This window comes from Lepidochelys olivacea (assembly GCF_965140295.1).
Source record: "Lepidochelys olivacea isolate rLepOli2 genome assembly, chromosome: 3".
NCBI lineage: Eukaryota > Metazoa > Chordata > Testudines > Cheloniidae > Lepidochelys > Lepidochelys olivacea.
Window position 1 is genome coordinate 97,800,161 of NC_140413.1, and position 135,037 is coordinate 97,935,197.

At 43.6% G+C, this 135,037-nt stretch overlaps 1 protein-coding gene across 2 annotated transcripts; it reads left to right on the forward strand.

Moving 5' to 3' along the window:
- The first annotated feature begins 34,161 nt into the window (after window positions 1–34,161).
- Window positions 34,162–121,676, forward strand: RSPO3 (R-spondin 3). 2 transcript variants are annotated; one of them, XM_084622986.1, is made up of 6 exons: window positions 35,140–35,154; window positions 47,469–47,591; window positions 76,787–76,978; window positions 82,402–82,548; window positions 84,933–85,130; window positions 120,439–121,676. In XM_084622986.1, exons 2-6 carry the CDS (start codon window positions 47,570–47,572, stop codon window positions 120,630–120,632), a joined length of 753 nt encoding a protein of 250 aa, XP_084479112.1. In that variant the 5' UTR covers window positions 35,140–35,154; window positions 47,469–47,569; the 3' UTR covers window positions 120,633–121,676. The 2 variants fall into 2 exon arrangements, with proteins under 2 accessions (XP_084479111.1, XP_084479112.1); XM_084622985.1 differs by lacking the exon at window positions 47,469–47,591 and having other exon boundaries at window positions 34,162–35,154.
- Window positions 121,677–135,037: the final 13,361 nt, after the last annotated feature.

A 135,037-nucleotide genomic window follows, 5' to 3' on the forward strand; every position in this document is an offset into this window, starting at 1 on the left:
ACGATTGTTGTTATCTGCAAGCTGTTTATTGTACTTAACAGGTGTGAACAGCTTTTTGTTCTCTGAAGCCCTTTGTTCACTTCACATTAGTCCTTGCCCTCTTAAGACAGATAAAGGAGTTTAGAAGCAGGGTACTAATCAGAGGGCAGAATTTGGTCCTAAATATTTTAATTTGTACAACTCTTATTTTTGAAGCAATCATGACATTCCAATGCCTACGGTATCTCCCAGCATAATAAACCCCTGTGAGCCTCTGGCAATTAGGATGATCATTTAGCTGGCATGTTTCTTTTCAGCTAGAGTATGCCAATTAAGAGGACTGTGCTGTATCACCTTATCCAATTGTGAAGGTATCTGTTATCCTGGGGGCTAACTGTAGTCATCCAAGTTTTGCTGCAGATGTTAACACTAATTGGCTGTAAAAGAGAAAAAACATACCTGCCCTCCTGAAATGTAACTTACAGTAAGATGGGGAAATCATCAGGAGTTCAGGGTCTGTAGAATTACAAAGAGCGCTCTGGAAACAAGGTCAATGTGTGATTTGCATACATATCTCCCCAAAGAACACATGGCAACATTACCCATACTGATGAGAATGGATGGTTTTTATTTCTGGTATGTCTGGGCTGCAGCTTAACTAGTCCATTGGAATGAGAATTAATTATGTGTAGTTCAATAATTATAGCAAGCTAACCTAGAAAAGATGGCTCTCACTCACTTTTACAGAGCCTGAAATGAGCTGGTAAAAACAAGCTCATGAGCTCCAGGCATACTCATACAGTGAAATATCCACAGCATGCTTAGATTGTAAACTTGAGGATTGTCTTTTTGTTCTGGGCTCCTAGTTCTAGGCACTCCAGTAATAGAAATCATAAATAATGATAATTCTCAATATGCAAGACAAAGAGTTATTGTTTCAAACACAGGGCATCGAACACCAAATACAACATGAATCTGTACTGGGCTGATTGTACCTACTGCTAACAGGAAACCAAAAGACCTGCTTCTGTTACACTTTGGCAACCCTTGTCTAGCTTGACATGCTGGTAAAGTCTTATTGGACAAAATTGTATAGATAGGACAGGCTACAGCACTCCTGAAAATGGTTATTCAGTCCTGAGTAAAGTACCACTCATCTTGTTGGGACATATCTCACTCATGCTTTTCTAAGCCTATTCCTCTTTGTCTAATAATTTTTCAGTTGTCTATCTCCAGGGTCTATACAATTTGACCTGGAATTTCCTGTTCTGCATGGGAGAGATGTTTCAATGGTAGGCGACAGCAGGAATAGAAGATAATGCAGGACTCATGAGATACGCAGTCAAAACAGTGAAATCATCATCATGATGTCAAAGTAGGAGGTAAAACACATGTGCAATAAATTATAAGTTAGCAATAAAGAAGTCCACTGCTGTCATCACCATGACTCTCTCAGTCAACTGCGTGGAAATGCAATATCCATCTGTTTGATGCCTGTCCCAAGCACCTGCAAACATGTATGCACATACTTAATCCTGCCTCAGCACAGGAGACTGGAATAAATGACCTCCTGGGATCCTTTCCAGTCCTGCATTTCTATGATTTTACCCACCTTGTAGGGTATCATAAAGCAGAACTTTGCAATCCTGCATATTATTATAACCACTGAGAAAGTACAACCATCCTGGTCCTCGATTTGTAATAAATGTGGAGACAAAAATAAATCAGAGACCTTTGAAGTACTAGGACTAGATTCAACCCTGAGCGTGCAGTTACGCTCAGGAAGCATTCACCCATGGGGAAGAGAAGGTGTTGTTCTTTGGTCAAAGTAGCTTTAAGTTCATAGGAGCATGCTGCTGAAGACCCGCTGGGAATTTCAGCACATCTTGTGGCCAGTCTGGCTCCACCTCCTAGGTAACCATTTCTCTGCTATTGAAGGGCATTACAATTAACCTGAGCTGGGTTACAACTGATGATTATAAAGGCATGATAGTGTCTCTACATTAAGGCAGGGTTTGGTTTTACAGCAAACTCTTTGTACAATATGTTCCCCCCGACACATGCATTTTACAGCATAATTTGAGTAAAGAGTGGATTTTCCTCAAATGTATATTTGAAGAAATTAGGCTGTAATTAAGCAAAGTTATTAATGATAGAAAAAAACAATTTCCCCCATTATATTCACAATTTTCCCTAACTCAAAATGACTGCCATTTTTCTTCATTTGCAATGGGGTTGCAGCTACTCAGACCCTCAATAAAGATATTAGACATGACCTCAGTAGCATTTGGGAAGGTGCCACTAGTAAAGATAGCAGCTGTTTCCTATTGTTTCCAGTGGGACTGAAGCCACAGGCTGTGCTCAGAGAAGATGACTGCTTTTTCACTAAAGCCTTTGGCACCATAACTCTCAACTTTCAAACCTGCCAGTGCGTGACAAGCCATTGAAATGTCTGACAAATGAGGGAAATGCAGAATGCTCACTTTTTGTTACACAATAATTTCATAGCTTATGGTGTTGGGGTTTTTTTAACTATAAAATCTGTTTTAAAAGATGTTTTCTCACTACCTGGGAGCGGGAAGTAAAACATCCGAAAATGAAAACTTGAAAAATAGGAATTCTGTCATGGGCAACTATAAGGACCTGAACATGTTGTCGTTCAATGAGATTTGAACTCTAGACATTCAGACTTCCTGCACAGTTCTTGACTTTACCACCTACTTGACGCTACCAAGGAGTAACTTGTGTGTCATCTATGGATTAGCTCAGGGATCGGCAACCTTTGTCACGTGGCCCACCAGGGTAAGCCCCCTAGCGGGCTGGGCTGGTTTGTTTACCTGCTGCGTCCACAGGTTCAACCAATTGCAACTCCCACTGGCCGCAGTTCACTGCTCCAGGCCAATGGGGGCTGTGAGACATGGCGGCCAGCATATCCCTCGGCCCACGCCACTTCCCGCAGCCCCCATTGGAGCAGTAAACTGCGGCCAGTGGGAGCTGCGATCAGCCGAACCTGCAGATGCGACGGGTAAACAAACTGGCCCGGCCCGCCAGGGGGCCAAAGGTTGCCGATCCCTGGATTAGCTATAGAGGCAAACATGACACACTTTTTTGGCAATGGGTTACACACTTATTTCCTAGACAGCTGTAGAATGCTGGGAATCAGGGTTTCTGTTCTTAGTTCTGGGTGGGGCATATGGTTTAGGGATTACAGCAGTGCTTACAAAAAACATAGTTAAGCACATAGCTTTGGCAGGTTCCGAGTGAGAGGCAGTGTGACTCAGTATATAAAATTGAGATTACCATATTAGAAACGTGTGATGTATTTCCATCTCTCCTAGAAGTGCCTTTGTAACTTCAGTTCATTTACATGTAAAATTGTGTGGTTCATCACTGACTACCTCCTGATGTTTAACATTTTGAGTGGCTGCTCACTAATAAGTGCAAAAAACATAAACAACAAAGAGGGCAAAAGATGAGATTTGAACTCGTGGTCTGCTTTCAGCTCCAGGCTAGGTTAAAAAGTATTTGATATGGATTGGCTATTCCACCCTTCTTAAAGTAAGAGCCAGTGTCATTCAGCTGAACTGCAGAATGCTTACCAAGTGAGGGGCCATCTTAGGGAAGGCTGCCCCCTATGCTATATGGTTAGAAAACTATATGGTTAAAAAACTACGAGGAAGACAGTTTGTGCCATTAACCGTGGCTAGGTCAGGGAACAGAGACTGGGGTTCCTGGGTTAGAAAAATGACCAGCTCCAGTCCGGCGGGCTCTCAAACCTTTGTTGAAGCTACTTGGACAGAGGCGTGTCCTCTGTGAGGAGCTGTGGCCCTGTAGAGCAGATGGAGCACTCGAAAATCTCCCACCCACCTCAGGATTGGAATGTCAGCACTGTTGTGCTGGAGTTAGGGAGAGCAGAGAGATGGATCCACCAGTTCCCACCATATTCACAATTAGGCCTTGTCTGCGCTAGAAAGAGTTGGCCAATATAGCTATACTGGCAAATCCTCCTAGTTGAGATGCAGCTTATACCAGCAGGAGAATTATTTTGCTGATGTAGTTTACCAGTTCCCTGAATTCAGTAAGCTATATTAGCAAAAGGACTTTTTGTTTTTGGCATAACTGCATCTACAGTGGGGTTTTAGCCTGCGCAGCTGTGTCGGTTGGGCGCGAAGGGGGATGGTGGGGGGGAGTTGATTTTTTCACACTCCTGACTGACATAGCTATGTTGACAACACTTTTAAGTGTAGACCAGGCCATAGGTCAGGTAGACAGTTTCCTTTGAAGAAGAGCTTTGAAGGCCCCCCACACACACACACACACAAGCTGCCAGTGAGTAATAACAGAGCCTGGGGAGCCTGCCCTACCTCCCATGCTTTTTAGTTTTTACTTAATCTCGTTTCATTACATCATGTGAGTCCTATTCCTGAGGAAAATGAAGCAGCTGTGTTACCAGTTTCCTCATATCTCCAGAATGCTTGCTGAGAGAAGAAGGAATGTTATTAAAGGTGACTATTGTTTGTGTTAAGTTCCTAGAACTTGTGTGAATAAGGTTCTAGGTGGGGGCTCAAGCCAAAGGCTTGTTTTGAAAGAGACTGCCAGTTGTAACCTAAGCATCGTCAAGTTCTAGTGAACCCAGCCCCTTTGTTTTGTTTTTTGGTTTTTTTGCTGTTGTTCATACCTGAGTTACTCTAGAGTAGACAGGCCTCTGGTGTTTCAAATACCTAAATACGCTGTGCTCACCATCACTAGCCAGTCTACACTGGTGCTCCCAGCATTGCTACCACTGCTGGAGTGGAACCAGTGGGGAATTTTTTGAAGAAGAATCCTTGGGTAGATAAGGCCAGTCAGGCCAGCGTGCAGACCTTACGCTGGCGTTTATGGGGGATTGAGTCCCTGTAAAATAAAGTCACAGGCTAGCCTTCCCTTGAGGGTCGTTAGTGTCTGGCTAACTGCCAGTGGTTGCAGGGACATTCTCTGGGGTAGCTGCAAAAGCATCTATAGTGCAGATGGGGATCAATTTCGTGTCTCAGAAATGGGTGTTTGAGGAACAGGAGCACGTTAGTCAGACCACCACAGTAAGCAGTTCACTTCCCCATAGAACTCAAGCCAGTCCTTAATCTTTGAGCAAGGAGTCCTTGCCTCTCACTGCCAGACCGAACTTCTGTGGATCGGAGTGGTGGATCTCACTAAGGGGCAGCAAGCAGTTAGTGCTGTGTGACCCTATGGAATCTTTTCCATCTCATCTCGCCCCTCCTAGGAGAAAAAATACCCATTGGTTGGAGGGACTTCAGAGCCCATGGTCTTTGTTTTAGCAGAGACCTGGGTTCTGATTCTAGTTCTGCCTGGAGTGACCTGGTGTAAGTTCTCTGTGAAACTGACAAATGATATCATCCCTCATTCCCCCCAGTTATGAGACTTTGGTTTATAAAAAGGGTGGTGAAGGGCACAGAAACAGAACAAGCGTCAATGTAAGAACTGGACTAAAACTCATGATGGCTGTGTTTCTAGTTTACTTCATGTGGTCTGCTAAGCTACAGGGCTTTGGTCTGGGAGTCTCTTTCTTGCCTTTTCTTCCATGAAAGTGTGTGATGGCCAGAGCTTTTCACATCCTTGCAAGACTGCCTGCAACAGGCGCCAGAACTGTGTTATTCATGAGAGTTGGCTACACTGATTGTTTAACGGGCCTCTGGAACCACTAGAGGATTTGCTGAAAACCCTTGCCAGGTCTGGTCTCTCTGGTAAGAGACAGCCCCTGTCCAGATCTCTGTGGTTTTAACAGAAAACATTGACTTAAATAGCTCTAGGTCATGCTTCCCAGGGCACCCATTAGAAGCATATAGATGGTCCCATGGGCCCAGTGGAATGTTCAGCACCATTATGTCAGGAAACTGGTCTTTTTAGGTGGTTTTGGCAGCTCTACAGGCTTGCAAGTAGAGGAAATGTACTTGTGACATTCCCTGAGAGCCTCTCCTGCTTGCTGCTTCTCTCTGGGAAACCCAGTGATCAAAGCACAAGCACAGAAGAAAAAATAGTAACATTAAAGTTGACTGTGTTCCTGGAGATTTCCTTCTCCAGTAGGTGGTGACATGATTCATGTATACTTGAACCTGGGGGCATGTGGGTATTTCTGTTGTGAAAAATCTAAGAAATTGAAACTGGGTAATAAAAGCAGCATTTAGTGGCATCAAATGGCCACTCATCAAACTTGTCTCTTGAAAACTTTCCAGTATTGCAACGTTTCAGCTGCAAAATACTAGAAAGGAAGTTAACATTGTCCAGCATCTGTGCAGGCTGCCCTTTGTTAAAAAGGCAAAACTAGATTGCTGCACTTGATTTTAGGAGGATGCTATAGTTAGATGGGTGCAAAACTCACCCTCTTCTTAAAATCCTAAATGCTGGCAGAATGAACTTTGCTGCTATCATAGGCTGTATACCTGTGTCTGCATGGAGGTCCATGCTAGTAGCAGTGACAGCAACTAACATAGACAAATTACCCAGTATACAGTTAGTTTCTTATATAAAACTCTCATAAAATCATATTTGGAATATCATTCCAAGAGGGCTGCAAGGCTTCTCCGGTGCTTAGAAAGTCTGTTTTACAAGAATAAGCTGATTATGTTCAGCTTTGGAAAAGAGGGTTGGGGGAGGGACACTTGATTGCAGGGTGTGTTTAAAAGTTGTTATTCCAGGACCTTGGGAAAGACCTGTTCAAATTACAAAGGGTCAAGCTCAAAACAAGAGGTCAAGCTCTGAAGTTGGTAAAGGACAAGTTTAAAACTAATATCAGATGAGTTTCTTCTCCAACAGTTTTCAGTGACTGGAGCAAGCAGCATAGTTGTATTCAAGAACAGACGGACTTGTACTTAGTGCAATTGTGCTACATATATTATGGAAGTGACTAAAGGCCCCAGCCAAGATCAGGATCCCATTGTGCTAGACCCTGTACAAATACATACTACAAGACGTCTTTGCCCCCTCCCCCCACCAAAGTAATTGCCATCTAAAAAGCCAAGGCAGACAAAGAATGGGAGGCGATTTGCCCAAGGTCGCACAGCGAGTCAGTGACAGAGCTCAGATTAGAATCTAGGTATCCTGAGCCCTAATATAGGACCTAGATACTGGGCCATGCTGCTATTCTACTAGGGCTTTCCTGATGCGAGAACACAGCAGCTGAACCAGTTGTTCTCCCTGTCCTTAGATTTCCGTGTATGTATACGCTCTGGAGACAATCCTCAGGCCCAGATGAGGCCAGTCCCAATGGGCTAGTCCCTCAGATGGACTTGCTCCCCTAGCAGCAGAGTTGTTTCCAAGCAGGCATAAGAACCCATGGTGTCCTGCTTGATCTATGAAGTCAGAATGAACTGAGTATTAATACTTCTCTTCGTTTACTCAGCTCACTCTGCTAGACTCCAGAGGTGTAAGCCCACAGACTGAGTGCCCCGCTCCTCTCCATGAGAAAGGGAAAGGAGAGATGTTCCTGATTCTCCTCTAAGGAGAGGAAGAGCAGATCCTTGCTGCCCAGCTCCTTTTCCCTTTGTGGAGAAGGGAGGAAGAAGAATTGTACAGTAGCACTCTTCCCTGGCAAGCGAGGAGTTCCCCACCTGCAGTTCCCTTCCTCTTGCCTTTGGAGAGAGGGGAGAAACACTGATGCTGTACTGACTGCATTGACCAAGGCACTTAGGATAAGGTCTGCCTCAATACACGTGCCAGCTACCTTCCACCAACAGTTTTCCATAAGAATCCCAATTGCATGTTACAGCTGCCTTGCCTTGACAGACCCCCATGGGGGAAAGGGAACAGGGCAAATGCGGTCTGCCTCCCTTGGGGGTGAATCTTCTGTTGAAATCAGCCCCTCACTGATTAAGGGGCTGCAATCTGCAGCACCCGCAGTGGGGAATTCAAGCCCTCTGCATTCTCAACAAAACATGTCATAAGCATTATTCTAATGAGACTAAACATATATACAATGCTTTAATGTAATGGTGCCTGCCACTGTCTGAGTAATATAGCTGCCATTACCAAAAATAAAAAAGGAAAAAGAAATTAATAAGAAAGCTGGAACAAGGCAATGTTAGCAACTTTTATATATAAAATAGTCTAGAAATATCAAATATCAGGTTTTCAGTGTAGAAAAAGAAGAGTGCTGTACCTGCCATATTAAATTACTCTCGGTCATGTTTTTATCCCTCCTCTCCCCCTGGGATTTTAAAAATCTTGAAGAAATATGTGTGCACTCTTCAAATATTTCCTGAAGTCAGTGGATTCCATATGTTCTTAGGAAACAAATTGTTCTTTCTGACAGTCATTCTTGATGACATTTAGTTTTTTTAACCAGTACACTTAGGCACTGTGCCGTTTGCTTTTTCTTGGACTCAATGATAGAGACGTTTCCTCCTCTAAAATATATTGGACAGCAGCACATTGTACATTTTAAGGGCAGGACAAAAGAAATACAGTATTTTTCTTAAACTAAGCCGAACACCTTGAAATTACTTGCACTAGTGATTGCATACATGATTTCTAAATTTAAGAGTCAATCATTCTCAAGGTAAAAATGATACTTCTAAAAATCATTGCCTGACCTATGGTGGTATTTCTGCATTAGAATACTAAAACAGAAAACAAATTCAAATCTAGTTTATGCTGTTAGTGGCTGTCCCCTTCCCCCACCCTCAAAAAAGCCCTCCTGCAGCCAGCTAAAAGAGCACTTCTTTAGCTGTCAGTAGCAGAGGACTGTGTTTGTGGCACTGAAGGACAAAAGTTGTAGTCCTAGCTCCCCAACACTGTGTGATTTATGCAGTGATTATGTCTGTTATAAATATATACATATGCTCAATCCTGTACTGAGAACCGTGAAAGCACACCCTTTTCTCCATATAACACCCCATTTAAGTTAAGTCTCATGTAGGACCATTGCAGGGTTGCCAACTTTCTAATTGCACAAAACCGAACACCTTTGCCCTGCCCCGCCCCTTCCTTGAGGCCCCGCTACAGCCCCACCCTTCTCTGAGGCCCCGCCCCCACTCACTTCATTTCCCCTCCCTCCATTGCTTGCTCTCCCTCATCCTCACTCACTTTCACTGGGCTGGGGATGAGGGGTTTGGGGTGCAGGAGGGGGCTCCGGGCTGGGGCCAAGGGGTCTGGAGTGTGGTAGGGGGCTCAGGGCTGGGGCAAGGGGTTGGGATGCAGGAGTGGGGTGCGGGCTCCGGCTGGGAGTGCGGGCTCTGGGGTGGGGCCAGGGATGAGGGGTTTGGGTGCAGGAGGGGGGTGCGCACTCCAGGGAGTGCGGGCTCTGGGGTAGGGCCAGGGATGAGGGGTTTGGGTGCAGGAGGGGGGTGCGCACTCCAGGGAGTGCGGGCTCTGGGGTAGGGCCAGGGATGAGGGGTTTGGGTGCAGGAGGGGGCTCAGGGCTGGGGTAAGGGGTTGGGGTGCGGGCTCTGGGAGTGGGCTCAGGACTGGGGCAGGGGGTTGGGGTGTGGGCTCTGGAAGGGAGTTGGGGTGCGGGAGGGGGCTCAGGGCTGGGTGTGCGTGGTACAGGCTCTGGGAGGCAGTTAGGGTGTGGGAGGGGATTCTAACGGGCTGGGGGTTGAGGTACACGAGGGGGTTCAGGTGCAGGCTCCAGCCAGGTGGTGCTTACCTCAAGTGGCTCCCAGTTGGTGTTGCAGCGGGCCTATGGCAAGCTCCGTCCCTGCCCTCGGCCCCACCCCCGCCCGGAGCCCCCTCCTGCACCACAAACCCCTTATCCCAGGCCCCACCTAGAGCCCGCACCCCCAGCTGGAGCCCTCACCCCTCTCCCACACCCCAACCCCCTGCCCCAGCCCGGTGAGTTGAGGGAGTGTGGGTGAGGGAGAGCAAGTGACGGAGAGAGGGGGGATGGTGTGAGCAGGGGCAGGGCGTGGGGAAGGGGCGAGGCCCCGGGGAAGGAGCAGAGCAGGGGGCAGGGCAAGGGTGTTCAGTTTTCTGCACACAGAAAGTTTGCAACTCTAGCATTCTGGGATATCCTTTTCCAAACCAGGAAGTGTGAGAAGAGTTTTAGAAGGAAATTTGAATTTTTTTAAAAAGCAGCCTAAACTTATTTCAGTTCCAAGTTTCTCCCACAGCGTAGTTCGCAGGGTTTTCAAGATATATTTTGGTGCTTAATGTCATTTTCAACTTAACTTTGTAGTTCATCTTTACAGCTGTTGCCTTTGAAACAGCATAGAAAAGCCACCTGATTTTAAGCTTGATCTACTAAATAGCTCATTATCATCACTGCCTGCGTCTACAGAAGATGGATTAATTTTTTTAAATGAGTAGCACCTGTTCATATTGGTGAGCTGGATGAAAATCTTCAAAACAATGGAGTTTGCTGAACAAATACTCCATATAACATTTGTAAGGAAAGCAGCTATTCAAAGGAACCTGTTAGGAATGAGACCAGAGCTGTAAAAACGAAAACCTGTTTTGCAACCTTGTGCATTTTGTTCAATATTCTAAAAGTCCCCCTGGTGAAAAGCATGCCTTGCCATGTATGAAACACAAGGGGGCTCGATTCACAAGGGCAACTGTATATAAATACTTAAATATTCATTGGGCTGGCAAGTGAACGGTAATGACTATGTAACTTACTGGTTAGAGCACCCATCAGGAAGAGCTGGGTTCAAAGCCCTACTCCCCATCATGCGGAGGAGGGATTGGGCCCTGGTCTCCCACATCCTAGGTAAATACTATCCCAGCTGTGCTATTGGGTAAAAGGGGGATGGGATAGCCACCCTGTTTTATGTGAAGGGTTAGGCGTTCTCTGAGTACGTCACCTGGCTCATGCCTTGCAGGTGAGATCGTGGTGGGGGAATGCCCAATTTGTGAACCCCACTGGGATTAGGCATGAATGAGGGGCACAGCTGCTCAGTAGTGTCATGACTCTGAGATAGCTGAGCATGTGCCCAGCCGCTGAAATGGGATGGAAACTTTGGTGGAAACTTTGGTGCCTATGGACTTTGGGCACCTCCAGGGCTAGGCAGCAGTTGAGTAGGGGTTTTGTAAATACCAGTGGTGCCTAATTGTTGGACTTTGTCCCTTAAGTAGCAGTCAGGCACCTACGTCACCTTTGTGAATCTAGCCAAATTGAAAATGTAGATTTGTTTTACTTATATCGTCATTTCTGAAGCTCTTGTTATTGTTACTTATCTGTATTTCAGTAGCCCATAGAGGTCCCTTCCCCACTGCCCTGGGCCCAGCTAGCCACTGCCCTGGGAACTGTGCAAACACATAGCTAGAGCCAGTCCCTGCCACAAAGTGACCACAATCTAAATAGGCAAATCCAATGCAGGGTAGGAGGGGAAATGGAGGCACAGAGTGGGGAGGTGACTTACCCAAGTCACAGCAGGTCTGTGGCTGACCCAGATGTGGAACTGAGGTCTCCTGACTGCCAGTCCAGAGTTCTAACCTCTAGTCTAGATCACACTGCTCTTCATAAAAGCCCTGTTTGATAACTACCATCTTGTTGAAGAGCAATAATGTTGGCAGGAGGGGGGGACAAATGCTAGTGAATGAAAACCAGTCTGCTATGTTTACACTGAATTTTCAATGTATAACAGGAATAAAGATAGGCCCAAATCACAAAGTTCACAGCTAGATTCATAGCTCTGGGTTCAAGCTCTCTCCCAGTTCTGAGGTATTTTCATTTGAGAATTTGTGCTGGCTGCTATCTAAACAAAGATTGGTATTAAGGAAAGTGACATAGAACAAGTTTTATTGCAATAAGTAAATGTATAAAAACTAGACTGATACTGAGGGCCTGTTTGCAGCATATGATTACAACCGAGTGATTGGGGCAGAGCAGAAGTGCCTGACCCCTGTAGAAACACAAGGAAGCACTATGCCTAAAGTAGGCACAATATCTCCTAGCTCTTTGGACAACAAAGAGAGAGCTTTAGTGGGAGACTTATACGCACAACCAAGGACAATATTTAGCTCCAAGTGTCTAAATAAAGTGTGTTTTGTCAAGAGATTATATTCAGAAAAAATGTGCACAGAGAGTTTCTGCAAGTTGCTTAAAGCAATTGTCACATTGTCTACACAAATCATCGCCAGTTACTCCAGCTAATCTTTGCAAACTATTTAAGCTTTCGATTCAAACACATCACACATGTTTATGTTCAGATCAGCAGCATTATTCAGAATTTTCAACAGGATATGAAAAATGTCAATAAATCTGGAAGTTTGTGGTCTGACAATTCCTTCTACTCGAAGTGAAGACATGTCAGCTGAACACACTATAATAACACAAAGAGCTGTTAAGATGCCTTCAAAAACAATAAGAAATAACACCACCTTATAAAAGTTAAACTGGGCTATTACTCAAAGGTATAACTGGGCTAGGATCAAACTGGACTAACCCCAGGGCTGTCTCTCCTTATATAAAGCAGAGGTGTTTATTTTTAAGCTACATTGTAGAACAAAATGACTTTGGCCCAAATTCTACAGTTGTTACTCAAGCAAAATGCCCATTGACATCAATGGGAGTTTTGCTCAAGTACAACAATCACAGAATTTGGTATCTTAATATTTTTATTGCCTTTTCTTTATCTTATTTCACATTTTTCATTCCATGCCCTTATGTATTTTTTTTTCCAAAAGAGGACCTTTCAACCAGGAGGCTCTCTCATAGTTACAGATGTTTCCAAGCCAAAACCAAGGATCTGAAGCTCCTTCAAATCTGAGCAAGTTTGAATCTGGATCCAGATTCAAATCCATGATGTTTTTTTCTACATCCTTGTTCTATTTGTTTTATTATCCTTGAAATTTTCCTTCTAAGTCTTTTAAAACTTTCTTTCCATTTTTCTAAAAACACCCAACCCTGTATTAAAAAATGTGATGCACAGCAAATGTTTCCCTTAACTCACTCTCAAATATAAAGGCTTTGGAATAGTCATCTTAAATATAAATTTCACACGTAATGGTGTTCAAATGAAATAACTCGATATCACCAGTTTCATTTATTACAATTTTTCTTCTTGTAAAATATCATCTTTTTATTTTAAAAACATCTGCAATAAATACAAGGTTCCAGATTCTGCTCTGATTTACACTGCTGTAAATCCAGAGTAACTCAACTGATATGAATGAAGTTACACTGGTATAAATCCGCAGTAAGTCAGATCAGACTCTGACCAGGCTCTCTGGATAGAGGTGCATAAGAATTTAATTTTGTCATGAGGATAATGGGTTCTCCTTTTGTTTGCTTTATATTTTTTTGCTGAGCAGGGTTGAATTTGGTCCTTTGTTCTGACAATGAAGGACTGATAATATTAAGGCCATTTCCAAACAGGTCTGTCAGTGCTCCTCATTTCTAGCTCCCAACACCCCACCCTGAACTTCTCCTGAACAGATTCTGCCAATCATCATAAATCGTGCAAAATTTGTGATGGATTTGTGATGGGGAAAAAAGTCCACTAGGGACTAATTTGACACCATCAAACTCAATTTCCCTTTATTACCCTAAGGCAACATTTAAACTAGTTTCCAGGGGTTAGAGGTCAGTACATTAACCCACGATGCTCACCTCAGCAGGATTCTACTTATACAGTCTTGAGCACTTTTAAAGTGTGCTTCACTACACAGTTCCTCTTGCTTTCTACATCCCTTTTTTGAGTTTTATTGTAGGGTTACTGTTCTAGTCTTCTTTTTTTAATCTACCCCCTCTTGTTATATTAGTACCTAACGTTCTTAGGGCCCAATTCTGCAACCCCTTTTTCATACAAGGCGGCCCACTGAGTTTGGCTCATTTACTTCAATAGCACTGTTATTGAGGTAAATGGTACTCAATATGAGTCAGTGTGGCAGAATCAGGCCCACAGTAATTTAGAGCCTCCTCCCATTAAAGTCAACTATAAAACTCTCAACAGCTTCAACTGGAGTAGCTCTGGTAAGATAACTCAGGTTGGACACACACTCATTCCTCTTTTGAGTTTCTTGGCAATAGGCTAGTTTAGTTCATTGTCCTTGTGTTTCTATTTTGTTCATAAGGATTGACTATTTTTCAGCAACTGTACACATGATGTAGAGTTTGCTGCAATATAAGAATTGAAAGAGGAGATAACTAGAATATAAATCACCTAGTAATGACAGGTGAAGTGTTACTTGTATGACATTTTGTAGTGGAAGTCTAAGTATTTCCAGTGACTAGTAAGACCATGGCTCAATGCCATTCGGGGAGGTGATTTACTGTGTTGCCAGAATGGGGGCTTATCTCAGCGGGAGACAATTTTGAGTGTAGATACGAGCATAAATAGGTTGATGCATGTTGACTTATGTCAACCTAACTTTGGAGTGTAAATCAATCCTCAGAATTGGGAGTTAAGAGCTCATATGTTTTAAACACAAGTCTTCTACCAACTTGCTCTGTGGCTTTGGACAAGTCATTTAACTTCTTTTGCTGTGTTTATATTAGCATTGTTCCAAAGAAAATTTTCACTGGTGCAGCTCCACTAGTGCTAGTAATAATGGTAGCACTAATGTAGATTTACTAGGAGTATTTTAACCACTGTGTCACCTAATTGTGGCTCAGAGCAGATCATGATAGTTAAAGTCAATATTGGTGGCTGCTGGTGGCCCATCTACACTAACTCTACCACCAGTAGAGCTGCAGCAGTGGTAGTGGGAAATTTTTAGGAAAAATGCCAGTTTGGACAAAGCCTCTGCCTCAGCTTCCCCTTCTGTAAACTAAGGCCTTCTCTACACTACAGAGTTTTGTCAGCAAAAGGCATCTTTTGTTGACAAAACAATGAATGTGTACACACTGCGATGCAACTTTTGGTGTTAAAAATTCCCTGTTTTGGTGATAAAGCCACCCCATGGAGACACATAAGGCTTTTTGTACAAAATTTTTGTCAACAAAGTGCCAGTGTAGACACCCCCAGCCCCACCCCTTTCGTGCCCCCCATCAGAGCCCAGAGTTCCCCTCATCACAGCTGCCAGTCCCTGCCCCAGGCTAGAGCCCCCAGCCCTGGAGCACTGGGAGGGTAGGTGGCGCGGCCCGAGCCGGGGCCACCCCACAGGAAGACTGGAGCTATGTGGAGCAGGAAGGGGAATCTGGGGGCAGAGCGTGGACAGGGCCATGCCTCTCCCAGCCTGTGATACCCACCACCCATGGACACCACACTTGCTTTTATCACTTTAATTGGCCTCTAAGAGGTGTCCCACAATGTCCATCCTGACCACTCTGGTCACGACTTTGAACTCCGCTGCTCTGCAGCCAGGTAAACAACCATCCGCTCCTCCCCCTTAGAAGCCCCGGAAAACTTTGAAATTCCATTTCCTGTTGGCTCGGCATGGAGAGGTCTCATCACATCTTCCCAGGTGACCTTGGTGACTTATAGCAGCAAACGCTCTCCTGCTTGGACCACAGCAGAGCTGCTGGAGCTGCTTGGCATCTGGGGAGAGAAGGCTGTACAGTCCCAGCTGTGCTTGAGCCAAAGGAATTTTGATACCTACGGGTAGATTTCTTGAGGTTTATTTGTGCGAAAAGAGCTGTGATCGGGACACGCTGCCGTGCAGAGCGAAGATAAAGGAGCTCCGGTGCTGCACCAAAGACCTGGTTCTACGAGAAGCTGGATGCTATCCTTGGTGGTGACCCCACCTCCACCGCCAAGAGCCCCGTGGATATTTCGGTGGGCCTGGAGGTGGCGGAAAGAGGACCTAACCCAGAGGATGAAGTCATTGATGAAGAGGTGGAGTTAGACGACGATGTGGAGCTCCTGGCGAGGTTGCCTGTTAGGGCAGGCAGCCAGGAACTGTTCACCACTCCAGAGGTGTCTACCCACTCTCAACGGTTGCTCTCCAGTGAGCAAGAAGCAGGAGAGGAGATGCCTGGTAAGTGGCTGTGGTTTGTGTAGTGCGGAGGTGGGTTCAGGGTATAGAAATGTAGAAGGCTAGCTGTGTTTCTGTGCTGGACATTCCCCTGTAGAGCTAATCAGTACGGCGGAACAGGGTGTTGATGCATGCTGAGATTTTACAGGAATCCTCCAGAGAGATCTCCAAGAAAGTTTCCTGGAGGTACTCAGCAATCCTCTTCCTTGGCAGAGCTGCTTTGTTCCTTCTCCCATTGTAGGAAACTTTCCCGCGCCATTCGGCAATCACTTGTGCAGGGACCAAAGCGGCACACAGGTGAGCAGCATAGGGACCAGGGCAGAAGCCACAAGCATGTAGCAGATATGCCCTTGCTTCCCTGTTTACGCTCAGAAGTGAGATATCTGCTACAATGATCCCCGCCTGAGGAAGAGTGTGGGAGAATTTTAGAATATTTTCCCCAGTTGGCTGCAACGCAACCCTTGTGAGTGCTTTTTTCCCCATGTGAAGTGCCCCGCCAACACTCACCATGCTTTGGGTGTTCGCTGAGATGTGTGCTTGCCAAGGGTCAGTGAGAAAGTGATTGTTAAGTTACCAGAGGTGTATTTTATTGAAATGTTTCAGTGCTGTTCGTGAATTTAACAACCATGCTTCTGTGCCTTGTTCCTTGTGCTTCGGCAGATGTGGCCTTCAGGAACACCCCCGCACACACCAGCCGAGCGTCTCCGCCAGATAAGAAAGCGCCCAAGATGGAGCAAAGAACACATGTTCCGGGAGGTACTGCACTCCTCCAATGCAGAGAAAAGGGAACACAAGGAGTGGAGGGAAGCCGAAAGACAGGACAGAAAAGAAAATCAGGAGTTTGTTAAAGACGCTACTGAGCGGATGATTAAAGTAACGGAGGAGCAAACACAGCTGCTGAAGTCCTTAATAACACAGCAGACGGAGCAGATCCGTGCCTGCCCTCCCCTGCAGCACAGTCAGAACGCTTTTCCGTGCCCCCCCAAACTCCACCTGTCCTTTCCGCTTTCTGGGACTTCTCGGTTTCCCCTTCACTCCACCCCCTCAGACAACTTTCATCATGATAGCTGGATCTACACACCGCTCTGAAAGCCTGCCCTTCCCTGGTACCTCCTTTGCCACAAAGCGTCTTTTTGTGTGTGTGTGTGTGTGTGGTGTCTTGTGCAATAAAAGCAAAGTTTTTGAACAGTCGCTCATCTTTATTTGTTTCCTACAAATTGAGACAGCAGGCACCACCAATGCATACTCAGGCCGTTTAGTCATTTGCTTACTGGAATATAAGGCCCCAAATTTCACCATTGCTTTCTCAGAAAAGTACATGTAAAGTAACACTGCAGCACCAGTCACAGAGATATACATTACTGGTCCTTATTTTCAAAGTGTTGCCTCAAAGCTTCCCTGACTTGAATTGCCCCCCTCTGAGCCTCTCTGATAGCCCTGGTATCTGGCTGCTCAAAATCAGTGGCCAAGTGGTCTGCCTCAACACTCCACCCCTGAGCAAACCTTTCACCCTTAGCTTCACAAAGATTACGCAACGTACAACATGCAGCTATGACCATGGGAATATTATCCTTATTAAGGTCTAACCTGCCATAAAGGCATTGCCAGCACGGCTTTAATTTGCCAGATGCACATTCCACTGCCATCCGGCACCTATTCTGCCTGTTGTTGAACTGCTCCTTACTGCTGTCCAGGCTTCCCATCAGGGCTGTCCTGAGGCGTACATAGAATACATAGCTGCGTAGGGCATCATGAAATTTGGGGCACCAAATTTCATGGTGCCCTAGGCAGCTACATGCTGCCTACGCGGCAGCACCAGCTCCAGGGGCCAGCCCTATCCCCCAGCCAACCACCGGGGCAGGGCTGTCCCTAGTGGGGTGTGGGGCCCAGGACAACTCCCTCTGCCCCACCTCTTAGTGTTCCCTCCTGCTCCAGCCCTCGGCCCGCCCCCATTCTACCTCTTCCCACAGCGATGGACGCAGCCCGGAGAATTAGCAGGGGCCCTGCACCGGCAGCAGGGGTCAGGCCCGACCCCACACTCACCCGCAGCAGTGGGAAACGAAGCAATCCGGCCCCAGCCTGCTACACTTGACCAGCTCCCAGTCACGTCATTCCGCTTCCCGTTGCAGGTGAGTGCTGAGGGTGGTCCTTCCCCCTCCCCAAAATGACATGGCTGGTGCCGGGGTGGGGGAAGTGGTGCGGGCTGGGGGGCTCCTTTCCCCAAACCCCCCTACTCAAGCAACATGCCAGTCCCAAGCCCCCCACTAATCCCCTGGGCCCCACGTGGGGGCCCCCAAAGCAGCCCCCCACAGCTCCTGCCTCTGTAGCCCCTTAGCAAGTGGCCCAGACCTTCTGCAGCGGGAGGTAGGGGGATGTGGAAAGCAGGTGTTCGGGCTGAGTAGGGCACCATAATTGGTTGGGACGGCCCTGTTTCCCATGCAAGGTTTCATGAACCATGGCTGTAAGGGGTACACCGAGTCTCCCAGGATCACTATGGGGATTTCAACATCCCCCACTGTAATCTTCTGGTCTGGTCTGCTTACAGCTTTCTACACAGGCCGGTGTTCCTGAAGGTGCATGCGTCATGCACTTTCCCAGTCCACCCCATGTTGATGTCAGTGAAATGCCCACGGTGATCCACAAGCACCCCTTCCTATTGATGTACTCCATCACAAGGTGGTTTGGTGCCAAAATTGGAACATGTGTGCCATCTATTGCCCCTCCACAATTCGGGAAACCCATTTTTGCAAAGCCGTCCACTATTTCATGCACATTTCCCAGAGCCAAGGTCCTTCATAGCAGGATGCGATTAATTGCCCTGGACACTTGCATTAACGTAGCCCCAACGGTTGACTTCCCAACTCCAAATTGATTTGTGACCAACTGGTAGCAGTCTGGAGTCGCCAGCTTCCACATAATGATCGCCAAGCTCTTCTCCACTGATAGGGGAGCTCCCATTCTAGTGTCCTCATGCCACAGTGCTGGGGTGAGCTCTGCGCACAGGCTTTCTGCATCCAAAAGTTCTGTAGCCACTGTTTGTCATCCCAGACCTGCATGATGATACAATCCCACCATTCAGTGCTTGTTTCCAGAGCCCATAAGCGATGGTCCACCGTCTGCAGCTGTTCCATGAATGCCAGAAGCAATCTAAAGTTGCTTCTATCCATAGTACACAGCATGTCAGGTGACTGGGAGTCTTCTTCAGTTAGGAACTTGTGATTAACTGCACTGCCATCCGCAATGTCTTCATGACAGTTATCAGAGCATAGGAGAGCAGTGTAGGATCCATCCCTTCACACAGAGATGGCGGGGTGAACAACAAAAAAGGGCCATTGAAAAATGCCATGAAAGAAAGTCAGACGCCCATGGAATGCTGGGACAGAAAACAATACATCATGGGACATTGAGCCATGTCCCAAGATGCACCGTGATCTGCTCTGCCTTCCCACAAGACCTAGCAGCAGAAGGTGTCCAGCTGGATTGTGGGATAGGTACCCACAGTGCATTGCCCCAAATGTGGATGCGCTCTGCGGCCAGAGGGAGTGAGTGTGAACATGCAATACCGATTTTTATTATAGCGTTTCTTGCATGTCGACATAACTTTTGTCAACAAAACTCCGTAATGTAGACAAGGCCTAAGTAGAGATAATGTTTGCGTGGGGTTCTGTGAGAAGTAATTAGTTAATGTTTGTAAAAGTTGTTCAAAGATGAAACTTGCTAAGTGTTATGACCTGAGTTCTCAGAGAGTAGTTACATTTAGGGGAGCAGCCAACCATCTAAATAAAATAAAGTGCCTTGTCACAGTGTTCTAAAGATGCCGTTTCTTGGCTGTAGAAGAGGGCACATGCAGTCCATAATTTACACATAATAACACGCACAGACTTCAAAGCACTAGTTGTTCTTGGACTTTCAAAAACCTAATTTATCATTTTTAATAAAAAAGGTCTTTAAAAAAACACTTGCTGATCACATTTGCTGTTGGATTTAGGGAAATGCTTCATATTAGCCCAAACCTGCTCTCCACCACTCTCAATGCTGATTATTTTGCAAGACACACATATGGTCTTTCCAGCAGTCATAAGGCCTGTCTTGTTCCTCAGTGAAACTCAGTATCGTGACTAGAAGGAGTTAAGAAGCCAAGTTCACTCAAGACTGTGACTAGTCTTCTAAATCTCTAGGTATAAGAGGTGGGGGGACAAGAGCTGATCCTCTCCCATTCCCACCACCCTTATCCAAAGGCTAGACCAAATCTGATTACAATGGCCAGCATAAATAGACTCTGTTTCCAGAATCACATTAGGATTAATTTCTCCAAAAGTGCAAACAGTTTGGTGACCTTCTTACCCAATATACACCACTAGTAATAAAAATGTCCAGCCCATAATCACTGGGATATAAATGTCTCATTTAATTATTTTAATAGCTTTTATATTCCTTATACTTTAGTGCAGCATTTCTCAAACTGGGGTCCGACTTCAGGGGGTCTATGGGCCCCACTGATCAACTCCTCAGCCTCCCTCCCTCAACTTCTCCCCCTCCCTCCCAGCTCCTCCTGCATGCTGGGGAACAGCTGTTCAGCAGCGTGCAGGAAGCGCTGAGAGGGAGGGGCAGGAGTGGGGATGGGGCGCACTTAGGGGAGGGGGCGGAAAAAGGAGGGGAAGAGGAGGGGTGGGTGTGGGAAGAGGTGGGGCGGGGCCTCAGGGGAAGGGGTGGAGTGTGGGTGGGGTTTGGGGCTGAGCATGGGAATTGGGGGTCTGTGAAATTTTTTAAAATCAAAATGGGGGTCCTCGGGTTGCTAAAGTTTGAGAACCACTGCTTTAGTGCATCTACTTTAGATTCACTCGTCTCTTCTCAATGGCACTTTTATAATAGTCTTAATAAGATAATTTTTGAGGATTTGGGTTTTTTATATAACATTTCATACTCATCGTATTTTGCTTTACAAAAGAAATAGGTAGATGCTAGTGCAGTGATTGTGGTGCAAACATGAGGCCTGATCACGGCCCTGAAATCGACGCAAGGAGTGCTTCCTCCCTGTAGAGATATCTGTCACATACATAGAACAAGGGCTCAGACACTTATGTGGCCTCCCCCACGCCCACCTTAGGCCCCACAGAGTGTGTTGTACAGGTCTGAGGAGCCGTGCATCTAGCAATGGGGCAGGCTGAAAATGAGGCTGTGAGGGACATTCATTATTCCGCTGCTGCTCTGAAGAGATCAGAGAAAAAAATGTAACACGGACTAGGGCTGTATTATTGTTCTCTGGCTCTCCCTCTGTGGCGAAGATCCTTCCTGGGAGGAATCCACAGGTATCCACCAGCTGCAGAAGCCCTATGCTTGGAGCTCTGTTAGAACCATGGAGATCAGGGAATCTATGGCATTTTTGTGGGTTGATCATATCACCTGTTCCACAGGGTGGCAAGCCTTATTCCCTCAATGACTGGGGAGAAATCTCCATAAGGGGAACCTATGAGCATTGCCTGCCTTTAGTTCCCTCCTAATGAGCTTTTCTGCTGGATGAGAAATTGGGCCCATAGTTATTGTTAGAGATGGTTATTTCCTACTGTTGTTGAAGTGCAAAGAGATCTTTAACTTCCACCTGCACAGCTACTAAATAGAAGTAGAAAAGATTCTAGTCTAGCGCCAGATGGTGTGGGTGTGCAAAGTGGGGAGAGCACAAGGAGCCATGGCTCTGCCCTCTCTGAGACACATTCCCTCCTAAAGCTCCATCTAAGATGGTGCAGCTCTTTACCAACTCCAGCATGGGCGAGGGTCTTAAAAACACCATCAGGTGATCAATGTCTCATCCAGAAGCAGGAACATCTAATGGTGCCGAACCACTCTAGTATGATCGGCATTAGTTACCACGCCATGTTCTAATACAGGACTTGAATCCATAGCTTCTGGTCAAGAGGCAAGTGTGTTTACTGACATGATAATAAAAGGAGGACTTGTGGCACCTTAGAGACTAACCAATTTATTTGAGCATGAGCTTTCGTGAGCTACAGCTCACTTCATCCAAACCTGACATGATAATGTTGCTGGTTTCTATCCAATGGTAAATTAGTATTAAAATGATTTGGCATGTAATAGCTCGAGTAAATCTTAACATGGCCCTACATGGTTAAGTGATGCCAGAGATTAATTTAGGCTTTGTCTCCACTTCCACTTTTGTAAGTAAAACTTTTTGTCGGTCGGGGTGTGGACCCTCCCTCCCCGACCGACATAAATTTAACTGACAAAAGTGCTCATGTGGACATCGCTATGTCTGCAAGAGAGGCTCTCCTGCTAACGTAGCTAGCGCCGCTCATTGGAGTTGATTTCATTATTCCAGCAGAAGAGCTCTCTCCTGCGGGCAAAGAGCAACTATACAGGAGACTTTACAGTGGCACAGCTGTAGTGGTACAATCTGTAGTGTAAGAAATAGCCTCAGTGTCATCAGGGGACAATATACTGACTGTTTTACCTCAGGATTAGATGTACATAAATGAGGGGGAAATATTGTTTTTACTTTTATTATTTTTAGGCTCTGTAAAACTTAATCAAAGTCTCCTCAAAAGCACCTGAAAAGTCTAGCTCAATGCTTCTCAGATACTAGAGGTATACAAAGCACTCACGGAAATGATCTGACTCAGAAACAAGCTCTTTCTCTCTCAGTTTAGTTTATAAAACTTTAACTTTACTTTCGTTTCTTTTTTAGTTGCCAAGGTTCTGTTTAGTTAAAAGCTAAAACTGATGCTTGCTGGTTTCAAAGAATATCACGTTAAATAATGCTTTCTAAGTGCCATTAGCACATATCTGATCTGAAAATGTACAAATATATACAAACAAAAGCTCTATATTAATAGGCATGCCTAAAATAGATAAACAGGAAGCAACTAGAATGTTTCCAAAGAAGAAACAATGGTTGAAATGTATTAAAGATAAATAAGCTTTCTTAGATTTGACTCCCTCTAGAGTATTTTTAAGGAAAAGACTTGATAACAGAGATTTCTTTTCCATTACAGGTTTCAGAGTAGCAGCCATGTTAGTCTGTATTCGCAAAAAGAAAAGGAGAACTTGTGGCACCTTAGAGACTAACCAATTTATTTGAGCATGAGCTTTCGTGAGCTACAGCTCATTTCATCGGATGAATGCATCTGATGAAGTGAGCTGTAGCTCACGAAAGCTTATGCTCAAATAAATTGGTTAGTCTCTAAGGTGCCACAAGTACTCCTTTTCTTTTTTCTATTACAGAAACCCTAGCACATTAGTCCACAAAAATGCAGTTCTTTCTAAATGCAATCTTTTTATGACGAATAGATTCTCTTACACAGAACGTTCCTCTCAGCGCCATTCAAATTCAGCCTCCTCAGAGCAAACAACAACACTGGAGCAAAAAAATGAAAAATGAAAAAATGTTCATTTTGAATAAAAATGTGGAACAGCAGGAATGGTATATGTACCCATATTTACCAGCCAGGTAGGCCTAAGCTTGCTTGTCTTAATCATGTATCTGGTCCTACTGAAGTCAATGGGCTGCATCCATGAGAAAGGGGAGTAGCATTTGGCTGATAATGACTACATTAGAATATAAAGGACCTATTCTTATCATTCCTTTATGTGCAAAACCCTTACTGACTTAAATGAGAGTGCCTTGTAGAATTGGCTCCTAAGTGGTTTCCATTCATGGTGCCTGACTTGTCAATTGTCAGGCAACAGTGCCCAACTTGTTAAACCACCAAAAAGGCCACTAGCTCTTCATTTAAATACTAACAGGTTCCAGGTAGCCTCTCACATTTCAACGACCATATCATCTAAACATATTCAGGACATCTTTACATGACACAGTGATAAAAATGCCCATCAGCCAGTGGCATGTTGTCTTTTTAATGCTCCTACTGTTGGTACCACGGATGGAGCTGCCATGGATCTGAGCAATGGTAGCACATGTATCAGAAAAAGGCTAGTGTCGAAAAAGCCATTGATGCTGGGAAGTGGTGTTTAGCAAGTTGAGTTTTCTGTAGAATTCCTCTTTTTGTTTTTCTGGGTAGCAAAAAAAGACTAGGGTAAACAAGGTGTAGGGTCTTTCAAGGCAGATTATATCTTAATTTATAATGTAAAAACAAGCAGAATACCACGCCACACTCTTGTCAAACTTCATACAGAAGCTAAAGAAGGAACAGTCTATTCACACCCCTACCCCTTTGCAGGTCACTTTGAAATGCAGTTGGGAAGGTCCCCAGAGAAAAAAATGCAAACATGCTATAGCTGTCTGGGTGCTGAAATAAGAAATAGGATTTGAATGATGGAACATAACCACAATTGGTGCATGAGTCACTGATTACTTCCCATCATAGGGTGGATCCTCAGCTACTACTTCCTTGAGATTGGTTAATACCCAGTCTTTGAGCACTAAGGCTCCTTTTAAGGAAACACTGCATTTTCTAGACTGCCAGACGAATGATTACGTACAGGGATGTGTAGATAGATTAATTCCTTCTGCAACTGCATTGACTTCACTGTAGTCACTCCAGGAGTAAATTTGGACCATTATGCCTCAGTAGCCAAAATGTCAACATGACATATTGCATATCCCCCTACATTACAAAAAAATTCCTTAACCAAGTATTTAAGTGCTCCTTTGTTCCCTTTTCATGTTATAGTTTCTTATGAAATATTTCAGTGGGTGATTTTGGAGGGTTTGCCGTGTTTCATGAAATCTATGCATGAATGTTTTGTTGAATAGAAGGTAAGCTCTATGAGAGAAGCCCTTTATAAACTGTAATTAATTTCATATAATACTTGAAATAAACTGATTTTGTTAAAAAAAAACACATCTTGGTGTATGCTGACACAGAACTGTTATGCTTGTTAAAATGTAAAACCAATTCAATAGAAATATAAACCAAGCATGTAAACCTAATCAATAAATAAAAAAATAAATAATTGCTTACTTGTTTCATAATAGCATTAAAATACTATTATCTGATGAGCAATCAAGTGCCTCTCAGATGTGCCTTAAGTGTTTAATTCATCTAGCCCAGTGGTTCTCAAACTTTTTTTTTCAGCGTACCACTTAACTATCTTTCCAAATGTTTGTACCGTTAGCTAACTATTGTAAAGCGTTTTGGATAAAAGCACTATATAAAAAAAATTAATAATAAACTGTTTTTGTTCTACAAATAAAAGCACACAACTCACATTTTAATATCAGTAGTCTTACCTTTCTAATGCAATGGATGTGCCCTCTCTCCCCTGCCACCAAACTGGGGCTGGGAAGGAGCAGGGTCTCTTCCCCGCCACAGCAGCCGTCTCCCCCCCAGCAGCCTCAGCCCTGGTGCTAGGGAAAGTCTCCTCTTTCTCTGGCCACCGCAGCCCTGCACATCCCAAATTCCCTCCATCCCCTCTTCTCACTCCACTGCCTGCTCCCACCTACCCTCTATTCCCCCCAAGGCCACCTCACCTCACCTTCTCCAGGGTCCAGGCACCTAATTAGTGGAGCCATGCCTGTGCAGCTCCACTAATTAAGTGGGTGGCCCTTCATTCTTGTGTGCAGCTGCTGAGGTGCGCACCTTAGAGAGAACTATCCGTGGACCACCTGAATGGAGCTCGTGGACCACAGTTTGAGAACCTCTGAGCTAGCCTATCTCTACCTGATGGGTAGCAGCCCTTCAGATTGATCACTGTTATTTAATTTAAATAAATAAAATTGAAACCTGTTATTTAATTATTAACCTGACTGACTAGCATCCCACAGTACCACTTCAGAAATGCATGCAGATGATAATAGTGTGTGAGATTATTTATTCTTTGAAGCATGAATAAAACAAATGTTTCACATTTAAACAGCTCTGACGTCAGTTGGAGATTTAGAGCAGATTATATCTTTTGCAGGTTTATTGAGAAAACACAACCCTTATTTCCCACAAATTGCAAAATGTGACAACTAATCTGAATGCTATTGCAGTGGATGGGTCCCTGTGATGTCTGCTAATGGACCCTTCCTATCCCACAGACTGGAGTTACTTGCCTTTTTGTTTATTTAAATGACACTGTTGTTTGAAAGGATGGGGGCTTCTTATCCTCTTGAGTCATGCATTCTTTGTCTGCGATCCTCTGTTTAGGCACTTTTAGCACCTCATTAATTACTAACTACAACAAAGTCATGCTGTTTTGCAACTCTAGTGCCCTTGTTAAGAAATCACAGTCCTGTGTTAAAATGTGAAAGGAGACTGTTAACGGCCATATACCCTGCGTGACTCCATATTCCAAAGTGGACCTCTAGTTCCTGTGAATGTGCATACATCTACACTATATAGTAATTTAGTATATTTTACTTGGGTTAAATAGCTTGCCAAGAGCATGAGGAGAAAGCAAGATTTAATATCTTGATTCCAGACATTATGAATAATGTTGTATCATAAGGACACAATTTCTCAATGACTATCCTGCAGTTCCATTATAAAACACACTCTAGTTGCCTTGTCATGAATCTGTGACCATTGAAACCCTCCCATTGAGTTAATTATTTACAGATTAAATAGCTGGAGACTTAATTTCAGTTTTAAAAGGCAGTTTTGGGGAATATTATGACCTAAGACACTGAGAGGCCGTTCACCTCTATGTCTTAGTAGTAGTACTATTTTGTATCTATGTTGTTTTGCTCCATGAGTATGTTAGGTTGGTGGTAACTAAACGTTGTAACTGTCTGATGTCTGTGTTGTGGCATTTGTGAAATTAGTTTACTGATGTCAATCCAGCCCCAGTCAGTAGGTATCCAACTCACAAAATGCTTCATCACCATTGGCAGGCTGAGAGGAAAGGCCAAGGACTGAATGAATGTGGAATATGAGACTAACCGATTTATTTGAGCATAAGCTTTCGTGAGTTACAGCTCACTTCCACTTTCATGCATCCGATGAAGTCAGCTGTAGCTCACGAAAGCTCATGCTCAGGTAAATTGGTTAGTCTCTAAGGTGCCACAAGTACTCCTTTTCTTTTTGCGAATACAGACTAACACGGCTGTTACGGAATATGAGTAACTCCTCTCCACCTTAGAGGTGTTCCCTCCAAGTCATAAATAAAAGCATAGGTGGGAGTAGTGTCATAAAACTTCAATAGGACATGCTTAGCTCTCGTCTACACTTAAAATTTAGATCGACCTAGCTATGTCCCTGAGGGATGTGAAAAATATACACTCCTGAGCACTGTTGTTAAGCCAACCTAGCCTGTGTTGTAGATGCGGCCAAGCCAATGGAAGAATTCTTCTATTAACCTAGCTACTGCTGCTTGGGGAAGTGGATTAACTACATCAATGGAAAAACCACTTGTGTTGATATAAGAGGCATCTACACCACAGCGGCATAGTAGCTACAGCACAGCAGCTGTGCCACTGTAGCACCCATAGTGTACACATGCAGTGAAATTTATAACGTGTTTAAGGCCCTGATTCAGGAAAGCATCCTGCTCCACGACAGCACAAAGCACATACTTAAATCCCATTGACCTCAATGTGCTTAAGTGCTATCCAGGATAAGGATGGACTTAAGCAAGGGGTGCTTTCTTCAACAAAACCTAAGGACTTTGCTGGATCAGGACTAAACATCAGACCTACTCTTCAGATCTGTTATTCCAGAATCTTTCAGGAACTTCAATTTACACCGTTAAAATAAAGAAAAGGGCCAGTTTAGTAAAATAAGTGTTAATTGATTATCAAAGGTATTCACTGAGGTATGCCATATCCATTGCATAATTACTAATGACTCAAAGGATAGTGATCCATGGCTTGATGTCTAGTTGGCATCCGGTATCAAGCGGAATGCCCCAGAGGTCGGTCCTGGGGCCTGTTTTGTTCAACATCTTTATTAATGATCTGGATGATGGGATGAATTGCACCCTCAGCAAGTTTGCAGATGACACTAAGGTGGGGGGAGAGGTAGATATCCTGGAGGGTAGGGATAGGGTCCAGAGTGACCTAGACAAGTTGGAGGATTGGTCCAAAACAAGTCTGATGAGGTTCTACCAGGACAAGTGCAGAGTCCTACACCGAGGAAGGAAGAATGCCATGCACCGCTACCGGCTGGGGACCGACTGGCTAAGCAGCAGTTCTGCAGAAAAGGACGTGGGGATTACAGTGGATGAGAAGCTGGATATGAGTCAGCACTGTGCCCTTGTTGCCAAGGAGGCCAACGGCATATTGGGCTGTATTAGTAGGAGCATTGCCAGCAGATCAAGGGAAGTGATTATTCTCCTCTATTCGGCACTGGTGAGGCCACACCTGGAGTCTTGTGTCCAGTTTTGGGCCCCCCCACTATAGAAGGGATGTGGACAAATTGGAGAGAGTCCAGCAGAGGGCAACAAAAATGATCAGGGGGCTGCGGCACATGACTTATGAGGAGAGGCTGAGGGAAATGGGGTTATTTAGTCTGCAGAAGAGATGCATGAGGGGCGATTTGATAGCAGCCTTCAACTACCTGAAGGGGGTTTCCAAAGAGGATGGAGCTAGGCTGTTCTCAGTGGTGGCAGATGACAGAACAAGAAGCAATGGTCTCAAGTTGCAGTGGGGGAGGTCTAGGTTGGATATTTGGAAACACTATTTCACTAGGAGGGTGGTGAAGCACTGGAATGGGTTACCTAGGGAGGTGGTGGAATCTCCATCCTTAGAGGTTTTTAAGACCCAGCTTGACAAAGCCCTGGCTGGGATGATTTAGTTGGTGTTGGTCCTTCTTTGAGCAGGGGGTTGGACTAGATGACCTCATGAGGTCCCTTCCAACCCTGATATTCTATGATTCAATGACTTACCTAAATTTAACAAAGCATCACCCCTCATGACATTTTAATAGTGATCTTCATTTAGCAATCAACACTATTTTACAAAATCCTAATTAAGGGCCAGATTGTGGCAGAGACCTTCCAGTGTCCCTTTAAGTAGGGACCAGCCAGTGTGTCTACGGAAAGGAGCCACTCTTACATTCTGCTGTTGGCAGTAGGTGAAAAGGATAAAAAAGAATGGGGTGATGTTAGGATTATGGCATCAACACCCATGCATCAGCGAGCACAGCTTGCCAAGCAGAGGGTGGGAATGTGTGCTACACTTGTTTAAAGAGTGGTGGAGTTGCCTTTTCAGTATGTGCTTACAAGAAGCCCAGCAGGAATTCTGGCTGACTCAGCCAGAATTCTTGCTGAGGGCTCCCACTGCAGCACAGCTGCGCTAGCATGGGACATTGCTGAAAAGCCACAGTCTTGCCCTCTGTGTGCAGTTGAGTGAATTTAGGGACACTTAATTCCAAGTGTGACCCATACAGTTAGATGAGCCAAAAAACAGAGATGCCAACTTTCTGCGAAATGCTAAAGCATTTTGTCTATGGGCACGCAAATACTATGAGTGCTATAGAAAAGCAAATAAATAAGCAAACAGAGTCAGAGCCTGTGGTCCCCATGAAAACCTTTGCTCTATGTTACCCATATCCTGCAGTCTTACTCCTTCAAAACTCCCACTGTCTTGGGGGCTTTCCAACATGGGAAAGTTATACCGGTATATACCAAGGTGTGAATTTAATGCAGCCAAAGTATACTGGTGTGTCTCCCTGCACGGTCCCACTATTCTGGTATAAGAAAGCCTTTTTTTTTTTTTTTGGTCTAGTTTATATAGCTTTGCAAGGGATTTAAGAAAAGCCGCACCCTCACAAAAAAACTGACTCTTGTTCTGGAATAAGTGTCCATGTAGGGAATTATAGGTGTATCATTACATCAGTTTATTTATTATTTATGTTACTGTAGCAACTGGGGGCCCCAGTCATGGACCAGGACCCCATTGTGCTAGGCGCTGTACAAACACAGAACAAAAAAAAAGTCCCTGCCCCAAAAGAGTTTGAATCTAAGCATAAGACAAGACAGATGAGATACAGACAGATGGGGGAATACAAGGAAACAATGATTTAGCAATGGTTTAATCAGGATGATTATACAGATATAACTAGTAAAACTTTTCCATGCAGACAAGCTCTCAGTTTTATTTAGGTATTGATTATGAGGGCTCACCTGCTTGAACTTTCTTAACTAGGCTGCTTACTAAGCATTCCTACTACAGAATCTGCCCACATTTCCCCACAAATACTCTTTTATTCTTACATACCACAAAACAGAAAGTCAGCTCATTTCCAATAGCATCTAGACGGCCTGACCCCAAACCCACTGAAACTGATGGAAAGACTTGCACTAACTTTAATGGGCTTGGGATTGGGCCCAAAGTGAGGGACACTGATCTAATTTGCTAATTTAGGACCCAGGGCTCCATATTTTACACAGGCAAAACTGCCTTTGGCTTCAATGGGCTTTTATTACAGTGACAGAATTGCAGACATTAGAGATGGGAAAAACCAATTAGGTCATCTAGTCTGTCTCCTGCCAATGTAGGATTGTTCCCTATTGTACATTTTTACTAATACCCTGTCATTACATCTGTTAAAATGTCTAAAGTATAAGTTGCTTCTCAAAGACTGCAGGACTGGAGTTTTAGGAACCAGTTTGTTTTAAAAAAGAAGTGCAGCAAACAAACCATCGTAGCCCAAACTTACTGCAAGTAAATCATTTCTCATCACTCATTTCTTCCAGTTTATTTAAACTATGAGATCATAATTCCCTATTTGTGATATTAACAGCTATTGAGAATTCTTTCAATGTTACAGAAGATTAAATTCCTAAATTGAACATGACTCAGGAACAAATGGGTTATTTTAGGAAGCACACACACAAAATCCTAGTTATTCCCTTTTGTGTGCTTCCCAGGAGCATGTTCTGGCTGCTCTGTGTCTGTCTTGTTTAGCTTGTAAAAACTCTGGGACAAGGACTGTTGTTAGTCTGGGTCTTGTGTCACCAAGCATATTGTCAGTGCTTAATAAATAGTCATAGTAGATGTGCTGTATTGTGACTGGGAACTTACACAAGGTTGAGCATTAGTCACTAAAGTAAATGGGGTACTTCTGGGAGTAAGTTCCCACCAATGTGAGTGTGGGTTGCACAGTCTTAGCACAGTGAGCACACCTGAAAAAGAAAATTATAGTTCATACAGTAGGTTTTATTCCCCTTGAGACTAAGCATCAAAATAACCCTAACTCCTTCATTTCTTGTGCTCTCTTCTTCTAAAAGAAAAGGCAAGTTGATGATCCTTTTGTTCACTTTTAGGCAAACTGTCTATTTCCCAGTGTGGTGAGGAATGACAGAGGGTCCGAACTGAGCAACCCTTGTTCAAGTGGGTAGTTTTTGACCAAAATATTTTTAAAACGCAAAATATCAACTAGTAATGGATTTTAAAAAGAATATCATGATTTTAAATTCTTATTTGGGATGTAATCTGAAATTCTTGATACTGGTTCCTTTTTATTCCAAGATAATTTGAAAATCTAAGCATGGCAATATTGCATAAAATGGAGCAGTTAACTGTTTTTAAGTCTAAAATTTATATTTGTTTTATATCAATAGAAAATTCTTAAATAAATGTACAGTAATATTTCCAATTGGGAAACCAGGATGATATTCCTCTTTTGATTACAAGATTTATTTTCATTAAAAAAAACCTGCAATGCACAACTGATGTTGGAATCCACTGCTGCTGGTTTTAATGATAGACCAATAACACAGCAAGCTTAGAAATCTTTCACTTTCCTGAAGCAATAGGGGGCCCCAGTCATTTTTTTCTTTAATAAAGTAAAATGTACACATACACCCCCCCTCCCCAGGAACTGTGTCCGTTGGTTTCAATTGCAAAGAAATATTACATCCAACTCTCTTTGCTGTGTATTCTTCTGGCTCTTCATTTCTCAGGGCCCTGCCAATAGCAAACTTCACCAGCTCTGACTCCTGTAGGCACCCTGTGCGGCTGTATAGCGCAGTGCACCCGGGCCGTGCATGTTGGATTTGTGTTATAAGGGATGTCAGCGTGAACTTTGCCATTGATAGCTCATCATGATGAGGGACATTAAGGTAAAATCTCATGCCAGACTTTCCCTCTGGCACAAACTCCTTCCATACGCGACAGCCTGACACGAGCAATATGAATCTTCACATTTTAGCACATAACTGCAGCGACTGGTAAAAAATAGCCTGTCAGAGGAGCTGGTTGGGAGCGGTAACCTGGCTCTACACACTGCCCACTAGTTCAGCTTCCCTGTCTCGTGGACTCTGGGCGGTCTTTGCAAATCCCAAGTTCTTGTCAAGTTAAGTCCAGCCTTTCTCGCTGGTCTGTGACTCTGAGCCTCTCTTTCCAGGGCAAATCGTCAAATCTTGCTCCCTGCGGCTCTTATTTTACCTCCGATCGCTCGTTCTCCCCCAAAGTAACCACTGAACCTCCCTCTCTTTGGCCCTACGACTGCACATGGGGATATGGTGCCTTGCTCTGCGTGTCTTTGCACCGACAGAGTGCGGTCTGCTGGGTACGATTCTGGGATGCTTGGGCGTGACACGTACAGCATCTGGGAAGTAAAGGGGGAGGGTAAATATTATGTGTAATGCTTCTTCCATCGTATAACGGGGCAGATGAGGAGGGAACCGGCTTGAGGCAGACGAGCTCTGGTGAAAGAAGTTGCTCCGATTGTCAGAGGAGAGCGGGACCGTACTCCCTGTTTATTTAATGTTTGCCTTATGTTTCCTCGAGGATGGTTTATTTTTTGGCATGCTTTCTCTGCCCGGTGGCACTAACGCTTCTGGAGCTGAGCTGTTCCTCTTGCTGCAGGTTGGCTCGGACGCGTATCCCCCCAGTTCTTCCCAGGCGTCTTCACCTATAACCCACTCCTCTGGCTCGTCCTGACATTTACACGCACACGAAAGCTTGTATCACAAACAAACCAACCACAGCCTAACAAAAAGCGAAGGCCCCTTTCTTCATGTGAGCGTATGTATGTATCCCTGAGGCTGTCCACTGAATTGCTTTTTTTAATTTTATTTTATTTTATGTCTCCCTGGCAATCTCATCCTATCGGCTCAAGTATCCTGGATGAGAAAGACTTTCCCTGGAGTCCTTTTCAAAGGGAGCCTCCCACAGACCTTGAAATCCCCCACATTTTATGGTACAGCTATTTAACAACTCTGTGAGCGGGGCAAAGGCAGACGGAGAAAAACAGTTAAAAATGGGACTTTTATGAAGATCCCTGATTTAATCAAGTTGTTGCAAGTGGCTCTCCTTTTCAGAGACCTACAAATAGATAATATGCAAAGCGAGCAAGGGAGCTGTAGGTTGCAGCCTTTCCCACAGCCCAGATCTCACAGCAGAAAAAAAAAAAATTCTCTGCAGTAGAAAGTAGATATTATTCTGCTAAATAATAAAAGGGGGGGTTAAAAAGATATGTATCATCTTGATTATGTTTGGACTTTTAGCCATCTAGTAAAGGTCCCAATACATCTGACTGAAAGGCAAACGGGATACAAACATGCATGTTTAGTGGGAAATGGTAATATGTATGCAAGAAATAAACAGAGTAGCATGTTCTCCAATTGAAAACGCTCGCACCAGACCATACAAATTCCATGTGGTGTGTTTCCCCCCAAGCTAGCAGTCATTCCCAGCGCGTTCCCACTGGGGTTCAGGCGTTGAGTGCCATGTTATACCAATCAGCTAAATGGGCACATGGGATTTTTAACTTTGAAGGTTTGTGGAAAGGGACGCCTCTGCGTCTCCTAATGATGATTGTTTATTGGACTAAACCTCGACATCAATAATAAGAAAGGCTTTTAAAGGGGCGAGAGCTCAAAAACCTGTTCCTCCAAAAAAACAAAACAACAACAAAACCAAACCCCAAACAGTTACCTTTCCTAATCCTAAAAGACCTCTGTTTTTGAGGCGGAGAAAACTGTGTGAATCAAGTCCCTTCTTTAAAGGGCCCTGGGGGGGAGGAGGGGGGAGTCTAATCCAGTGTAAACTCAGCCGGATGGGAAGAGGCAGAAAATAACACTTAAATCCTGAAGGACATTTCTCTGCTACTGAAATCCTGCCAATGGGGTGCTCTGCTTTGTCACTATGCCAGTATCCTCCTGGAACTGACAAAGCAAGACGCTCAGTACTTCCAGAGAGAGAAAAGCGGCATCTCTAGTGCCCCCTTCCCCCGCCCCAATTGTCTTCGTTTTGGGGCATCTTCTGAGGCAGGCTGTGGTGCGGGCTGGTCGCTCTGGGGAAGGAGGCAAGACACAATGGCATTTCCAACGAGAGGGTGCTGGGCGCACACACAAACCCGCGCGCATCTCTCCCTCCCTCTCTAATCTCAGGCAGAGCAGCCAGGCGGCGATTGGAGGCTCCGCTCTAGGACTGCCCCACGGCCTATTGGAGTCCGCTTTGCACACTCCATGTGGGCTTGAAAAATCCCACCGCGGAAGGGGGGGCGAGAGAGGGAGGCAGAGAGATTGCAGTCAGCCAGCCCACCAGTGCTGCCAGGAAGGAGGCTGCAAGCAGGGCGAGTTCCCCTTACGGTGCAGCAGAGGGAGGAATTGCTGAGGCGAGCTGCAGCTGCTGCCTTTTGAACCCAGAGCCGCTGAAACGACCCAGGTTGTCTAGATCCTTCAACCCCACTGTGCTCTGGGCAGTCCCGGAGCGCTCCTCATCCTCGCATCCCAGCCTGCTGCTGCTTCAATTCTCTGTTGCGCTCGCCCTCGCCTTCCCCTGGAAGATGCTTCTGCTGCAGACTCCTCTGTGAGAGCCATAGGGGAATCCTTGACTCCATCCTGCGAGCTGCGTGGCTTATTCACTCCCGCTCCCCGACAGTTGTGGGGTGCTCTGGGTCAGTTCTGCACAGAACCCCCGCAGCCTGTGCTCTCCCCGGGAGAACTTCAGCAGACTCAACCAGCACCTCCTGCATGAGGCGTGGGGGGTTCAGTGGCACCCAGGAGAAACGGGGGGTCCCCACCCCACCTGCCCATGGAGGCTGTAGCCGAGGTACTGAATGTGAGCTAAGCAATCCCTCGCTGTAGCAGAGTTTGAGTCCCCCCTCCCCTTATCCCACTTCAACGCCGCACCCCCTAGAACCCTGCAACATGCTGCCTGCCTTTGCAACAGCATGGACCCTCGCCGCTGCTTCAGGGCTCCTTCTCCTCTGTGACATCCCTCTGAAATTTGCAGAAGACAATTGTTCGGACAATTTGAAAGTGCAATAGAGGAGGAAGGACCTGGATCTCAGTGGGAGACATCAGTGCAGGTATCTCTACTGCGGTGTTATTCCCCACCCCCCAAAAAAGAAGAGAAGGCGAACTATCCCGGGGTTACTATGCAATTGCGACTGATTTCTTGGTTTTTTATCATTTTGAACTTTATGGAATACATTGGAACCCAGCACGCCTCCAGGGTACGGCGACAGGGAAGAAGTAAGTGCGCAGAGATTTATACCTGCTAACTTCTAGTCCCTTCCTCGGCTATTCACCTGTTCCGTAGCCTCCTGTCTCCCCAGATCCTGCTGCCCTGGCAAAAGATATAGCCAGGAGTAGGAATTAAACTAACCCTCAGGTATTTCAACACTCAGATTTACTGAGACTGTAGTCTTTTCCTGTAGTTCATAATCATCAGTATTATTAATTACTATTAATTATTATTATTATTATTATTATTATTATTCATTCAAGCTGGTCTGGGAGGCGATGTAACGCTTTGGACTGTATTCTTTCTAAAGGGGAAAAAATCCCCGTGTATCCCCCCCTTATTACAGGTGGATCAGATTAGCTCAGAATTAAATTGCAGATAACTTTCTGGAGCGATCGCATTACCCCACCCTCTGTCATCATTCAGGGATGAGGAAAAGGATATTTTTCTTTCCCGATATGGACTAACCATGTTGCTTTCTCAGGCATCTTTAACATCAACGGTGAGTCACTGGTGCTGGGCTGCTGAGATGCAGTTTGCTCACCGGCGACTTTGATCGCATTACTTGTCCTTAGTCATCAAGATTTTTCACCTGAGTTCTTGCGAGTCCTGCAGAGAAAGACCCTAGGGTTTTTTGCACCACGATTTTTTCCTAGAATACTGAGGAGACCCCCTAGTTCTAGAGTTAAGCTCGCTATTGTGAAAACCTCATGGAATGAAGAAAGTTAATTTGTGCCTTCTTATCCCAACCCATAACAAATCAAACAGGAGCCACATGGTCTTGGGGTGGGGTGGGGTGGGGGAGATCTACAGGGAAAATCATGGAAGAAACGCAGCTGAAGAACGTAGGTGCGTACTCCGCTGAGAGAGGATGGGTTTGCAATGCTGGGCTCAAGCACAGACGGATTTTGGGCGCCGCATTGTTGTCCCGTCCAGGTTAAACTGTTGTCTTCATTTGGTTTGGCCAGTAAGGAGCCTTCGGGGTCAGAATCCAGACTCAAGGCAGAAAAAAAACAACCAACCAAAAACCCCCTGAGAACACAGCTTGCAAAGAGGGCCCTGCCCAAATCTTGGGCAGTGGTGGGAAGGAAGCCCTTAGTTTTATAGTTTTCTGGGATAGTCTTCTCCGCCAGACTTCTCCCAGTCTACTCCGTAGGGGCGTTAGGATCTGATCCAGAATCCATGGGAGCCTTTCCATTGACTTCTGTGGGGTTTGGATCAAGTGTCGGATTCCCCTCCGAATAAACTCCAGTGAGATGGAGAAGAGGGTGTGACTGACAAGTCTGGAAAAGTCTGGATGCTCGCGGTGGAGTAAGCCCCATTCTTCTCGCTCATTTCTGCCCAGGCCCCCTGATCTAGAGCGAACCCGGCTTCCTTTGGCACTTTCTAGCCACGCTGCTTGAAAGGGGCTGTTTATTTCTGTCTCTCCCGACAGCTCCTGATATGAGGGGGAAGTGTCCGAACACAACGGCCGCCTGTATTTCATCAACCAGTACACGGGGTTATTTCCTAGCTTTTGCTCCGCTTTCCCCTCTCCACCTGGGCAGAACTGTTCCTTGAAAGCTTCCATTGTATCACTGGCCTCTTGAATGCAAGCTTTGATTCACCTAAAGTGCCCTTGAAAACGTAGCTCTAGAGTGACAGCCCCGGGGGCTGAAGTCTGCCCAGTCCCCGAGTCCGCTCAGGCAGGGAGCAGGGCGGGCAAAGTAAAACACATCGGGGCGCCCGATTTATTACCCTTGGCGAGGGAACGGCTCGTGTTCTGATAACTCCCCAGCCACTCCCGGAGCTCCCAGCGGGCACGGTCCCAAAAGGAGAGGCTGCCCTCCACAAATCAACCGGCTTCAAGCCCGAAGCAGCCTCCCTCTTCCCCGCCAGGCAAGAAGGTGGAAGGAGCGATCAGTTAGGCTGGCGGGGGGGGGGGGGGGAGAACACCCAGCTCAAACTACCCCGACAGGCTCAAACCCTGGGATCTCACCCTGGCAAACTCCCACGGAAATAAGGAGTAACTCGGGGAAGCCCTCAGGGTTTGGCCTATCATAAGCACCTAACACGCTTGGTCCTTAGCACTGTCTCCTAGGCTCGGTGCATTTGAGCCTCCTGTGGGCCACCCGCTCTGTGCCAGCAGCTGTCAAGTGGGTGGGAGGCTGTGTGCAGGGGGGGGGGGCTCCCTGCGGCTCAGACTGTCTCTGAGTCTTTAAACTCTCCCGGGGGGCGGCCTGGCCTGGCGGGGGTGGGGGTCTACTGATGAGCACAGGGGGCCACAGTCTGTTCTCTTTGCACGCACTCGCTTTATGATGAGTGGGGGTGCTTAGGGGGCGGTCCCACAGAACTGAGGATCCAGGCTCATCGTTTCTGTCTCCTTTGGAGGGGGGGGGGAGAGAAGGTTGAAGGTGGGGGCAGTAGCCACCGGGCCAGTCCCGAGTGTCTTTGCCTTTCTCCCTCTCTCTGCACCTTGCCTGCGTTTTCAGGCGCTTGTGCTGAGCTCCAATGCCGGGGGAGGTGCGACCCCTTGTGTCCTCTGCAGAGACAGACCCTCTGCAGGTGCAGATTTGAGCCCGGGAGCCCGGGGCGTGGGGCCAGATCTCGGCTATCGCCCCGCAGGCTGCTGGCTCAAGAGCTACCGAACAGGGAGGCGGTAGTGTCCACAGAGCGGCCCCAGTCTGATTAGCTCAAGGGCCCGGTCCTGCTCCCATGAAGTGTTGCTACTGATTGCAATGGGGGCAGGATGGGTCCCGAAGCGCTTGTATCTGGAAAGAATAAAGGCGAGTAAAGCGATCAGGTGACGCAGAACAGCTGTTTACACCACATGGTGGAGATTCATTTCTTATCCTTTGGACAAACTAATCAGGGAAAGCAAATTAGGCAAGGGATTTACATCAAAGGTGGCCGAGCTCATTGGGTCTTTGTGTTTCAGAAAGGGCCCGATATTCACCAAGAGCCAGAGCCATAATTTTCAAATTCGAGCGCCTAAAATAGGCTACTAAATCTCTGTTTAGGCACCTAAATAGGAGTGGGCTTCTTTATAAAGCATCTATAGCTCCAGTGGGATTTGTGGGAGCTGAACACTGCTGAAAATCAGGCCATTTTTATTAGGCGTTTATGATAGATTTAGCTGCCTAACTAGGTAGCCAGGTTTGAAAATGCTGGTTCAGATGTTTAACTGACTGTACAACACAAATGATTTTTTTTTTAAAGAATGGATTAATTTTTGTAATTTTTCATAGGTCTAAATGCCATAGTTAAACTAGAGACATGCTAGAGAGGTCTTTAACATAGCATAACAAGATCAACTTAGTGGAAGCTGAAGCTAGAAAAATTCATACCAGAAAAAAGGCATACATTTTTGATAGTGAAGGTAATTACACATTGAAAGAGCTTACCTAAGGGAATGTCATTCCCTTGAAGTCTCTAAATCAAGATTGGGCATCTCTCTGAAAAATCTGGTTTAGTTCCACTACCAGGTATTGGGTATAAGGGAGGAGCTACTGGGTGAATGTACACTGTGTGTATTATGCAGGAGGTCAGACAGGATGATCACAATAGTCACTAGCCTTAAGACCTATGGTTTGACACTAGTGAATCTTTGAACTTGAAAATGATTAAGTGTGGATAAGGAAAACAACTGAAAAACCAATCTGTTTAGTCCACATAAAGATTTGCTCTTGACTTGTCATCTGCTTTACACTTCAGGGAAGCCTGATCTTTAAACCTGTTATTAAGAAAGCACTTTCAAAATTCAGTTTATTTATTTATTTTTAACAAAGGACAGAATACTTACAAACTAGCAATCAATCAATCAATCAGTATGTCTGTATTTTCTCCTTTTATTAAATATCCAAACCACTTTATTAATTACATTTTTGATTTGCCCTTTTTAAAAAACAGATGATTCAAAATACATTGGGCCAGCTCCTCGGCTGGTATAAATTGGTAGAGCGCCATTGGTGACAACCGAGCTATGCTGCTTTATAAACAGCAAGAAGATCTGGCCCTGAAACTCTAACTTATTTTATGTAGTAATACAACATTCTGTAAAGTGTTTTTACCAACACAAAAGCTTGATCCTGCATTCCTTGCACAAGTAAAACTCCACTGAAGTTAATGGACATTGAGAGTGTTCAGTCTATTTCATGATCAAGTTAAATGCCCTGTCCTGCAGACAAAACTCCCAATGGAGTCAACAACAGAGTGTGGACAAGGGTCCGGATCCTAATTCAGACATAAGTGACACAATGGGATAACAGTTCAAACACAAAGACACAGTTAGCAAAGGGATCAGTTGTTTTTTTTCTGATAAGAACACTAACGGTTAACAAATTAAGTTGTTTATTCAGGCTCTGCATGAGAGATTAACTTGATCAGAGCGTAGACTGACGTAGATAATAAAGTAATATTATAAACATGGCAGTAGATACAGAATTGCACAAAAAGGAATAGGATTAGGCAAAGTGAGTTATAAATTCAATGATTGTTCCACAGACCCTACATATGGGACCAGGGATATTTGTTCTGTGTATAAGAGGCAGCTAATGATATTGTTGTGATGCACAACTGACGTGCAGGTGTGGATTAGTGGGACATCCCTCCTGCTTCCTTTGTTTCTTCCCTGGTGTGATTGCATGTTCACAACAGCTAGTGATCATGTACAATTGTAGATCTCCCTTCAGCGGACCAGAGTAACCATTGTTAATTGAGGCCTGTCAGGGTTCCCTCCCCACTCTGAACTCTGGGGTACAGATGTGGGGACCCACATGAAAGACACCCTAAGCTTATTTCTACTAGTTTAGGTTAAAACTTCCCCAAGGCACAGATCCCTTCTTGTCCCTGAACAGTATTCACTGCCACCACCAAGTGAGTTAGACAAAGATTCAAGGAAAAGAACCACTTGGAGTTCCTGTTCCTCAAAATATTCCCCCCAAGCCTCTTCACTCCCTTTCCTGGGGAGGCTTGAGAATAATATCCTCACCAATTGGTACAGGTGAGCACAGACCAAATCCCTGGGTTTTTAGGACACTAAAACCAATCAGATTCTTAAAAAAAACCCAGTACTTTATCATAAAGAAAAAAAAGTAAAAGAATCACCTCTGTAAAATCAGGATGGAAGGTAATTTTACAGGGTAATCAGATTCAAAACACAGAGAATTCCCCTCTAGGCAAAACTTTAAAGTTACAGAAAACAGGGATAAACCTCCCGTTAAGCATAGGGAAAATTCACAAGCTAAAACTAAAGATAATCTAACACATTTCCTTGCTATTACTCACTATGCCTGTAAATTTAGATGTATCATTCAGTAGGAGATGGATTACTTGCTTGGTCTCTCTCTTTGTCTCCCGAGAGAACACACATAGAGCGCAAAAACAAAGCCCTCCCCCCCGGCCCCCGATTTGAAAGTATCTTCTTTCCCCATTGGTCCTTCTGGTCAGGTGCCAACTAGGTTAATTGAACTGATTAACCCCTTACAGGTAAGGGGATTCTGTACCTCTGGCCAAGAGGGATTTTATATTACTGCATACATAAAGGTTGTTGCCCTTCCTTTTATATTTATGACAAGGCCTCAGTCCTGCAAACACTTATGCAAATACTTAACTTTAAGTACATGAGTAGCCCCACTGAAATTAATGGTGAAAAGCACATGCAGTAAGAGCTGGCAGGAGCAGAGCGTGGCTGCATATCTACACCAATAACAAAATGGTGACACATAAAGGAATTGCTGTTTAGAACACTCCAGCATTTTGTTGTGTAGCTGCATTTTTAACTCCCTCGCTGGAGGACACCATTCATGTGGAAGTAAAATGTACATTTTTTATGTTTTTGACAAGAAAAGACACAGCTTCTACAAAGCACGGTGTAATTTTTTTTAAAATGTGCAATTACACATTGGAAGATTAATTTATTTGACTAGATATTTCCACCCACCAAATACTGAAATACATTTTTTTTTAAAAAAAAAAAAGCCAGAACGTATTGAAGTTGATATGGCAATTTGACATGGCCTTCACAGCTGTAATATACCACAAATTCACTATGCCATAGGTGCTGTCATCCTAGATGCTTTATGCTTATTAAAGAAAGAAAATAAAGATTGTTACACCAACATTTCTAAACAGCCATCTGACGAGCAAACAGCCATCAGGCAAGCTGAATCTGTCCTTGGGAGGATTAAATGATCCATTGTGTATTTTCTTTCAAAGTATACTTTGTGTGCTCGCCCGATGATGTTTTCTCTCTGAGGATTGTACCGTTGTATTGGCAGAGTAACTGATTTGCTGATGACAAGCCTATCTTTTTTTTTCTGGTGAAAGTATATTCCACATTTTGGGGGGTCAGATCCTATTCCTCTTGAGGCAGACAACAAAATTCCCATTGTGTTCATTAGAAGCAAAAGCCAACCCTCTGTGAAAGACCCATAGCAATGTTTCATCATACTCTCATGAATCACCGCCATCTTCAGCAACAGCAGCATTTAAAACAATAGAATATATTGCTGAAGTCAATGGAAGTATTTCTCCTCCGACATTGTAAGCATGATTTCTTTGGCTTGGTTAATTTCCTGTTTTATATATATATTATACACATATAAATACGTTTTTAATATAGTTACACATCATGAAATTATATGCATTATAATACTGCTGCTTTTTAAATCCCCAAATCTATCCCGAGAATAGAGGATCAGTATGAAGCAGTCATAGTGTCAGCATAATTGTGTGTAGTTTGAAATTTAAGCTACTGAGGCAATCACTCGCTATAGTTAAAATTACAATTGAACTGAAAAAATATTTGTATACTTACAAGTTCTTGATGCCCCGAAACAAGATTGTGTAACAAGATTTTTAAAAAGCCTCCATCTTTCATCTGAAATGTATTAAATATTCTTTTTACAATGGTTTTAGAGTTTAAACCTGTTTCCATTGAAAGCAATGGAAAAACCTGAATTGACTTCAGTGGAGCAGGACTGAGACCTTAGTCTTCAGGACCTCAAGACAGGATTTTGGATTTAGGAGAAATCCTGTATTTGAGTACTTGCAGAGTTTCCCAACCCCTGTGTGGGAGTTACCCATGTAGGAGGACACAAGGCTCTGTCCTTTTTGTATCTAGGCTTGTAGTACATCTGGTAAGCTGAACTTTCTCACATATATAAAAAGGAATAACGATTTTACCACTTTAGCCCATTGTACCAACTCGTCCACTGAAATTTCCACTGATGCCAATTGATTTAGCTCAGTGATGAATGTGTCCCTTTAAGAATTGATATTAGTATGACAAATCCTGAAGTCCTCAGTCAGTTTTTACTGACTGACTTCTTACTCTGGCAAAATTCTCACGGAAGGCAATGGAAGTTTTGCCTAATGAAATGAAAGTAAGGACTTCAAGATCTGGCTTATTCATTATCCATTGCTTAGCCTGTTTGGATCCTTTTCTTTGTGAATAATACAAGCACTCGTCTCATTTCACCATAACTATCACCCAACTATTCACTGAGATTATTGGGGTGTCCAAATTTTAGTTTTTATCATGTAAGGACCAAAGGCCACTGGGAAATCTCATCTGCTAATATCCAGGAATCTCATAAGAACTTTTTCCCCTCCCCAATATTTTAAGTAAATTGCCTTATCTTGGCCTTGAAATAAATTATAAAATGCAATAGTCTGGTTAAAGATATCAAATAGCTGATAAAAGAAAAATTTCTCTCATTTGTAATTTTGGAATCAGAGCGAGACAGCATCATTTTGCCATCTTTGTACCCAAATTATTCATAACAAAATGCTCTTATCAGATAACAGAAGGCAGCTGAAACCATACACAGTTATATTAAAGTCTGTCTGCTTGCTGTTACCACAAGGAATGCCTCAGAAAAAATTATTCTGAAGAAATTCCACCATGCAAAAACAGTCCAGTTTTCCAAGAAATGCTAAAGTAATGCCTTGTAGATAATTTAAAAAGTTGGACTTTTGGCAATGGGAAAACTTTTCATACTGGGCATTGGAAATAATTAATTATTAGATACTTTTTGTCAAAGTAGAACATTCCAACAGGATTTATTTAAGATTGCCTTAACAACAACATTTTTGCAGCCAATAGTAATCAGAGTCAGACATAGTGCTGTTGTTAAAAAATAATAATAATAATAAAGAGAGAGAGAGAGACAGAGAGAGAGAGAAACTTAATTGTATCGTACGACAAACTGGTTAATATATATATATTTTATCTGGTGCATTTCATTACTCTTTTTTGTGATTAAAAATAACACACATCGAACTAAGGAGCATCATCATTTAAGCCCCTCCAGTCATGCAGAACAATATCACTACTAAGGAGACTAAGACTGCAGCACCAATGAAGTTAATCAGAATTTTCCTATTGACTTTGGTTGACTGAACCCATCCTGGTCTCCATAGAAGCATTGCTACTTGGTATGTTACAGACTCACTGAACAAAATAATGGTTGGTGACAACAGAAAAAAAAATATTTACATTTAGAAAATTAAAATAAAACCCTGAAAGATATGTTTAAACTAAATAGTGTTAACATATAGCTATAAACTTCACCCTCCTCCCACTCAGCCTCACCCTATTGTTTGTCCCTGTCACCCATTGTCATGATTTATATTTAGACTTGAAAGATCTCTTAGACAGGGGCCCTGACTCTTGACATATTCTATGCATGCACAGAAGATTCTTGGGCACTGTAAAATAAAATAGCTTATAGGTTTGGTCTAGAATAGTGATGGGTGAATCCCTTTGGTCTACCAGTTGGGCTGGAAATCTCATGAATACAGACATATGTGGTTTCCATGGCTTCCCAGCATATGCCAGGTTAGAAACACCTAGAGAATAGACCTCTCTAGGGAGTGGGCACTAGTGAGTAAAGAAAGCTGTAGTAATCTTCCACTGAGGCAGCTGCTGAGGACAGGAAAAAGCTGGATGAGGATGTGACAAACACAAGGTAGGAACTTTGGGAATAGCACAAATCCTTTGTCAAAACATAAGATATGTCTACACTGCAATTAAAAACCTGCAGCTGGCCCATGCCAGCTGACTCTAGCTCGCGTGGCTCAGGCTAAGGGGCTGTTTAATTCTGGTGTAGTTATTTGGGCTTGTGCTGGAGTCTGGCCTCTGGGATCCTGCGAGGTAGGAGTATTGCAGTACACTGCAATTAAATAGCCCTTTAGTTAGCAGACACAGGCCAGCCACAGTTGCAGTGCAGACATACCCTAAAACTCTTTCTTTCATTTGCCCCTCTGTCACTCACACAAGGCCCTGCAAGCTTCATTATCATAATTCATGAGTGGTGCAGCTCTCCTGGTGGTAGCAATGATGAAGCTGCAATATAGGTAGGACTGAAACATTTTTACGACAGTGTAATCTCAGACAACCCTGCAAGATCAGGCCCTGTTTTAAGTGTATAGCTGTAACTGGATGAAAATGCAAACCAGAGATGTAGGAGTAACCAGCTGGTATAGCAATACCTGTAGTATGCCCCTTGATGCTCACATAAAATATCAACACAAAACAAAGCTGGTAAAACATGACACATTAATATGTCTATAAAGTTTACGTGTGTTATTGGCACACCCAGTAATCCCAACCAGATTGATGATAGTTTACTCTAATAACAACATTTTTGATTCATACCAGTTCAAACAGAGGGAGGAAAATCAGCCAGTGTCTGCACAGTGTGCCTCCCACACACACTTGACTGCATTATTGCATTGCTTGTTCACTGAGGTTACAAAGATCAGTACTGGCAAGTTGTTCCTAAACTTTTTCTAGGCTATTGAAGAAAGGAGGTTTACTTATTTTTTTTTTCATATTACATTGCTGAATAGGATATTATTCTACATCCTCAATATAGAACTAAAGGAGGCCACAGGATATTTATTTAACATGAGAGTTGGAGGGAAATATTTGTATATGCATTTGCTAAACAGCAGCATTACTAGATCGGCGTGACTATTGCAATAAATATTAATATTAGAGTAGCATCGAGAGGCCACAACTGAGACTATCCCTCTTTGTGCTAAATGCAGTACACCCACATAACAAGAGACAGTCCCCACCCTAAAGAACTTAAAATCTAAATAAACAAGACTGACAAAGGACAGGAAGGGAAACAAAGACTGTTTCTGCAAACATTTGTTTGCAATTTGAAATGAATTGGCTTTGTCTTTAGTCGTGCCGGCTTTGTGTTCATGCTCCATGAATGCTCTCGCAAGCTAGCTTTGCTAGTGTTAATACCTGTGCAAAGTGAATTTTAAGCTCAGCTGCTCCAATATAGTCAGAAGTGAATATAGAATTCTATGTTGTAAAATTTGTAGTTCATGCTGTGTTACGGCCAAGTGTGTGTGAGACCTGAGGCCCTGGTTAGATATGTTACTTAAGTCATCCATCAAGGGAACTAAAACAATACCACATGGTGTAAGTAATTAACGAATATGATGCTGTTTTTAAATATTCGCAGCAAACCATTCATGAAGGATTTGCTGGCCACAAATGATTTGCTAAAGAAAGTGACAAACAATTTTGACTAAAGAATAAATATAAGCAAATTGCTAACTATTCCTCAACTGTTCATAAACAGAAAATGTCACAGGATAAATTGTCCACTCTGAATCATTCACCCAACTGTAATCATACATTCAACGCACTATGTAATGCTGCTCTCTCTGTAGGAATCACACGCTTCTTTCAATTACACTATTGACTTAGGGAAAAGACTACGGGTCCAACACTGCTAAGTGACCTCATTTCCCAGTGAAATTAATGGGATTTGAGAGTATTTGACCCCTTCATTTCAGTTTATCATAGAGAAGTGTCCCTTTAAATTTTTTTTTCTTAAGTATTGAATATCTCAGAACAACATACATTGTCCCATAACAGAATGGATGAGCTGGGATCTCAGCCAATAGTGCAACAGAGACCCAAATTACATTTGAGTATATCACAGCTTTGTGATCTCTTCAAGGGCCAGATTGTGGTAGGAAGGGTAGAAAGGGTAGGAAGGAGGTCTCAAGGATTCTCCCTTCCTGTATCTCCTCCCTAGGCAAGGATTGGTCACACAGATGACCACAAAAGTATCTAGAGTTCAAGGCCTGCACAAGTGGGTACAGTGTGGCAGGGAAAAGATAGTCCTGTTCCCATTTATGTCAGCAGTGTTGGCCAGCCACAGAGAGAGCTGTATACCATACTCTGTCAAGATGTGGTGCAGAGACCACACATCTCTTCCTGAAGCACAGTTCTTACCCTGGCTCCCACTGGAGCAGGGCCACTCACTCCAGCCTCAAAATAAGCCACAACAGAGCCCAAATTAAGTAGATTAATCCGAGATTTTGAGGGCACATTGTCTGGAGCCCTGCCTCATTCAGCATGCACTGGCTTTCACTGTTGAAAACGTTGAGCCTATCATAAGATGTTTGCCACAGTGCTGATGATGTAGTCAGATTGACAGGGAGTAAGGTAACATTACCTGCCTTTAGATGGTCTAAGGAGTGGGGAAATGTGGTTATCAGTGATGCTAAGGAGGTAGAGGCTGCATTTCCCCCAATGATACCCATGCAGCATGTTCACTGACGTTAATAGTAATTATGGTGTATTCCTGAGGGAGAATAGGACTCTTAAAATGCGAATTCCAACATTCTAATTGCAAATCAGAAAAAGAACCCCATTTTTCACTAAATAATCTTCATTAACATAGCAAGACCATTCTGGACATGTGCCTGATTAAAATGTGGTCTTTCATTAGAGTTCACTGTTGACCATTGACTGTCATAGGGACTGGATCAGGGTGAATTACTTCACAAAGCTGAAGAGCCTGATGCTGCTCTCAGATACACTTGAGTCCATTGAGTAGCTCCATTGAAATCCATGGAGCTATACCAGTAAAAAAACCTGCGTGAGATCAGTGTCCCGCCCTAGTGTTCAGACATTACCAGTGACATGCACCCTCATAAATTAAAAAGCATGATCATTGCTGGGGGATTTTTGTTCACACTCAGTGGCGGGAAGAGCAGCGATGTATGCAGTCTGTATTTCCTTTGAGAAGGGTGCTAGTAAAGGGAGGGAGAGTATCCACCCACAACAGTCATTTGTAAATAAGACTTCTGCAAATTGACATTAAATAAGGTGGGAGCAACACTTGTGTTCCTTTCCTCCTGCTATAATTTCTCACCTTGCCCACACAGCACAGTGTTGATGACTACAGCAGACTCTCTGATGTCTCACATTTTCTCACTTTGCCACCTTCCCAGTCCTAATTAGCATCCAACCTTTCCCCTGCCCCCAGCAATTTACATGTGTTGAATTTGGTGATTGTTTCAGAGAGTGCTGATGTTCCCAGAGCAAGAAAAATCTTTTGACCTCCTGTCCTGGGATCTCCCAGCAGCCAAGTGTGTGAGGTTGCCCACGTGCATGTTTGAGGGATGAGGCTGACTAAAGGACAAGGTACATGTACCAAACAGGAGAAGTGGGGAGGGAGGGAGGAAGAGAGGATGGGAGCAGCAATCACACTGATACTTAGGCTAAATAATAATATGCCCAGCTTGAGAGTTTCTATTTCTTTAAACATTTTAAATTATTTTTAAAATTCCCTATCAAACCACCATGCTTTCTTAAATACCCAGTACCGCCCTCCTCCCAGAACAGGTGATCCTGAGTTCACTGATGATTCTTTTCTGTTAACTAATATCCATGAGTGTCCTTCCCTCTGAGGTACTGCCCCATCATGGACCGCCATATCACTGAGCCCAGCAGGGACCACTGAGCCAGAGACCACTGTCTCTGTTGCTCTCCAGGAGCAGGATAGAAAGTCCGTTGGTTAATTATGGAGCACATACACTGTAACTCAGAGCTGTGAAAATTGTCTCGAGGCGTGCCCACTCCATAACCACTCCAAATTCCCGCACCGTCCCCAGCCAGTACCACAGAACACCTCAGTGCCCAGACTGCTGACTTCAGTGTAGCTAGCCATCTTTTTTCCACACTTTGTGCACATCTCTATTCTCTGTCATAACTGCAACTGAATAGCGTCCATTAAAGGAACAAGCCACCTCCCTTTCTTGGCCTGCTATGGAGCATTAAAATATAACATGTTCCGTGCATGTGAATTTACTGGAGAAATGTGTTAGTTTGAAGCCACTGAAATGAAATTCGTCTCGTTCTCAGCAGGAAGTAAGTACTGTATTCACTATATTCTGTCAGTGTTTCTCCACTTTCTTCTAGGTAGCCTGTACTGATGAGGGGGTAGTTGAGACTCCAACCCATTCAGTCCTTGGCCTCTTGCTGAGGCAGCCAGAAGGGTTGCCAGTTCTCAGAGCAGTTTTTATAGGGTGGACACATCTAAACAAATATCAGATGACAGAACTCTGAAGTCAAAACCAACCAGGGCTGGATTTCAACTGGCGATTTATTGGTAAAAGTCATCAGCTCCTATTACCTATTCACTGAGCCATCTGGTCCTTTGGCTTCAAACAATTATAGGGACTATTTTTGTTCCTATTGGCATTTTGTTGCTGGCTACAGTGGGAGCTGGGGAAGGCCTTCAGCTTTCCAACTTTCTGTCCATGTGCATCCAGGTTTCCATGAGTGTCTGTGGTTCTCCTTTTAAAGTAAGCTAGACATTAACAAATTGTCTTTGGATATAAAAAACTGTAATTCTGATTCTTCTCTCACTTACACCAGTCTTTATGGCTTCGGTGGAGTTACTCCTGATTTACACTGGCCAGAGTGAGAGCAGAACCCGCTCCAATATTCCTTATGCCTGGGTCATTGCTGCAGAACCCTGAGAGCATTCATGCCATCCCAGCATACATACAGATATAATAAAGTTGTCTGGATGCTTTTAAGTTATTCACCATTGAAACAGACTTCAAAGTTTCAAATTCTAAAATTGAAATAATAAAGAAGAAGAAGAAGAAGAAGAAGAAGAAGAAGAAGAAGAAGAAGAAGAAGAAGGGAGCCAGCTGCCAGGTGAACCACCGTTTTCACCAGTTCATGGGAATCTCCTATACATATTTTACTACCTTTAGTGCACTTTCTTTGCTTCCCCATGATATAAATGAATAGCCTGCAAACACAGTAAAGTTAATATAGAAGAATAAATCTCAACTGTCGAATGTCAGGTCAGAAATATAAACCCTATCTAATATGCCAGGTCAGAAAGGAAGAATACTTTCAGCTGAAACTAGCAAATACTTTCCAGCACAGAGCACTCACTTTTTTTCCCTCTAAAAAATGTGCTGCTACTAATAAGACGAGTTCAACAGTCTCCTTTTAGAACCTCCGAAAGGAAAATAAACATGCAGAACAGAGTTAATTTATAAAATGCTCCAACGTTTATCTTGGCAGCACCGTTTCAGGCAGTGAGATTTCTCTCTCTCACACATGCACACGCATGCATACACCCCCCACACCCCCTCGTTGGCACGCACGTCTTATAACAAGGGCAAATCCTACAAATAATAGATATGAGAGCAGGGCTCTCCTCTGCTTTGAGTTAACAGGACAAATCCCCAGATCCTTATTCCAGCAAAATTCCCAGTTTGAAATTAATGAAAATTTTACCCAAGCAAGGCCCTGACCCTGCAAACGCTTTTGCAAGGGACTGATCCAAAATCCACTGACGTCTTTGTTTTGACTTTAGTGGGCTTAGTGTGTATCTTTACCCATGTGAGTAGTCCCAAGGACTCTCTGAGACTGTTCCTGGGAATAAAGTGAATCATGTGCATAACTGTATGCAGGATCGAGGCCTAAGACCCAAGGGCCCAATCCTGCAAAGTAGCAAGCACCTCGGGAGAGTTCAGTGAAGTCAATGGTAAATTCAGGGAACTCAGCACCTTGCAGGCCTGGGCCCTAAGTAAACATCCACACTTGTTTGGCGTTCTCCCATCTCTTGCAGCAGCTGCCTTCCTTACATACAGTTTATTTACTTCAAGGTCTGCAAAACAAACAATCACTTCCCTTAAGATTAGCAGTGAGAGCGAAGTTTTTACAAGGGTAAAATACAAAAGTGGTTCTCAACCACTGTACGTGAATGACTCTTATTCTAGAAGTACCTTTTTGTTATGCAATCCCACCGTGTTACAGAAGGCAGACCCTGAAATATTAAGATCAACATAAGAGTGTAGCAACAAAGCCGTATTTTTTCCCTTCCTTTTTTTTTCCCCTCTGGGAAAATGCCAGTGATTTCCAGCACTCATTCTGACAACTGTTCTGCTGTAAATATTTAGAAAAATCCTTTCCATTAGAGATTAAACAAAGTGTAAGTAACTGTTCCTAAGTGATAGCTCTTATTAATGTTTGTAGCCGTAGGCACTGTACAAACTTATATGTGGTGTACCTCAACACTCCACATAGAAAAAGACAAGATAGAAGGCAGGAGCCAGAATGAAGTGTAATTTGAGCTTCACTGTGTTATCATTATAAATAATCAGTGCAGAGACAGCATTCTGTAATGTATGTACACAATGTTTGGAGATCTTCCTAGATAGTAACTGGCAGATCATGCTAAGGAAGTACACCAACCAGTACATTTTAAAATGATATATATCAAGCTGAAAATATATTCTTGTACAAAGGTCTCACAGTCCCGGGTTGGATTTTTTCTTTATATGGTCAGCATCTGTGAAAAATAAAGGGCAAAAAAAGTCTTTGCATGAACAAAAATACCATATCTTAATGTCACACATTAAAACATAAAATAATTACTCTGTCAGCAAGGTCTGTGCCTTAGGATCACTAATCTGGTGGAACTCACTACTTGTAGCATATTCCATGCTTTCCTGTTTGAACAGTGTTTGAAGTGTTTACGGTGTGCTCTGATATTATAGGTGGTGAAGTGGTTAATGGCATAAGTGGCCTCAGGACGCAAGTGAGGCTCTGTAGTGGTAACATTTACAGGGTCTTCACCACACTGGAGCCAATTTGGAGGTGAGAGGAGAGACTGATTTGTGAGTGATGTGGCATTTGTGAAGATCCATAGGCTCATTACACCGGGGAATTTAGTAGCTGAAAATATACCCAGGACTCTGTGAAGAGGATGAACATCATGCATATTATATTTCTATATCATTGCAGAATTTAGTTTTCTCAAATAGTAAAGGTTTTGATCCTGATTCTGTGGTCTTTACTCAGTTTCTTACCTCAGCTTGAAATCAATGAGAGTTTGCCTGAGTAAAGACTAAGTAAAACACTGAATAAAGATTGGATTGGGTAGGATTGGGCCCCAGGTTTACAGTATTGTACTCCTTACTCGGTGGTTTTAGTTTTCATTGGGAACCTCCCCTTTCTCAATTCCTTGCACTGTGTGACGCTATCATTCACTATTGGGTGATAATTTTCTTGGTAGTGCTCCATTCAGAGGAGATGTGTATAGTAAAGCTTGCAGAAGGTGGCAGTGTCTCACATTTCCAAGGTTGGAAGACCTGTAGCTGACCTAGGCTATCTGTCTTTCAAGGTCAGGTACTCAGAAATCATCTATGCAAGTTATTTCTAGTGCTCCTATCATCAGAGTATGTAGGTGTCAAGAGGCAGGCTGCTCTCTCTTTTCATGGGACTCCTCCCTCTCTTAAGGAAATGTTCTGAAGCATCCTCAGCAGGTCAAAACTTAAAGGTGGGCTTTCAAAAGAAGTCCCTTGCCCTCCTCTCTGACAGAAGAAGGTTGTCAGGAGGGTGTCAGGCGGTGGGGGTGAAGAGGAATACAACGGTTACTTCAGTTTTGTCTATGCTGGGCACTGAGTAAATGGGGCTAATGGGGCAAAACCCCCCGCCAGTGAAGGACCTGCAGCAAGTTGCTTAAGCATGTGCTTGATTTTAAGCATGTGAGTAATCTCTTTGACTTCATTGGAACTGTTCACATGTTTAAAGTTAGGCATGTGCTGTAAGTATTTTGCTGAATCAGGGCTGATGTCACAACTATGTAGTGTGGCTGAGGTATTGCAGGGTGCAATGCCACCTGCTGACACTGAGGAAATGCCTGGTGGGATTGGAGCTACCTCTGGTGGGCCTTCTGGTTCCCAGACTTTAGGTGGCAGAGGGAAGAGGTCTAGAGTGGCAAGGGTTTCTGTAGGGCTAGCTCCACATAGGGAGAGCAGAGGGTTGTCTGAGATGTTTCCTGCTGCCCCTGCTCCTGTATTATCATACCCAGCAACAAGTAAGGGAAATTTCTGAGCCTGGTGGGGGTGTTGGAATGAGGGGAAGAGTTTTGAGGGGAAGGGTTTTGAGCTTGGAGATAGGTTTTCTAAGCCAGGTGGCCTGTATGTGGGTGGGTGGTGTATTTGGGGTCTGTGATTATCAGGCAGGAAGGGTACGGAGCCCAGGGAGTGGTTCTGAGTGTGAAGAAGTTACATGGGAAGAGGATGGGTTCTCAATCTGGGGAATAGATACATTGGCGGGGATTGGGTTGAAAAGTGCAAAGGGGAATTGGGGTCACATATAGCTAGTCATAAAATGTCAACATTAAAAATGTTGGTGCAATTTTTAACCAAAATTTTGAATGGCTGTCAATGGAAATAGTTTCCTGTCTGAACTAGTGATCCGATGGAAATAAGGTGTATGTTTTTAACAGTAAGAGTAATTATCCATTGGAAAAACTTATGAGGGGTCATGGTGGATTCTCCCTCAGTGACTATTTTAAAATCAAGATTGGATGTTTTTCTAAAAGATCTGCTCTAGGAATTATCTGGGGACGTTCTATGGTCTGTGTTTTCTAGGAGGTCAGATTGCATGACCAGAATGGTCCCTTCTGGTCTTGGAATCTATCAAACTAAGGTGATCTTTCAGCAGCAAGTTAGGCAAAGACTACATCATTCTGGAGAGATGTATTCTTTTTAATACATTATTTTTTGTAGCATAGTCAGATTAATGTATTATTTAAGGTTGAATTTGGTAATACAAACATCCTTAGTGTTACTGGTAGTTTTATAATTTATAATAATAACTTATAATAATAATTGGTACATACATAGAATTTCATCTTTTCAAAATATCCTACCCAAATATCAATTAATTATTTCTCTAATTACCCTCATGGCAGATTGGTAAGAAGATATTATTGCCGTTTGACAGATGGGGAAACTGAGGCAGGGAGGTTAACGTCTAAGACCAACGTTTACAAATGAGAGTGGCCTAATTTTCAGAGATGCTGAGTACTTACAACCCTTGCTGAAGTCAAGAAGAGCTGCAGTGCTCAGCGCCTCTGAGAATCAATGGCTTATTGATGTGACTAAGGGCATTTTACAGCGCTGTACCTTTCTCGCTCAGGGGTGTGAAAAAACACCCCCCTGAGCACTGCAAGTTTCAGCGCTGTAAAGTGCCAGTGTAGACGGTGCACCGGCACTCGTGCTGCGGCAGGGCTTTAACGTTACCGGTGAAGACGTGCCCTTAGGAACAAATTCACTACTGCTGTAATTTGGTGCAACTCCATTGACTTCAATGGAATTGTTCCAGTTTACACTATTGACTAATTTGGCCCTAAATATGGATCTAGGGGCCTAAAGTTGAAAGTATGGGCCTAAGCAACTTGCTTAAGGTCCCAAAGTAAGGAAGAGGCAGAGAGCAGTTTTGAATTCTAGAGCACCTAATTCCTGGATGCTTGCCACTCAAGTCTGGCCCATCTGCCCCTCTGTAAATGGAAACAGAGGGACAGATGAGCCACACTTGAGTGGCACTGCATCCACAATTGATTTGGGGGCCCTCTCAAATGAGGGGGCCTGGGGCAAACTGCCTCTCCCTCCTACCCCCCGGGCAGCCGTCAATGCGAGAAATGTTCTGCTGCAACAGAGACGGGGGGTTTGGGGGTCAAAGCAGGATAGTCCCATGAAATACGGGACTGTTGGGAGGTCTGCACTCATTCCTTTAGATCTTAAACCTTCTAATCATGAGGACCACACCTTAGCAGAGATCATCTAGTGGACCAGTACCCCTCCCAGTCATGATTCTGCAGTGAAAACTAAAGGGATTTTTTTCAGTGATTTTCTCTACCTCTGCCTTTTACCTTGTGCTTTTATTTACACCTACATAAGGTGCATGCAAAGTGGGTGTAAAACACTCTCAGTTCAGAATGGTAGCATTTTGCACAGGTGTCAATGTCTACACAAGGTATAGGGTAGCAAAGAATCCAGACTTGCATTTCCATTACACTAGCAATCGCCTGAAAGAGATGCAAAAACTCTATGGAAAGAAAGTCCAGAAAATTGAAGTTAGATCTACTGAAGGGATATGCTGATTTCTTGTTTGGACAAGTCAGCTCTGCATCAAACTCACTAAACCTTTTCCTTATGCAGACACTACTTAAAAGAAAAAGATTTCTAGTGCCAAGGTGAAAAGGAACAACAGACATGTGAAGAAGAGATATATGTGAAAGATGGATGCTATGGCTTTTAGGCTCTTAACTTGAAAAAGTTGTTCCTTCTGCCTTTTGAAAGGACAGGAGGACTTTCACTGTTTCCATCCCACCTATACAAAGCAGCTTTACATTCCCTTAAATAAGGCACTCATTAATTGATGCAGCAAACTTACATGGTGTGAAAAAGGAGCAAACTGCATAGCAGATGTGTGATACTGAACAACTGTATGGACAGATGGTCTGTATCTGGAAAAAATATGTAGTTTTCATTTTTCTTTTGTTGTGCCAATAATTTCATGCAACAGGAAGGGAAGTCTGTTGAATTGCTTCAGAGCAGTTGGTTAGACCAACAAGAGAAAAATTATGTGAAATCAAAAGGGTGGTTTCTAACCTGATTTTTGAGACCCCCCCACCCTTGTTCTACACAAATGTATTTGCTTTTATCCAAAATTATTTCTTTCTCTTTTCTATTGGTCCTCAGAGTCAGACTGATAAGTATCATAAAGCTCACTGTTAGCGACGAGACCATAATACTGCTGATGCTCTCCCATGAAAAGTGCTAATGCCATCCATTGACTCATCAGTGTATAGTAGCTCCAGTCAAATGAATTATGTTGGGGAACAACATCTGACTATGTCTAAAGGGACCGTAAGGATTATGTTTCTGAAAACAGAAATAACACCATTGCTTTCAATGTCTCTAAATTATTCTGCATAGTGTCAAAGAGCTCATAGTTGTTCTATATATTGCATAGATTTTAAGGCCCTAAGAGATCACTATGATCATCTAGTCTGAACTCCTGCATAACACAGGCCATAGGACCTCACCCAACGATTCTTGCATCTAGCTCAATAATTTATGGTTGAACTAGAGCATACTTTTAGAAAGACATCCAGTCTTGAGTTAGAGACTCCAAGTGGTTGAGAAGTTACTACTTCCCTTGGCAATCTGTTTCAATGATTAATAACCTTCACTGTTCAAAATTTATATCTTATATACATTTTGAACTTTGCTGACTTCAACTTCTGAACATTAGATTTTGTTATGTGTGTTTTTGCTCGATTGAATGGCCTTCTAATAAGCTATGTTTTCTCCTTGAGTAGGTACTTATAGACCTTGAGATTTACACGGCCTACAGTATAATAGGTTCAATGGCAAAGAAAAGGATGTGTGCAAGGGTTCATTTCATACTGGAATTGATTTTGGAGAAAACACAGAATATTAACCTGGGTCCACATTTTAATGTGCTCCACTTTTTTGATACACATGGGGTATGAAGATCCTAATCTCACGCTAGCTTTACGCAGGCGTAACTCCATTGACTTTAATGGAGTTGTTTCTGATATGGTATAACTTAGAAAAGAATCAGGCCTATGTTGTTTACACATAGAAGAAACAAATTCCCACATTTTCAAAGTATCGTGAGGGCTATCAGTCAAACAGTTACATCTGATATAAATGGAATGTGCATGGCTAAGACTTGCTCCCTGCTTTGGCATCGTAGAAAAAAGCAGTCTATTCTAACTTTCCAGCACACTTCTACCATCCTAATGGCTATGCCACCTGCTGCTAGGTTCTCACACGTTAAGCAGGACCATACTGTGTCGGTACTCAGATGGAAGATCTTCAGTGAATGCCAATGTGCTGAAAACAGTGATGTTGGTGATTCAATAGGTGGCATTTACCCTTCTGAGATCGGTTTTTAATTAGAAACACTGCTGTAACAGGTTTCAGAGTAGCAGCCGTGTTAGTCTGTATTTGCAAAAAGAAAAGGAGGACTTGTGGCACCTTAGAGACTAACCAATTTATTGAAATTTGTTAGTCTCTAGGGTGCCACAAGTACTGCTGTAACAGTTCACTGTCGACATTCACTAAAGCAATGAGAGGGGTTCTCCCATAGCTATAGTTAATCCCCTTCCTGAGAGGCGGTAGCTACGTCAATGGAAGAATTCTGCTATCAGCTTAGCTGCATCTACACAGGAGAGTTGGTCGACCTGACTACGGCACTCAGGGCACGAAATTTTTCACAGCCCCCCCACTCCAAGCAAAGTAAGTGGGTCAACTTCACTTTTTAGTGTACGCCTGGCCTTAGTACTGATGTAATGTCTCTGTATGGGGCATTGTCCTGCTGGAGGTCTGTCTTTCAGCTGAGCTGTAAAGCAGTGATCAAAGCCTGATCACTTGTGGATGGTAACAATCCCATTGGCTTTTTAAATAAGAGTAGGAGTTTTGGCCATAGTGGTCTGTGCAAAGTTCAATTCAATCTGGTTGCACTAGTTCTCCCTAAAATTCCACCTGCAGTTACAGCTGCATTCAGAGTTTACTTCCTTTCACAACCTAGTATACTGTTAAAGAGCTCATGCATTCACCCAAGAAGTAAGAAATACTTCACCTACCTCTTGGGTGAATGCAATAGGTCTTTAACAGTACACAAACGTGGGAGAGGAAGCACTTTACAATGATTAATTATGCATCCCAATTCTAAACTTAATTGGTAATTGTAAAGTGCTTTGAAAACCTCAGTTAAAAGTTCCTAGAGATTTGCACATTTTATCTGGATTATTAATTATTATTAGTAGTATTATTGGGTTATATTGTACTGTATGTTTTTAAGCAGACTTCAGGTCACAATATGGATTTTGATTATTATACTCTTTTTCGTCAACTGAGAATGAAAAATATCTTCACATATGTTTTCCTGATTATTCAGCCTCAAATCTGTTTGACTTTCATTTAATCTGTGTTGTTAATTTTCTGCCACCTTGTTGTTAGCATGGGGAAAAAGCAAGATGATTGCCTCTGAAAATATTAATAAACAGTAAAATACCAGTTGTATGGTAGAAGAGATGGTTCAAGGATGGTTCTAGGTCACCAGTTTGATTCTAGCTAAAATTGTGAGTAATCCAATTCTTTACCCCTCTGAAGGTTGTTCAGTAACTCTTTAGTGAAATTAATTAGTTGTTTCAAGTAGGAAAAACATTTGGTGGTGTTTTTATGATATAAATAATCGTCTGTTCAGCAAAGAGGCCTAGGCATCAGTATTGCCAAACCGAAGCATTTCAAAAATTAAGAGTCAAGCCCTGCCCCTCTGCAACCATTAAAACTAGAATCCTATTTTTATAAAAAAAGAAAGCAAGCTGAGATTCTCACATGGGAATCACATGGGTGGCTCTTACCACTGCTGGATTTCAGATTTTGTCCTGAACAGGGGGTAGGGCCTCAGGGGGAAGAAGAGGAGCAGGGACAGGGCCATGGAGGGGGCAGAGCTCCTGCATGTGTCCCCTTTTAGCATTTTGAAAAGATGGTCATTCTGCACAAAGCCCTTTTAAAAATACATTGTAATTGGTCTTTGAACTAGTTAAAGGGCTTGGAGATTGTTTTTACATTTATATGCAGGCAAATTCAATGTAAGGATTTTGTTTGTTTGTTTGTTTGTCTTACAGTTTAAGAAAATGTGTTGGTTTTAAGGACGGGGCCCTTATTCAGGAAAGCACTTAGGCATGTGATTAATTTTGAGCAAATATTTAAGTCTCATGGAAGTCAAGGGACTAGAACACATGCATGAAGTTAACCATATACTGAAGTACTTTTCTGTAAATAGGGATGTATTTAAGCATGTATGAATTGGGGTCAGGGTGACTCCTGTAAATATAAAAGGGATAGCAGACATAAGGAAGTTTTTAATGTTTAACCCAGTAACTACAGCATAAATTAATACTGGGCTGGCTAATGTTGATACTCAACATAGGGAATGAGAGGGGCCTTTTGATTATAAATTCCTCCTCTATCCCTGAAATTTCGGACCCCTTTTGTTATTTTTCTTTTTCCCTGCTGCTCTTGGCTCACCAACCACAGTTCTAGTTTGCTGGGGACAATTCCCAAAGAGTACATTCCTTGTTGGAGTAATTTATCCATCCTTTTTGCTTAATTTACAGGAAATGCAGCACCCCTTGCAGAGGGCAGAACAGATTCCTTTGTCTGTATGCCCAGTCATAAAAGCCTGTTTTCCAGTAGTCTAATCCAGTGGTTCTTAGTCTTTCTTAGGCTTCAGGCTCCTGAGTCACATCACCTGGGACTGAAGCACGTAACTTAGCTTTGTGGGGTCCCCTATGGCATAGGGTCCCAGGCAGTTGCCCTGCTTACCACCCCCTCACGCTGGCCCCACATTTGCAACCCCCTGAAATCCATCCCGTGACCCCCTCTGGGGGTCGGAACCCCCAGGTTCAGAAATACTGATCTAGAGGAGTTGACGTACCCCCTGGAAGACCTCTGCATACCCCCAGGGTACACGCATCCCTGGTTGAGAATCACTGTTCTAAACTTTCCACTCATAAGCAGAATTTAGAAATTAATAAGAGCTAAATTTTCAATTGGCCTCAACCCGGTCTTCAGTTCTGTGCATAAAAATTTTGTATGCACAACTGCTGTATACATGTCTGCATGTTCCTGCAGGGGAGATGGGTGCATAAAGTACCCAATTTACATGTGAAAATCTTTGTATCAGTGAGACTGATCACATGAAATGAGTTGCATGTGAAAAATAGTGTCTGCCAAATTAGAGGCCACTTTTTGAAAATGTGGGTAAAAATTTTCAAATGAGACAGCCTAAAATGAAGCACTCAAATCCATATTGAACCTGTTATTAGTGTATTACGCATCACAACATTCGTATCAGACCAGTGTTATTCTTATTTTGAAGATGAAAAAACTGAAGAACTGAGAAGATAAGGCCAAAATTTTCAAACTTGGGTGCCTAACGTTAGGCACCTAATCTCATAATTAGACTCCTTAAATGGCCTGAATTTCAGAGATCCTGAGCAACTGCAACTCCCACAGGAATCAGCCCTTACTTGTTTAAGAGTTTAAATAAGGGATTAGTTGCCTAATTTTAGGCACCTAAGTTTGAAAATTTTGACACTAATTCCTTCCCTGCCAAGTGCAAGAATCTTCCTTACAGTGAATGCTTTATCCATGGGAGTTTGGTTATAAAACACATATGGAATGCTCATCTGCCCGGGAGGGCAAGACGCATGAGCCCATCAGACACTTTCACCAAGGCTGCTCCAGGAGCAACCAAAAGGGAATGCCCACATCGCCGGGCACAATTCAACTTCCCCTCTGTTTCTTTCCTCTTTCTTGTTCTTGGAGCTGACTGTGTCATCTAAACACAGCTTGGCTGTGGCAGCCCAGTGTTAAGAGTGGAGACGTTGCGGTCATTTGAAATACAAACTCTGGCTCATGGCAGCCCAATGCACTGCCGCAAGCCACTGGCCACCAGTCAAGCTGCCAAACATTCATAGTGTTGGACACTTTAAAAATAGCTGCTGTGATTTAATGTTTTTCTAATAATATCTGGGGGTGGTCAGTTTTCACAAAAGCCCTATTTAATTGTTAATTACATTATATTGAACGTGATTCTAATACTCTGTGTGGCCTACTTCTATCATTCATTCTGCATTCTCTGAAATTAATTATTTTGCAGCACGACAAATGTGCCAATTTTTCTCATACCATTGCTATTAGAAAAAATGCTCCTCCACAGCATCCTGTTAGGATACTTTAGAAGTGCCAAGAATATTTTGGAAGTTGGCTGAGTATTCTATCAACTGAAAAAAATTGTTATCTCATGCTATGAAATATCTAATGGACCATTCCATCTGACGCATTTTGGGCAGGGAGAGACGTTTCTGAAATGTGCACTTCCCTAAATGAGCATTGTTCGACTATAACTCTTGGTTCTTAGTGACACTGGTGTAATTCTGGATACATTATTTGACAAATATTGTTATTGTTGGTCAAATAATGTATTAAATTAATAGTTTTTAGCCAGTTGGCTGAATTTGGCAAGAAAATTATTTGTCACATATTATTTGGTGTATAACAGCAATATTAATTAAATAGCGTATCTGACAAACAAAATCCAGCCACCTCTAGGAAACCGTGAGCCTAATGCATAGAACAATGATCATGGTAGTTAAGTGTTTGTGGTCTGATGAACTTAAACTGATTCTTAAAGACACAATAGCTTTTTTTCCTATTTTTCCTCCTCATGGTGTTACTATAAAGCAAAGTTAGGGTTATTTGTGTGCCTTAACTGTGCATTTCTTACCTTAAAATATTTTGATGTCTTCAAGTGTAATCTTAAGTCTGAATTTCCTGGGTTTGTAATGCTTGGTTGTGGTATGATTACAATATCCTTGTAATTTTTTTTAAACCTCTGAGTTACCAATAAATACTCACAATCTTAACTCCATTTTAATTATTTTTTTCTTGGACTTTCCTTGTTTTTTAAAAAGAATCGCTGAAAATGTCATACATGAACTCTAAACGAGGAACCCAAGGAGAATTCTAGCTTGTGATACTTCTAATGATTTGAAGATATGTATTATCAATTTAAATCATGTAAAAATTTTTAATTAAAGCTGATCAGAGAAATTTTGATGGAACCATATTTCATCAGAATATACGTTGGAATTGGGTCAATTTTTCCAGAATTTCATTTTGGAAGAAAAACCGAAAGAAAAAATTCTGACAATGTCAAAATGAAATGTTTTGATTTTTTATTTTGAAAAGACTTTTTGTTTCATTTTTCTTTTGCATCATATATTATTACACAATTTTTCAAAAAGGTAGATAATCAAAACCAGAATATTTCAATCGACCTGAAACAAACTTTTTTTAAAAAAAAGTCCTTCATAGAGAATTTGGAAAAAGTGAGCTGTAGCTCACGAAAGCTTATGCTCAAATAAATTGGTTAGTCTCTAAGGTGCCACAAGTCCTCCTTTTCTTTTTGGAAAGTTTTGGTTTGTTATAATTCAGAATGAAGCCAGATTTCAAAATCTCGAAATCCTTTGTGAACTGAAATGTTCATCCTCTGCACAGCTCTACTTTTCCCTCTTAAGGGCAGCCTTACCAATATACCAGAGTAGTGCAAAGCCTTGGAAGCACACTAACCAATTAAATTGTATGTGCAGTTGCTTCATATTGCCAGAGTTGCACTGGAGAATCTAGTCCTTATTTTGTAGCTGCTGTTGGTTCAGAGAGCTGTGCTGAAAGGGGGTGAGAGGAGCGCCGTCCGAGTGTGTGCGTTAAGATTCTTCCCAGCACTCATCCTTCAGTTCCCCTGGCAGTGGTACCACTGAGGCATCAAAAGTCAAGGAGTCTTTCAAGTACCAATGCCCAAGCTGGCATGCTGCCAGAAAACCTTTGAAGAATAGGGACAGTTGGGCTCAGTAGTCTACTAATGAGAACTTTTGATACTTGTGCCCAGTCCCCCTCATATCACGGACTCACTCCAACCAACAGAATTGTTGCATGCAAATTAGTTTCAGAGGAAGAGTGGTGGTTTAATTAGCAACCTCTGGTGTTATAATGGCCCCACTTAAGAGTTGTCTGAGCTGTTTACTTGACTCTGTTGTCTCAATAATCAGAATAATTAGATACAATAGTCATTACTCATTTAGTTTAATTGCAACTTAATTTCTTCAAATATTGCATGTGAATAATATTTCAATTAATGTTAACTACATGGAAAAATTGATGTCATCATCATTCTGTCATTAAGATCATTCAGGACAAAGAAAAGGACACAGCTGCTGAATTTCTTAAGAGCCCATTTTAATTCATTTTCATTAATAAACAAAATAAACAGAATTGCTTATAAATTCTCAGAGCGATGATTCTGGGCTCAAAGAGTAAATGCTGTAAGTCTGGGGAGGACATGACATGCTGTATTTTTCATAAAAAACAAAGAATTTGAATCTTTGCTTTCAGTGCAAAACGGAACTCAGCTTTAACTATAGAATTGCAACTAGCGCCCCCTGAATTTAGCTCTGTTGAAAATAAATGTATTCCAAGTAGTGTGTTTTAGCGTGATTGTAAACCATCTGGCATGGTTTTGTGCAGTGATAGATGTGTTACAATCATTTTAGGGGAAATAAATGGTACTTCACATACTAAATTTCTCTCATGTAGAGAGGTATATGTGTGAGTGGGAGAGAGAGAGGGAAGGGCACGTACCTCAAAGGCAAGAGATAGTGCATAAAGAGTGATGGAACTAGTCCCAAAGTGAATGCCAAACATATTTGCTTCACGAAAAGATCAAGACATTTGGAAAAACAGAACTGAGTACATTTAAGATGAGTAAAAAAATTATTTAAATCATATTCATCATATAACTAAAACCTAGCAAAATTGATTAGCTAATGGAGTTGGTATTCAAAGTCAAACAATTATATTGGAAACTACTGGCTACTTTAAAATGGCTGATTTAAAAAAAGGGGTGAAATTCTGGCCCCATTGAAGTCAATGGGAGTCTTGCAGTCAGCTGCCATGAGCATTGGGTCAAGCTCATAATGAACAACAATCAAGCGCAAGACCAGAAGGTAGGTACATTACATAGAGCTTCAGTGGGCTGTGTGTGTGTGGTTTTAAAAATAACTAATCCCACACTGCTGGATGGGGGACAAATGCTGTGATTGGCTTCATGGAAAAATGTATGTTGAGGAGTGATCTGAATGAGGAAAGGGTGGGTTCCTGCCAGAACAGGAAGCAAGAAAATTTTGCTTATACAGTACTGTAAGGGGCAACATAGAAGTCTCAGAGAAGAGAATATGAGATTCATAGATTCTAAGGCCAGAAGGGAACCATGGCAATAATCTAGTCTGACCTCCTGTATAATACTGGCCATAGGATTCCCCTAAATTAATTCCTGTCTGAACTAGAGAATATTTCTTTTGGAAGAACATCCAGTCTTTGATACAAAGAGAGTAAGTATTTCAGACGAGGAGGCAGAGCAAATGAGAGAGTATGAAGAGATGAAATCGGAGTTGTATGCTGGAATAGATTTGCTCAGACCCTTGAAGTTGAGGGCCTGGAGCTTAATCTAAATGTGGAATGTGAGGAGCCAATATGAGATACTGTATGTGTAGTGACGGGTAGAGATGTGATCATGTAAAAAGTGAAGCAGCCATTAAACTGCTTATGTTCAACAATACAGTAGAACCCCTCTTTTACGAATTGGGGATTGAAGTGTTCATATTATCATAAAGTTTATAAAATTGAACATCTCCAATTTACAGTTGATAAAGTGCATGAACTGCAATTTGGTGCGGCGCTGCTTTCTTGTCTTACAAACTACTGCACAGCAATGTGAAGTGCAATGAAAACATTAGACTGTGAAGGGATTTCAACTTGTTCTTCATCAGCATCACTTTTGTTATGTGATTTTTTCCCCCAGCCCCCAAACACTTGATTTTTATAACTGGTTGTTTGTAAGATTGGTGTTTGTAAAATCAAGGTTGTACTGTAGTTGAAATGAGGAATCTTGGTCACTAGAACTTATTCACTGGAAGATGGAATGTTGACTCAACATTTAGAATGTTCCCCCTGTGCTTCAGAAAAGTTTGATGAGATGTTAATTGCCCCTAAAACAGAAAGTAACTCAGTTTAACCGTACATCTAACAATACACTATCCCTTAGAATTACACAGTCATCACTGCATAGAACAGGAGTGGCCAAACTGTGGCCCGTGAGCTACATGCGGCTCTTTTATTGTTACCTCCATGTCCCCACCCTTTCTTCATCTACCAAAATGTGGGGGAGGCGGAGGGAGGTTGAGACCACTGCTTTAGAATCATAGAATATTAGGGCTGGAAGAGACCTCAGGAGGTCATCTAGTCCAACCCCCTGCTCAAAGAAGGACCAACACCAACTAAATCATCCCAGCCAGGGTTTTGTCAAGCCAGGCCTTAAAAACCTCTAAGGATGGAGGTTCCACCACCTCCATAAGTAACCTATTCCAGTGCTGTACCACCCTCCTAGTGAAATAGTGTTTCCAAATAACCAACCTAGACCTCCCCCATTGCAACTTGAGACCACTGCTTCTTGTTCTGTCATCTGCTACCACTGAGAACAGCCTAGCTCCATCCACTTTGGAATTCCCCTTCAGGTAGTTGAAGGCTGCTATCAAATCCCCCCTCACGCATCTCTTCTGCAGACTAAATAACCCCAGTTCCCTCAGCCTCTCCTCATAAGTCATGTGCCCCTGCTCCCTGATCATTTTTGTTGCCCTCTGCTGGACTCCCTCCAATTTGTCCACATCACTTCTGTAGTGGGGGGGCCCAAAACTGGACACAAGGCTCCAGGTGTGGCCTTACCAGTGCCGAATAGAGGAGAATAATCACTTCCCTTGATCTGCTGGCAATGCTCCTACTAATAAAGCCCAATATGCCATTGGCCTTCTTGGCAACAAGGGCACAGTGCTGACTCATATCCAGCTTCTCGTCCACTGTAATCCCCATGTCCTTTTCTGAAGAATAACCCTTGCAGCAGGGTGGTGGGGTAGGGGTTTCTGCCCAGTGGGAATGGGGGGCTTGGGGCTTCAGCCCTGTGGGGAGGGGGGACTCAGGGCTTGTGGCTTCAGGAAGAGCATGGCTGAAGCTCCATGGGCCATCAGGCGCCTCCTGCAGGGCTGACACCCCCAGTCCCGGCAGATGTGCTCCAGCTCTTGAACTTCTGACGATTGTCATATGTGGCTCGGAGAGCTAGTAAATTTGGCCACCCCTCACCCATGGCATAGAAGTTCAAAGGTTGACGTATTCATGGGATAGATTCTGATTTACTATATACTGTGGTAAATCCAGGATAACCCTATTGAAGAAACAACAGATTTATTTTTATTTACATTGGTGAGAGTGAGATATGAATTTAACCCATAACCATAATCTTCTTCTTCAAAGATGAGAGTGCCACTAACTGAGCCATACTCCTGATAGTTATTATACAATATATTATACAATTATATAATGTATGGAAAATATACAGATGTTTTTACCTATATCCTATAAGGATGTTACTCCTGTAAGGATATTATTGCACAAGAAAACACTATTCCATTCACTTTAAATATTTGATCCAGGTAACCGATCAGAATTTACACACAGGATTGGGAAGAGGTGATTGATAGAAAACATATCTGTTGAGTAAAGCCAAAACAGTGGGCTGGCTGACTACATGACTCATTAATTTTTTTAAGATTGCAAACGAGGCAGTAGAAAATCATAATTTTTATATGGGGCTATGGGTTCTTGCTGTTTATATCCTTCTCACTATTCCCCAGCATGTCAAGTAAAAGCTGTTATTTCCTGCTGTTCTTTCTGTGGTTTGTGAAACAAACGGAGAGAGAAAAGCTCTGGTCTCAAAAGACCATGTGGGAAACTTTCAAATGCTACTACAGTTGTGTAATGTTGACAAGCTGAGCCGAGTGATCCTTGTACAGCTTGCAAGTAAATGAGCATCTCTGCAATACTCAACAATAAAAGTCTCTAGTGGGGTAAAGTCACAGCCAAGGAAACAGAGCTCTGGGGCCAGGCTCTGCTTTCATTTCTACCTGTGCAACCCCACTGACTTAAAGGTACTTTCCCAGAATTGCAGTCTTTAATACCAGGCATAATGTTAGTGGCACATAGAGAATCCAAAAGTGTATTTATGATTCAGAGGTTCTAAGGCCAGAAGGAACTATTGTGATCAGCTCCTGTATAACACAGGCCATAGGATTTCCCTGTATGAATTCCTCTTTGAAATAGCACATATCTTTTAGAAAAACATTCAGTCTCGAGTATATATACAGTATGTTTAGGCATAGTTGAGGTAAATAAACCTTCTCTTTTGTCCGGGAGAGAAGGAGGGTTGATGGGGGACACATCTCCAAATGGCATTCTGTGGTCCATTTTGAGTTTTATATAGAATCATAGAATCATAGAATATCAGGGTTGGAAGGGACCTCAGGAGGTCATCTAGTCCAACCCCCTGCTCAAAGCAGGACCAATCCCCAATTAAATCATCCAAGCCAGGGCTTTGTCAAGCCTGACCGTAAAAACTTCTAAGGAAGGAGATTCCACCACCTCCTTAGGCAACGCATTCCAGTGTTTCACCACCCTCCTAGTGAAAAAGTTTTTCCTAATATCCAACCTAAACCTCCCCCACTGCAACTTGAGACCATTACTCCTTGTCCTGTCCTCTTCTACCACTGAGAATAGTCTAGAACCATCCTCTCTGGAACCACCTCTCAGGTAGTTGAAAGCAGCTATCAAATCCCCCCTCATTCTTCTCTTCTGCAGACTAAACAATCCCAGTTCCCTCAGCCTCTCTTCACAAGTCTTGTGTTCCAGACCCCTAATCATTTTTGTTGCCCTTCGCTGGACTCTTTCCAATTTATCCACATCCTTCTTGTAGTGTGGGGCCCAAAACTGGACACAGTACTCCAGATGAGGCCTCACCAATGTCGAATAGAGGGGAACGATCACGTCCCTCGATCTGCTCGCTATGCCCCTACTTATACATCCCAAAATGCCATTGGCCTTCTTGGCAACAAGGGCACACTGCTGACTCATGTCCAGCTTCTCGTCCACTGTCACCCCTAGGTCCTTTTCCGCAGAACTGCTGCCTAGCCATTCGGTCCCTAGTCTGTAGCTGTGCATTGGGTTCTTCCGTCCTAAGTGCAGGACCCTGCACTTATCCTTATTGAACCTCATCAGATTTCTTTTGGCCCAATCCTCCAATTTGTCTAGATCCCTCTGTATCCTATCCCTGCCCTCCAGTGTATCTACCACTCCTCCCAGTTTAGTATCATCCGCAAATTTGCTGAGAGTGCAATCCACACCATCCTCCAGATCATTTATGAAGATATTGAACAAAACCGGCCCCAGGACCGACCCCTGGGGCACTCCACTTGACACCGGCTGCCAACTAGACATGGAGCCATTGATCACTACCCGTTGAGCCCGACAATCTAGCCAACTTTCTACCCACCTTATAGTGCATTCATCCAGCCCATACTTCTGTAACTTGCTGACAAGAATACTGTGGGAGACCGTGTCAAAAGCTTTGCTAAAGTCAAGAAACAATACATCCACTGCTTTCCCTTCATCCACAGAACCAGTAATCTCATCATAGAAGGCGATTAGATTAGTCAGACATGACCTTCCCTTGGTGAATCCATGCTGACTGTTCCTGATCACTTTCCTCTCATGTAAGTGCTTCAGGATTGATTCTTTGAGGACCTGCTCCATGATTTTTCCGGGGACTGAGGTGAGCCTGACTGGCCTGTAGTTCCCAGGATCCTCCTTCTTCCCTTTTTTAAAGATTGGCACTACATTAGCCTTTTTCCAGTCATCTGGGACTTCCCCCGTTCGCCATGAGTTTTCAAAGATAACGACCAATGGCTCTGCAATCACAGCCGCCAATTCCTTTAGCACTCTCGGATGCAACTCGTCCGGCCCCATGGACTTGTGCACGTCCAGCTTTTCTAAGTAGTTCCTAACCACCTCTTTCTCCACAGAGGGCTGGCCATCTACTCCCCAAGTTGTGATGCCCAGTGCAGCAGTCTGGGAGCTGTCCTTGTTAGTGAAGACAGAGGCAAAAAAAGCATTGAGTACATTAGCTTTTTCCACATCCTCTGTCACTAGGTTGCCTCCCTCATTCAGTAAGGGGCCCACACTTTCCTTGGCTTTCTTCTTGTTGTTAACATACCTGAAGAAACCCTTCTTATTACTCTTGACATCTCTTGCTAGCTGCAGCTCCAGGTGCGATTTGGCCCTCCTGATTTCATTCCTACATGCCCGAGCAATATTTTTATACTCTTCCCTGGTCATATGTCCAACCTTCCACTTCTTGTAAGCTTCTTTTTTATGTTTAAGATCCGCTAGGATTTCACCGTTAAGCCAAGCTGGTCGCCTGCCATATTTACTATTCTTTCGACTCATCGGGATGGTTTGTCCCTGTAACCTCAACAGGGATTCCTTGAAATACAGCCAGCTCTCCTGGACTCCTTTCCCCTTCATGTTAGTCCCCCAGGGGATCCTACCCATCCGTTTCCTGAGGGAGACGAAGTCTGCTTTCCTGAAGTCCAGGGTCCATATCCTGCTGCTTACCTTTCTTCCCTGTGCAGGATCCTGAACTCAACCAACTCATGGTCACTGCCTCCCAGATTCCCGTCCACTTTTGCTTGCCCCACTAATTCTTCCCTGTTTGTGAACAGCAGGTCAAGAAAAGCTCTCCCCCCCCCCCCAGTTGGCTCGTCTAGCACTTGCATCAGGAAATTGTCCCCTATGCTTTCCAAAAACTTCCTGGATTGTCTATGCACTGCTGTATTGCTCTCCCAGCAGATATCAGGAAAATTAAAGTCACCCATGAGAACCAGGGCGTGCGATCTAGTAGCTTCTGCGAGTTGCCGGAAGAAAGCCTCATCCACCTCATCCCCCTGGTCCAGTGGTCTATAGCAGACTCCCACAACTACATCACTCTTGTTGCTCACACTTCTAAACTTAATCCAGAGACACTCAGGTTTTTCTGCAGTTTCGTACCGGAGCTCTGAGCAGTCATACTGCTCCCTTACATACAGTGCTACTCCCCCACCTTTTCTGCCCTGCCTGTCCTTCCTGAATAGTTTATGACCATCCATGACAGTACTCCAATCATGTGAGTTATCCCACCAAGTCTCTGTTATTCCAATCACGTCATAATTCCTTGACATCACCAGAACCTCCAGTTCTCCCTGCTTGTTTCCAAGGCTTTGTGCATTCGTATATAAGCACTTGAGATATGTGCACCTTTGAACTGTGCAAGGGTGTGTAGCAGAGTGGCCACCCGCTCCTGCCTTGAAGGGCTTAAAACAGTCCAGGAGAGGGCTGTGGCTGGAAGCAAGCAGTTCCCAGGCTGATTGGGGGAAGCAGGCTCAGCTGTGGCCACAACCCAGGACTCAGCTGGCCCTTAGAAGAGGGCAGTGGGGCAGGAACAGACAGTCTCCTCTAGCTGTGGAGGGAGATGGGCCTGGCTGCTGGGGAGCTTGAGAAGGTACCTGGAGTTGAGCAGGGCTGGGGGAAGGCCAGAGGAGCTGGGGAGCTCTGGCCTGGAAACCCCCAAGGCTGCAGGCCTAGTGTAAGCAGGGAACTTTCCTGGCTTCTGCATGCACTACCCCGGTGAAGTGGGCTAGCGAAAGGATTTGAATCCTTGCTCCCACTTCCTTTACCCAGTGGCCTCCCTGCCCTTGAGGACTCCCCTTCCACTCTCCTGTCTGGCAGAGTCCTCGTAACCCCAACAAGGCTGGGCCCAGGATTCCTGGGGGGCTCGACCCCCAACCCTGCTGTGGTCAGCAAGGACAGGGGCTAGGATGTCCCCTCTCTGGGGTACTCTCTCTGCACTGGGCAGTTCTCTGACCATTACATACAAGTTAAAGCAAATACAAGTTATTTAATCAACAATTAATTTTAAAAAGAATAAGGAAAAATGGGAAAGGTTAAAGGAAACACATCAACCCACTCTGTGGCAGGGAACATCACAGTGTCTCTGGAATGTCCGGGCAGTTCACAGTCTGTTCCCTGTACATCCCAGGCCTTCTTCTCAGGCCCTGGCGATGCTGCAGGGATGCTGTGGGTTGCACACTTGCTCTGGTGGTGGCCACACGCTCTCAGGCTCTAAGTGGTAGGACCCTTCTTCCCAGTGTCGCCCCCGCCCTGTCGGGGTTATGATCCAAGCCTGGCCTGCAGAGCCCCTTGGCTGAGGCGTCTCCCTGTGCTGGGCCTGGTGTCCAGCGTCTCCCTCCCTCCCCAGCTGCTCGCCGCACCCAGCTCCAGACTGCTCCAGCCCCAGCTGCACCACTCGGTCTCAGTGCTGCTGCTGCTCTGCCTCCAGCTCCCTGGGCTGCTTCTTTGGCCCCTCTGCCTCTGGTTGCTACAGCTCTGCTCCCAGGACAGGTCTGCTCTGCAGGCTGCTTCTGCTCCCAGCACTGACCTGCTTCCTGGGCTGCTTTTCTGGCCCCTCTGGCTCTGGTTGCTGCAGCTCTGCTCCCAGGGCAAGTCTGCTCTCTCTAGGCTGTGCCTCTGGCTTTGGGGCTGCAGCTCTGCTCCCAGGACAGGGTGTGCTCTCTCTGGGCTGCTTTTCTGGTCCCTCTGGATCTGGCACAGCTCTGCTCCCCAGCTTAGCTCGGGCCCTTGTTTTCTCCTTAGCTCGGCCCCACTCTGTCTGACCCAGTCAAATCCAGCTCACACGGAGGACGGGACCTCCCTGGCCTCCTGACTCCCTGATTAGCCTGCCCGCCCTGTCATTCAGGCTGACCTGGAGCATTGGCCTCTCCCCATTGTTTCTGGGGACTATCAGTCTCAGGGTCCTGGTTTCCCATAGACCCTTCCCCTTTCAGTACTGGGAGCTAGCCAACCAAAACACCCCCACTGAATGTTAGTAAGGGGGCAACAGTCCCCTTACATAAGGCCAAAAAGGGATCTTCATCTTGCAGGATTAGGCCATTAAAGGGACACCCTCAGAATACGAAGACAGTCATTTTGGTGCCTATTAAGACTTACATTTTTCCCTGATCTGATGAAGGGCTCCGTGTAAGCTTGGAAGCTTGTCTCTCACCAACAAATTTGGTCCAATAAAAGATATTATCTTATCCACCATGTTTCTCTAGTATCCTAGGACCAACATAGCTACAAATACATTGCATAAATTTTTCCCTTCCTCTTTTTTACCTTGCTTAGCATGAACACTTTCCCTACTAGTAGCTGAGAGATATGAACTGACTGGATTTTGGCTGGTGGTGACATTGGTCATGTAATTGCTGGGTCTTCCTTATTTTAATAGCTTATAAATTCCACACTGCCTTTTATATTATAGTCCATCTTGTTTAGAAATAAGGGGAGGTAATAGACCAGCTGCAGTCTGTTACGCTCAGGAAAGATTTATGGGCCCTCTTCTCTTGAGGGATAGGGGTCAGATAGGGATTTGGAAACAAATACAGCTACCTATGACAGTGAGATCTGTGGGTGATTTGAAGGACTCTTCTAATATTACTGCTTTATGTAGGGAAGATGGTTTTTGACCTGGGTTGTCAGAACAATCTTTTACTTAATCTAGTAATGTAGCTTTACCTTGTCGATCTACTTCAGCCCCTGCACTGCCTGAATTTCCCATATCCCTGAATTTTGATGGAGATATGCAGTGTGTATGGGAAAACAACAACTTCAACAACTTTCATTCCATCTCCATGCAAAGAATTTTTCAGTTTATTTACAAAACTCCCTGGAATGAGAGCCGTTTGTGGTTCCTGTGGCTGATTCGAGGATTATTTCTCCTGTGCTGAAGATGCTAGTCAGTAGAATTAAACTCTCTTCACCCCCTTGTTGAGGTTTTACAGTCTGTTGATCCTGTTTCTAACCAAATTGAGGGGGAATGTTTCTGGCAGCCAGCATATCTAATGATCAGGCTTATTGTGCCAGATGCATTTAATAATGCTGAGGCATTCCCCAGTGAATTCTTGGCCATGTGTGATGAAGGCCTGCTTGTTGGTTGATACCGCTATAAAATGGTCATGGATACTTTTCGAGGCTGTGGTGCAATCCCAGACTGACGTTTCTGTTGCTCTTTGGACCAGCTGACACTTGATGTGCAAAAGCAGTTCGTTTCTTTGCCTTCAGATGCAGAGTGCCTCTTGGGAGGAAATGCTCTGTCAAGCCAGACAGGTATCTGAGGAGATTTTCCCCCATCCTTTTGGGATCTCTTTGTGAAACTATTTTAGTAGTCTTGAGACTGTACACCCTATGCTTTGCACCATGGAAGGCAGCAATGGTCTGAAGTAAGACTAAAGTCAAGCAAGTCCTTTGACTCTGAGGAACAGACCCCTCCTATCCCATCCTCTTTAGGAGGAAATCTTCAATTGCCTGTGGATTGTGGAGAGGAAGGAGAGAGTTTATCTTGAACAAGGGGATCTCCAGACAGAACTATTTTATTTTTGTGACTACATCTCCTTTCCAAGTAAGAGTTACTAGAGTTTCAACAGATGTGGTCAAGTTTGAGGTTTGGTTTATATGGAGCTCATTAGCTTCTCTAGAGAAGAGCTACATGGAGGATTCCATCTTACAGAATCCTCTAGCTTTATGACTTGATGCGGGATCTGGTCCATTATGGATTACTTGTGACTGATAAAATTTAACATTTGCCTCACATGAGAGTTATTGGTCCAGGAAGCCATGAGTAACCATGTCTCCTTAGTGGGGATTGGGACTCACTTCTACAGCATGTCCATTTTAGGAGCTGGTCTCTACGTTTACATCTTGGAGTTGAAGATGATAGGCTCAGTAAACGGAAGGGCAGAGAGACTAACTGATTTGTCCCAGGCTACATTCCAAATCAACTCAGAGAACAGGAAAAGAATATAGAAATTCTAACTTCTGGCCTTTTCTTCCAATCACTAGGCCATAATCCCACCCAAATTCTATCTATCTAATCAGGGGGTGGGGATGGAGGTTGCTAGATTCCATATATCTGTAAAATCAAATGGCAAATCAAATTATGGGCAAGATGTAAAAAATTATTTGCAAATGTTATCTGTCTAGTTTAAAAATCTTTTTTGTTTTTCAAGTTTTAGTTGCTGCACATTGACATCTCCACTTATCATTTAAAATTAGGATTAAATTTCTTGTCCTTAACTCTCTATTATTTCAACTCACTGTTTCCAGAGTACAGCTTTGGAAAATACTATGAAAAAGGGAAATCCTAGTGATTTTATTTGCTAATGATACTCAGAATTATCATCTGAACAAACATCTTGCACATCTTAAAAAAGCCCTCAAAGGCAAAAGGGCTCTAAACTAAGAAGAGAAGCTGAATAGTTCACAAGCAGTTAAAAAACAGAGGGTCAGATTCTGCCTCAGTACACAAGTGGGTGGGCTTGAGGCAGAATTTGAATCTCTGCCTCTTCACCTACTGTGGATATTTCATCCCATGTTCCTTCCTTGAGGGTGCAGGATTTTAGTAAATGGTCAAACTAACCTATGTTCAGACTGAAGGGGAGATGAGAGCATGCTCCTGCCTCTAGTGGATGCATTTCTCTCTGCCCTGCATTACTTTTATTCTGGCTCATAAAGATAACTCTGAGGAGTATGGGTTTTCTTCCCCCCCCTCCTTTTCTGTTTTGCCTTTGGAATGAATTAGTTTGCACCAGATGCCATGTGGTTTCACAAAAGAACATTTCTTGGACTGGTCTACAAGGCTAAAACCCAAATCTCTTAGCTCTGCAGCTAGTCCCTAACAAACTAGGCCACAGCACCTCTCAGCCAAGACATTGGATCTCTCTGTGCCTTAGTCATCATAGCTGAACATTGTGGCTTCTAACAATGCTTTGCACTCACATAGCGCTTTTTCACCTGTAGATCTCAAAGCACTTTCCAAGGCGGGTATGCATTATTTGCTCATTTTTACAGCTGACTTAACTACAGATAGAGATTTAAAACAATGTTTGTGTCAACGGCATTGTGATCAGGTTGTCGCACATTAGGATTCTGTTTCCCAGCTTTCCTGTGGCAAGTCACTCTGCTGTGCTGCAGTTACCCTGTCTGGACAAGAGGAGCAAAGCTACCAGTCCCCAAGAGGAGTAAAGCTACCACTAAGAGTGATGGTGTGAGGTCTCCCTAAGCATTCAACTGCGGCTTTACCACAGAGGCAGAGTAAGGGGCAGCGCTTAGTTTCACAGTCCCAGAAGCAGACCAGGAACTAGACTGTGACTAAGGGGTCTAGTCCCTCGTTATCCTGTTGCTCCAGGGGAAAAGTAATCTGCCAGTTTTATACCTAGTGTTGATTATTTCCCCGCTCCCATGCCAGCTCAGCTATATTGGTCAGTGCTTTGGAGGAAAAGGGGTGTATCAGAGCCTAAGCTCTGCCAACTTCCTGTCTACTCACTCGCCACCCCAGTGTGCTGGAGGGGACATACCAGTCCAGCAGGGGCTGCGCTCTCCTTCGCACATAGACCACTGACCAGGGTAGCACACGCAGGGGGTAAGGTGAATGGAGAGGAGACCAAGGCATGTCTACATTGCCCGCTGGATCGATGGGCAGTGATCGATCCAGCGGGGGTCAATTTATCACGTCTAGTCTAGACGCAATAAATCGACCGCTGAGTGCTCTCCCGTCAACACTGGTACTCCACTAGGGCGAGAGGCGCAGGTGGAGTCGACGGGAGAGCGTCAGCATCAACTTACCGCAGTGAAGACACTGGGGTAAGTAGATCTAAGTACGTCAACTTCAGCTACGTTATTCACATAGCTGAAGCTGAGTAACTTAGATCGATACCCCCTCTTCCTCCCCTCCCCTAGTGTAGACCAGGCCCAAGTTTTACCACATTCTGGAGTATCCTTTTAGGTTTTTTTTTTTAACTTTTTATTAAGGCAAAGTTACAATAAAATGTTAACATCCAACATAACTTGTTACTCATTTAGGATCAGTTAATATTCAAAGAACCCAGATAAAGATTCTGGCTTGTGGGCTGGGGAGCCCTCCTCCTCTGAGTATGCTAAACAGGGTGACCAAATTTCTAAATACCAAGCCTCTTTTTGGCACTTCTTTTGTGTACATACTTGGCGTGAAAGCTTTTCCATCACAAGGACAGTCCATATTTTACCCTACCACAGCTCCACAGGAAGAGGAGTCACATTTTTCCAATAACGTGCATTGCAAAGTCTAGTTCCTAACAATAACAAATAAAGAAATTTGTCATTCTGTTTAAAAGGTAAATCTTTTACTGGAGCATTAAGTCAGCCGATCAGGGGATCTCATTTTTTTTCATAAGATGAGGCTTTAATAATTTTGTCCCAAAACTGTCTAAGTCCTGGACACAATCACCACATGTGCAAGTATGTTCCCTTTTCCACACAACCCTTCCAACAGAGCACCTCCCTAGTAGCAAAAATATGACAGGTCTTAACTGGAGTCAGATGTCATCTCTACAGTAATTTATACAAATTTTCTATATGAGCAACACAAATAGAATATGTATATCTCCTTTCCATTATAGACACCCACTCATGCAGATCAATTTCTTTGTTTAAATCCCTCTCCCAGCTTCTCTTGTGTGTTCTTATCAACATCTTTTCCAATCAAAATTGTATATATTGAGAAATTAAACAGTTTGTTCCTGGGTCAACTCCTTATATAAGGTTAAAGGTCTAGATCAGTGGTTCCCAAACTTGGTTCATGGCTTGTTCAGGGTAAGCCCTTGGCAGGCTGTAAGACACTTTTGTTTACCTGAGCGTCTGCAGGTATGGCCACTCACAGCTCCTACTGGCCGCGGTTTGTCGTTCCCGGCCAACGCGAGCTGTGGGAAGTGGCAGCCAGTACATCCCTACAGCCCGCACCGCTTCCCACAGCTCCGGGAATGGCAAACCGCAGTCACTGAGAGCTGCAGGCGGCCATGCCTGTGGACAGTCAACGGAAACAAATTGTCTCACAGCCCGCCAGTGGATTATCCTGATGGGCCACGTGCTGAATGTTGTCGACCCTTGTTTTAAACTGTTGAAGGATGCACAGTGCCGTGTCCCCCCACCCCCCCACACTGTTACCCTGTATCACACTGAGAAATATTTCGCTGACATCTCTAATACTGAAAAGGTATGTTACAATACCTTCCTATTATCTACTTTAAAAACAACTGGTGCATGTAAGTACAGCAAGAACGAACTATTTTTAAGCAGAGTAAACCAGTGTATGTCTCTATAGTAAGAGGCAATACAGTTTTTTTCTCTCTGAAGAAATAGAAGGATACAATTGAAAGTGGAGTATAACTCCTACCTCTGTTCCATGCTGGGATGGGGGTAGTCTAAATGTCACAGTTAAGTCCGAACATCAGGTTGTAATTGCTAGAGATTAAACATGCCAGAGTGAACATTCCAGGGAAAAAATGAAAGTGAGCAGGATGGTTCTTCGTATCTTCTTATCAAGGCAATTTTGCATCAGATCTAAAACCGCCACATTCCCATACAGCAGAATTCTATTCAAAAAGATTCTTAAACAATAAAGGAAATTACAGACTAGGGTAGGGTATTTTTTATCATCTAACTATGAAATAAAAAGCACAGGTAAATTAATGCACAATCTATTTATTTTTGCTCTGTTGTCCTACATACAAGGCCTACACAAGCACTGTCAGTAAAGCCATTGCTACTGAGAGAAAATCCTGATTATTCCCCAAGGTGCTACTGTACCACAATCAATTTCAGATGTAATTTACTGTTAGTTATTCTTGCAAGGTAGGAACATATCATCTGAGCTTCCCATTTTAATGTGTATGAAGGCAACTAAGAATATAATTGAAACAAAACGTCAGGTTGTAAGAGACGGAAGCAAAAATGAACCAGCCCTTGAAGGCTTTCACATAAGATTTCAACACAGCACTCAGAGTACAGAGGCATCATCATGCCACTGGCTTGTCTAATCTCTTTTCTCCTTTTTAAAATAACTTGTCTTTTCAGTGCATCCCAATGTGAGCCAGGGTTGTCAAGGAGGGTGTGCCACATGTTCCGACTACAATGGATGCTTGTCATGCAAACCCAGACTCTTTTTTGTTCTGGAGAGGATTGGCATGAAACAGATCGGAGTATGTCTTTCTTCATGTCCAAGTGGATACTTTGGAACGCGGTATCCAGAAATAAATAAGTGTACAAGTAAGTGCTGGGGAAAGCAACGCTGTACCTGTCTATTTTCTATTTCTGATAGGAGACTAACCCTCATATTGTGTATCCCTATGAATCAAGGAAGTTAAATATTAGATTCTTTAGTTTGTTCAGCCTTTTTATTCTGGTACAATTAATATTCACCTGAGTGGAAGTTTAGACTGAAATTCACATTACCTGGGCAAAGCTTAAGTAAAAACTTTGTGTATGGATGACCTATCCAGGCACTGGGGATGGACTCCTCTCCTGCATCCTCATTCAGAGGATACCCGTATAGTCCACCAGTGCCACAGCTACAGCTCAATGGCTGTAGCAGCAGACATGGGCCACCGCAACTGCACTGCGTGGAACCTGTGACCACGAGGTCCAAGCTGTTTATAAACTCATTGGCAATGCTCTCTTCAGTCCCCCAGCCTGCCTGCTGTTCCCCAGTGAGATAGAGATGGATACTGAGGAATACTGCTCCACAGTGAGGCTTCCAGAGCTCCTTTGTATGACCTCTCTGTAACTATACACTATGCACAGCATAACCACGATGCTGTGTTTGCGATTTGAGCGTGTTACTATGTTCTGGTCAACTGCCCATCTATGGGGAGATGCTGAACTGTCATTTACTTTCAGTGGGGTTAGATGCCTAACTTACATCTCTTCCTTCCTCCTACCCTTCAATACTTTTTGAATTTTGACATTTTGAAATTCGAAACAAAAACCCGGAGAAAAACCCTTTTTTGACCAACTAAACGACTACATGGCACAAGGGGCCACAACAGTGGTTCCCTTAATCCACCCAGCAATATTGTTAATCTGTCCAACTATACTCTTAGCCCAGCAGAAGAATCTGTCCTATCTTGGGGCCTCTCCTTCTGCCCCTCTACCCCCACGAACATGATACAGTTCTGTGGTGACCTAGAATCCTATTTTCGACATCTCCAACTCAAGGAATATTTCCAACACACCTCTGAACAACATACTAACCCACAGAGAGCTTCCTACCAAGTCTACAAAAAGAAGGATTCTGGGTGGACTCCTCCTGAAGGTCGAAACAACAGACTGGACTTCTACATAGAGTGCTTCCGCCGACGTACATGGGCTGAAATTGTGGAAAAGCAGCATCACTTGCCCCATAACCTCAGCTGTGCAGAACACAATGCCATCCACAGCCTCAGAAACAACTCTGACATCATAATCAAAAAGGCTGACAAAGGAGGTGCTGTCGTCATCATGAATAAGTCGGAATATGAACAAGAGGCTGCTCAGCAGCTCTCCAACACCACTTTCTACAAGCCATTACTCTCTGATCCCACTGAGGGTTACCAAAAGAAACTACAGCATTTGCTCAAGAAACTCCCTGAAAAAGCACAAGAACAAATCCACACAGACACACCCCTGGAACCCCGACCGGGGTATTCTATCTGCTACCCAAGATCCATAAACCTGGAAATCCTGGACGCCCCATCATGTCAGGCATTGGCACCCTGACAGCAGGATTGTCTGGCTATGTAGACTCCCTCCTCAGGCCCTACGCTACCAGCACTCCTAGCTACCTTCGAGACACCACTGACTTCTTGAGGAAACTACAATCCATCGGTGATCTTCCTGAAAACACCATCCTAGCCACTATGAATGTAGAAGCCCTCTACACCAACATTCCACACAAAGATGGACTACAAGCCGTCAGGAACAGTATCCCTGATAATGTCACGGCAAACCTGGTGGCTGAACTTTGTGACTTTGTCCTCACCCATAACTATTTCACATTTGGGGACAATGTATACCTTCAAATCAGCGGCACTGCTATGTGTACCCGCATGGCCCCACAGTATGCCAACATTTTTATGGCTGACTTAGAACAACGCTTCCTCAGCTCTTGTCCCCTAATGCCCCTACTCTACTTGCGCTACACTGATGACATCTTCATCATCTGGAACCATGGAAAAGAAGCCCTTGAGGAATTCCACCATGATTTCAGCAATTTCCATCTTACCATCAACCTCAGCCTGGACCAGTCCACACAAGAGCTCCACTTCCTGGACACCATCGCTTATTAGCACCGTAGTCACATAAACACCACCCTATACCAGAAACCTACTGACTGCTATGCCTACCTACATGCCTCCAGCTTTCATCCACACCACACCACACGATCCATTGTCTACAGCTAAAGCTCTACGATACAACCACATCTGCTCCAACCCCTCAGACAGAGACAAAACCTACAAGATCTCTATCAAGCATTCTTACAACTACAGTACCCACCTGCTGAAGTGAAGAACCAGATTGACAGAGCCAGAAGAGTACCCAGAAGTTACCTACTACAGGACAGGCCCAACAAAGAAAATAACAGAACGCCACTAGCCATCACCTTCAGCCCCCAACTAAAACCTCTCCAATGCATCATCAAGGATCTACAACCTTTCCTGAAGGACGACCCATCACTCTCACAGATCTTGGGAGACAGGCCAGTCCTTGCTTACAGACAGCCCCCCAACCTGAAGCAAATACTCACCAGCAGAACCACTAACCCAGGAACCTATCCTTGCAACAAAGCCCGTTGCCAACTGTGTCCACATATCTATTCAGGGGACACCATCATAGGGCCTAATCACATCAGCCACACTATCAGAGGCTCGTTCACCTGCATATCTACCAATGTGATATATGCCATCGTGTGCCAGCAATGCCCCTCTGCCATGTACATTCTGCCATGGGCAGTCTCTACGTAAAAGAATAAATGGACACAAATCAGACGTCAAGAATTATAACATTCAAAAACCAGTCAAAGAACACTTCAATCTCTCTGGTCACTCGATTACAGACCTAAAAGTGGAAATTCTTCAACAAAAAAACTTCAAAAACAGACTCCAACGAGAGACTGCCGAATTGGAATTAATTTGCAAACTGGATACAATTAACTTAGGCTTGAATAAAGACTGGGAGTGGATGGATCATTACACAAAGTAAAACTATTTTCCCATATTTATTCTCCCCCTCGCTGTTCCTCAGACGTTCTTGTCAACTGCTGGAAATGGCCCACCTTGATTATCACTACAAAAGGTTCCCCCCCACCCCCCGCTCTCCTGCTGGTAATAGCTCACCTTAAGCGATCACTCTCTTGTTACAGTGTGTATGGTAACACCCATTGTTTCATGTTTTCTGTGTATATAAATCTCCCCACTGTATTTTCCACTGAATGCATCTGATGAAGTGAGCTGTAGCTCACGAAAGCTTATGCTCAAATACATTTGTTAGTCTCTAAGGTGCCACAAGTCCTCCTTTCCTTTATTTACTAGCCACCTAGGTGACTAAATAAAACAACAGGAATTATAGCTAAGTAATTCTCCTTACTTCTTGATGAATGGATGCTGGAGCATAATCCTATATTCATATAACCTCCGAGCCACTAAATAACTTCAAATGATTGTGCACTTTTCTCTAACAATATCTCTAGAGTAAACAGAACAGGAGTACTTGTGGCACCTCAGAGACTAACAAATTTATTAGAGCATAAGCTTTCGTGGGCTACAGCTCACTTCATCGGATGCATAGAATGGAACATATAGATAGATACATACATCCAGGACACACCACACGATCCGTTGTCTACAGCCATGCTCTAAGATACAACCACATTTGCTCCAATCCCTCAGACAGAGATGAACACCTACAAGATCTCTATCAAACATTCTTAAAACTACAATACCCACCTGCTGAAGTGAAAAAACAGATTGGCAGAGCCAGAAGAGTACCCAGAAGTCACCTACTACAGGACAGACCCAACAAAGAAAATAACAGAACGCACTTGCTATTACCTTCAGCCCCCAACTAAAACCTCTCCAGCGCATCATCAAAGATTTACAACCTATCCTGAAAAATGATCTCTCACTCTCACAGATCTTGGGAGACAGACCAGTCCTTGCTTACAGACAGCCCCCCAACCTGAAGCAAATACTCACGAGCAACCACACACCAAAAACACTAACCCAGGAACCTATCCTTGCAACAAAGCCCGATGCCAACCCTGACCACATATCTATTCAAGTGACACCATCATAGGACCTAATCACATTAGCCACACCATCAGGGGCTCATTCACCTGCACATCTACCAATGGGATATATGCCATCATGTGCCAGCAATGCCCCTCTGCCATGTACATTGGCCAAACCGGACCGTCTCTACGCAAAAGAATAAATGGACACAAATCTGACATCAGGAATCATAACATTCAAAATCCAGTAGGAGAACACTTCAACCTCTCTGGCCACTCAGTAAAAGATTTAAGGGTGACAATTTTGCAACAGAAAAGCTTCAAAAACAGACTCCAATGAGAAACTGCATATTAATTCAAGCTCAGCAAACAAGATACCATTAACTTGGGTTTGAATAGAGACTGGGAGTGGCTGGGTCATTACACATATTGAATCTATTTCCCTATGTTAAGTATCCTCACACCTTCTTGTCAACTGTCTAAATGGGTCATCTTGATTATCACTACAAAAGGGTTTGTCTTTTTTTCTCCTGCTGATAATAGCTCATCTTAATTAGCCTCTTACAGTTTGTATGGCAACTTCCACCTTCTCTCTCTCTCTCTCTGTCTGTGTGTGTGTAATATATATACAAAATCTTCTTACTATATGTTCCATTCTATGCATCCGATGAAGTGAGCTGTATCCCACGAAAGCTTATGCTCTATTAAATTTGTTAGTCTCTAAGGTGCCACAAGTACTCCTGTTCTTTTTGCAGATACAGACTAACATGGCTGCTACTCTAAATCTAGAGTAAATGTAACCATGTCCTTTGTATATCACTTGCACAATAGTGTGTGTGTGTGTATACATACATATACAAGTTTTACCATATTGTTAAAAATCCATGTCTGGTAGCTAGCTTCTATCCTGTATGAATGATATATAAACATAGTAATTATGGAAAATGCTGTGGGACTGCAACAAAAAGTAATGGAGCAGAAATCAATCAATATGAAAAGATAAAGAATTCTGAAATATGTTTTTAACTCTTCCTGAATGAATGGAGATATACTTGATGGACCTGCCTTGCATTTTAGCTAGTCGTTTACCCCTGTGCGATGGAAGTGCAATGTGGATGTCATGTTACAGTTCTGATCTGATGGCATTGTGCACCAAGTTTGCACAGTTCTCAATGACTACCCAAAGTGCAACACAGTTTTGAATGCAGCATTGTTGGCCGAATTCTCATTCTCATTTCCCACAGTGTAATGGGGACTTCACATGGATATGAATAAAATATATTCTCACTGGAAGGCCCTTGTACATTGCCAGAGTGGCATAAAGCGTAAACCTAAACTACAGCATACGTGCAAATCAGGGACTTTGTGTCTAACTGGGGTGAGTGAAAGTGACACAGGTTATAACTCTTCCTGTTTTGTATTACAGAATGTAAAGCTGACTGTGATACCTGCTTCACCAAAAATTTCTGCACAAAGTGTAAAAGTGGGTTTTACTTACACAACGGAAAGTGCCTTGAAAACTGCCCTGAGGGGCTGGAACCCAACAATCACACGATGGAGTGCACCAGTATTGGTGAGTAGAGTCTCTAGCCTAAGGCCCAACCCTGCAAGCCCTGCAAGTGTGGAACTCCTATTGACCAGACAAGGAGTCTGCACAAGGGGAGGACTTGCAGGAATAGGTTCAGAGTTAGGAACAGGAAACCCAACACTGCATCTGAATTATTTTTAAGAAAGGTTCAGTCACAAGAAGTGTTCTCCAGTGCCATGTCTTCAAGACGTTTTCTGAATCTGCCCCTGGCCCCTTCAGAACAATCCATTGCCCTCTGATGAGCAACTTCCACTTATTAGGGGGTCTCTTGTGCCAGTTAAGCATAGGCCAATGTTTGGGACGATATGGAACACCTCAGGAATTCTACCTCAGGGATTCCTCCCTAAACTCTCCAGCATGCAGGTGAATATCGGTTGTACTATACCCCTTCAGGAAATGCAGCATGCTTCGTCTTGCACACTGGGCCAGCTTCACTAACTGGCGCTTGGGGGTGGAGGGCAGGTGTCTTGCAGTATTGCCAACCTCATATGTTAAAAAATCACGAGTCAGCCCACTTTCACACACACACACCCCGATCATGAGATTTTTATACAGATATTGGGGGTATTTTTATTTGTCTTCTGGTTTCTGAGGCTTTAAGGTGCCTTCAGGTCACATTTTTAAAGCTTTTGTCCAAAGCCATGAGGAGTAGAAACTCACTTAAAAACTAATGGAAGCTGAGATTCTGATGTAATCATGTGACTCCAGGAGGTGGGGCTTTAATTAAAACTTCAAATATTGTTGCAAATCAAGATAAAATCATGGGAATAGGCAACACTGATCCTGTCACTCGGAAAGCGCACAGAGGGGAACAGTCCTTATGCTTCTTGTACTGCCTCATGTTGTGCAGCCACAGAGCACTGTGCTACCGCCTGGCACTGGTGGAAGTCTGCTCACCCCCATGAATGTGGATGTCAATCTCATGGAACCAGTGGAAGTTGTGTGCATATTTGGAGAGGGAAGCAAAGCTTGAGCAGGTTTGAAAGGAAGAAAAACAATGTACAATAGTTTTGCAGCTCTCTTCCCAAATATATATTTACCTCAGGTGGGGGTGATGGTTTTGATAGTGGGATTTCCAAGCAAGGACTTTCATCCCATCCAAGAAACCTGAAGAATCATTTCCGCTTCTTTAGTGTGTGTTTCAAGCTGCCGAGGACCTAGCTGCTTTAACAATGAGTCAGTCTTTACTAGGAAAAGTCATTAAAAGCTGCAGAGAAAAAACAGACCTTTGCTGTGCATGTGAAGACCTATTATATTAACAGGAGAGCCTCACATGTAATATGAAACGCAAAATGAGCCACATAACAATTAAGTGGAGATTGCTTGAGATCAGCTGTCTTCCAGGGTTTGTAAAATTTGGAAATAAATTGCAGAGATGGAAAAAATCTATTAGGCCGTTAAATCCATCCTCCTCCTATTGTTGCAGGGTGTATTCCTCTAGATAGAGGATGTCTATAGTATTAAATGTATACTACACTTAATCTGCAGAAGAAAAATTAGGAGATGGGCTGAACTAGGACAATTATTCAAAAGCACACTCCTAAACATTGAGAATTATCTACATAAGCATTACCAAAGCACACAAAATGCGCTAGGTGATGTACAAGTCTAGGAAGGCACACTCTTTGCTAAAGAATAAGGGAGCTGGATCCAAATCTCCCTGGTTTGGGCTTTGCAGAAGCAAAACCCTACCAAAAAGTTCTCCAAACCCAACATCTCTCCCAGTTTTGCCCATCTTTACCTGGTGTGTGTTACAAATAGCATCCCTTTCATGGCTCTTGACAAAGTTGTTCAATACCAAGACAGTGAACAGCATGGGCCTGTTTCTCCTCTTACCCGGGTGTGAATCAAGTTTGATTCCACTGAAGTCTGTGGAATTATGCTTCTGTAAAAAGAAGTGTGTAATCAGAATCAGGCCCAATGTCTCATTTTTGCCAAAACCAATTTTTTTAAATTTGGGGGGGGGGGCGCTATAATTCTGGAATGTAACTGGCAAAAGCAATGCAGCTAGTGTGAAATAATTGTACTTGTACATAATTGATTAGCATTATTTTACAGTTGAGTACATCCTGGACAGGCCACATTCTCCTCTTAGTTATACCTCTGTAGCTCCAGAGTAACTCCATTTAGGTAAACAGAATTACTCCCAATTTGGACAGGTGAAATTGAGAGCACTATTTGGCCCATTTCTGATCTGAGACTGGCCTTAGAACGAAGATTTATTTACTCAAGGCCAGCCTGCTTTTCAGTTTAAAGATGAATTCATTTTTCTTACATTTTGGTTGGTGCATAATAAAACGAATATCTTGTATGCATTGTGTGCTCCTAAAGCTTCCAGTCCGGCTCAGCATGTCATATGTTTGTTACAGTGCATTGTGAAGCTAGTGAGTGGAGTCCATGGAGCTCCTGCACAAAGAAAGGAAAAACATGTGGCTTCAAGAGAGGAAATGAAACAAGAGTCAGAGAAATTGTACAGCATCCTTCAGCACAGGGCAATCCATGCCCAGCTACAAGTGAAAACAGAAAATGTATTGTACAAAGAAAGAGATGTCAGAAGGAAGGAAAAGGTACCATGTTATCATCATCATATGAGATTGACATTGGGTTTGTTTAATAATTCACCTCTGAACTCCTGGGCCTGCATTTCTTAAGCCACCAAAACGCCCACTGGCATTAGTGTGTGTTTGGCCTGAGTGAGCAGATGTGGAATCGTGTCCTTGCACAGAGTAAAAACTGCACCGACCCCTTACAAAATCTGCCTGATCAAACTCTAGAAGTATCTCCTCTCAGTGGGTTCTGCAGGCAGAACAGCCATTGGCGTTTAGTGCAAGACCTGGCTGTGTAGTTAGAGGAAACCATACAGCTAAATAAGCTGAGGCCAAAAATGTTAGCCCCATACTCTAAGCTGGGAATTTGGTGGGGAAGTGCACTGCACCAACCCATATACCTGGCACAGCATTCTTCCCACAGCTACTCTGGCTGTCACACGGGAGGGGATGGAACCCACCGGCTCCTCCCTCCCAGTTCCTGCTTCTTCCTGCCCACTCCTCAACCACATGCGAAGAAAGGGTCACAGCCCCACAGAAGCTGTTCCCCCTTCTGCACTGTTACTCATGGTATGGGTAGAGCCCTGGGAGTAAGAAAGGGCCTTACACCCCTCACTCTCTGCCTGGACACACAAGATGGGCCATGCTTTGGGTCCAAATTAGTATTTAACTAGTAGATGAAAGCCTGTGCTGTCCTGCAGGTATAATTTGTAGTCACGTGTGTAAAAAAAAGCCCCAAATGGCTGTAAAATGAAAAATTGGCCATAACAGACTGCAAAGCCCATGGAAGATTGAACCTGGCGATCTTCTGAACAAGAAGAGCCCTCACCAGGCTTGTAGCTGTTTCCATCGCTTCACACTAACTCAACAGACATAAGCTTCAGAGTGATATTTGGGGTGATTGTGTGCGCTGGTTATGTGGTTGATTTGTGTCTGGGGAGCCAGTGTACGTGCGTGCACGCGCGCTGGGAGATTTGCAGTGAGTTGCGCAGGTGCCGGTTGGTCACATGGGTACTCCACCAACTGGGCAGTTTCCCGCATATAACCAATGAACTTGTTGCATGCAAATTAGCTGTAGAGTAAGGGTAGTGATTGGCTGAATTACCTCTGCTATCACAATGTTCTAGGACTCGTGGTATGACATACACATGCTTACTGTAGCTGTACACCTCACGGGTGTAATTCGTAAAATCAAAATGGCTGAGAGCTTTAAAACTGGATGGTAACAGACTCTGAAATCCAGTGACGAATCAACCTGGTGATATTCTGAACAAAGAGCTCTCAGCCATTCTTTCAGCTGCTTTCATCACTTCACATTAACTCTGCAGACATTCTAGGCTTCAGAGATTCCCAGAATCCTGTGTAGGTTATCAGTTACCAATGGTTTGCTGCAAGTTACGCATAGAAATGGACAAACTTTTTGCTACTATTAATATTCTTAGGGCTGGATTGTTTCATAAGACCACAGGCAACAATAAAGGATGGGGTGTTCCTGCCCCACACAGGAGCATCACAGAGAAGGAATGATGACTCAGGGAGCTACAATTCCCTTCCTGCATCCTCCTTGCTGTGGGAGGTAGTGATCAGGGCTGGCCTATGGGAGCAGCAAATTGTACTTTCCTCCACCCCGTACTAGCTTAGCTTTGCTGGGCAGCATACTGAAGGTGGTGGAGCCAAGGCTCCATCCATTCCCCATCCACACCCTACCCATCTTCTCTGGCGATAGCGAACAGAAAGAGCAGAGCAGCCATTTATTCCTATATACGAGCAATTCGCAAACAGGTCCACGCGGGCACTCCAGGGGATCCACGAGTCAACTGCATGCCACAGAACAGCTGTGGAGCGGGGGCGGGTCCTGGGGCTGAGCGCCTCTTGGAGCTAGCATCTGCACTGCTGCGAGAGGAGCAGGATCGGCCCGCCCGAAACAGCAGGGCTGCATGCAGAATTCACACTGTGTTTTCGGACGTGCTGGCCGGCTCCTCCCGGGCTTTCCTCTGTTTCACAGCTCCAGGCAGTCCACGAGTCATGGCCGGGGCTGCCGACCCTGCTGATCAACTCCACACTCAGCCCCAGGACCTGCCCCCACATCACAGCTGTTCCGCAGTGTGAAGTTGATTAGTGGGGCCAGTGGCCCCGGCCATGACTCTTGGACTGCCTGGAACCGTGAAAATCAGCAGCAGAGGAAAGCACAGGAGAAGCCAGAGCAAAGCAGCCCCTGCCAACCGGCAGGCGCATCTGAAAGCCCGGTGTGAATTCTACATGCAGCCCCGCTGGCTCGGGTGGGACGATCCTGCTTCTCTTGCAACAGTGCAGACGCTAACTCCAAGAGAGGTGCTCAGCCCTTGGACCCGCCCCCACTCCACAGCTGTTCTGCAGCATGCAGTTGACTTGGATTCAGAGACAAATAGGTTCTTACTTCCTCTGAATGCTGCTACGCAGTTGCACAGCTCGAGAGACAATCTAGCCAACCCTCAGTAACTAAGGGTCAGTAACCGTTTTTTGATTTTGGGGGGGGTTTTTTGCGAGGAGGGGCAGGGATATTGTTTTGTTTTTTGCTGCCAAAACCTGAGCAAACAACACAGGACTGAACATTAATGCTGGGATTGTAAATAACATTTTTCTTGGGTGATGATGATGATGTTGTGCCTGCATATGGTATTTTGGCAGCATCTTCATATTGGTCAAGACATTTCACTTTGAAAAATGTCTGCTGTTCATGTGTAGTTAGTACTTTAAACGAAACTCCTCACGTATTTTACTGTCAATTCTTACTTTGTGCTTTATGGGACTTGTGCCAAACCATATTTGCAAAATATTGTATGCCACAAAAAGTCCTTTAAGGTAATAAATCTATTTTTGCAAAGTGCATAAGGTTGTTTCTTTTGAGCAAGTAATGGACCTGTTTTACACCCAGTATGGTATAATATACACTCAGTATAGTATGCCCTGTTTTATGATCAACCCCTTTGAAACCAGTGTGTGGTTGGATGAAGTATAAATTACAACAACATCTTTCCCAGTGGGATTTGTGTGTGTGTGTATGTCTGAAGGCAAAATGGAGCCCTTTGCTCTTTTGAAAGTTTTTAAATCCACAGCTACAGCATACCCCTGTAACAGTAGCCATGATTCTCTATCCTCTCCACTTTCATACACCTCCATAAAGGAGATGGATTTTTTAAAAAGAAAATCTTTAATAAAACCACGGAAATTCACAGAAAAAGCCAACTAGGTTAAAATAACATTAAGGACGGGATTATGGTGACACAAGCCAGGAAACTGAGACTTAAGGCTAAAAGTCTATACTTACTTTTCTACTGGAAAAAGGGAAATGAAGCTTTTCACCTTAATCTCCAGGCCACGTCTGCCTCCTTACTCTGACCTCCCCCTCTTCCACAAAAAGAAAGTTTTGTTCCTTCTTGAGTGACACCTCAAATATACGAGAGCTCCACAGGCTACATTCATTCAGCAAGCTACACAGTAGGAAGCAGGGGGAAAGAAAGTTCTAGAAAAGCAAAGGGAAAAAAAGCAAAACTGGGTTCACTCTTAAGAAAAAAATGAAAACCACACTTAAGTAACACAGAAAGCTATTTTGCAAAGCATATGTTGTTACATCTATTATGTTAAAGGCCACTGACAGATCTAGTAGTATCAGCACTGAAGTTAGTCATTCCTCCATGGTCATAAGCAGATCATTAGCTAGTTCAGCAAGTGCTGTTTCCATGCTGAATCTAAGTCTGTATCCTGACTGTTAGGGATTTAGAGCATTGGCAAAGGACAAGTGATGATGAGTTTGTTTGCCACAATTGTCTCTGTGACTTGGCTCAGGAAGGTGAGATTAGAGACAGGGTGTTAGTCAGCTAAATTGCTGGTATCTTTCATAGGCATTTGCCTTTGGTGAGTGGGCAGATTCAGATAAAGTGCATGGAAAGATTCTTTTCTTTCATTTGGCTATTGTGTTCTTTGGTCTGTCAAGATGGGTTGTAATTCTGCTTCTGTTTTCTTCTCATTGAAGTAGAATGAGAGGTCTTCATTGGAGAAGGTGCTAGGTTCTGAGGCGGGATGTAAGCAAACTGGGATAATTAGGTGAATCAAACTGTAAATAGTTATCCCAGTCTCGATTTATCAGGCTACCGCTGCCCACATTAGCCAAGATGGACCACTGGTCTCATCCAACATAGCAATTTCTATGGTCTCATGTCCCAGGTAGGACACTCTAACACTTCCATCCTCACTCAAAACTTCTGAGGGTTTGTTTTGGTATTTTTTTACCCATTCCAAGCTATGATGCCCAAATTCATCCAGTCTGCAATATACTTGATCCTTTGCCCAGCAACTGATCCTGCTTCCCAACTGATCCCTTTCCTTTCTCTCCCTCATCTGTGTTTTCTGTCTTATAATCCATTCTCCAAGACACAAGCACCCTCCAGTTTAATGAGATGCTTCTTTTCCCTGCCAATGTTGAGATCCATCTTTGATTTTGACTTTTCAATGAAAATCCCACTGCGTGAGAGTCAACTGATGCACTAGTTTGCTGTGATCACTGCCATGAGACAGATGATGATACCAAGTACTGCTGAGATTTCCAGAGGTGAAAAATGCATTATGGGACACAATGGAAAAAGCACCATGGGTAGAATTGAGCAAATACTGCATATTATCCAGAAAGATTTCCTTACATTTTTTTCATAAATGAACTTTTGGCCATACTCGTGACCTTTTTTGTGGTTCTGCAAAGGTACATGAGATTGGCTTTTACTGGCAGGAAACCAAACGTCAAAGTTGCATGCACAAATATTTGTGGAAAATGAATTTTAAGTTTTTATTCATGAGTTTTTCTGCCAGAACTGCTCATCCAAATGTGGAAAAACTATACCATGTGACTTAACTGACCAGTCACAACTAAACAATACACTTGGCCTCACTACTATTGAATGCTATCAAAGAACATTTCATCATCAATCTGCCAAGATTAAAACATTAAAAGTCTCAAAAAATTATGAATCAAGAATATATCATGGGAAACAGTGTTTATTATCCAAAAAATATGCAGGCTAAATATATCATATACAGGTATTTGTTGTGGAACAGTAATTAATGTATTAATTATTATTATTTATTTGTATTACTGTAGTGGCTAGGAGCCCCAGTCAAGGACCAGGAACCCATTGTGCTCGCTTCTGTAAAAACACAGGAGGAAAAAAAGGACAGTCCTTGCTCCAACATGCTTACAATTAAGTATAAACTAAATAGACAACAGCAGATGGGATCAATTATTTTTAACTGGAGTTTAGTGATCGTCAACTCAGGGCAGCCTGGAAGCATGGTACGACTGTGCTGAGAATTGCTTTTGAACAGGCAGAAGAGAGAGCGCTCCCTGGAAGCAGGTTAGCCCAGGGGGTTTGATAGTACTTTGCTAAGGAAAACCAACTGGGTGCTTTGTGATTCTTCAATGCACCCTAGAAGTGGGGAGGAAGCAATCTCTTTGGGCAGGGAGTGATCTCTAAGTGAAGAATGCAAGAGACAAAGGAATAAGGGGGGAAAGAGAAGGATTTGGACAGGAGCAATTTTAATGAAGAAGGGATTATATTGAAATAAGTTGATGGAGCTAGATAGATGAAAAATGTTCCTATTCTCCATTTCATATATCTGAAGCTAAAGGTTCAAGTTAGGTTTGAATAGCCAGGAAGGCCAAGATTCAGGACAGTTCTGTTGTTTCATTAAACTAGTTCATTCATCCCTAATTAGTGTGTGTGTGTGTGTGTCCAACATATTTCCAGACCGGATCTGATAAATATGCAGTTGGCTCTGATAGATATAGTTGGAGTCCTATCAGGCTTTCATTAGATTTCCAAACACACTACTCAGCTAAAATTCCCAAAGCCATTCATCAAGGTTAGAGTAGCTGTTACTTTAGCTGAAGACAATGTAACATAATACCAACAGGCTTAAAATATTAAGTGATAAATTCCCCTTCCTTACACTCACTCACACGCCACAGAGTCACACACATCAGTGGAACACAAAGGGCTGCTAAGTAAAGTAAGCTGCTCATTTAGTATTTCTCTCGAAGAAAAAGTTGTGTAGCTGATCTCTGATCACTTTCTTTTGTTTATAAGCCTGGCTTTCATTAGCATTCAATTAAACTGTTCCAAACAGAACTGACAGAAAAATCACATGAAGTTTGTAACAAAAGATAAACAAAACAGGAAATAAAAAATAATTATATTGTGTATTGAAAATATAGCTCTCTTGGAGTTAATAGCAAATTCTCTGACATCATTGGGGCCAGGAATTCACTCTTATTGTTTAGTAACCAAAGGGAGCACTGTTGAGGGGCTTGATGCAAAATCCATTGAGATCAACAGGAGTCCCCCACAGTCATTTGATCCCATCGGTGTCAGTTTGCACCTACAAATGCAATGTTGGGCCTGCATAATGATTGAGTATGTATTGTGAGGGCCTCACTTGTGGAACAGGATGTTGAAATTTTGGACCTTAATGTCAACAGAATATCCCAGATTGCACTGATTGCACATAATCTTCTTTCTTATTAATGCAAAATAAAGAAACATGCAAATATGTTTTAAGGGGAGGTTTGCTGTTTGAGAAGTTAAATCTATAAAATGGGTATATTGGAATTTCTGCCTGGGTGTTTCTGTAGGGTTAGCAAGAGCACCTGGCTAGTAATGAACCCTACTGCTAGTATCTAGGCCAGTGTTGCCTAAAGTGTGAGGCTGGCCTCCCTGGCAATACTGTAGCCTCTTTCAGGAGAGGCACAGGCAGCCCAATGAAAATTGACAGGAGAGGGAATGAAATAGTAGATTATGTTCTCCTTAAGTCTTGACAAAACAGTATTATCATAGAATATCAGGGTTGGAAGGGACCTCAGGAGGTCATCTAGTCCAACCCCCTGCTCAAAGCAGGACCAATCCCCAACTAAATCATCCCAGCCAGGGCTTTGTCAAGCCTGACCTTAAAAACTTCTAAGGAAGGAGATTCCACCACCTCCCTAGGTAACACATTCCAGTGTTTCACCACCCGCCTAATAAAGTTTTTCCTAATATCCAACCTAAACCTCCCCCACTGCAACTTGAGACCATTACTCCTTCTTCTGTCATCTGCTACCACTGAGAACAGTCTAGTTCCATCCTCTTTGGAACTCCCTTTCAGGTAGTTGAAAGCAACTATCAAATCCCCCCTCATTCTTCTCTTCCGCAGACTAAACAATCCCAGTTCCCTCAGCCTCTCCTCATAAGTCATGTGCTCCAGCCCCCTAATCATTTTTGTTGCCCTCCGCTGGACGTTTTCCAATTTTTCCACATCCTTCTTGTAGTGTGGGGCCCAAAACTGGACACAGTACTCCAGATGAGACCTCACCAATGTCGAATAGAGGGGAACGATCATGTCCCTCGATCTGCTGGCAATGCCCTACTTATACATCCCAAAATGCCATTGGCCTTCTTGGCAACAACGGCACATTGTTGACTCATATCCAGTTTCTCATCCACTGTAACCCCAGGTCCTTTTCCGCAGAACTGCTGCCTAGGCATTCGGTCCCTAGTCTGTAGCGGTGCATGGGATTCTTCTTTCCTAAGTGCAGGACTTGGCACTTGTCCTTGTTGAACCTCATCAGATTTCTTTTGGCCCAATCCTCTAATTTGTCTAGGGCCCTCTGTATCCTATCCCTACCCTCCAGCGTATCTACTTCTCCTCCCAGTTTAGTGTCATCTGCAAACTAGCTGAGGGTGCAATCCACACCATCCTCCAGATCATTTATGAAGATATTGAACAAAACCGGCTCGAGGACCAACCCTTGGGGCACTCCACTTGATACCGGCTGCCAACTAGACATGGAGCCATTGATCACTACCTGTTGAGCCCAACAATCTAGCCAACTTTCTATCCACCTTATAGTCCATTCATCCAGCCCATCCTTCTTTAACTTGCTGGCAAGAATACTGTGGGAGACCGTGTCAAAAGCTTTGCTAAAGTCTAGGAACAACACGTCCACCACTTTTCCCTCATCCACAGAGCCAGTTATCTCATCATAGAAGGCAATTAGATTAGTCAGGCATGACTATTATGTATTAGGGCTATTGTATTTGTTATTGTAATGGACATCCTGCCGTGGAGGAACACCTGCTTAGTCCAAAGTGGAAGCAACCCATGAGCAGGGCTCCGTGTCTGTCACAGAGGTTGTGGAAGTCTCACAGATTCCGTGATTTTCTGTGACCTCTGTGACTTCTGCAGGGGCCAGTATGGCTGACTCCAGGACCTCCCAAGCATCTGGCTTTAGGGCCAGCTGCTCAGGTGGCCCCCGGAACAGCCACACTAGCCACTGCTTTGGCGGCCCTGGCAGTGGTCCCTGGGCAGCCGGTTGGAGCAGCCATGGTCCGCGGCCCCCAATTGCTGGTGCTGTTGGCCCCAGGCACCCCCCCCAGCAGCAGCCCCCTATGTCCCTCCAGCGACCCCGCTCCCCCATGATTTAATCACAGGCATTTTTAGTATAAGTCATGGAAGCTCATGGGCCATGAATTTTTGTTTATTGCCCATGACTTTTACTAAAAATAGCCCTGACTAAAACATAGCCATACCCATGAGGAATGGGAAAGTAAATAGGTTGGCTATCCCTGTCTATTCCACACATTAAAAATGAAAGGCTTGATCCAAAGTCTATTAAAGTCAATGGGAGGCTTTTCATTGGTGTCAGTGGATTCTGGGTGAGGCCCATAATTCTCAAATGTACTATGTTTTAATAACTGCTCCTAATGTAAAAAAAGAACAGTCCAGGAACTCTGGCCATTTTTGGTACTGACTGCTCTGCAAGGTTACTTTTTTACTTACAAAGTTTTACCCAGAGGTACATGGGAAGGTATGATAGTCCAATCCCAGATAATGTTAAACCCTTCCACTGTCCCCCAGACATATATAGGCTAGTGACATTTAAAACAAGGACCCAAATGCTCAAAGCTGAGACATCACAGTAATACATTTCTCTAATGCAACAGTAAAGGAGTGCATTCTGTGTGAAAGAAACCAGTATGGCTATGGTTAATGACCTTGCTGCATGATTAGTCACCAGGCTTCTGAAGCTTCAAAATTAACATGAAGCTAATTACTGCATCCTTGTGTTTACATTGTGTATATGCCACTGGGTCATAGCTTTGGCCTCTTGTGTGTCCAAGCTACTATAATTGAGGAATCTGTCTTGTGAAGAGTTTGATTGTTTATTTTCTGTTTGTTTCTGCCAAGAGAGCCCTTTGTTTCCTTTCCTAGCTGGGGTTTTGACTCTTTAACTTTAACACATTTCTATCCTTCATTAGTAGCATTGCTGAGACTAAGGGTCCAGTTCTGTGTCCCTTCTACAGCTGTTCAGGGATTGCAAAACCAGTTTAAATGGCCTCCTGCGGTTTCCTCAAGCAGAGAGCTAGTGTAGACTGCATTAGGTCATCCCCACTCACAGCCCCAGGCGCATACAAAGTTAGGCAGGGAAGGATTGGCCTGAGTACTGTGTGTTTTGGCTATTCAAGACTGCAGAGCAGCCTACAGATGGCTGAGTGAAGCTGGTGTAAGTTAGAGCAGTGGCTGGCGCTTACAACCAGAGCTGCACTGGCCCCTGGACCAGCCCAGAATCTCAGAGGGGCAAAGTTAGCACAAAACCACCTGTGACCCACCAAACCTGAAAGGTGTAGTATGGAATCTGACACTTAAAGCCAGGGGTTGAATGCTGAAGAGGAGTTAGGCACCTAAATCCTAATTTAGGGGTTTAAGTCCCTGTTTTGGTTCCACTTAGATGCACAAAACTCTTGCCTAACCCTGGTAGGTGCCCAAATGGTCTAAATTTTCAGGGTAAAGGTTCCCTCCATGCCTAAATTTCTGCCTCTGGGTGTGCACACTGCTGCTTCACTCTAAGGGTGTCTGCACTGCAATAAAACACCCATGGCTGGCCCAAGACCTTCCCCATTCATGAGGTCCCAGAGCTTGGGCTTCAGCCAAAATCTGAAGGTGACCACCTTTTCAAAAGGCAAAAGCAGGACACATGCAGGAGCCCCACCCTTGCCCCTCCTCTTTTCCTGAGGCCCCACCCTGCTCCATCTCTTCCCCCTGAGGACCCATCCTCGAGCCAGGCCAGAAGCCAGAGCTGGGCTGTGGTAAGAGCTGACCAGGGAGCCTGGGCTGCTGTGGGAAGCCCCGGAACCTTCACCTGCCCTGGATGGGGGCCAGGGTGCTCAAGAGCAGCCCCTGACCCATGTCCCCGCCCCTTGTGGTGCGCCACCCAGGGCAGGTGGAGTGTCCAGGGCTCCCCACAGTGGTCGAGGCTCCCTGGGAGCTCTTACTACTGCCTGGCTGCAGCTTGTGACCTGGCCACAGGGGGAAGAGGAAGAGCAGGGTGTGGGGCCTTGGGGGAGAAGGAGGAGCAGGGGCTGGGGACTTGGAGGAAGACCAAGGGCAGGGACTGGGCCTCAGGGAAAGAGAAGGGTCAGGGCCGTATGGCAAAGGGGGGGCTAAGGCCCACCTCAACCAGCCCCTTCCACCGGGAAGAGGCTGGCACCACCCTTGAGTGTGCAGACAGGTGCAGCGTGGTGCCGCAGGGAATCAGGGACAAATGCTGTCCCGGACTCATTCAGCCTAGACCAGGACTTGAACTCTGCATTTCGGGACTGTCCTACTCATTTCGGGATCGGGGGGGGGTCACCCTAGCCTGAACGTCTATATGCAATTTTATAGCCCTGCAGCCTGGTCCCCGCAAGCCAAAATCAGCTGACATGGGCCATCTAGGGGTCTTTTATTGCAGTGTAGACATACCCAAAGCATCTGGATACCTATGTCCCACCTAAGGCCCAGAGCAATTCAGGAAGACGGGCACTCGGACATTTAAGACACATACATGGCCCAACCCAGCAGCTGTCTATAGGATCAGGTTCCATTCAGAACTCAGCTGGAGGAGGAGGAGCAACAGCATGCCTTATAAATTTTAGCTCACTGGTTACAGGAGTTGCCTGGGAAGTAGGAAATCCAGGTTCAATTCCTCCGCTTAGGCAGAGAGGGAGAAAGGATTTGAACCCAGGTCTCCTGTCACTGACCTATGGGATTTTCTGATGTGGGGCTGCCTCAGTCTGTCCTGTTGAAGCTGTTCCACTGTGGCTTAAATACCTAAATAATCATTGGGACAGAGAAAGAGAGCAAGAAAAAGAGAGAATGACTTGGTAGCCTGGTGGAAAGGGCCCCACCAAGGAGTTGGAGACCCTGGGTCCAGGCCCTCTGCTCTAATTGTTGTTTTGTTTTATTATTTAGCCACAGTAGAATAGCTTTAGCAAGAGAGATTAAGGAAGCCCTGTAGCAGAATATCCCATAGCTCAGTACTTAGGATTTGAACAGGAGTCTCTTACCTTGCAGGTGCATGCTCTTTCTCCCCCTCTGTCTGAGTGGTAACTGAGCCTGGGTGCCCAACATCCTATGCAACTGCTCTAAAAGTTATAAGGTGCCTACCACCATGAACCTGTGAATTGCTATGCAGAGATAGGCTGCAGCCTGAGGTTAGTTGTCCATCTCCAAGAGAGGGGAGGGTATTAGCATACAGCCCGCTTGTTGGTATCTCCCATTGGCTAGCTTAGGCAGTTTCTTGCCTAACATGCTGGTGTCTGAGAATCACAGTCTAAGGCACCTATCTCCCCACATACATTGTATATGGGTCCTAGGTGCCAAACTCAAGCTTTATGGATTGCAGTGCCTTTTCCTCATTCAGCCCCAGGTTTTTAAAGGAATGTAGGCACCCAAAGATGCAGATAGATGCGTAGTAGGATTTTCAGAATTGGAACTAGGTGCTATCTGCATCTTTATGTGCCTAAAAATCTGACCCTAAGAGCCCAATAAAGAGTAAAACTATTTCTCATAACAACTAGACCTTTATGCTATCTCTTCGTTTCTTATGTGAGAATTAATTCCGCATTATGCCTAATAACTCCAAGAGGAAAGGGGAGACAGGCCAGGGTTGGGCAATTATGTTACACTCAAAGGCCCACACTATCAAAGACCCTTTGCATGTGCAGCTGAGCTATTCTGTATGCACAAGATAACATGTGCTATGCACCTAGGCAAGCTGAAAATGTCTGTGGCCAAAGGGTGACTGTACAACACTAGGATTTTCAAAAGGGCCTTAGACTATCAGACTGCTTGGCTGGCTGCTGCCTCTGTGCCTCTTGGAGACACTCACATCTTCCTCTTCCAACTCCTCTCCTTTGCCTTCTTCCTTTCTTCCTTGTTCTGGCAGGACAGAGAGCAGTTGCCGGGGTCACTCGGCTGCCCTTAGCTCTTCTGGAACATGCTCTAAATTGTGCTGGACTCACTGCAAGTAAACAACCTTGATATTTGGTTAACGAGGACATAAACCATTTTTAAACTTAAAAACATGAAGTGTGTGGTCAGCTGCTTCTGTGAAGGGAACACAGAGAAAGCTGTTAGTGTTTGCATGTTGAAATGCTGACTGAGCTCTAGCCACCCTCCCCACATCGCTAAGTCAAATAAATGAACTAATTAAACTGTTTTTCTTACCATTAATGAACCTTTATTGTGCCCCCTTATGTTCCCAGGGGTCTTTATCCTAGATGCCTCATATCTGCAAGAGAAAACAGAAGGTGAAAAATACAATAACCTGCTGTATCACAAGCCCCTAACCCTCTGCCTTCACCTTGTCTGCCAGCCCATAATCATCAGCACTTCTGAATTCCTCCTCCCTGCCACAAAAATAGAAAGGGGCAACTTGCCAATTTACTCGCTCTCCACTCTCTAGCAGAGTGCTGCAGACCGGTCAATCTTGCCTGGGTAGTACTGCCATATAGTGGTGATGAAGGGGACTGGAACTGGCTAAACTGGCAGGAAGGGTTAACTAGCACAAACCTGGGCCCTTCCCCATTTTGATTTTTTGGGTCTTGGAAAGAAGCATGAGAGAGAGAAAAGAAAGTCACTAGTACATCTAACAAATGGGGTCAAAGAATGCAAAACATTTGGAAAATGTTGGCCACAGAGTAAAAGAGGCAGTGGATGTTTTCAAGTTTAATGGTGACGCATACAACACTGTTTAATCAGAGTTAAATCCTGGTCCATGGAATACTTCCATGTATAGCAATGCTGTTATGGCAGTGTAAATCACGGAAAGCTATAGTACTCACTCACTGTTGTATAATTTGCCATATTTGTGATCGGCCTGATCCAGAGCTCACAAAAGTCAGTGGGATTTGGATGAGGCTCTACGGGGTTATTTTCAAAATTCCTTTATTATAAAATGAAAACAAAGAAAGACTTTCCAGCTGCTGTTCCTACTCATCCTGCTGAATCATTGTCTATTCATTCCCACCCAGGCAGTTCCTCCTACTCAGCTCTCTGCATCTCTGGTCTTGTATCTTCTCAATGAACCACCCCAGCTCCATCACCAGAACTTCCACCTGCTTTGCGCAGGCCAGCACCCCGCCCCTGGCTTCCAAGAACCTTCCCCACAGATTTTAAGAAGAAAATACCTTCAGCTATAGTTTTTTATTACAAAGCTCTAAGAGGAGCTTTAGAATGCTCCCCATTAGGTGTCAACATCAAAAAATATTACTATAGATTCATAGGTCTTATGGCCAGAAGGAAACATTATGGTTGTTTAGTCTGTCTTGCTTCATAACATAGGCTATCAATGTCATGCAGTGATTCCTGAAGCTTGCCAAACAACTTGTGGCTGAGCCTGAGCATACCTTTTAGAAAGACATCCAGTCTTGATTTAAAGATTCCAAACAATGAAGAATCCACTACATACCTTAGTATTTAACCTACTGAAAGTCACAGCTGAGTAGCAGTTTAAATTTGGCTTGTGTGTGTGTGTGTGAGAGAGAGAGAGAGAGAGAGAAGTTTAGCACAGCTCATCGGACAATCAGGAATTTTGTATTAAACCCTTACAGTTCCTTAGAATTTAATAGAGAATGAAAAACCTTTCTACAGTTTTGTTAGCCAACCTATGGAATTATATACAACAGTAGGGGCATACTAGATGCTATAGATTGATTATAATATATGTCAATATCAGTATAGATAAATATATATGTGTTTATACATACACACATTCCTAGGAAATACTATAAGTAATTATAATAATTTCTACAGTGCCCTATTACATTTCCATAGAACTCCATTGTTTTCATCCCTATTAAATGTTATAGGACTTCTCCGGAAGGGCATGCTTGAGCCACAAATACTAAATGTAGAGCCTGATCCTCTGCCCATTTGGGCCAGACCACCCTGAATCAGGGACATATAATCAGCTCCCTGTATCCCACCCCCTCATTTCACTTTGTCCATGTAAATGGAGAAGCAAGTTACCATGTCTGGCTCAGTTTTCTATAGCTCTTCGGAAGCCTAGGATCGCTATGGTAGGATGCACGCAGGACTTTGCTGTGTGCCAGTATTTCACAAAGAGTTTCAATGAGGTTGGTGAGAGAAATTGGTGTAGCTCCATTGGCAGTTTACAGTAGTTGAGGATCTGGTCCACTGTGTTTGCATATTGATATATGTTACGGCCATGGAGAATGTAATTCCTTTTTGAATTAGTTGCAACAAATAATGTTTATTTCTCAGTATTTTTTTTTTTTTAGTTCGTTAACATAACCTTTTGCACTAGCGGGAACTTAGGAAAAAACAACCCTAAGAACTAATTATTGATTAAAAATTCAGTGACTGCAGAAATCATAATTCATAACATATTCCAAAAAATCAGTGTTAATAATCATACCATTAGTTCCTTGCAATAGAGAATGACAGCAAAATCATGAGCCAGTTGTCTACAAGTGAAGCATACAGTACATGATTTTAATTCTCCCTCTCTGTGGATTTTAATTATTAACTATAGAAGGTTTTTTGGCCCACTGTTTTTTGGGTAAAGAGTGAAATCAGCCATGAGTGACATTTCAGCCGATATCTATGGCAAACAGTAGCCCCAATAGGAAGATTTACAGCTACATTCAGGTCTCTACTTTGTTCTTAAGCTTGTATTTACTTTTACCCATTTGCTTTCTGAAATTCTCACCCCCCCCCCCCCGCATTTGTCATCTAAAGAACTCTGTTTAAAAGGAAAAGAGGCTTCAGACATGAAACACAGCTACATTCCTGAAACATGAGCTACACAACCTTTAATTCATGCAACCTTTCATTTACAGTTATGTTCAAGGGATGGCACAGTGTCATTATGGACAATGCCTCTCCTTGTTATTAGCCTACATAAAGGTCTAAAATGTTTAAACATTTGAAGGAATACCCTCCCAGGCTTCATTTTCTTTCCCTTTCCCTTCCCCCATTTCCCATCACCCTTTCGGGTTGCTCTTGTTCTAAGTGCATAATCTAAATGCTGTGCACTGCAAACTGCACTTATTGTTGGCTTCAAGCTTACAAGGATCCTTCTGAACACTTTTTATACAAACTCTAATGAGGTCAGATTTGGAAAAATCTCAGCTGCTGGACTTGGATCCCATGCGCTAGTGACCATTTATAATTAATATTAATGAATGGCAGATGTTTATTGCTTAAGTAGAAATGTGGATTGCTAAACCAGAAGGATTTAGTTTAAACCCAAAGGAACTGACTTTATTTCTTCAACAGTTTGGTGGGTGCATGGGGAATATGCCAGTGCTGGTGATCCAGCCACTGCTACCATCAAGTGTGAGCAAGCAATGACCCTCAGGAAAAGAGCACCATGAGCTCCCTACTCCACTTAATAATGATATTTGTCTTCTTGTGGGGCCTGATACAACATTAATTGAAATCAGTCAGAGTCTTTTCATTGACTTCAATGGGCTTTGAATCACACCCTGTCATCTGTAGATCTCAAAGCACTTTACAAAGGTAGGGAAGTATCATTGTCTCTGTGTTAGAGATAGGGAACAAAGGCAGGATAGGGAACAAAGGTGGCATGGATACTGTGTTTTAACATGGTTCACACATGGTCAAGGCCATACTCCCTAATGCAATATATATTTTTGTTACTTTCTAATGGTCTTAAACCAAACTAAAAGCATCAAACATAAGACTTAGCAAAACCTGAAATTGGCTCAGATGGTAGACCCCAACCCTGCAAGGTGCACCGTGTCAATGGAGTCTCCCTATGCCTATATGGCTTTCCATTGACTTAAATGGGCCTTCATATGAGTACAGGGGCCCACCTGCATGAATCACTTTGCAGGATTAGGGCTCCAGGGTGGCTAAATTTTCTCCCTGAAAATCACTCTCATCCCATTAGGTTCAACTGAACCCTTTATCCTTTCAGGATAGATACCACTGAGTATCTGTCAGTTTACTGGGGGGGGGGGAGGGGGGAGGGGGTTGTCTTTAGAAAGACACCTAGGAAATGAAAGTCCTAGGTAAAATTTCAAAAGTGCATAAAGAAAAGGAGTACTAGTGGCACCTTAGAGACTAACCAAGTGTCTTAGGAGCCTAAGTCCCATTTTCCAAAGTTAGCTAGGTACTTCAGGCCAGATTTTTGAAGGTATTTAGGTGCCTAACTCCCCTTGATTGTGGCTTCCAACTGACTTAGGAGCTTTTGAAAATGTTACCCTCTGTCTGCTCTGCCTGTACATTAAAGACTTCCATAGCACTTGCTGAAGAGTATGGAATTCTTGGCCAAAATGTCCCATTCCTCTCACTATCATGAAGTGTGCTGAGCATTAGATGGTTGGCGTATTCCTGCTCCAGGGTATCTGCATATCGGAAGGGCTGTATGCAGACAGCCTGCAAAACACTTTGGGGTGAAATACCTGTGGAAAATATTATCATTCATTATTATTAGCCACTGGTGACTAAAAGAGTTAGACTGGTGAATAAGGGAATAATGTAGGCACAGTGCCTTCCCCTAGGAAAAGCAGCCGTGTGACAGGGCATTATTCGTGGCACTCTGGTCACTAAGGTTGCTGCAGCACTGGGAAGAGTGAAGGCTTAATTGAAGCCAATCAATCAGTTTCTGTTGGGGGATTACTGACACTTGAGTGCAGCACACTGGGTAGCGGACAGAGGCATCCTGCGAGATGCAGGGGCTCATCTGGGAGCATTAGCCCTCTCAGCTGAGAGAAGGACACTTGAGGGATGACCTGAGCGAAGGCAGGGGATCCGGACACAATGGACGAGATGCTGCACTGGCTAGGGGAACAACAAAAAGAGATGCAGAAAACCTAGCAGGTAGAGAGGCAAGCACTTCTGGGTTGACAGGCAGAGCAGCAGCAAACATTACAGGAGTTCACCAAGCAATAGGCCCAGGTATAGCAACAGCTCGGGGACTGGAAATCAAATGGTAGACCTAGGACTATGTAAAATGGCCCAGAGGATGACCCTGATGCCTTTTTACTAACTTTTGAGTTGGTGGATATTACCACCAGATGGGACAAAGGTGCATGGGAACTTCTGGCCTTGAGGCTTATCTGGCCAGCGAGGCTCAGGGGTCCTATGTGGCCTTGAATGAGCACCATGCCGAAGATTATGATAAATTGAAGGCTGCTATTTTACATAGGGTGGGCCTGTCACCAGAGAAATACCACCAAAAGTTCAGGGTGGCAAGAAGGAACTGCAGGACACATCCCTGGGTCTTTGCACAGAAATCGTCAGACTGGGACACTCTGTGGTTACAGCCAGATAGCCAGGACACTGAAGCCCTAATGGACTCTGGAGTTTACAGAGAGCCTCCCTGAGACTACATGGCTCTGGGTCTGGAGACATCTGTCAGAACCATTAGAGGCAGCAATAAAATTAACGGAGGAATATGTGGAGGCAGATTTTCCATAGAAAGAGCTCCATACCTCTACGCTCAAGGACAGGGTGGAAATAAGGTTGAAGAACCTCATGCAATGAAGCCTGGGAAGGGGATTCATAGGATGAACAAGGGCATAGGCACCGACTTCCCCTCTTTTCCGTGGGTGCTTGACCTCCTTTTCTGCCCCTGCTCCCCCCCACTCCACCCCTTCCATGGCACCCCGCCTCTGGCCCACCTCTTCCCACCCCTTCCCCGCCCCCATTCCAACCCCTTCCCCAAAGTCTCTGCCCCAGCCCTGCCTCTTCCCCTAGCGCACCATGTTCCCGGTCCTCCCCCCTGTCCTGGAGCATGCAAATAGCTGTTTGGCGGCAGCAGTCAGGAAACGCTGGGAGGTAGGCGCAGGAGCGGGGACACAGCGCGTTCTGGGGGAAAAAGGGGAAAGGCGGGAATGGGAGCTTGGCTGCCAGTTGGTGCAGAACACCCTCTAATTTTTCCCTGTGGGTGCTCCACCCCCACAGCACCCGTGGAGTCGACATCTATGAACAAGGGTACCGCAATTGCCCATGCAGTAGCTTGCTACCACTGTGGGGACAAAGGGCACATAAAGAGATACTGCCCTGCATGGACTGAGGGTTTGCAGAGTTCTGTGGGTGGACAGGTATAAAAGAGGGGACCTGGGATTAGGACAATTCCTGTCAAAAGTCAGCTGAAGAACAGCAAGGGACATTGTGGATTCAGTGGAACTGTGTTCCCTTGTATGGAGCCTCCTGGTTAAGCTTCAGCGGCGACAGGAGGGAGCAATGATAATGATTTATTGTATACAGGGGAAAAAGGCATTTATGCCCCCTGGCTGTCATCCTCTTGGAAGTAGGAGGAACATTTAAATAGCAGAGTGTAGGCATAGTAAAGTTGCTGCCTTCCTCAGTAATTCTAGGAACTGACTGGACCCCCATTCCCCTTATGGGAAAAGGAGAGCTGATGGGGGAAGGACCCCAACCAATGGGTCTACATAAAAAACTCATGAGTGTAGACCCTCCAGATAGTCCTCCAGGTCCAGTGTGTGATAACCTAAATATATGGTAACAAGCTCAGAAAGATGCGACACATTGGAGGACTTGTGGGGAGGAGAAAAATGCAAGGAGGAGGCGGTGAGGCAGGGAATGCTAGATCAGGAACACCTAGAGGCAAAGGGAGGCAGCAGCTTGGTCAACTCCCAGGAAGAACAAGCCTTGGACAAGGCATAGGATCAAAAACAAGTCAGAATGGGAGAGGGGTCCTGACAAAGAAGCCTTGGTGAGTGAACCTGCCCCAACAGTCCTGAACCAGGGGCAAGATAAGTCAGGGAAAGAGAGGAATCCCTAAACAGTGGCTCTAGAGGGACAATTCACAAGGGTAGAGATAAGCCGGAGGAAAGACCTGTGGAATATGATTGGTGTGATGACCAATGGGCTGAGATGGAGATGTGGAGAAACCTCCACCTTCTAGGTGTACCTTTTTTGGGTGGAATCTGGGAGTCCCTCACCAATGGTCCATGGAATGCCCACCCCAAAAGGCACAAGAACCTCCAGTAGAATCCCAACTCTGTAACGAGGGCAGGGTACTGACAGCAAAGAAGACCTCTTTCAGAGGCAAGAAAAAACCACAGGTACAATAAGGGGAGGAGGAGGTGTGTGACAGGGCACTATTAGTAGCACTCTGAGTTCCTGAGCAGTAGCTGAGACTCCTGTAGCATTGGGAAGAATGCAGGCTTTATTGATGCCAATTAATCAATTGCTGTTGGGGATTACTGACCCTGGGGTGATGATTGCTGAGCTATTGGGGCAATTAGCTCAGTACTGGGAGGATATAAGTGGGAGGAACAGGAAGCAGGGGAGAAGCTCAGAGGGTGAGCTTGGGCTGAGGAGTGAAGGCTGTGGGGACACCTCCTTTTGCTGTAAGCTTTGTAAGGAAAGACTAAATGCACAAGTGGCGAAAGGGTAACAACAGGGTGTGTATTTGTGACTTTGAGGCCACACAAACTGATCAGGCAGTGCAGTACACTGTGTAGCAACAAAGATACCAGGTAACAGGCTAATACACTCAGATGTGGGGGAATTGTCAGTGGTTTCTCTTTTTTACTAGGCCTAAGGCCCATTTAATAGTGGGATGGGAAACAAAGTCTATAGATTACATATATATTATATTGATTACTTAAGAATCCCCAGGGTTGACAGGTTCTTGTCCCAAGATCAGGCCCACTATTATTCAAATTATTATATAGTTGGGAACCCCGCTGTGCACAGTAGCAACACTCACACTACAGGAACTCTTCTATATTTACAAATAGTTTATTAATACATTTAGCACAGTCACAAATACCTCAACTCAGTTAGGTAGATAGAGATACTACAGAATGTAGGTCTGCACATCCATATACCTACACCATTCCTTGCAGAACAACTTGATACGCTAGCCATCATCTTCCTCATCACCATCACCTTCCCCCTCATCACCAGTGGCCATCATTCTGGCACCTCCCAAGGACTACATCTCCTTCTCCTACTTCCCCTAGGCTGGAATGCAGCTTTTATATGTGATGCAATGACATCACTATGTTTAATGCATATTCAGTAGGGGTATTTTTCCTTTTCCCTATTTGTATATCTTCACCTTATTAATGTTGCAGTGTCCTTCTCCTATAGGTTAGTATATCAATGATTTCAACTTATTATCATATATGTCAATTCGTTGCCATGCCCTCTTGTGGTTAGATATCTGCAGATGTAGCTGTTTTGTACTTCAATTTATTGTTATGACATTTTTATGGCTGGACTCTTGGACACTCTTGTGGTTGGTTGTTCTTGTGATCAGAAATTCCCCTTAAACGCTCTGTTTTTAGCTTCCCAGTACTTGGGGTTTCCCATTGGGCCATTTATCTGTTCAAAGTTCATAGGCCTCTACCTTACGCTAACTTGCTGAAACTAATGTCTTACAGGATACAGGCCTGTAGGTTCCTTGCATTACCGCTGAATATAATGTAAAACAGTGAATATAATAAAGCCAAGATAGCCCTATGGGCTACACATAGCAGTTTCAAACCTGGATTGAAAATGCTTTTGTTTATAGATGGACAGTGAGCAAACTTTGCTTAAAATTGAGTTAGCTTGGCTTGGTTTTAAACTGGTTCAGGTAACAGTTTTTGGACTGGTGTACATGGGTTGCAAGAAGAATTCAACTCCTGTATTCAGCAGTACTAAAACATGGGTGACCCAATGAAATTAATAGGTAGCAGGCTTAATACAATAAAAGGGAACGCATACAACGCACAACTAATTTGTGGAACTGATTGCCTTGGGATGTTGTGGTGACCAAAAATATTACTGGGTTCAAAAAAGGACTGGATAAGTTCATGGAGGATAGATCCATCTTGGCTAATAGTCAGGGATGCAATCTCGTGCTCAGGGCAACCCTATACCTCTGACTACCAGAAGTCAGAAGTGGAAGATGGGTGGATCACTCCAACTACCCTGTTCTGTACACTCTCCCTGAAGCTCCGGTATAAGCCATTTAATGGGCAAGCTGTACGAGGGTCTGATCCAGTATGGCCATTCTTATGGTGCTGTGAACATTCTCCCATTTCTTACCCTGTATACTCCTTTGTTGTGCTTCTAAGGATAAGGACATAAAATAATAACAATACTTCATTTGTATTGCACTAATACCCTGAAGCCTCACTCAGAATCACGGTGCCCTACTACTAGGTAGTGGACAAACCCGTGGGCCTGACCTATACTAGACTTTGGAGGGAATCTCCTACCTTTGCACTACCATCCACACCATTCTACCATCCACTGGTAGCAGTGCGGGTGATGATAGGCCACCAGACGTGTTTCAGCTCAGCCTGCTCAGAACGGGTCTAAGGGACATGGTGTTAAATGTCCAGTACAATATTAAATAAACTGGACTGGATTTTTATGTTATTATTTGGATTAATGAAAGTATTCATTCTTTACATTCCACTATGGTCTGTTCATAAAAGCTTGCTGTTAATTTCAGTGTACAAATGTTATTATTACAAACAGCTTTAGACCCACTGCTTGGAATAAACTTGAAAAATCCTGGATAAACCCTACATTTAGGAAATTCACTTAGTATCTTCGGTTCATTTTAGGTTGCAGACTTCCATCCGAGTGCAAAAAATCCAGATCCAAAGTTTCATGAATAATATCTGTCAGGATAGCATGGCATACTGTTCCATTAGAAGGGGGTGGGTAAAATGACTCTAACACTTAGGTTTGTAAATCTTTTAGGTGTTTTTGAAAATTTTACACCATAAGTCTATGAAGAATTTTGACCGTAGAATTTCTACTAATGTTGAATGCAGGAAGTAACATTTGGGAGAAGAAAAGAGGAGTAAATGTGTAAAAGAGGATAGTATGAAAGGAGAGAGAGTAGCAGAAAGGGGAAGTAGAGTAGAATGCGGCAAGAAGACGAGGGCAGAGCTAAAAAGGAGAGGAAGAGAAAAGAGAAAACTAGCGATCTAGAGACTTCAGAAAAGAAAGACAAAAGCTACTTATTACATAAGAAATATCACCTTTTTGAGGGCATAGACAAAAACCCCTGGCTTCAGAAAAGTCAATCCAGGTTTCAGGGAAGGCAGAAAATCTGCCCAAAGACAAGAAAAAAAATATGGTGTATGACCCTTACTGTTAAAATGTTAGTCTCTCTATTTTATAGAGCTGGTTAGAAATTTCTCCAGGGTGCAGTTTTCCACTGGAAAATACCAATTAATCAAAATCGAAACATTCCACAGGAATGTGTTGATTTTGATTAAATTCCAGCAGAATCCAGGCAAATTTCTAAACCTTCTTGCCAGGTAAGTTTCCATCAGAAGCCTACCTGGTTTCCTGCCAGCTCCCCTGGTTTCTCGGCAGCCGGCCTGGTGAGCAGACGGGGAGCCAAGAGTCTGGGAACCCCAGCCACAGCTCCTCATCAGCTAGGACTCCCAAAGTCCCAGCCTGCCAGGTGGACTGTCAAGGATCCAGCAATTCCAGGCTCCTGGCTGCTCAGCAGTCTGGGAGCTCTGGCTCCCTGGCTCCCTGGCTCCCAGGTTCCCTGTGCTGCTCAGCTCACTGCTTGGTGGGTTGCTGGGGCTCCAGACAGCTTAGAGAGCCTCATAAATATTTTGGAAAATGTAGAAATGCTGCTTTGACTTTTTAAATGAAATCTCAGAATTCCTGTTCCAGGGGAAATTTCAACTTTCATTCCATTTTGGAATGCTTTTGTTTTATTTCAGAATCTCCCTCAGAACAGAAATGCCTGTTTCCAGCCAAGTCTAATATTTTACTCATTTTGGTGGAGAAGGGAGAGAGAGAAACTGTCCCACTTCAACCCATTTCTGAAAAGAGCCACCGGGAAAATTCCTCATGTGTTTACACCAGTGACTTCATTGGGTTTGCACAAGTGTAACAGAGGGCAGCATTTGGCTCCTTGTGGGTTTAAATAGTCTACTATTTAACAAAAGCCAGGTGAGTCTTGAACTGATATTTTAATGAAGGTGTCCATCAGAGGACGGTTTTCCCAGAATCTATTAGGCATTGAAGACTGGGTGACTAGTGATAAATCAGTCAGATTGTATTGGTATACTGGAAGTCAGCCAGCCAGCCACCTATCAGCATGTGCTACATTTGATGTGAGAGAGGAAACAAATTAGCTTAGAAGACCAAACGACTGACCCACAACGAGACAGCCAAAGACTTATCCTGATCAATCTGCTCTGTGGCACTCTAACGTGAGCAACAGAGGTTCCCCTTTGGATAAGGAAAATGGCACAAAGGGCTTGCGAACACTTGAAACGCTGCTGTGGCAGAAGTTGTGCCGTTGTAGCATTTCAGTGTAGACACTACCTCTGCGGACACGAGGCGTTCTCCCATCAGTGTAGGTAATCCACCTCTCCAGGAGGCGGTACCTAGTTGACAGAAGAATTCTTCTGTTGACCTAGTGCTGTCTATACCAGGGTTAGGTCGGCTTACCTATATTGCTTGGGGTGTGGATTTTTCACACTCCAAGCAATGTAGTGATGCTGAGGCTATTTCCCAGTGTAGATGAGCCCAAAATCTCCAAGTGTCATAAAGCCAGTGTAGCCAGCTCCACACTATGCATTCCCAGTCCCCTTGGTGTAGGGGGCATGTTGGGAACAGAAAGAGGGGTGGCTGGAGTGTTTTTCATTCTGGAGTGTCCTTCCGCCCCCCCCTTTGTAGCAGCCTCAAAGGGCCATTACAAACAGGTACAATGTAGAACAGACTTTAAACTGCTCTGAGTTTGCACTAGGAGCAGAAAGTTGGTGGAAAGCCACCTCCCCCGCCCCCCCGCCTTTGCACCAACTCTGGCACACCTGAGGATCTGAGATACAAATTCTATCAAAGTTTAACCATCGCAAGCATATATACCATCAGTCCTAAATTAAGCCCCCACTCATGCAACAGGATCTGATGACTTCTCTGGGACTGGAACAAGCTTAAGGGTCTGCATTAGCGATCTGCCTTCAAGATCAGGTCCTCCACCAACTAACGGTACTTGACACATACCCATGCCAGGCCCATAGTCAATTAGGGAAATAGCATACAGTTGATGCTACAGCACTCCATGTTTACAGATTCATTGGAAATTTTTGGCTGTATGGGTATTCCAAGAATTTACACACTGGTTTATTGCAATTATTTTAAGTCAAAAGTTTTTTTTAAAGAGCTGCCACTGTTCATCCCTCACTTAATTATTTGATTACAAATTTGATAAATCTAAATGAACAAAAGTTTCTTTGGTTGTTTCTCCTTTTTAGTATTGTACTAGAAAGAGTTCAAATATCTGCCGAGGCAGTAGCATCTGTCTCTTATCATGTATAACTTTTCCTGATTATTTCTAGAAAGGCAGACTAAACATGCAGTTCTGACATAATGCAGCATCACATTTTCATTTCTGGTTTGCTCAAATGCCTGCACCCGCTGAACTAAGTCTCTGGAAAGGGCAATATCCATGACCTCAAGCAAGGCTAATGGGAGGCTTGGATTATTCTTGCCTGAAACAATAGAATCAGCTATTACAGATTCCTGCTAATACTTTGAAACCACAGTAGGGTGTGGGCTTTTGTGCCAATAACACATATCTCCATTTTTTAAAAAAAAGTTGTGTTTTCATATAATTCCATTAGGCTTAAAAACGGCTATGCAGTGGATCCACCCTAAATGAATTTATGTCTAATTTATGCCACCTTTTATGTAAATATAAAATTGCTATTGTCGTCATACCATTAAGTCATGAGCCAGAAAAGGGGGGCTAACACATTCACTTGTCTCAGCATACACATGCAAAATAATATAGGCCCCCGAATGCTCTAGTGTGCAGATCAACATATGGCAATAAAATGTAACTAGAGGAAAACACAAATAGACATAGAAATCTGCCACCACTAATTGAGTACTTGACAAGAAGGTACTATTTATTATTTTTAAAATTCTGACAGTGTGTGTGTGCGACTTCACAAGACGGAAATATCCAGACAGTCTACTCCAAAGAGCGTATGATTTTAGGATTAGATTGTGACTTTGCAGTGAGCCCTGTCCATAAAGAGGGTTTATAGCTACACCAGCCCACAAGCAGCACAGGGAAGGAATTATGCCTGAGAAAAACACAATTGCCTCCCTGCATCCCGGTCACTCGAGCACTATAGTAACTTGCTGCTTGCTTATGGCCGCAGCAAATTGACACCCCATGCAATGGCTCAGCTAAGCCAAGGTTCCCCCCCACTCTCCTCCCCTTCCTACCCACCTGCTTGGGGTAGTGAGTAGTTGGTGTGCAGTGTCTGATGATTCCTGTCTGCTCAGTCCCAATGTCCTTATTCCCTCCAACATTCCTGCATGGCCATGAAGTCGAAGGGATGATTTAGCCCAAAAGCTTGAGAAGAAGACAAGGGGCAAAATATTCAAAGGCACATAAGTGACTTAGGAGCCTAAGTCCCACTTTCACAATTGCTTAAGTAACTTAGGAGCCTAAGTCTCATTGAAAGTCAGCGTGACTTAGGCTCCTAAGTCAATTAGGCACTTTAAAATTTTTGCCCAAGAGCCACTTCAGCAATAAGTGCGGCTTTAAGAGCAATTTAAATAAGTGTGAGAAACACACAACCATTTACTATGAACCATTTACTATGTGGGTAATTCATAAACTGTGACATTCATGTGTTCTCTGCCCATCAACATTTCTAATGGTTAGGTTGACCCTGTCACACCTTTGGTAATGTCACACTATAGGGACATAATATTGATAGGTTTGAATTGCTTGAAACATGCTGGGGGTAGGGTGGCCAGATGTCCCAATATTATAGGGACTGTCTCGATATTAGGGACTTTGTTTTATATACGCAACTATGCCCTCCCCCCCCTGAAAAAAAGTATCCCAATTTTTCATACTGGCTCACCCTAGCTGGGGGCAAGCAGGCAAACACAACTAATTGTGTTGTTAGGCATTGCTATGACAAAGACCTGTTTTATTAGTCTGAGGCCTAATGTGATATGCTCACGCTAAGGATTTATTTTAAGTGAACCAAGCAAGGCCCAAGGGCTTATCCCTAGTATATGAAGTGTGCCTTCTCATTCTGTGTAACAAGCAAGTGACTGCACAGGTACATCTCAAGCTTGCAAAAGGTTATCTTGAAATAGGGGGTCAGTTGGGGGCAGGACCTTTTGCAATATTGTAACTAGGCAGTTAGACCTTGTTGTCATACAGGATGTATTAAGAAGGTGATGGATGCAAACGCTTAGATTAGTGATTGGAAGCATGATTATGGATATCTGGAATGTCACTTATGGATAATGGGCAGGTACAAACCTGACAAAAATGGTCACGGAACATGGGCTCATATGGTTATGTATCTGAATAATTACATAAAGGAGGGGGTATAAAACATCCGATTTAGTTCCCTAAATTTGGGGTACCTTGGGCTCCTGAAATGATGTCAACTGATTCATGGCCTTCAGAGGTGCTCCACTGACTGTTGTTTCTATCTTTGCTTTCTCATTAATCTTGTATGAGTATATTATGCTAACTATCTCAAGAGCAATTGCTTTATTACTTTTTTTGTTGGATTATATTAATAAGTAGACTTATTTGGTTTTTATGTAAAGGCCTTATTGAGAGCATATAGCTCTGTCACAAATCACATCAATCCAACAATGAACAAGAAACTTCTGTGTAGGCAATCTGGGAAGAACCTGCAATAATCAATAGTTATGAATGTGGTGAATTAACAGTCCCATTATTTGACAAGGAATAACCTATAACTTAGAATAAAATGATCACTGAAGAGAAAGTTGAGCTGTTTAAATTTTGAAGGCTCTGAATAAATGAGTCATTTGTTAATGGTTTGTGAATGAAAGGATTATCTCTTTTGGATTGCATAGGATCATTGGGACAGGAGTCCTTAATATTGTTTTTTTGGCAGACATTTGTGAATTTCAATGGGCATATAATTTATAGTTTCACTGTTACAGAAAATGGGTCATGCTTCTTGGAAATGAGAAGGGACCTAGGAATTTACATAATATTGCATTAATGGACTGTAGGTGACTGGAAACTGACCCAGGAACAAGCAATAGTTGGCAGCAAAGATTTTTGAGAGGTTGGCTCTTCCAGTCTCAACTTTCTCCCCTGGGAATTCCTGATTGAATTCACAGCACACATTCTTTCGCCTATCCTTATGATGTTTTCCCATGATTAATTTTTTAACTCCTTCTATGAAGGTAAAAGGATTCTACATAAATTAAGACAGAGTTACAAGTTTAACAACTCTGCTCATGGACAAGCATAAAAGAATGGTTTGTGCTATCGGATGATTAATTGGCAAATGTTACACAAAATTAATTCCTGCACTCATACTATCCGGTAACTTTGGAGATATCAAACAACAGCACCTTGAAATAGTTCTACTCTGATCCAACCAATTACCTAGATATGTGTGTAACTTTACGCCCACGAGCAGTCCCACTGAAGTAAATGAGGTTATTTATTCGCTTGCTTAAAGTTACCCATGTGCTTCAGTTATCTATTGAACAGTGCTTTGCTGTATTTTGCATGAATTCCCCCTCTGTGACATGGAATACCCCTTGAGGAGGTCTTCAGGGGCAGCCACAGTCAAGGAGCTCCTAGCAGCAGTTCTTGCAGGAACTCTACAGACCAAGTCCTACAGGGAGCTGGGAGGAGGAGATGGGGCAGCAGTGCAGAAGTAATGTCTGTGCTCAGATGTCCTTACCTGTGATGAATCCCCCACAGGTTTAAACAGGTTGCAGGGAATCTTCAGGCTTAGAGGATAGTATCCAAGCCTCTTCATTGAGAGAGAGAACTTTATCCCTAACATAGAAGAATTCCATGAAAACTCAGTTGAAATTCATAGGTCCAGGTCCTCCAGCTGGGGGTGCAGCCCCTGGAGTTTCAATACCCTTACAGAGGAATAACCCTGGTAGTGGACACCTAGATCTGTGACGCAGCCACCACAGCAAGGCAGTTCAAAGGATGAAATTCTATCCCTAATGCTTCCTGTTGTGTTTAGGTATTTCAGCCCATACTTTAGTAAGACGTAAACAGGCAAGTGCTCTGAGTCGCCTGTCGTAATTACAGGTGAGTACAACAGGACAGGAATAGAAGATAGTCAAGTTTCCATCTTTGGAACCTGAATTGCTTAGTTTGCTTGTGTCAGGCTTGATGTTTTTGGTGTGGGGCATTTTGTTAAATGGTATTTAAAATACCAGTCCCATTCACTTCCCCCTCAGGAAATGAAAATATTTACCACCTGAAAGCACAACAGTGGATGGAATAATGTAAATGCTTCTCTGGAACAATCTATTATGGGCTACATATTTAAAGATGTTTTCAGATGTGGATTATATAAATATATGTTTAGGGATTTCTTAAAACATGGATCACAAATTAGATTTACAAAAACACAGTGCCTTCAAACAGTAAGATCTGTTGTGTAAGCAGATACATAGTGTACGCTCAATTTCACCATCAGAATTCAATCTGAAGTACTTCTCAAATTGGTAGCTTATTTGTAGACTGACTTACTTCACTATACAAAGTCATTTATTAGTAGTAATAATAGTCTACATGGGGAAATGGATCAGAGCAGCTATTCTGGAATAAACTATTCTGGACTAAAACTCCTTTTTTTCCAGAATAGCTACTCTGCAGAACTTTTGAAGATGTTGATGAACTGGCATTTTCAGATGGAAAAATGTTGTTTTTAGAAAATTTTCAACCAGCTCTAGTTACAATGATTTATTCTCCTTGTTTTCATCACATGGATTTATTAACCAATAAGACATACCAAGCTATGTTGTGTTCAGGCCAACTTGCTACAGCAGAATGCTGCAACTAGCTGGGAAGTGGTGATATCAGTATGTCCCAGCACAATACACCACCGCTCAGATCCTCTTACTGGAGTTATAAAACTGTCCCAATATACATACAGTACTAAATAGAAAAGGAAATAGAATAGTGAATATAATGCTGGGGAAGGGTTCTGGATTGGAAGCATTTGAAACTAAAGTCCTCAATTTAATCCAAGAGCAGGTATAGTTTAGGCAAAGAAGCTTCCTCTATACTACCATGCCTACTTGTTTCAACCCTGGCCTGGAGGGACCCCCCTCTAGGAGGAACAGGGTTATTCTCCTTTTTACAATGTAAATTCCTCTTTTTACAACATAAAAACTCTTCCTTTGAGCAGCCAAAAGAATGACCAAGGAAAGCTCAAAAGTGCCCCCCAGTGGAATTTTACTTGTAGTTCACCAAAGAAAATGTAATACAACTACTTGATTAATCAAAGCAGTACTCTATGGAACAGCAAATTATTATTCTCACACACACACACATTTGAGCCCTAGCAGTTTAGGGTGGATGCTCCTTTTATTTCACTCTATCTTCCTTCCACAATTTGTATATAAATGCAAACATGTATATGTAATTTTGAAAGAACTGAGAAAACTTTTTCAAAGGGAGAGTTTCTATTTAAGTTACGCATGCAAAATGAGCTAATAGACAGATACAGGCATGCCATTTATCAGGAAATTTCAGCTTACCAGAGCCATCAATCTGTCAGATGTTACACCATCTCCTTGCAAAAACCAGTGTAACTTCTTAAAGAGATAATATTATTTAGTATACGTATAATACTACTTATCCCTGGATCTTAAGTGCTTTACAAAGATGGTAAGCATTATTATCCCCATCTTAGAAAAAGGAAAAGAAAGGCACAAAAAGGTTAAATGATTCATCTAGAGCCCCACAGTAAGTTTAGGTGAGAGCCAGGAAAAGAACTGAATTCTACTGATTACTAGTGTAATGTCCTATCCTGTAGGCCACTCTTTCTTAATGCATCATGGGAGTTTCTGTACAATGAAATAACCTGCATACCAGAATTTGAACATTTTCTTATGGGTTTTATTATTCATTTTAATTTACATCATTATTCAACATTAACTTTTCTTTTTTCCTTGCCTTTTGTTTTTCTTTAGATGCAAATAGGTGCCATATTTAGAGCAATAATACTGAAAGCTGTGCATGCCATATATTTCATATAGCACCTTTCATTTCATAGAATCCCTTAAGCACTTTGCAGCTATACACACAAAGCTTTAATGCAATGCCACCACTTCTGGGCTGGAGAACAGTGCATAGTACGCTACATAATATCTGGGGAGGAATTTTTTTTCCTCTGGCATAAAAGTCTTGTTTTCACCAAAAGTGTCACAGGATGTTCAGACAGAACAGAGAAGCTATTGTTCTTGTTCCTTGTCAGTGTGAGAATGCAGCAAAAGGCATCAGCTTGTATTTTACTAAATAAGTCTCCAAATATCAATCCCAGCTGCTGCCCATGTGACTAAGTGGGGGGTGGGTTGGGTGGGGGGGAGGGAAAGGTTTAGGGAACTGAAGAGAAGGGCAACAAGCAGCAAGAGGCATTCACAGTAGAATTCAACTCAAACTCCTCCCAGTTCCTAGTGGAAAACTAAGGGAGGAGTAACTTTCCCCTTCTCCCCCTAACCTTCAATTGCCACAAGAATCTATAGCCCAGAGAGGATGGAAACAAAGTAACACCATTATATACATGTTTATAAAAAGAGTAGTTAAAAGAGCTAATGAACCAGCACTGCATGATGAAAGATTAGTGCCTGCTTTACAAAAACTGCAAAGATTACTCTTTTTGGTTGAATTGTTTTTCCAGAGCAGCAGAATGCAACATTCTAGAGCAGAGGCTCCTTCGCAAAAGGTGGCAATATGTGGCCATTGGTGGTAGGCTGTGTTAAAAGCTTTACGTGCAGAACTATGCAGAGGAAGCCATTTGCAATGCAAAACAAGTTTTAAGGGTCCTAGTCCAGAAATCTCTTGCTGTGCGGAGGATGGAAATTCCATTTCGTGAAGGATTTCCAAATTTGCCTCTGTTCTGAATCGGAGTGAAACCTGAAAACTTCAAAATCGCCACCAATGAAAATTCCCCCCCAAAAAATTGGTTTCGGTTGATTTCAGTGTTTTTTGTTTTGACAAAATCATTTCGTTTTGATTTTGACTTTTGATTTTGTATTTTAAAATATATAATATAATGCAAAATAAACAAAGACATTCAAAAGAAAGTCATTTTAAAGCAAAAATCAAAACAGTTTATTCCAAATATGCCAAAAGAGACTGCTTTGATATTGGTGGAACTTTTTTTTTTCAAATTTTCTTCTGAAATGACATTCCAATGAAATTGACTCCGTTTCACAAAGTGTTATGATTTTGATGGAACTGTGAATTCTGATGTATTATGTTTCCATTGAAATTTCTCTGCCCAGGAATGATGGCTTAGTCCCTAAAGGACTGCTCTAGCCAGCTTAATTTAGATCAACTCTTATATTATGCTGGGAATCGCTGCAGCTCCTAGTCAGGCCAATGACTGGGGAGCAGGAAGTTATCTTAGATCCACCTTCTCCCTCACCTTGGGTCCTACACCAAGTGCAGGTAGGCTGGGCCCAGCAGTGTGCTAAGGGGCATCAGTGCAGTTTGTTCTCAGTCACTGCCAACACTGGCTTTGGTGTAACTCATCACGGTGGGACTGTAGCTTTTAAGTGATTCCCCTCTCCGGAGGGGTGAGTGGAGTGGCTGAGCTGCAGAAGGACTCTCCAGGTGTAGCTGACTGGCTCCGCCTGATTTTTGTCATAGTGCTCCTGCAGAGTCCATGCTGACGCAGCAGCTCCACCACCCTTCCAGTAGACTCCCCTCCACCTCCAGCCAGCTTTAGGTGCTGTCTCCATTAGAAACGCTACAGCTGCTGTAGTAAATCCATCTCCTTGAGAGGAGATAGCTAGGTCAAGGGAAGAATTCTTCCTTTAACCTAGCACTGTCTACACTAGGGCTTAGGGCAGTTTAACTACAGCTCCCAGGCATGTGATCTTTTTTAACACTCCTGAGCAACACAGCTGGGTCAAGCTAATGTTCTAGTGTAGACCAGCCCATAGGGTAGCTAGTCAAGAACTCTCCACTGCGACTATGCCCAGCCCTTCCACAGCAGCACAAGAGGGAAGACACTCCATGTGCCCCTTACTCCTCTTGTGCATCCTACAGAGCCAGCCACACCCCTTCCCCCCTCGATTTTTGTTTAATTCAGTGTTCTGCAAGACCTATATGTTGCACAGTAAATTCATGCTGTTACTTTAGAGCACTTCTCAGACCAAATCCTCATTCTTGGGTAACAGGAATATTACTGAGTTTCAAGTTCTTTCCAAAAATATCTCTGCCTGTCTTAAGTAATAATTACATCAGTTTGCTTTTTTTAAAAAAAAAAAGTCCCAGGGCTAGATCAGTGAGTTGCCATGAGCAGCTAAAAAAATTCCAAATCAATCAGTGACCGAAGACGAGGGAAGGGAGTGCCTTTCCAATGTATCCAAAGCATTGCAGTTAGGAGGTCACAATATTGGACCATCACCCTTGGACCATTGTACAATATTGGACCATCACCAAGTGAACAATGTCAAATATTGAACGTCTGGTTGATTTCCACTAAAATAATATTTCATTTGGGGTCAATAGTTTTCACAGAGGTTTGGAACTGAATTCAAAATGGTCACTGATATATAGATATATAATGTTAGAACTGGGCTTGATGCATGTTCACCTCCAAAAAGGAATTCAACATGGAAATGGTACATAACCAAACACTTTCAGACTTCGCTCTTTGAGAACTGGGCGCACATTCCACAAGTAGTCATTTCGTTTCTGCTGCCCTTCACACTGTGTGCTGATCTGCCATTCAGGGAGCACCCGCTGCTAACAGGGTTGTCTATTTGTTTTGTCTAGCCATCTATAATCATTGGAATAATTCTGGATTAAAAGCAAAGCAATATTTCAAGTTTCTGAAGTAACAGAAGAGAGACTCAGTTATTCATCTATATTTAACTTAGGAAGTGTAAATACCCTAACTTTCGTCTGAATTTATTATCAGCTAGAACTGGTCACAAATGGACTGGTTGGGAAACAAGCCAGGAAACTATGCGTAAGGCTGTGTGACTTTCCGCGACCTCCATGACTTCTGTAGCAGCCCCGCAGCCAGCTGCACCAGCCGCTACTTGGGTGGCCCCAGGCAGCTGTCCCTGGGGACTGCCCGAGCAGTGGCCAGTGTGGCCCACCTCAGCAGTGGCTGGTGGGTGCTGGCCCCAGGCCTCCCCATAGCAGTGACACCCCAGAGGGCTTCTAGAGCAGCACCCCCTGGGAGCCCCCCGAGCAGTGGTGTCCCAGGGCCACCCAGATAAGATTTAGTCATTGTATTTATAGGAAAGGTCATGGACAGGTCACAGGCCATGATTTTTTGTTTATTACCTGTGACCTCTCCATGACTTTTACCAAAAATACCCCTGACTAAAAGTCTATGCATCAAGCATGGGCTACAACATACCCCCACCCCTTCATTCTCTAGCCTTACTCCTTGACTCTCTCCCCAATCTCCAAGAAACCCTTCATGCTGTTGTGTCTCGTCCTCCCTTAGTCTGACACCCCAGCCTTGTTCTCTCATCTTTCCTTAGACTGAAACTATTCCCTTCCTCCATCCTGAACTGGCTTTCAATCCCCCACAAGTTACCAGAGACTCTCACCATTATTTTCATGTCTGGGCTTGACTTGGTTTCCTATATTGGTCACCCTCTCCATTGCAGACAACACAGAGATCTATTACCTAGGAACCAGGTTTGGTTGACTCTGTTTCCAGATACATATGTCAGGAAACCCAGAGTATTTCTGATGATATACAAGTATGAGACCTGGACTAAAGTATTTTTTTGCTGTAATAAGCAGTGATTGTTGTTTTCAGCATACAATATTTGCCATGGTGCCATAAAACAGTTAACTAGGTGTTTCTCAATATTGCACAAACAGTGAAATTATCCCTTGCGTAGGGAGCTAGCACAAGGCCCATATGCTACTTACACCTCAGTTAAAATACTGTTTTGAAGCATACCTGGGATTCTTCTGCATATGGGTAAATTTCACTAATAGGGTTCAGTATATGGACTAATTCTCACATACAAAAAACCCACTCAGCTTTAAGTTTGTTTGTAAAGCCGAGTGTAACTGTCAGTATTTCATATGTGGAGCAGTTTCTAACGTAAACCTAAGAAATAGAAGAATAAATGCATTGCATGTATAATCCACAGAAATAGCAATCTTTAAATATTCTTTAAGTGAACAGAAACTTTACTCAAGAGAGCCTTGATGGTAGCAAAAGCCTCAGAATTCTACCCTCAGAGATATTTAAGAAAATAAAGTAAAGTGATTGAATTCATCAGGTTTGTATCAATGGGTAAAAGGTTCAGCACTTAAGACGTTAATATTTTCTCTTATTATGGTCACATACCAGTGCTGGAGTCAATATTATTCAAGGGAGTTCTCCCTGCAGGGAAGGAAATCCTCAGCAGGAGAGGGAGAATTTTAAGACTGTGGATCCCAGATATTCTCCTGTGCTGAGCAGAGCTCTGGGACAGAGATGGGGAGTAAGCAGGGAGCCAGTTACAGCTCCATGATTTACTAGCCACATTTGCTCAGATTCCTGGCTCAGGTATAAGTTATAGCATCCTAGGGAGTGCTTTATCTTGCGTCAGCTGGAGCATACACCAAATGAGAATTGAGAGAGTGCAGGTCACTCTACCATGCTCACAATGACCTCTGTTGGTGGGGCAGTTGGCATAGAAACCAACTATGCCAGCTTTGTACCAGCTAAGAACTTCCCCCACACAAGAAGAATTTTCAACTGTCTGGTTATGGCCAGACTCCAGCCACTTTGCTCAACTCAGGGGGTAGAGAAACTCACCCTAGGTCAGGACTTTACCTGATGACCTGATTCACAGATGGATACCTATGATTGCTCTCCAGACAACTGGGTTAATGTTTGGTTTTAACCCTCAGCATCATGAGCTTGTAATCAAAGGGCAATTTTTCAGGCTGTTGGCAAACAGACGAGATTCAAAGACTGGGATGGTCTGAGTATTGCTTATAATGTGCCATGTATTTTTATTTCAGGGAAAAAAAATAGAGATGAGAAAGGGAAAAGGCCAAACAAAGAAGAAAGTAGGGAGACAAGGCAGGAAAACAAAGGCCGAGAATCCCGAAGACAAAACCGAGAACAGCGGGAAAACAAAAACAAAATGCAGCCGAAGAAAAGAAAAGCCCAAGATAAACAACAGAACCCAGTACCCATCAGCACTGTACACTAATGGCCTTACCTGATTGTTTTAGATTTATGATGCTGCTATCTCAACCAGATCCCCATGACAGATGCTCAAGCCATTCAAACCACAAATGGACAATGCTATCAGTTATTGTTAAACCTTAAACAACATTCCAAATAGTTCCTATATTCTCCAGGCAATCATAGTTTATTAAAAAGACTGATATGAGCCAAGAATTAAAAAAAAAAAAATCTAAAAAAGGGATACTTTAAAACTGTTACATTATATGCTGCCATGCATCTGCAAAAGGCAATTAAGAAATTTTGTATATACTTATTAATAGGGTATAAAATATAGCAATATAATGAATGACATCTGGATGAAAACCTGCTTCCTCTGTAAAATATTTTTCAAGGTATTGTTTAAGCAAAGTATGAGACAAGTGAGATGTCTAAATCAAAGACAAAGTATCCCGTTGTATATTGTACATAAATATTCAGAGAGGGGCAGGAGGGAAACCTTTTTTCAAGAGCCAGTAGGAATCTAAGGTTTTGCACCCTGTGGTGGATCTGAACTGAATTACCCTGGGGTTCCCCGGTACTTGTTCCAGACTCGTGAGAAATGCCAGGGGGAATACCTGCAGGGTGTTGAAAGTTAAAGAAGGAAAAGAAGTGGAAGCAACTGCAGCTTCAGAGACTGAAGTTCCTAAAGGAGAAGTGGTGGCGCTTTGCTCGTATAGCACTCTTGGCTATGGGACAACACAATGTTTTCTGGTCTAAACAGTAGTACAGTGCATGCTGTTCTATGCTTTTTATAACTATGTGTAACTTAAATCTACATTTCAAATCTTCCAGTGACTGACAAATTGTATTTGTAGGAGACAATGCTGAGTTAATAAAGAACAGAAAATAGACCACGGAAATACGTGTCTTTCACAGTCGTGGGGGTTTTCTTCTTCTTTTTTACTGGAAGAATCTACTACTTTATAATCAGCTTTATGAACGTCATGGAGAGAAAAGGATACTACATCTTTAACAATGTATATCTAGTGAAAGAGAAGCCACTACAATAAATATATTTGTGGATTGAGTGGATAAAGTTTGGTCCATTTTTGTTTGCTTGAAAATCATGCTACAGATGCCCCACTTATTCCCTCTGGCACAGCCAAAGTGAAATTCACCACTTGTCAGAAGGCCAGAAAAGGCCCATGCACCACTTGTGTCCTGCTTACACCCTAGTTTGAAGGCTACAGTGATGCTTAAGTGGTGGGTAGGCTTTGTGCTGGCTCTCTGCTCATGGATGGATTTTATCTTTATAGAATAACATAAAGATGGAAAATGCCTAATAGGACATGAGTGAAATCCTTACCCCATCAAAGTCAATGACAGAACTCTCCTTGATTTCAGTGGAACCAAATTTTGCCCTGAGAGTCCAACCCAAAAGCACATTGAAGTTAATAGAAAGATTTCAGTGGCATTTGGATAAGGACCTTGGTAATGCAGGATGCTTTCCTACATTTTGCTTACCCTTTGGGGCAGAGACCACCCTTTTAATTCATGAAGAGTCCCTACCCCAAAGGGGCTGTGATTCCTGACTGGGGCCTGTAGGTGCTAATGCAATGCATATATTTAATAATAATATTCTCCCGTGCTTTGTCCAGTTCTTCAAATGTCCCAGCTGCTAGCACTTCCGCCATTAATTTGGGAGATTATTACACAGATTATAGAGTTCTTTGTTAGGAAATGTTCTCTGATATTCAGCCTGAGTAAGGCACAACGCCTCAAGAGATCCCACTGGAGCAGTGACCTCCCTAAACCCCTACCTTGAGCAGTGGCTAACGAGGCACAAGTTAACCTATTGGGTATTGTTGCCTATTGGGTATCAGATGTCCAGCCCCTACTTACCTTACTCTTCACTTACATTCCAAGGGCTATCTTGGTACTACTGCTGTCTCAGTGTCTCCCTCTCATCAAATATCTATTTCACATTATTCCCCAAGTATGCTAGCTTCCATTTTTCAGATCCAGCCCAATCCTGTCATTTCTGTTAGACATTTCTAACCACTGGGGGTGCCAAATTCTGCCCATTCCTCTGTAGCCAGTGCAGAATGGGAGTCAGGATTTGAAAAGCACATGTGGGATGTATGTGTCTCTGCCAGCCATTCTCTCCTAGAAAGGGAAGCACACAAAACACAGAGGCGAGCTCTGGGGCTTGGGAGGGAGGATTCCTTCCCCCACCACTCACTGTGGAGCTCCCCAGATAACAGCCTGACTAGTTAGGCAGCATAATTGTTCTGACATTTGACCATAGGGCCCTCTGTATTATTCTCGGTCTCCATTGGTATTTGGCTCGCTTCCTACTATAACGGTGACTGGAATAAACATGTGGTTTAGCCTTTCTTCCAAAATACTAATGACAATGTTAACTAAGGCTGAGCCACTTATCATTCGTTGTGACTCCATACCTAGCACCTCCCCCTGTCTTGACACATCCTCTTTACAGTATGTTTCATTCACAGCCCTTCAGATAATTTTCACCCAAGCTAATATTCTACTTTGTGGGGTTTTATACCATGCTCATCACCATTGTATCTGAACTCCTTCCAGGAGTGCATTAAACGTCATGACCAACATCTATCATGTGTGGTTTGTTCTCATTCTCTCTCTCACGAATTTTACAGTTGCTGTGTCTAATGCTTTGCTAAACATTTGCTGTGTCTAATGCATTTGCTAGACATGTTACATTTGCTGCTTAGATGGAAAGAGACATTCCTCCTATTAGAATTTCCTCCTATTAGAAATTCTACTCAACAGAAGAATCAATGTTTTGTTTTGTTTAAAGAGGGAAATTACCAAGTAAGCCATGTTCTCTGGAGACTTATGTGCTGACAATTAAGCAATTAAGAAAAGAACGCCATTTTAAAAGAAAGAGTTAAAAAAAGTCAGGTGGGCCCCATAAGCCAAGACCATAGTTTAGGGGTCAGCAACCTTCAGCATGCAGCCCATCAGGGTAATCCGCTGGCGGGTCATGAGACATTTTGTTTACATTGACATCCGCAGGCATGGCTCCCCGCAGCTCCCAGTGGCCGTGGTTTGCCATTCCTGGCCAATGGGAGTTGCGGGAAGCGTCGGCCAGCAAGTTCCTGCGGCCCGCACCACTTCCCTCAGCTCCCATTGGCCAGGAACGGCGAACCACAGCCACTGAGAGCTGTTGGGGGCCATGCCTGTGGATGGTCAACGTAAACAAAATGTCTCGCGGCCTGCCAGCATATTACCCTGATGGGCGGCATGCCAAAGGTTGCTGACCCCTGCCATAGTTCATTGTTAAGGGGTCACCTTAAATTAAGATATTGAATACTATGTGGCTTTAAAAAATGCTAGAGATTTTATTCAGTGAAGAAACACTTGTTCAAGGGATGAGAGAGTATTCTTTGCAATTTTCTTATGTGTGCTAAGGAACCCTAGGAGCAATTTCATACACTAGAAAATGTGGGTGTACTATGAACTTAGCACTGAACTTCAGTTACCTCAGTAGGAGGTTATAGTGCACAATATCTTCATTGTATCCAAGATGTGATTAAAGATGTATCAGATATTTTTCAATATAGAAAGCTTTGGTTTCTGATTACAAGCATAAAACAAGTCATTGGTGCGGAATTATGGGAATCATGCTTTCAGGCCTATACAACCTACTTAGTGTGCCTGGTTACCAACTTTTACTGAAATGTTACTTAATAAAAATAACTTGACTAGCACCATGCAATGTATCTATAATTTAATACACAGAGTTGGAGTCATAATCGCTCAGCTAACTCATACCAATCGTGGGGTGTTCAATTACTGCCACATTTTGAAATACAGCGGAGAGTAATGTGGAATTTCAATATTCATTTGGAAAAGTACACATTCTCTGCATGTTAAATGGCAACAGACAGTGCAAAGTATTCAGATAAAGAGGTCTTTGAGAGAGCATTGCACTTTTCAAAAAAAAAAACAAAAACCAACACAAAAAAACCCCACAGTCAAATGCTTCTCTCTTTATATAGCTTTTCATTTTTTTTAACATGCCATTTTTTGGCATTGGCTTCTCAGAAGCCTTGTAGTAAAAATTCCTTTACTTACCAGTTTTTGCTTAAGAAATAATTATATAATTTACAATTTCACCTGAGGGCTGAACACAACATGCGCTCCCCTCTGTGGTTAGCCTGATTTGCTGTTGGGCATGGAAAGAGGTCAAGGATATGACCTCACTTCCTCCACACCCACTTTGCAATGGCTAGTGTTGGTAGCATGCACAGTCTTTATGTTCTGGTGAGCACAAAAACTGTGATAGGTATTGGGACCTCGACAGGGGATAAGAAGGCTCACCATGAACACCTGAAATTCAGCTTCTCACAAACCTGACAGCACCTGTGAGAGTAAGATAGCAACACTGTGGTGTGGTGGATTCACGATCTTTAAATGAAGAGTGGATGTTGTTCTAAAAGATAGGCTCAACCAGGAATTATGGGCTTGATGCAGAAGCCACTTGGTGGAAATATATGGCCTCAGTTAGGCAGATAATAGGATTAGATGATCATAACGATCTCCTCTTGTCTTCAAATCTATTCATCAATCATTTCATCCGCCTCTTGTCTCTGTGTAATAATGCAAAACAGCACTAGTTTAGGTCAGGAAGTGAAGAAGAAAATAATAAGCAATTTAAATGTTATGAAAAATCTAGGCAGGCAAAATTAATCTTTGGCATCCAACTTAGAATTTGCCATTGGCATCACATTTCGCTCCCCTTCTCAGTGTTGCTAGCTCTCTCAATTTTATCATGAGTCTCACAATATTTGATGCTTTTCTTAAATCCCAAGCTCCCAGATTCATGCGTTTATATGAGAATCTCAGATTTAATATTTTAAAAGGGTTTAGTCATAGTCATCGAAAGTTGATTCAGGTAAACCCTGAAGTCTCAAAATTCATGCTGCAAATAAAAAACTCTACAGTTTTTTTAACTGCATAATTTTTAAGCTAATATTTTGATTCTGGAAGGCCCTGGCTCATGATTTTTGAATGCTTGGGGCTGCCAAAATTGTCTCCTTGTATAAAAAATCCCATGGGATTTGAAATGGCAACTTGTAGTCAGGGCTTCGGTTTTATTTCTGATCTGAAAGACATCACCAGTAGTAGAGTACTTCCTGTTGCTTTGCTGGGGTTCATTACTGACTCTGCGGAAAGCTAGCCATTGGATCAACAACGCTGTTTTCTGCTTCACCTATGTTCCTCTTGGTGGTTATTCACCAAAGGATTGATCCATGACAACACCGTTTAGTTTGGGGGATATGATGTGCACCACAGCACTATGTCAAACCATCTAAAAACATATCTGTGTGCTGAAGTATATTCAATCAGACACAGCATCAATGGTTATCAGGTAACAGCTTCTATTGAGCCACCAGAGGGAGCACAAAACACGCTTAAGCAGTTTTCCCAAAAGTTAGTTCATTTTATTTGCGTATTTCTCAATGATGGAATGAGAGATTTTAAACAGCAGAGATATTGAGAAGCCTGAGTATTTTCCATTTTGGGAAGGCAGGTCAAATTTTGAGCCTAAATCTGTTGACAATGCCCCTTTAAACAATAATAATTGAAAAATTAAGAAAACAATTGGATTTTTTTTCACAAGATCAGTCAAAACTTTGGTTTCAAAGCTGTATTGTTTTCAAAACACTAGCTTAATTTGATCAGGGTACAGTGTGCTACCATGCTTTCATGAGTCACTCAGGGATGAGGGAACTGATAGATTTATACCTTTGAGCAATAGCTGACCTGCCATAGCATGGTTTCACCTTGGCAAGCTAAAATATCCAAACGCCTCTATAAGCACTAAGTCCCAGATGATACACCCTCTGCTAAAGCATGGGCCTCTTGAAATATGACCTTAGAATATGAATTATAGAAGAGATCATACCATACCCTAGTCATTTAATACATGTCTGGTTGGAAAGCATACTTTAGTGCAGTATTAAATAGAGTTGGTCAGGAATTTTCCAGTGAAGTCATTTTTTCTGTCCCAAAAATGCTAATTTGTTGCAACCGAAACTGTTCACAGGAAAGGGTCAGTTTCAGTGACAATCCTGATTTTAAAAAAAAATCAATATGTCCCATTTTGACAGTTTCTAAATGAAAAGTGTCATTTTTCATTTAAAGCTACTTGTATTTCAAAATTTTAGTTAATTTATACTAAAAAGGGTAATTTTTTTAAAAAAGGATGAAATTTAAATTAAATTTTTGAAACGATCAAAATGAAATGTTTCAATTGATTGATCTGAATGGTTTTCCAGATTATTGGTTTGTGAAAAGTTTTTGACTTTTTTGTTCTGATTCAGGAAAGGAATTTTTTTTGAAACATCAAAACATTCTTACATGATGGGAAACCCATTTCCCATCTAATATTTAAAGGAGAACTTCACTGTTAGAGGGTTCTCATTCAGTTGAGATGTTAAACCAAGTGCCCCATATGTCTTATCAAGTGGTTACCCCAGTGGAAGTTAAAGATCCCATGGGTGTTTTGAAAAAAGATGATAGGTAAAATTTTCAAAGACCGCCTACTTAATTTTGGAGCCCAAATCCCATTTTCAGAAGTGACATAAGCACTTAGGAGCCAAAGTCTCACGGAAAGTCAATGGAAGTTAAATCTCTAAGGCCATGTCTACACTACGAAAGTACTCCGATTTTACAGAAGTCGATTTTGGGGAACAGATTGTATAAAGATGAGTGCATGTGTCCACAATAAGCACATTAATTCGGCAGTGTGCATCCACAGTACCGTGGCAAGCGTCGACATTCCGAGCGGTGCACTGTGGGTAGCTATCCCACAGTTCCTGCAGTCCGCGCTGCCCATTGGAATTCTGGGCTAAGCTCCCAATGCATGATGGGGCCAAAAATTTGTCACAGGTAGTCATGGGTAAATGTCGTTAGTCAACCCTCCCTCCTTCCGTGAAAGCAACAGCAGAAAATCATTTTGCGCCCTTTTCCCTGGATTGCCCGAGCAGACACCATAGCACAGCAAGCATGGCTCCCGTTCAGCTCACCACAGCAGTTATGACCTTTGTACACACCTCGCGCATTATCATGCAGTTTATGCAGAACCAGCACCTGAAAAACCAGGCGACGGCAGCGCAGTGATGAGGACATGAACACACTTTTCTCTAAAACCGTGTTCACCTGCAATTTGGAGATTATGGTGTTACTGGGACAGGCTCATGCCGTGGATCGCCAATTCTGGGCCTGGGAAACAAGCACAGAGTGGTGGGACCACGTAGCGTTGCAGGTTTGGAATGATTCCCAGTGGCTGAGAAACTTTTGCATGCATAAGGCCACTTTCCTGGAACTCTGTGAGTTGCTTTCCCCCACCCTGAAGCCCAAAAATACCAAGATGAGAGCAGCCCTCACAGTTCACAAGTGAGTGGCAATAGCCCTGTGGAAGCTTGCAACGCCAGACAGTTACTGGTCAGTTGGTAATCAATTTGGAGTGGACAAATCTACTGTGGGGGTTGCTGTGATGCAAGTAGCCAACGCAATCATTGAGCTGCTGCTATCAAAAGTAGTGACCCTGGGAAATGTGCAGGTCAAAGTGGATGGCTTTGCTGCAATGGGATTCCCTAACTGTGGTGGGGCTATAGACCGAACGCATATCCTTATCTTGGGATCGGACCACCAGTGCAGCCAGTACATAAACTGCAGTGCTGCAAGCACTGGTGGATCACAAGGGACGTTTCATCAACACCAACATGGGATGGCCGGGAAAGGTTCATGATGCTCATGTCTTCAGGAACTCTGGTCTGTTTAAACGTCTGCAGGAAGGGATTTACTTCCCAGACCATAAAATAACTGTTGGGGATGTTGAAATGCCTATATAGTTATCTTTCGGGACCCAGCCTACCCCTTAATGCCCTGGCTCATGAAGCCGTATACAGGCACCCTGGACAGCAGTAAGGAGCTTTTCAACTATAGGCTGAGCAAAGGCAGAATGGTAGTACAGTGTGCATTTGGATGTTTAAAGGGTCGCTGGTGCAGTTTACTGACTTGCTCAGACCTCAGCAAAACCAATATTCCCATTGTTATTGCTGCTTGCCGTGTGCTCCACAATCTGAGAGTAAAGGGGAGACGTTTATGGCGGGATGGGAGGTTGAGGCAAATCACCTGGCCGCTGAATACGTGCAGCCAGACACCAGGGCAGTTAGAAGAGCACAGCAGGAAGCGCTGCACATCAGAGAACCTTTGAAAACCAGTTTCATGACTGGCCAGGGTACTTCTCTTCATTTCTCCTGGATGAAAACCCACCCCCTTGGTTGCCTCTAAATTCCCTGTAAGCCACCCACCCTCCCCCTTTCGATCACAGATTGCTTGCAAAGGAAATAAAGTCACTATCATTTAAAAAACATGTATTCTTTATTAATTGATTATAAAAATAGGGAAATAACTCACAAGGTAGCCTGGATGGGGTGTGGGAGGAGGGTAGGAGGGAAGGAAAAGGCCACTTCAAAACTTGTGGAATGCCAGCCTTCGGTTGCTTGGGCTGTCCCCTGGGGTGGAGTGGTTGGGTGCCCAGAGGCCCCCCACCCACGTTCTTGGGCATCTGGGTGAGGAGACCATGGAACTTGGGGAGGAGGGAGGGCAGTTAAACGGGGGCTGCAGTGGCAGTCTGTGATCCTGCTGCTGTTCATGAACCTCCACCAGACGCCAGAGCATGTCCGTTTGATCCCACAGTAGCCCCAGCGTTGCATCATGCCTCCTCTGATCTTCTTACCGCCACCTCTCCTCACGTTCATCGTCCACTTTCCTGTACTCTGCTATTGTGTCCCTCCACACGTTCTGCTGAGCTCTGTCAGTGCTGGATGACTGCATGAGCTCAGAGAACATTTCATTGCGCGTGCGTTTTTTTCACCGCCTTATTTGAGAAAGCCTTTGGGAGCGAGGAGGGAGGCTTGAAACATTTGCAGCTGCCGGAGGAAAAAAAGGGAGTGAAGTATTTAAAAAGATACATTTTACAGAACAATGGCTATACTCTTTCACGGTGAATAACACTATTCACATTACATAGCACATGTGATTTTGATACAAGGTCGCATTTTGCATCTTATTTTGAGTGCCTGTGGCTTTGGTGTTACAGATCACACACACAGTGCTGGGCTACCGAATTTGGCTTGCAGGCAGCCATGGTAATCCATAGTCTTTCGGCTTCTGCAACCTTCATAAGAGCAGCGCCCTCCTCTCCCATACGAAGCAAAGCACTTTGAGTTGGCCATTTCGTGCTGCAGTTTTTCCTGTTAATGTGAAGCAGCAGAAACCAAACTAACTCCCCCACCCCCATCCAATTCTCTGGGATGATCGCTTTACCCCTCACCCCATTGCGTGGCTGGTATCAGGGAAGATCCCTGCTAGCCAAACGCGAACAGCTCAGCGCCAGTGGCCCGACCCCGCCTCCTGCGGGGAGGATTTCTTTTCAGCCACAGGCAAACAACCCAGTAGGAACGGCCACCTCTGCATATCCCCTTAATTTAAATTAAATTCCCCTATTTCAACCAGGTTACCATGAACAATATCACTCTCCTGAGGATAACACGGAGAGATAAAGAACGGATGTTGCTTGAATGCCAGCGAACACCAGTACCATACGCTGCCAGGCTTTGTCATGCAATGATACCAGATTACTTGCTACTAGCATGGTGTGGTAAAGTGTCCTATCTTGGAGGACGGAATAAGGCTGCTCTCCCCAGAAACCTTCTGCAGAGGCTTTTAGAATACCTCCAGGAGAGCTTCATGGAGATGTCCCTGGAGGATTTCTGCTCCATCCCCAGACACGTTAACAGACTTTTCCAGTAGCTGCTCTGGCCACAAATGCATCCCAAGTCCTCAGGGCTACTTAATCATTAAAAAACACTTGCTTTTATAACATGTATTATATTTAAAAAGGTACACTCACCAGAGGTCCTTTCTCCGGCTTCGTTGTGTTGGGAGGGTATTTCAGTCAGGGAGATAAAAAGATCCTGGCTGTTGGGGAGAACGGTGTGCTGTGTGCTCTCCTCAAGCTCATCCTCCTCCTCATCATCTTCCCCTTCCGCAAAATCCTCAGGCATGGCGGAGAGTACCCCATCATCGGAGTCCACGGACAGGGGTGGGGTAGTGGTGGCCCCCCCTAGAATTGCATGCAGCTCAGTGTCAAAGCAGCATGTCTGGGGCTCTGTCCCAGAGCATCTTTTGATTCTTTGGTTTTCTGGTACGCTTGTCTGAGCTCCTTAAGTTTCACGCAGCACTGTGTTGCATCCCTGCTGCAGCCTCTGTCCCTCATGGCCTCGGAGATTTTTTGAAATGTTTTGGCATTTTATCTTTTGGAATGTAGTTCTGATAGCACGGATTCCTCTCCCCATACAGCGATCAGATCCAGTACCTCCCGTTCAGTCCATGCTGGAGCTCTTTTGCGATTCTGGGACTGCATGGGCACCTGTGCTGATGAGCTCACCTAGCCAAACAGGAAATGAGATTCAAAAGTTCCCGGGGTTTTTCCTGTAAACCTGGCCAGTGCATCCGAGTTCAGAGTGCTGTCCAGAGCGGTCACAATGGTGCACTGTGGGATAGCTCCTAGAGGCCAATACCTTTGAATTGCGTCCACACAAACTCTAATTCGAAATGGCGATATTGATTTCAGCACTAATCCCCTTGTTGGGAAGTAGTACAGAAATTGGTTTTAAGAGCCCTTTACGTAAAAAAAATGGCTTCGTTGTGTGGACGGGTGCAGGGTTAATTCAATTTAATGCTGCTAAATCTGACATAAACTCGTAGTGTAGACCAGGCCTAAGTGTCTAAGTCACTTCTGAAAATGAGACTGAGGCCCCCAAGTCACTTTGACACAGTTAAAAATTTTACCCTAGAACAACATAGTAGTACTTTAGTAGTCAACATTTCGGCCCATTGATTAAACAGAATCTAATGTCTAAGGCTGAATGTGTTTTAACTGTGGTTGTACATACAATGCCTAACCATGTCTGTCTACACAGCCACTGCACTACCAGTAATAAGGGGAGATGATAGAATACAGTGAAGAACTGTCAGTAGCCCTGGATGCGTCCTGCAAGGAATGGGGTGAAGAATTACCACTATTCTGGTCTCCATACTCCTCAGTTGGAAAGGAGGGATGAATAAGTTCAGTAACCCTGGCTGTGGTACGTGGTGCAGTGGCATAGAATGATGCCCAGGGGAGAGATGCAGCCAGTAAAAGGGCAGCTTGAGCTGGGAAGGGAGGCATAGAATCTGCCCGAAGGGGGCAGTTGGAGAAAGTTGTGAGAGAAGAAGGAGGGAAGGAGAAGAGGCTGGATGTTGAGCTAATGGATGAACCAAAGCTGGGGTAAGAGGTGAGGGATTAAAATAAAAGAAGAACAAGAGAATGAAAGTAGGGGACTGGGAAGTGAGGAGGAAGAAAGAAGGAAAATAAGAAAGGTTTCAGGTCAGAAGCAGAAAAAAAACAGGCCTGGTTATGTGAGCAGGCACTATTAGAGAAGAGAAGTAGTAATGAGAAATAAAATGTACAGATGTGCCGGAGAGAGAGTATCAAGGGGAAAAAATAAAAGGAAATATAATCAGTGAGAAAGGCAATTGATCAAAAAGCTGTGTTAGATGAAAACAGGTCCTGAAAACAGTAACAAGATACCCGCCCACAAAGGACCTAAAGTACATGGACCGAGAGAATGACTGTTTGAACATCTATTGAAGGAATACAATTCAAAGGTATCTAATAGACAAGTGAGGGCCCACTAGGTGAAGAAACTCCACTTGGGGATAAACTCGATGCAAAGACGTACAGCCACAGGAACATGGAAGCTAAGGAGCACCTCAAGCCAAAGACAAGCAAAGAACAGGACACCAAGAATGGAGCAGGACTTACAGCCAAGAAAAGGAAATGTTGATTCTTCTCTGAAGTGACACAGTATATTGACACCGCCTTATTTGAGATAGCCTTTGGGACCGAGGAGGGAGGCTTGAAACATTTGCAGCTGCTGGAGGAAAAAAAGGGAGTGAAGTATTTAAAAAGATACATTTTACAGAACAATGGCTATACTCTTTCACGGTGAATAACACTATTCACATTACATAGCACATGTGATTTTGATACAAGGTCGCATTTTGCATCTTATTTTGAGTGCCTGCGGCATTTGGTATTAACTGCACAGAGTGAGGAAGGAGCACGGTGTACAAGTTTGTAAAGGTTAATGTATTGGTAACCTACAGTTTATTATTATAAGTAATAAGCACTTGGTAAAGTATTATAATATTTATGCACCTGGTCCCATTGAGGTTTTTCCTTACTTGGTAATGTATTATAATATTTATGCACCTGGTCCCATTGAGGTTTTTCCTTATAAAGTTTAAAAAATTTAAAATGATTCCTTTTGTCTTGGTTTGCCTCTACCTCTCCTCATAGCCGGGTCAGTGCATAAGGACCTGATCAGGAGGAATGGAGGATCAGGAAGAAGTACATGCCACAGGTGGGATAGAAAATTTGGTGTGAGCAACACAGATGAGACAATTTTTTTGATGTGGAATTTTATTAATATTTAACATGGCTCATGGTATTTTTTTTCTGAAATTTTCTATTACAAAAAGAAAATCCTAATCATCATGCTTGACTCTAACCCCCAACACCCTGCTATGATTTTGGCCTTAGGGTTAAATCCAGGGCTGGTATCTGAGCAAGTAATTATAAATTATGGTTGTTATAAATTTTTTTCCTGACACAATGTAGTTGTATATTACAAAACTAGTGGGCTTTTATTGGTTGGTTGGTTTTGGCTTTTTCTTTAGTGGTCAGACATGTTAGTCTGTGACACTGAATTTCTCAGATACATATATTTCTCTCAGATTTTTTTTCCCTGGGGTCATCTATTGAAGCAGTTCAAAAGATGCTAAAGTCTCATCACAGGACTTCCACCTAGCTTCTGAAAAATTTGTGGAACCCAAGTCATCCTAAAAATGCCTTATTTTCCAATTTCATGACAGAATCATGTCATATAGAAAATGAAGGCTGTAAACTTTTGATATTTGTAAGGATTGGATTAATCAAATTTTGATCCATTTGTGGCAGGGTAGATAACTCTGTCAAGGGATGTCCAGTCACATACAGTCAGCAGGGAGCTTACACCCCAATTGCTACAGTCTCTCTGATGGCTAACCGACAAAACAGGAGAGCGGGGCCTAGCAGTCAGAATCCTTTGGGCTACCCTTGCTCCCAGAGCAGTGTGACCTAGCAGTCAGGGTAGATTGGGCTGCCACTCAGGATCTCAGGCCCTCAAGCAGAGTAGAGCAATAAATCAACAGTCTGTGGTGCTCCAGCCTTCAAACAGGACAGAGAAGCAGCAAACAATCTGGGTTGCTCAGGCCCGCAGATAGGGCGGAGCAGCAAACTCACAGTCTCAGTAGTCTAGCGTTCTGACTTGGGTGAATGGTAAAAAACCGCAAGCTTCTAGGCCTAAGGTAGGGAGAAGCTGCCATGCTGGTGTGGAGCTGGCAGCAGGAGAAGGGGGACCCAGGCCCACCCACTCCACCAGGTCCTAGCCCAGGGCCTTAACAGTGGCAGGGGGGTCCCACCACTGGGTCAGCAGGGATCCCACTGAAACGTGCTGATGAGTCTCCTGGTCCTACAATCAGACTAGTATCTATTTCCCCTTCCCCTGGGCTACTTCCTACCCAGTCTCCCAGTACAGCAGTCCATGGGGTCTCTCGGGTCATCTGGTGACGAAGTCCACTGTGGCTTAGTCCCTTCCCAGGTCTCCGATGGCCAGTGTCCATATGGGGTTCAGCGTGACTGGCCTCTGAACTGGGGCTCCTGCAGCTCTGTGGAGGGAGCTCACAATACACATCCACCCTCCTCAGCAGTCCGGCCCAACTGAGCTGGGTTGCTTCCCTTTATACTTGTCTCCAGGCTGAGCATGCCCAGCAAGGATGGATGGGCATGGCTTCCTCCACCTGTAATGCACCGTTAATCCCTGTGGGGCCAGTTCGGGGTAGATACACCCCATCACATCATGTGACAATACAAATAATATACAAAAACCTTATATAATATGTCAAATATATCAAATTGGAGATGGATATTTAATTATCAAAAAAGTGAAAATTACTGAATATGCATACACACAACTACGATCAGCAATACACAACTATATTCGCAGGTCAAATCTTGAGCTTCTTACCAGACAGACTCCTAATGGAATTAATGCCTTAGTGAGGACTGAGGAAAAACTCAAGGTAGATCACTACCGCCATGGGGAAAAAATGCAGCTGATGTGGAGGAGGAAGAAGACTCCATGAAATTCCTCTCATGAGTTCTCATCAAACTATTCCATTATGGGGTGGGGGTTCCCTGCCCATTCAATGGTATGGGCAGGCCCCAGAATCTGAAATCCCTTG

Coding starts and splice junctions, on each gene's coding strand:
- RSPO3 (XM_084622985.1), top strand. CDS start 35,058: ATGCAATTGCGACTGATTTCTTGGTTTTTTATCATTTTGAACTTTATG. Junction 76,979..82,401: donor AGAAATAAATAAGTGTACAA/GTAAGTGCTGGG, acceptor TTTGTATTACAG/AATGTAAAGCTGACTGTGAT. Junction 85,131..120,438: donor ATGTCAGAAGGAAGGAAAAG/GTACCATGTTAT, acceptor TTTTTATTTCAG/GGAAAAAAAATAGAGATGAG.